Source organism: Drosophila tropicalis, unplaced genomic scaffold (assembly GCF_018151085.1).
Source record: "Drosophila tropicalis isolate 14030-0801.00 unplaced genomic scaffold, ASM1815108v1 contig_878, whole genome shotgun sequence".
In the NCBI taxonomy this organism is placed as follows: Eukaryota; Metazoa; Arthropoda; class Insecta; order Diptera; family Drosophilidae; genus Drosophila; species Drosophila tropicalis.
Window position 1 is genome coordinate 7,432,463 of NW_027173374.1, and position 124,484 is coordinate 7,556,946.

Sequence of the window (124,484 nt, forward strand, 5' to 3'; positions counted from 1 at the left end):
TCAAACGTATTTTGTATTCATTCGAGGTTAAAGAAAAACGAAAAAAAACGAAAAAAAAAACTACTATACAGATGATTTTGTATCGCGTCTTGTTTTCTCTGGCTGGCATTGTGCTTTGAATTTGAACTGTGACAGGATAAACGCAAAATACATACTACAGATACATAAGTAATGGCAACAGCACAGCAAACAAGGACCAGCAAACCATCAACTGGAGCGGCAACAGTGGCGCGGCAACTTGTCCATCAATTTGCTCAAGATTGATTGACATTGTCGTAATGCACACAATATACATTTACCATGCTGAAGGCGGTGTCCCCTAGGTGGGAGGGTGCAAGAATCGTGATTGGGAGGGTTGTGGGCGTAATTCAGTTCATGTGACAGTTGGCTCCAGGATTAATGTCTTTGGCTTTGGGCCATATTGCTTCGTAACAAATTTTATGTAATTTTATTTTTGCATTGCCATTGCAATTTTAATTATACCAACGGCTACTACCAAGGGCAACGGGCAACAGGCAACATCAGCCACAACCAAACTGTGTCATTTTGCACTCGGTGCGGCGCCATAAACAATTACGTATTGTAATTATAACTATAAACTTTATGCGTGTGTAATAGAAATAAACTTAATGAATAACTAACTGAAAGAATGGTTTATAAATGTCTGAACTTCTGCAGATTTATAGTTCTTAAAGCCCACTAAATAAATAGGCTAAATTGCAAAGGTTTTCGGGCTAATTCACATGCTTTTCCAATTCATACTAAAGCTTTAAATGACACCTCACCTTCATATATATAGCAAAGAATCTATGTAATCAATGCAATGCAAATTATTACAGAAAATTGACATGCACTTTGCTATGGCTATTTTTGGAATACATTTAAATAACAAATAACTAAGCAAATGGAGCGAAGTGTCAACTTTCATGTAACAATTGGCATTATCAAACTATACTTAAGTCCGGCTGAAATTTAAAAACAAATTAAATGATATATGTATGAATGAAATTATATATAAACAGAAACGTTTGCGTTATATTTTGTTTCACTTTGAAACGAACAAAAAAAAAAAAAACAATAATATTAATAATAATGATAAAAAATTTGTAATTAAAATTTTGCTTTTACAGGGCCAAAATGATAAATCTGATAGAATTTATGGTGAAACGAATATGCTTAATATACAGATAGCTGGGAATACTTGGTCATGGCCATGGAAGGTGGGTTTGGATAGGTTGTGGTTAAGAGTCAGAAGTATATATACATATGCATGTATGTATGTATATATATGCATGTATTTACATAAAATCAGATACAAGATGCAAATATATTATTGTTATTATTAGAAGGAATTTATGACAGGTGGCAGGATGGGTGTAATTAGGAAAGTTAAACAAATATCCTTAAAATTAACATTCATTTTTGTTTTTGTTTTGTGTGTTTGTGTGTTTTTGTGAGTGTGTGTGTGTGTGTGTATATGTGGGGGTGGAATTAATTAAACAAAAATTTGAACTTTGGCAAATGGAATTCATATAAAAAATGGTGTATGAGTTTTGGTTATTGATTAGATTTATGGCTTAAACTTCTGTGGACTTTTGCACAGATGGGGTGGGTGATGTGGCTAGTGGCGGCGATGGCAGTCCACTGTCCTGTGTCAGTGGCTGTGTGGCCGGCAGGGTGGGAGCAGACCTTAGGGGCACAGCAGTCGCATTAGCTGTCGGACTAGTGCCAGTGGCTGTGGCTGTGGCCGGGATACTCGATGGCGGCCTGCTATAATATTGGGTATTGCTAGGCAACACTGGAACACCGCCAAAACGATTCTGGGCCGCCGATTGGGGTGTATAATTGATGGAGCTGGCGGCGCTGGTACGGCTGTCCAAGCCACTGAATGTGGGACTGTATTGCTGCTGATGCAAGTGGTCGGCCTCCTCGGGTGACATGGGTTGGTGATAACCAGCAGGATGAATTGTGCCCGTATGTACATCAGCCTCATCGAAATCATCATCGTCCTCGTCATGTCCATCCACCGGGGTGCCATGGGCGTCGTGTTGTGTCAGATCAGTGCCCGATGTGGAGCGTAGGGAACGTCTTCCAGACTGCTTCGGTTTCTCACCTGTTACGTTAGTTTTATTAATGTAGGAAATGTCCTTGGCTTGCTTTGAGCTAGTTCTATTATCACTACCTTCCGATGATGTCACATCCTCGTCGTTCTCATCCAGATCCCATTTCTTAGCTGGAAAATCAATTTGCGGTTTGCCCGGTAATGGTTCGTTCGTGCGATATACTTTATCGTAGGACCTACTTTTTTTCAGCGTACTGGCATCGGTATCGCTATCGTCGTCATAGTTCAAGGTACGTAAGTTGCGTGCCGAACTGGCCCTGGAACGGGGCAGTATGGGCATCTGCCATGCGGGATCCTCCTTCAGTTGCTTCTGGCGATAGCGATACACACCGCAAACAATGCACAGCATCAGGGGGCAAATGACGAGAATGATAATGCCAATTGCAATGAAAGCAACCCGACGCGTATAATACACTTCACCTATACGAATGGAGGTTAGTAGTATCGAAATGGCAGGCCAATTGAGTAAACTTCTCAAAACAAGAACCAAAAAAAAAACATACAAATATGATTTCAAACTTACGTAGACACTCGGTGTAACCATATTCAGGTATATTCCATAAACCACTGGCCAAGCACTCACGACGCTGGTCACCGACCAGAATGAAACCTTCATTACATTCAAAGGACACCTTGGCTCCGGGCATGAAATCAAAACTGAGCTTACGTCCAAAACGAGGGGTTTGCAATACTCCGCAGGATATCACACGTCTATTTAATGTTCATTTGATTAGCCTTTTGAAATGTTCATACCAATTTTTTGTTCACTTACTGTTTATTCTCTGCCTGCATATTAACCAATGTGTCATAGTAGTTCTTGGTGAAGTGAGCCAAATCTCGATTCAGGGTCATCGCATAATCATATCGACACTGATAACACTCGCCGCACAGTTCCTCAGCTCTTTCCAGATCGTAGGTACGGTTAGCTGGCAGGAAGTCGGCCGGATCCATCACATAATTGGGTGCAAAAGTGGCATTGGCATAGTAACTTGCCATACGTCCAAATTCACGGGTAAATAATGCTGCACCCACTCCAGGAACATCACGATCCGTGAGCATCCATTTGAGACCAAAGTTCGTGTGTATACTACGCAAGTCATTGAGATTAAGAGATGCCACCTGGCCATTTGGCAGCATAAAATCGTCCAGCGGATTGAAACTCCAATTACCAAAGAGACCGGCGGTTTTATTCTGGAAAAAACAAATAAAAATCATTCACCCATATGTATCAATGGTTAGCATATGTATCAATGGTTAGCATCTTCTTGACTTACAATAAACTTCCACGGCAGGAATACACGACCCGTCATAAAGCCTTCATTTTCCACTATCTCAACACCAACTCCCGCATCGAACTGAACCACCACCTGAGACTGATTGAGCAGGTAAGTTGGTGTATAGACAGTCACTCCATCAAAATGCTGGAACTTTAAGCTTTCGCGATCAAAATAGACCTTACGACCATCGGCCAAGACATCCAGACGATAACGCCAACGAGCATGCAGGGGACGGAGACGAACCTCAATCGTTGTGGTGGTATTACCTCGCATGGCCACCGCTGTTAGCTGAGTTGCCATAACCTTGCCATAATAATTGTCAGGCAATTGCTCGAAACGGCCCTGAACCTCAAAGCGTTCACTCTCATCTGTACTTCTGGCCAGCACGAATTCACCCAGACCATTGAAGGTATAAGCAGTTCCATCGAAGGTAACAAAATGCGGATCTCCAAAGACACCGGCAATACCAGGAGCCTGATAGGCCACACAATCCTGCGTGGGTCGACGTTCAAAGCGATATGTTTCACAGCCAACGGCCTGCTCCTCTTGCCAAGAGCAACATGTATAGAAGGGGCGCATGTCATGGAACCACATGGACAATGAGGGCACTTTGCTGGCCTCATTCCATGGCATTTTACCCAAGTTGTGAATACGACGTGGACGAGAACCCCACATTTGATCATAGGTCAGCATCAAATAGCCATAGCGATCATAACAACATTGCTGTTCAGCTCCTTGGGCCCTGTTTGTGTGTATTGCAAAATGTAATTAACTTTTTCCCAATTACCAACTATGTATCCATTCGGACTTACACTGGGGTACCGCTGACCACACAATGAATGGCGCCACGTTGACGCAAACAGCTTGGATTCGAATCCTTATCACATTCACGATCCGGTCGGAAACGACCCTTGTCCAACACCGCCTGGTCTAATGTACAAGGACACAGCGGCAAGTCAGCAGCAAAGTTTCTAAAATTGCAAAAATGGAAATTTGTTTTGTTTTCTGTGTTTGTTGTTTCTTGTTTTTTGTTGTCGCTGGATTTCTGTATGTCTTCCCCAGCTCTCTAATTAGACAGCTAGCAGGCCAGTTCGCATTTCCCATTGGCAATTTGGCAGCTTTTAATTAGCACAAAATGCAAATGCACTCCCGCTCCCCGTCTCCACCTCCACAATCATCTCGGGCATCAGGCATCTCCACCAACTCACCTGCGGGTGTGGCATTCATTTTATGTGAAACTTACCTCAGGAATCGGTCGTTGCGTATCCAATTATCGCACAAGGCTCTGGGCCAACGTATGCCATGTTTTCGCTCCCATTGCGGTCCCATGTACCAACCCAATGGTATGGGGCGTGACCACAAGATGCTTTAAGATAAACAAAAAAAAAAGAAAAACCAAAAATGAATTAAAGTTTCTTTTTTTGTCGAAATGTTAATCAATCCTCACATTAAGCACTTTTTCTTGCATTATGTCATACTAATGTACCCGACCACACACAAGTATTCATATCTGTCTTGCTCTCGAACTGCTTTTGACATGACTTTCGCATTAGCCATTCCAGTGTCTGCCTAGTTAACATTCACGGACGGATATTTGTCTGACTTGACATTTCGCAGAAATATTTTTCATTAAGTTTGACAATTACTTGGCCATGGCTCAACTAATTCATCTGCCGTCCATCAAAATGAATATTAAACACAACAACAAAACAATGTGAGAGAATTACTCAAGACACACAAGCCTCTCCCTCTCTCATTCTCTGGGCTTTTCCAGATATCCCTAATGGTAATGGTACCCAAAGGTGCCGTAAATTAAAATCCTCCCTTAAGCTCAGAAACAGGCGTTTTGCCTTCGTCTAAGTTTTGTATGCATTTTATGTAAGCAAAAAGGGTTTCAGCTTAGATATGACAAGTTGGCTACACTCTCAAAATGGACAAAAAGAGTTTTATGGATATTTTACTTACATATATCTCACAGGCAAAGTTAAATGCTCTTCAATGAATTACGAGAAAGTTAGCAGTACTATATGAAGTCTTTAGACTAAATGTCATATTCAAGCTATAAAGATTAAAGCCTTCAAAAGTATTTCTGCCAAATATGATTTCCAATTAAATGACAAATAATATTTTCAGTAGCATTTTCTAAGATTCACAAGAGCCTGGAAAATCTAGAGTTTATTTGCAATTAATTCTTAGATTCATATCATGAAGTTGAGCTACATCCAGCTAAAGTCTAGTCATCACTGAGAAAATTTTCATTTCGGTTGTATCTTTTACTATGGCACTTTATGGCAGCTACAAAATTCTTGAAAGTTAAGTGCAAAATAATTGCAAGAGGAAAAATAAAATAGAAAGAAAAGGCTTTAGCCAATGCAAATGAAGCACAATGTCGAGACAAGTGAATCGAAATTAAATGTACGATTACTGGCCATGGTCATTAAAAACACATTTTCCATTATTGATTGGCTGTGCAAATGTTCTACCAATTACACACTGTCATAATAAGCAATCTATCTATCTATCTATATGGAACAGAGAGTTACAGCCAGAGCAAATTGATTAGACCCTCGGGGAAACAAGCGCAATGTAATGTCTATGGCTCTGGCTATGGCTTTGGTTCACTCTCTCATCCTATGTCTCAATGAAATTGCCATGGCAAATTGAATAAAAACATGGACGGACTAGAGAATACAGTGGATGCAGTAGAGAGAAGCCAATTAAAATATAATAACAGAGAGATGCTTCCACTCTCACTACCCATTTACTTACGGACTGAGTGCCAAGCCGGAATATTGTTCCGGTTGGGTGAGATTGATTTGCAGGAAGCCAAACTGCATGTCCGAATTGATGTTGTTGCGATTAATATAGTTGGAGGGGGTGATCACATAGCTGCCTGTATTTGAGTAACTAGCCTCAATCACATCGATATATTCCAGTTGTGGTTCAATTTTCGTTTCACGATAACCCCACAAAGAGATCATCACATTGGCAGCCGAATTCGAGGTCAAATTGAAAGCACTCCAGGTGATGCGAATCTCATTGGGATTCTTCTTATGGACATCATCGGTGGCAAAGAAGATTTTCTCGGTGGCAGCAGCCGGGGTTTCCACAAAGTACTTGCCACGCCATTTGAAGCGCTGCACACCGACCGATATCTGGAAACGTATATAACCCTCGGCCTTGAGGAATGGTTGGACACAAATTACACGATTGCGGTCCACATAGGTGCCCAGCACGGATTCCGTATCAAAATGACAAGTAACACGAATGTCGGGATCAAAACAGGGGCCAGTTATATTAACCACTTGGCCACCCAACATATTGCCCGATTCGGGAGCAAAGGTCAGTGGCAACAAAGCAGCATCTGGATAAGAATAAATAAATGAGTATCAAAAATGTGGATTTCGATATAAAAGTAATTAACATTCTAATTAGAGAATCATACGCACCAATATCCTTGTTGCAGGAACCAATTAAAATTTGCTCATCGATGCGGAAAATGTGACGGCCAGGAAAACCATTGCCCCAACCACGATTTGCCAAATCTCGAATGACCATATTCTGGCTATAGGGCTTATATTCATACGCTTGTGTGCCATTGCCGGCATTGAAACCGACCTAGAATCAGATGTAAAATAAATTTAAATACCAATAATTGCATACACTTTAACTGCAAAGCATTTAACATGATAAATAATGAAATCGATTGTCAAATTTAGTGGAAACAAGCATTTAGTTACATGGAACAGAAAGGGTGAGAGGTCAATGGAAACTGTCTAAATTGAAAATGATATATTTTAGAAAACTTGAATCCACTGCATTTTCAGTATATCCTTGCATTAAATGGATTTACTCGGTTTCTGCTCTTCACATCTTTGTGAAGTGTTTAATTAAGTGCCAACAAAATGGCAACTGGCAATGGAGTAAGCAACTTAAGTACTACAAGTAGATACATACACATACATACATACATAATGCGCTTAATAATAATTATGAAGAAAATGAAAGGAAAATAAAAGCAACTTACATATGCTGGAGTGCCACCCTCGCCCTTGGTTGTATCACCACCAGCCTCTGTGTGAGATAGCCAATTGAGGACAGCATAATTCCAAATTACATACGTGTAGACCTCATCAGTGGCCAGAACCATTTGGAAGGTATTGGTCTGTAGAGGAAGTAAAATAAGAATTAGTGTCATAAGCATATGCTTCTTACGAGAGAGGGAGGGCTTACCGTAAATAGGGAATTGTCAATGCCACCGGCAAAGGAGACGTTCTTCCATGTGGCGATCACCACATGTTTGGGCACAAAGGTATCGGCACCAACCACACCAGTTCGGATATCCCACATGGTGCGCTCACGTACCTCAACACCGAAACGGTCTGTGCGTCCCATCAGATCGCGTTCCACGCTATTGCAGGATGAAAAAACAAGAGAGAGAGAAATAGAGATTCGTGTGTGTAATGCGCAATCAAATCAACATAAAACAGCAACAGCAGCAGAAGCATCGGGAAATATGCAAAGTCAATTTTCGTTGCCTACTTTTTGGCGTCTAGATTCTTGTGTATGAAGATAAATGGATTTGATGTTTGGCATATAAATCAGCATACGCCGCAGTCGCAGCGACTGTTACTGATTTTTAAACGTGCTTTCCGTATAGACTCAATATACATACATATGTATTTGCAATATTTGTATACATTTTTGCTTTCCTTTACTTTTATTTTGTTTTGGTATATTTTTTTTTTTTGTGTTTGTTTATTTTACGCTCTTGTGAGCAGTTTCAAGTGCTTTTCGGCTTGCCTATCGACAAACGACAACAGCAACGGCGACGTCCGACACATAGGCGACGCTGCTGCTGGCAACGTGCCGTATGATTTATATGTTTTAATTATTCATTACGCATACGCCATGTTGCCACTTTCTTTGTTTAATGGCCACAGCCGTAGCTGGTTTTTGGCATATTTTGTTTCGATTTCATTTTAAAGCCATCTACACATTTTATATTCCTCCTTGCCAATTAATTTTACTTGAATCATTTCATTCTTAAACTATTATCTAAATTTTAAAGAGCTGAATATCCTATATCTCTATGATAAAGTATAATTTATTACACTGTACACAGTTGTTGCATCTATGGCAATTGATAAATGTTAACCATATTTATTTTCCATTTCTATTTGCATTTTGGTCACATTTTATTGATTTCAATTCGATGCAATGGAATGCAAACAAACAAATATATACAAATATGTATGTATGTACATATATTCGACAATATATGCAATAACAAATCAACAAAAGCTTCTAAGTATCTGTTCATCTGTGGACTTTACTAACTGCGAGTGAGCAATACATTTGCATTTATTAGCACTTGAACAAATTTTGCGTGTTTTCTCATAAAACACAGATTGTTCATATAAATTTTAACTGGCTGGCTATGTATATAAATTCAATTTTCGCTGACCTGTTTAACTAACACTAAGCCCCCCCTTCAACCCAAAAAAAAAAAAAAAAAAAAACGCATGATGGCAGCTGTAACATCGTGCAAAAATAGAAAGTCCTAAAATAAATTTAAAACGCAAAAGTCTGAAAAAAACCGCATGCCAAATAAAAACCTCAAGCCACACACACACAGTAATAGAAAGAGAAAGATAGACCAACTCACATACATATTCACACACATTGCTACACACACACTCACAAAGAACCTTTCATATGCCCAGGGAACATTTTCTAATGGAAGATTCTTATATATTTAGGAACGACTCTTGAAAACTTAGGAAAAATTTGTCATTTAAGAATTTTCCACATTTAAGTAATGAATTTTCAAACTTTCACAGCTAAACTTGTCTTCTGAAAACCAACCAATGTTATTGCTTAGTAAGATCAAACTGTCTGATAAAATCTCCGTTAAAAATATAATAACTGATATCTTTGACTAACTTCAATTGATATTTATAAACTCACAAGACAATATAACTTCTTCTATAAACTGTTGTGAAATGAATGAAATTTATGGCCAAATGCTCGTTGGGTACAGTCTTACAATTTAGTTATCATTTGCCTTGCCCCTTCCATGGCTTTCATCTACTTTTATATCTCTAGGTTTTTTGTCAGCTCCTGCTATGAAACTTTAAATGTCTGCAATTGACATTCCGGCACAAAAAAGGGAAGGCAAAATTGTCACTCAGCCTAAAATTGCGCGCGCAGCAACCAAGGAAAGAGTCACAGAGCTCAGTATATTTGAACATTGTACATTGTACATGTAAATAAGATAAAAAGTCTACATTGAGAATGAGTCTAGGGAATGAAAACCTTGAATTTACATAGAAAGACTCACAAAAAGCCAATATTGCAGACAGTAGATTTATGAGAAATTCTTAAATTTTCGGGTAAAATATTATATGAACGCCTTGAAGAATTTCATTTGTCACGCACTCCTCTCTAAGTTGGAGAAACTTTTACAAAATTTGTTCATAAGTCTTCACCCACATACGAAGTAAAAGTCGCTGAAAGTAATAGAAACTCGCATACTCATATATATACTTGTATGTATGCCATGACCCATCCGCGTTGGTGTTCCCTTTGCCGCTCTGTGCATTTGCTCGGCCAGTTCTTGAACTGTGCCATTATGTACTTTATTGCATACATTCGGGCGTTCTGCCACAGTTTTGTTTTTTTCACCCCTCTCTCTCTTTCTCTCACTTTCTCTTTTTGTCTGAATTTTAGGTTAAAATGCCTTTTCGCAGTTTTGCATGAAACGACGACGGCAACGGCGATGACTTTCTCGTCTTTTGCTTTGGCCCAATTTCATCTCTGGGTGTAAATGAAACTGAAACAATGGCCATACTTAAAGAAAATGGTGAAAATTGCATGTAAGCTGCAAAGAAAACCCAAACGCAAAAGGCACACAAAAGTACATACAGTAAGTGCACAAAAGAATCGGCTAAAGAAACTAGCAAATGTATAGCACATAGCCAGAAATTAAGTAGACAATATCTCCTTTGAGCCCCAATCAGTTGTCAGTTAGTTACAGTTGATTGGCATAATGGAAGTCATTTTCCATCAGGCGAACCAAAGACGAAACACAGTAATAGAGTTCCTTAACCAAATGGGTGAGAGAGCATTGTATTAAGATCCTTCTCATACGTTTGTATAAAGGGTGCTATTATCCCAGTTAATAATCTAACAATGAGGATATTAGTGAGCAAAGGGAACCAATTATTGTTAAAAACAAAATCCATCCACCCATTTGAGTTTTATAACAAATAAATCTTTAAAGATAAATATTTATCACATGAGACACCAGAGATAAAAGAAAAGCAGAAATTACCCCAGAAATGAGGTACTTAAAACGCCTATTAAATAACTATACCCAACAAAAGATTGTGACTATAAAGACTCGAAATCTTTTCATGTGCAATTATTCATACCTGGACACTCTGGCACTCTTTTTATGTGGCACACAGTGTCAGTCATATTAAAAGAGAACCAAAGACCAATGTTTTAATTATGCCATGACCAACCCAAAGAAAAAAAACAACAATTAAAATTCTGTTTGCTGGCACTGCCCTTGACAAACAACAATTAAAAAGCTCAACGCGTCTGATGCATGCCACACCGCAGATTTACACACTTGAGCGTTTAACAAACACTTAAATAACAAAAAAAAAATATGTATAAAGAGGAAAAAGGGCGAAAAAAAGGAATCTTTAACAAACTCGGCATGGCATTAACTTTTTATATGTATGTATCCCCTTCATCACCACCTCCATGACTCCGTTTGCATGTGTAATTAAACGTGAGCTCATAATGAATGAATTTAATGCTCAAAGCGGGCAAAGGATAGCAAAAGGAAAGGGCCCAGCCCATGGGTATGGGCGTGGTCCCATGCACTTTAAGCTAATCCCACGTAAAGTGCGAACGTGTAATTAAATTGATGCCAAATAATTATGGTCAGACACATATGACAGACAGAGAGAGAGAGGGAGAGAGAGAGGAGCACCATAAAAAAGTCGAGTTGGACAAGAAGGTTCTATACATTGCTTACATTTCAATCTTCGCCTGCCATGCAAAGTTATTTAAATTAAATTCCTAACAACATTCACTTTCAGCGCCCACACAAACGACATCAAAGTGTGCGTATATATCTGAGTGTGTGTGTGTGTGTGTGTATTTCCCCCTTTTTTTCAACCATTACAATTAAATGTCAAAGGACAAAGAGGTGAAGCAGACTCCCTGCCCACCCACTCCACTCCCCCTCTTGATTGAGCGAGTTATGTGAAGCAACTTTGACTATTGCCCGAAGCTAAAAACAAAAAAAAAACTATAAAAATGCAATTACTTGTCTTCAATTGGCTTCTTCTACTTCCACTGATTGTCTACAAATATGTTTTATATCATTTTAATTGCTTTGGTTCTTCAATCTGTCGCCCTTGACAACGGGTCAAGGATGACGAGAAAAGCCAAGAAGGTGTGGTATGACATAAAGAAAAAACAAAAAACTTGATTAAATTTAATTGAAAAAATGACCAGAAGGCATTCTATTTTGCCCAACATCTTCAAAAGGCATCCCATTACACCTTTACGAAATTAATTGAATTTAAATTTAATTCTAATGAAGATTCCTTTCTTTTTTTCTTTTAGGCTTTAACATAAAATCTACCAAATAGGCAAAAGCCTGACTACTACCCAGATTCCCAAGATATCAATTTTTAATTAAACCAATCAACTTAAATCGCTTTGAACCAAAGAGTATTGAATTATTTCTGTAAATGTTGCCTCAACACTTTGTCCTCTTCTTTTGTTGGCCAACCGCCACTTTGCTTTGGTTAATAATTTATGTGATTCCATTCCTTTTTTTTTCCATTCTTCTATTCTATCTCTGAAATTTAAGACAATGTAGCCGAGCAACCATAATTTATGCTCGAAATATTGTGATCTATAGCACTTTTATTTCTGGGTTTGCTTTGAATCAAACTAGAGACAAAAAATAAAATTGACTGGACAACATTCTGGCAGAGACCTTGCCAAAAATTACAAATGCTGACCTAATTAATGCAATTGTTGGTGGATTCTTTTTTGCTTTCTGGTTGGGTTGAAAAGTTGAAAGAAGCTGCAGGACACAACAAACTGCCCCCATTTGCATAATTAGATAAAGGAAACAGCGAACAACAAAAAAATGCTTCTATAAATTATTACCAAAAACTTGACAAGCACGAAACATTATGAAGGGGAGAACCAAACAAAAAATTTGCTGAATTTCACTAAAGTAAAAAATAGAATATGAAACTATATTAATAAAGTTGCTTCATAAATTTCCATATACTAACGGATTGTGATTGAATTTATAAAATGGGTAACTAAACTCCCCCATTATATGATGAATCCTATAACTTATTCGATAAGAGATAAGCTAGCTTTTGACAATTTTGAGGATGCTAATGGCCTAGAAGACTATTTTCTTTTGATTACTTTCTTAATTTCTGCCTATTAGATAAGACTGATATGAAATCTGTGGCATTATGAAATAACTATGTAAGTGAGTTATCTCTGTATCTTTGTTTTTCCTTATTCTCTAGCCTTCTTTACTGTATTCAACTAAATTGAGCTCTTTTAAATTTAGCTATACCCTTTGACTAAATTGTGACTACAGGGTTTGGCCCACACACGCGCAATATCCGCAGGAATCAAAATGAAAATCTCACACTGCCTGCCGTGGGCAACTAACTCTCTCTCTATATACTGCTGATGTCACTCATATTCTCATACTCATGGGGAAGCACCATGTCCATGATTCCCATTCCAATGTAGTCTTAAACAAAACGAATCCACGCATAAATGAAAGCTGAAATCAGCAAAATGGCCAGAAACCAACAGATAAGAGTGTCACTATTTAGGGCAGGTAGCCAACATGCAAATAATGCAAAAATGTTGACTATAGCTACCAATAAATGACAGTGACCACTAACAAAAACCCAAAACAACAATAACTATAGACACAATGGGGGGGGACACAATGGGAATCGCCAACGGAAATAGAAAGGACTGCAAAAATGCAGTTGGGTCTTCATGGCATTGCGAATACATTGTAAAGGGGCTAAGGGAATCATCTGACTGTAAAGTGATTTAAAAACAGAGTATGCAAATATTACAAATGGAATGTTCCATTGCGATTGAGAGGGAGAGAGATGGATTGGGACCTTACCGGAAATACACTCCAGGCGTACGTTGATCAATGTCCGAGGGATAAATGCGACCAACACGACATTTGCTAAAGAATATGCCCATAAATGAGGGATCGCGTTTGGCTGGCCAATCTTTAATGGGGAAAACCAGTGGATAGGTTAGATACTCTGGTGGATCTGAGAACTCCAAGTAGCCGTTAAGTGATAGCTGCAAAAGTAAAGCAATTAGTATTAAATCTAAAGAAATGTGTTTAAAGTCACTTACACGTGTGTAATTGAAACGAAAGCCATAGAAGGGTAACTGAAAGTTTAAATTCTTATGCAGTTGAGTCATGGAGGCATGAATATCAAATTGATAATCGCCTCGACCGCCATACTGGTCCTTATCGAAGAACCAGTAAAGGAAAGTGCTTCTCAATTCAGCCAGACGGGCAGTGGTGATTGTATAGCCACCGGCAGCCGTCGAGGCTGTTCCAGATGGGGCCACATTGTTGTTGGGATCTATTGGGAAAATAGAGATCAATTTATGTGATGAAACAAGTAAGTAAGTATAACATATAATTTGTGTTTCTCATCCCCCCCAGAGATAATTTTTCAATCCCTGTACATTGACTCTCTGCTGCACTGCATCGCATGCAATTTGCAGTAGCCTTAGACATTTGCCTCCGGCTTTTCCTTGCTTTATCCTTTTCTTTTTTCTGCTCTCTGCTTTTGCAGCTTCCTCACTAGGAACTTTTGCTGGCTTATGGACACTAAAGGTCACAGTTAATATTCATTTCTATTTTACCAGAGTGCGGCTACAAATTCTGGTCTATGTTGCTTTTACTTTTTCCTCTTCGTCGTCTTCGTGGTGCAACCATTTTTCTAATTTATTCCTGTTGGCTGCCGTTGGCATTTGACTGCTGCCACCGCCAAAGTCGGCGCCTCTAACTACCACCGCAGTTGCCTTTTTAAAGTAATTTAAGCTGATTAAGTGCCAAGCAGGCGATCCTGTTGGCCAGGACATGGCAAGGAAATGGCTTAAAGCTATTGGACTTTAAATGCTAATGGATAGAAGAGTCTATGCCAAGCTCTGGCTTAGGTCGTAGTTAAATGTAATAAAAATCAATTGCAGATATCTATACATACATATACATTCAATAAATTTATGGGTAGACATAACTTAAACTCATAATGGCAATTAATCAATTCATTAATAATAACATCAGACATTTTCACATTTCTCTCTTATTTATCAACTGTCAATCTACATGAGTATTATGAATAAGCACTTCAAATGGTAATACATTCAAATAAAGACAGTTGTTCAAAACTGACAGTTGCTTTTCAACATGGTCCATATCGGGGCCAGCTGTCAGGCTAGAATGGTTTTCAATTTTAATCTATTTATGAATAAATTTGCCTGGACTCGCGCTATTCGCTAATCCTTTTTGGGAAAAGCCTCATAAACTGCGGATTAACAAATAAACGAAGCAGCAGCAGGACTAGTAGATAAAAAGGAAAAGCATTTGCCAGCTTTATGATCCTTCGTGCCTGCCTTCAGGCAAAATTAGTGCGCGGAAAACACGCAAAATTCGCGTGTTCGGGTTATGTATGTGTGTGTGTGTGTGTCTTTAAGTTTTTTGTGTGTTGTGCCTGTGCCGATTCCAGGTAATTCCTGGAAAAACTTCAAGAAGGCAAAATCGTTTGTCAAGTCAAAACGAAAAAGGAGACCGCATCCTAATATAGTTCAACTACCTGACACAAAAAGGGTCAGGTAGATTAATAGTGAGTGTAATACCTGGTAACATTTGTAGGTACTACAAAATCTGTTACACTTCTTATATAAACTGCCGTGTCCACAAAGTGTCATCTCATTCATTCCGAAGACATAGCAACATGAGCATCAGCACGTTCAATTTTCAATTTTATAACTACAAGCTACCCACGACAACTCCGAACATGGGCTCCTCTACCACTACCATCGGATCCGGCTCTTCGTTCATCAGTGAACTGGAAATGGACATTGACGATGATGGCATGTCCAGGCCATCCATCACATCAACGCCCAAGCCACGTTTCACTAGCGAAATCACTAGACCAGCCCAACCAGCCGCTCTTCAGGCTCTCCGTCCACAACTTCATACACCACAGAAACGTTGGTCCATGGAACTGCGCGAGAAGGTTTTAGAAATGTCCAAACGCAACAATGGCTCTGATGGCGAAGAAGAGTCAAAACCGCAGCAGCAGTTAACGTCAGTCCAGCTACAGGGACAGGGACAGGCACAGGCACACGCAGAGGCACCCGGACAGGCACAGGAACAAGGAGTAATGGAGGAACAAAGCACTACTCGCAGTGTCAGCGACAAAATTAACTTCTTCAACAAGCTAACCAACACCTTTGAGTCCTTGCGGCCCACTGTGGCCACAGCCACTGGACACAACAACAATTGCTTCATTTCTCTATTGCGCTCCAGTCGACCAATGAATATAGCTACCACCAACAGTAACGCTTCTGCTGCTATCGGGCAAGTGCCACCACCTAAACCCAAGCGTCTATCAGCTGCCCCAGTAACAGGAGCACAGTTTCCATTTGCCACGCCCACACCCATTTCCAGCGGAATGGTGCAACGCAAGTGCTCACTACGCCGCAAGCCATCCATGGAGAAGTCATCCCGCTCCACAATAGCTCGTCAGAATTCGAATGCATCGATGCGGCCACAACGTCATGCCATGATGGAGGATCTCAGTCTGGTGGTGCCAGTTCGATTGCGCATTGCCGAATACGAGCAGCGCATTTCAATGAGTGCCTAACCAACAACAAATTAGCGGCAACCAATCTACTGCCAAGCATGTGCCATATTCCCAAGGACAAAACTAAACTAGTTACTAGCGTTTAATGTAATACTTTAAAAGTCAATTCAATAAACAAAGAAGAAAAGTAAAAGAACACTTGTTTTGCTTTACAATTATTTACAAAGTATTTAGGAAACTTGAAACTAACCTCACATATATTTTAAGTATGATTTCCTTTGTTATCTATCTTATCGAATAGATATATCACAAGTAAGTAATTTGTACAGCATTGTTTTTGCTGTGTGACTAATATAAATTCTCAGTAAATGATTACAATTTACCCTATAAATTGCATTTAGTTATATACACCGAAGCAGGTGCTATAAACTGATTCATGTTATTGGCTTTGCTGTACTCTCTTTCGATATGATTGTATGAGTCTGTATATAACTCACTATCTTGGCTTGTTTGCAGAGCCAAAGTAAAAAACAGAAAGAGAAGAAGCAAAAAAAAACAGAAAACCCGTTAGCTTATAATGCCTCAATGTGAGTACACATACAAAAGGGTTCGCTATCTTATCAAAGTATGTGAGTTACAACACATATGTACACAACCACACACACACAATGTCTGTATACACCTGTTGGACCCTCTGCTAAAAGTCGAACAAGTTATCGAGCAAATATTGGTAAGCAAAGCTACGTTGTTCTCCCTCTAAACTGAACCCAAACTGAAACTGAGTCTGATTAGATAGCATATGGGGCGTATGAGTAATACACGTTCATATATGTATGTAATTGAAGAAGACAACTCACCCCAATTGTAACCACTGGAATCCACATCATATAGCTCGCCCAAATAATCGTATGGCATAACTAAAGCTCCAGACATGGCCTGAGGCTTCAAGCCGGACACTGAAAGAATATCATCAGTGTCCCGGCTTGAGGCATGGACCACGGGAACCAAACGCTGTCCCGGAATCACTGCACCCCCGCTAGCTGGTGCGGCTGCTGCTGCGGCTGTTGCTTTTGCTGGTTTCACTGTTGAAGTTGTAGTCGCTTTCGGTGATGGTTTTGCTTTTGGTTTCGCTTCGACTGGATCTTTTTGTTTAATTATCTCTGGCGGCACTTCCAGAACTTCAGCTTTATTTATAATCTCATCTTCCTCCTCGGTGGAGAAATTCTCATTGGCCAGCACATAGGCCATAAAGCCGCAGGCCAGCGCACAAACCAAAAAGAGTTTGAAACGCATTTTCACCTTAGTTTAATATTAGTCGTAGGTTATTCGTTTATTAATTCGTTGGAGCACTAGAAAAACACACAAATTGAAATTTTTTTATCAAAATTTTGTGAAACACTGCTTGTTTTCGATGTTTTTTATTTCTTTCACTTTGATGACATCATCGAATAATTTTTTTAAATTGTACTCTTATCTGAGTTCTTTATCGCAATGACACTTGACACAATACCTACACAACTTTCCTAGCTGGAAAAATACATCCGTTGCCGGCTCACGTTCAGTTAAGACTAATGTCGGGGCGTTGCCAAAATGTTGACTATTCCTTTCAGTTCACCTGCTTTGGCCGCGATTGTGAAACGAGAGCTCTATTATCTGCTGTTGGCATATCTTATCACAAAAAAAATGAAAAAAGCTTACGCACTGATAACACATTCCTTCTAGTCGTTTATGTGTTTCAGTTATGTTTGTGTTCTGTTGGCTTGTTGTTGGAATATTGTGCAAGTTACCAGTTTCCAAATCTGACTTACCATTCCCCCCCACACCCACATACCTTTCTGCACTCTCTCTTCATCTATAGTTATCTTCATTTGTTGACTTTTGCCACATTACGTTTAGTGATTCACTTTTGCATTACAGTTAATCACCATTGATATTCAGGGTTTGTCATGATACTACCATTTGGTGGGCGATTGGCCACCTCTCACCGTAATTCTTCCTGTCTCTTGCACTCTCTATCACACTCTCTCTCTCTCTGTCTCTGCTTCTTTGCCATTATAATTATAGACAATGAGCCATTATTGGGTCTTTGGGATGGATAAAGCATTTCCGTTGTAGCTTTAGTTTTATGAATGAGTATTACAATTAGTGTAAACATTTCACTTGTTGTTGAAATTTTCATGGTCATACTGTGATTGATTGATTAAAAAGGGGAAAAAACAACAGAAGAAATGGCTCAAAACACTTAACAATAGCAAATTCTTTACCCAATCAATGAAAAGACTACTTCATATAGATTTTGGAGGAAATCAGTCTTGGGTATCGAACTTTTTGTCTACCTAAGTGGTAAAATATTTCATCTTACCCTTAGTAACTTAAATTTATCCACGTTCAAAATATTTATAAGTGCACATCAATATACAAATTAATTTAGGACTATAAAATTGTTAACTGAGTCTCATTACTCTCATTATCTATCACTTTTAGTCATTGAAATAATCAAGCAGTTTTTCTAGCTTGAAAAAGTAGAAAGAGATTGCGAGCTAAGGATATATTCTCTTAATACAAATATGTTCCCCTAATTAAGCAGACCGTCTAAATAATTGTCAAGCAGTTTTATGGTATGTTATGAACGACAGCCTAAAAGTAGGCAAATCAAATTGCTATCTTTCAAAAAAGAGAATCCATTTCTTATCAACATTTCAATGCTTGGGGTCTCTCGAACTAAATAAACTATACTAAAATTCAGTTCTACGTCAGATGTCAGTGTGTACGATACACTCGCAGACGACACTCTCCCGACTATAGTATAAACCGATCGGTAGAATCATACAGAAATAAAAAAGAAAAATGATGCGACAAAGAAAATTCGCCAATTTAACCCATATATTTTCACGCCCACAACGGCATTATCATAGTGAGAAGGGCGTGTGGGGCTATAAACCGGTTGCTAAACGGAATTATCAAGGTACTTAAATGTGTGCGTGTGTGTGTGTAATCAATGACTGAAAGTGAGATGTGTTTTTTCTAATTTAAATTATATTTAATCTTTCATATTTGTTACTAAGACTTCAATCATAAACCGTTTCATCCGTTGAGATAACAAAATCATTATGATAAGCGGCAAACAACAACAACAAATCGTAAACAAATACATGCATAGTAAATGCGAAAGAAACAAAACCAATTGTTATTGTCGGGTGTCATGTGGCAGCATCGTTGTTGCACTGCCTGCCTCAAAAGAAAACAAAAGTCAAGCTGCAACTAAAACTTGTTTGAACTGCAAATGTTTGAAGTGAAACATGTTTGCCTCAGAATGTTGCAGATGCATTTCAAACCAACATTGTTAGCATTTAATTCTGTTTGGTTTTTCCGAGTCATCTCTGCTTCTGATGGAAATTTTTTGTTTTGATAACTTTTTGTTTATGTCAAGACGTCTAATCTTTGAGGTTTCTTATAGCTGCTGCTTATCACATGATTTTTTTAGTGTGAAATCTGATTAGCCAGAAAATATACAGCTTATTCTAAAATAAGAACTCTGATATTGCTTGGACCCCCCACTCAGAAGTTGGTTGACTGCACTAATTGTAATGAAGCTCGGCCGGTTTCGCCCATCAACCTTGCCACTACAATCTGCAAAATCCTTTGGAATTTATCAAAGCAACGAAAGGCAAACAAAAGGCCGAAAAATTTCAATTGTTGTCCTGCATACGTTGCGTATACAATTGCTGGCTTATCAACACCATAGTCATGCCATGCCATGCCAGGACAGAACAGAACAGGACACCACAGCAGCAGCAAGAGTCTCATCCCTTAGAGATGTAACAAAAATGGTCATAAATTGTCGTGAATCGTGTATATAATAATAAATAAATTGCTGAAAAGAACATTTTCTCTCAAAAAGTGCATCTCATGAAGATGAGACAAGATTGAGGGTAATTGCCCCCTAAAATATGCAGTCGAAGAATCTGCTGTTTGAAACATTTAAGAAAAACTTTAGGAAAGTTTTGTGAATAAAAAATTCCACTCAATGCTGCTTATAGACAATTTTTCGTAGCTACAGGGCAAAGCAAAAGTTTTGAGTGTTGTGAAAACAATCAATAAATTTTTTCTTTCAGCATAATTTTAGGGTCAAAACAATCACAATTTACATTCCCCTAAATGGAATGGGAATGGAATGTGATTTTCATTTTTGACTAGATTATTAGAAATCTTCAAAATATTTTCAACTCTTCAGTTTTAAGTATCTGGTAATTTCTTTATTGTCTCAACTTCGTGATAATTACACGTACTCATAACTACTGTAAATTGTTTGTCCTTCACTTTCTTCCCTGTGATTTTTCATTTCATTTTGTCGTTGACCTGACATCCAGAGACATCGATGAAGCTCTTGTGTCTCCCGTTTAATTCACTTGACAAACCAATCAAGCAACAGCCCAACAACAGACCACTTTTCTCCCGTGCGTTCGTCTTTTACATTGGGCCACTCTTTGCTTTTCTGTTTGCTCTGCCTCATGTGTGCATTTATGAATGTACTGACACAAACGGCCAATATCCTTATAGCCCATGACGCGACTGTTCAATAATATTTACACGTTCATCTTGTTCATTGTAATTCATTGCGAAGTTCTCTGTATCTTGTGAAGACTGGTATGCTGTTCAATTCATTTAGTATCGTAATTTATACTGAAACGTATTAAGTATCGCTATTACCGCTTCATGAAATGTCTTAATTTTACTTTACTAAATAAAAATAACATCGGTAAGCGGCAAATACCTACCAATTTATATAAGTTTTGTTTATATTTTTGAAGATTTCCCCCAAAAGTACCTCAGATAAATATTTGCTCAAGGCGCTACTTCTGCAAATGTATTTACAAATATATTAATTTCTTAACTCTCATTCTCTTTACTCCCTGCAGAGCTTTGGCTTAACGTTTATGCCCTCTAAAGTATGCTATCTATAATCTAATTAAGCTTTAGCAATTTGTGATTTATGAAAGGTTGATTGTTGTTGATTGTCCTTATCCGCTCTTAGTGCCCTCCACAAACACGTATTTCGTGGTCGGGTATTTAAGTGATATGCATCTCGTAAATCCTTTAAGCGGGATAACACTTTAGCACGTAAACACCTTAGAGCGAAACGAGTTGTCAATGGCTTAACCAGAAAATAAAATAACCCAAAAGGAAATATATCCAATAAAAACCACCCATAACCATTCATCTCATATGCAATCACATTTAAAGATGCCCCAATATATATGTATGTAGGAACAAACGAATTGTGTACACCCTTTGTCCAATCATGATTGCATTTTGCTTTGATATATTTCCAAATGTCCTTACAAATTAAATATGCCCTCATCAAGGACCACGAAATCAAACCTAAACAGTAGGAAGTAAAAAATAAATATCATAAAAGTGAAACGCCAATAAATTCAAAAAGGCCCGCACAATGTGGCAATGGGCCAAGGTCCAAGGGCAGTGCACGTGAATCCTTTTTTAAATAATTTATAACATCAAGAGAAATTTATATTGTTTACGCATGTGTTCGCTACCATTCCGACTCCGAACCCCCTTCCGTTTCCAAACAGTGGCCGAGGATGTGCGGGAGGCGAGGAACTCACAGGCGAATGTCTATCGTTGGGTAGAGGCTTTTCGCCAGCATGGACACAAATTGGCAGCCGTAAATCCCATCAGCATCAAAGCGACCAACAGTCAGAGGTAAATAATGGGTAGACTGCCCGCCCAGTCGAGCCATCCACCCAACCACCCATCCCATGTCCACCTGCGGGAGAATATATATTTTATATATTTTTCGGTTTGCTTCTTTGTATTGTCAACTGAAATACAGAGTGTGTGTGTGTGGGTGTGTGTATTTGTCTTTTGTTTTGTGTGTTCTTTTTTTTTTAACCTTTACTCTGGGTTTTGTATATTTTTTATTGCCTGACCAGCGAGCTGCAGGAATTAAATCCCGCATTTTATGGACTGCAGACGCAGGAGACGGTGCGCACCGTTGGCCTCTTAAGTGCTCCACAGGCGGCCCAGAATGTTGGCCAACTGGAACAGCTGCTAAAGGGCATTTACTGTGGCAGTGCGTCCAGTGCCGAGTTTTCATATGTCGAGGTACTTTCATACATTTGAGCGTCCCGTAAGAAGTTTAAACCTGCATTTAAACCATTTCTGACAGAATTTGGAGGAGCGCGAATGGTTGGCCAAGAACTTTGAGTCTCTTAACACGGAGCAGCTGCTGCCTGACCAGGAACGTTGCGAAATCGCCGAGCTGTTAATTAAGTCACAAGCTTGGGATAATTTCATGGCGCTTAAATTTCCGACTGTAAAGCGATATGGAGGCGAAGGTGCAGAATCCATGTTGGCCTTTTTTTGGCAGCTGCTGCGCGACAGTGTACAAGGTGAGAGAGTGAACATGGCTGGTGCGTCTATAACACGATTAGAGCAATGCCAACAACAACCCAACTCAAAAAAGTTTTCATCATGACAGCCCCCCAAAAGAGAAAACTAGAGATGCCAAGTTTTTTTTTTAGAAATATCAAATAAAGATAACGATTAAATTAATTTGTGATGACTAAGATCAGCTTCAAGTTGCTAAAAGTAGACTAATTAGTAAGTTTAGACTTTCATTTGCAATGAAAGTCGTAAGTGTAGTTAGGCAGTAGAGACGTATTTTATTTTAAGAAGTCATACTTTTACGTGACTCACGCCGTTATTGCCATTTACTTGGCCGCGGCTCACATATCAGCTCACGCTTACTTAAACCCTAATCTGCTTTTGCCTTCAAAAACTTTTCCCTTTCGCATGCATCCAAACAACAACAACAACAACAATACAAACAGAGAATATTGAGCATGTGGTGTTGGCTATGCCACATCGTGGACGAACCTCCCTGCAGGCAGCGTTACTTCAAATGCGGCCGGCAAAAGTTTTCCGCAAACTCAGCGGCGCATCAGAGTTCCCCGACAATGTTGAGGGGGCCATGTCGGACGTCATAAGTCATTTCCGTAAGTGAAACTTTCTCATTTTTTTTTCGGGGAACTGGGCGTGGGTCTATATCTAAGCGCACACGGCGTATGCGTAATTTAATCAAAATCCACATCCTGCAAAACAGATGTTTCCGAGCAGCTGAAGGTGCTAGGCAAGAGCATCAACTTTAGCATGGTGCGCAATCCCTCGCATCTAGAGGTAAGCCTTTGAAAAGAAAGAACAGCATAAACTTAAAGTATTATATAATATGTATATATATGTATGTATTTGATTCGCAGGCTGCCAATCCAGTGGCCATGGGTAAAACACGCTCGAAGCAGCAGGCACGTGGCGATGGCTCCTTTGGCAAAAGTCCAGATGGTTCCTTTGGCCAATATGTTCTCAACGTTATCCTCCACGGCGATGCCGCATTTGCCGGTCAGGGTATTAATCAAGAGTGTCTGACCATGGCCTATGTACCGCATTTTGAAGTTGGCGGAAGTTTGCATTTGATTGTCAACAATCAGGTGGGTTTTACCACCCCTGCGGCACGAGGACGCTCAACTGACTACAGCTCGGATTTGGCAAAGTCCATACAAGCACCTGTCTTCCATGTCAACGGCGATGATCCTGAGACTTTGGCTCGGATTACAAATTTAGCGTTTCGCTATCAAAGGGAATTCCGCAAGGATATTTTTATTGATTTGAATTGCTTCCGTCGCTGGGGCCATAATGAATTGGATGATCCAACATTCACAAACCCGTTGGTCTATAAGATTGTTCACCAACGTGAATCGGTGCCCGATATGTATACCAAAAAACTGGCGAAGGAGGGAGTACTAAGTGCTGAGCAGGCAAAGCAAATGCGTGATAACTATATGGCACATCTGGGTGAAGAGTTGGCCTTGGCTCCTAACTACCAGCCGCCACCTTCGTACTTTGAGAAACAATGGGCTGGATTACAATTGGCACCAAGCAAAGAGCTCACCTATTGGGACACTGGTCTGGATTATGGCCTATTGCACTATATTGGGCAACAAAGTGTTGCGTATCCGGCCGACTTTGTAAGCAAGTAAACGATATGAGTCCCACTTGAATCTTTTAGCAAATTAACCCTTTCCGGCAGAATATTCACCCACATTTGCTGAAAACCTATGTCACCGCCCGTCTTAAAAAGCTGAAAACTGGTGTTAAGATTGACTGGGCTACTGCCGAAGCCTTGGCCATTGGAAGTCTCATGTACCAAGGACATAATGTACGTATCAGTGGTGAGGATGTGGGTCGTGGCACTTTCTCACATCGGCATGCCATGCTGGTGGATCAGGAGACAAACGAAATGTTTATACCGCTCAACAATCTCGAGGGTGGTCATGGCGGTAAATTGGAGATAGCCCATAGTATTTTGTCGGAGGAAGCTGTGCTGGGATTTGAATATGGCATGGCCATTGATAATCCACAGAATCTTATCATCTGGGAAGCACAATTCGGTGACTTTGCCAATGGAGCACAAATTATCATTGATGCCTTTATAGTTTCGGGTGAAAGTAAGTTCCGATCTGAAATTCCAATTGATAGATTGTCTATTAAAACTCTATCGCCTTAGCCAAGTGGATGGAAAGCAATGCCCTGGTGATGCTTTTGCCACACGGCTATGATGGGGCAGCTTCCGAACACAGTTCATGCCGCATTGAACGTTTCCTGCAACTCTGTGACTCCAAGGAGAACGCCATCGATGGTGATGGCGTAAATGTTCATATTGTAAATCCAACAACACCTGCCCAATACTATCATGTCCTGCGTCGTCAGTTGGCCAGAAATTTCCGCAAGCCCCTGATTGTAGTGGCACCCAAGACCCTAATCCGCTTGCCAGCGGCTACCTCCACACACGAAGATTTCCAGCCTGGCACACTATTCCATAATGTTCTCGGTTCGTTACTGCAGTTTTTCTAATAACTAGAGATTAGCAAGACAAAACATTTCACACATCCAGGTGATACCACTGTGCCCGCGGATCAGGTGCGGAAGGTCATCATTTGCAGTGGCAAACATTATTACAACCTGGTGGAGGAACGTGAGAAACGACAGGCTTTTGATACAGCCATAATACGTCTGGAATCCCTTTGCCCCTTCCCAGCGCAAGAGCTGCAGGGCCAGCTGGCCCAGTATGCCAATGTGGAATGTAAGTGTTGCCCAGTTATAAACTTGAACCAACCACTGAGTTAAACGCCTCTATTCGCCTCCCCCTAAAGCCTACATCTGGAGTCAGGAGGAGCATCGCAACATGGGTGCATGGACTTTTGTGCGGCCACGTTTTGAAAATTTAATTGGCAACAAGGTAAGTCAAGTGTCCGGCCATAACGGAATTTTAAATACCCTTTCTAACTTGATATAAATTTGCTGACAACACAAAGTATTGTCTATTAAAATGGAAGACTTGTCCATGTCAGGAATGGTTTATATTTTGAAGAGCAATTCAACTTTGAAAAACAAAAGTGAACACTTCCCTTCGGCCATGGGGCGAAAACTCTTTCCGTTGCAAACACACGGCCACACAAGTATACATACATATACATATATATATATATTCTCCACAGCTCCAGTACTGCGGACGCACGGAGGCTCCCACACCGGCCACTGGCATTGGCAAAGTGCATAAACGGGAAGTTGATGAGATTGTTGCTGCCCCATTTGAACTTTAGTGCGCTGAGCCGGAGAAGGAGCCGGGGCCACTTTCCACTATTCCGCAACGCCAGCCAGCCAATATATCACAAAGTACTTTTAGCTCAATAAAACTGCCAAAAAAAAAAAAACCAAAGGAGAGGAATGGAGTAAAACACAAAGCTTACAGCTTACAAATAAAACGTAAATGGCACAAAAAAATCAACAAAAAAAAGGAACAAAAGTTTCTTGCTCACACACAATTTCATAATAATTTATGCTATATAACAAAGAAGAAAAAAAACCTTAGGCAAAAACTTTAAGCCAAAAGTTTTTAATTGCTGACCCATCCTCACAATATTTGTGTTCCCTTTTCCTTTTTTTCTACAGACCTTTTAATGAAGTCCAAGTAAAAAGTTGTAAACCAAAGAAGAAACACTTAACCTACCATAAATATTTATTATGTTTATGAAACATTTTACAGACTTTCAATTGGAATTGTTTTAAGAAGTATTGTGTGATCTATGCAATTTCTTTTTTCCTTTGGGATTAAACTATATGTGAAACATTATAGGTGGATAGTTATTGATCGAAAGACTAGTAAATAAGTATATAAAAGATTAGATTACATACATGGATGGCGGATGGAAGTGACTAATAATAGGTGAGGTGAGGCATGGTTAATTAGGGTGAATTGAGGTGAGGTGGTATCCTACATATAAGGCGTTGCCAAGGACCTAAAAAGTTGTTTCTTTGGTTTAATTTTTTTGGGAATCTCTACATAGAAAGACAGAAAGAATTGAAAGCTAGGTTAAACAGTGTCGGAACAAAAGTCTCATTCATCACGCTTAAACTCTAGACATGGCATGGCACAATCAATACACTAGGCAGTTATATACCAAGGCACTAACTAACAAACTTATACGACCTGCCTGCCATAGACTTGCTCTAAAATATCATAAAAGTCGGTGGACGTCTTATATGCAAAGTGCAAAAGTCACATCCAAAAGACAAAGGCCAGACAAACGGCCACTATGACAAAGGCAGTCTCTCGGCAATTAGCATTATCCCAGCCGCATTCCAAATCAAATTTGAGGGCCTTTAAAAAAACAAAAAATCCAGCAATTAATTTACCAAAATAAGTGATTTATATATAGGGGATAATTACCTCCATCAACTGCTGACCACCCTTGTTATCACACCGTGTTTCGCGCAAATCATCGTCATGATCATCGCAGTTATGACGTCCATAGACCTGGCATGGTGAATTCATAAAAGTACGGAACACAGTGTCCGTCCAGGTTTGTGAAGAGCAAATATATTGGCGACGTTTACGCTGCCAGAACTCCACCCAACTGTGAAGATAGAATTTAAAATTGAATAGCTTGTAATAGTTTTTGTTATTTAGATTTACCCCAAGTCACAGTCACAATTCAAGTCTGTGTGTGACATCTTTAAATCGGTTAGGAAGACACTATTGGGCAGATATGGCACAGCTCCGGTATTCGGATTCGGTATTTTCTTAAGGTTACGATTGTGATAGCGTATGTCTAATGAAATGTTGCGAACACGTCCCATATACTTGAAGAAGTTCGGTGGCAAGGCTTGCAATGAGGTATTGAATAATTGCATATAGAGATAAGGTGAACGCATTCCCTATATAGACGGAAAAGATCACAGAGCTTAAGATTTTGATATCGTTTAGGGGGGGAAGGCTCACCCTTAAGATGCGCTCATTGAGATTACTAAATTGAGGTCCACTGAAAGTTATATTGGTCAATTTGGATGGCAAATGGCCTTCCATTTCACGTTGCAAATCCGTTGGCATGCCCAGCTGTAGGGTTTGCATTTCCTGTGTGGGTCCCGATCCTTTTTTGACAATTCGTGTAAACGGTTGCGGTGCCTCAATCCATAGTTGACGTATATTATGATGATGGCGCAACAAATGTGGAATATTAAAGTGTTCCAAATGCGAATAGGCTGTCAATTTAAGAGATCGCAAATGGGGCAAAGAGTCCAAACAACCATACTCAAAATAGTGCAAGCGGAAATTAGAAATATCCAACATTTCCAGATCTTCGTTGACGCCATCGAAGCTATTGTTGTTGAGTGAGGTAATTGGATTGCCAGATAGCATAAGTCGGCTGGAAATTAATTGATAGATTGTATGATAGATTAATTAATTAGATTAATTGTAGATTTCCCCTACCGTAGATGGGGTAGTGCCTGTGTCATCAGTGGTACATTAGTCAGATCGTTGTTAGAGAGATCTAGCATGCGTAAATTGCTCATATTGTGAGCCAATTCCTGTGGTATCGAGGGCAGCTCATTGTAGCCCAAACGGAACTCGCGCAGATACTTTAAGCGTATTTCGGGCACAGTGCTCAAAGAGACATTTTCGAGGCCCAGTTTAATCAATGAGGTCTCCAAACCCATAAAGGATTTATCCATAACCTTAAGATCGCGATTATGTGATAGATCCAGAACAGCTAACCTGGGCATGGTGGCAAAGACTGCATCGTCAATGCGTAACAAATAATTGTAGGAAATGTCCAAATAACGAAGTGACTAAAACAAGAAAATAACATTAGATTTTGGCTAAAGGGTGACTTATGCGTTGAATCTACCCTAAACTTGTTCGACAGATCCATACTGTGTATCGTGGAAATGAAATTGTTGGATAAATGCAATTCACAGAGTGTTAGAGCAGCCAAACTGGACAACGATGATGAGGGTATCTTCAGAAGCATGTTGTGCGAAACGTCCAATCTAAAATCAAACAGAGTAATAAAATAAGTTGTGGTACAGCTCAAACTTGACATATACTCACTTCTCCATGCCGCCGTTGTAGAAGAGATTATCTGGTAGTCCTCTGAGATGATTGTAGGAGAAGTCAACAATACGCAGTCCCTGCACAGGCTTAAATATATCCTGCGGTATGTCACTTAGATAATTATGGCCAAAGAAAACAAGTTGCAGCTGTTTGGTATTCTTAAAGGCATCAAAATCCAATTCATGTATCCAATTATGGCTGAGATCCAGCCATTGCAAGTGAGGCATATTTCCAAAGACATCCCGAGTGGTGTTCTATGAAACCCCAAAGAAACATTGCAATACAATAGGAACATTATATTTGTATTATCATACACACCATTAGCGAGTTGTAGCCCAAATGCAGATGTGTCAATGATATTTCCGCTGGCCGGAAGTATCCCGGATGTATAATGGAAATATTATTATGGGATAGATCCAGAATTTTTATATTCGAATGGTACATGCCTCCTGCAAGAAAAAGACAAATTTAATTAGCTATCCATTCAGTTGGATCCAATTATGTTACCATGTTCGTTACGGCCACTCCAAGAGGAGTTATACATCAATTGGCGGATCTGATTGTGGCTAACGTTTACATTCAAATTGGATAGAGTTCCCACTTGATCAAAGTAATCAAAATTGAAATTGGGCAACTGATTGAAGGCCATATCCAGAATCTCCAATTTAGGTAGATTTTGGAAGGACTCATCTGCCAGATTGTTGAGTTTATTGCCCCGCAAGCTCAAGTATTCCATTTCGTCTAGATTCATAAATGCACGTCGCTCCACCTTATCGATTTTGTTGTCGTCTAATTGAAGCTTTCGCAATGCCTCCAAATCAAAGAACGTATGCTGCGAAATGGATGTTAGGTGATTGAAGCGCAACGAAATCTCCTCCAGCTTGGAATGAATATCGCCCTGGAAAGTACCCTTCAGCACCTGCTCAATGCGATTGTCATGAAGCTCCAGAAGACGCAGATTTTTAAGAAAATGGAAACTAGTGTCGCTCATACTGCTAATGTGATTATTGCTAAAATCGAGCTCCTGCAGTGAAGTGAGATGACGCAAGGGCTCAGATGGCAGAGCGCTACCCGAATAACCATGTGACATTTTCAATGAAATCAGAGAGTGGCCAATCTGAAAAATAAATCAAAAAGTTATTCAAGTCTTGGGCCAAGACATCTAGACGAATCTTCACCTCATGGAAGGCATCATTCTCTATGCTTGAAATGCCATTCTCACTGAAATCCAAACGCTTTAATCCGCGCACATGCTTAAAGGCATGCGACTGTATGCCAGACAGACTGGCTCGTGTGATCTGCAAATCCTCCAGCTCCACACCAAAGTCTTTAAAGTCCTCCGGTCCGATTGACGTTGAACCCATGCGGGAAATCGATAGCGAGCGCATATTCCGCATTCTGGTCATACTTTTTGAAAATAAATACAAAATTGTTTTGTGGGGTAAGGGGTATGTGTGTGGGATAAGTGGATGTGCAAGGGATCACTTACTTGCGAAGCGTCTGCAGATTGGTAGGATCATTGCGATCACCGCTCAAGTCCAGTTTCAGTAGAGTATAATGTACGGCATTGAAGGTTTCAGTTGGTTTCTGAATTTTGATCTTGTTGTCACGCATGCTGATGACCCTATTTTTGGGACAACAAATGTGGGGGCAAAGAAACAAAAAGAAAGGGTGGTAGTTAAGGGTTATTATGCGGCTTTTCTCTATTCCTCACGTTCTGGGTAAGCAGGTCACACACATTGCTATAGTGAAAGCCGAAGCCCCACAGCAACAGCAATGGGTGGTCCAACAATCGGATTAGTTTGGGTTGATGGGCACTCAGCACTCACTTACCTCAAGACATCGAAATTGTTGAAGAGCTTGTGATGCAGCTTTGTTAGATTATTACCAGAGAGATCCAGAATCTGGAGGCTATTCACCAGACTATCAAATGCCACGGGCGAAATATTCGTAAGACCACAATATCTCATGTAGATCTCACGTATGCGAGCCGGTTTAAAGGCATCTTCCCTGAGCGTATGAATGGGATTTCCATCGAAGAAAGTGCGATTGACCGTATCAAAGTATTTGAACGAATTCGGTGGCAATATCTCAATGTGGTTATATTCCAAATGTAAATTATCAAGATTCAGTTTCGTATTGGCCTTAATGTCGTAGGTTTCATTGCCACTCAACGACCAAATTACATTATGGGAAATGTCTAGAGTTCGCAAACTTTTCAATGGACCCAACGCATCATAGGGTATCTCCGAAAGTATATTATCGGTTAGCAAAAGACGTGTCAGCCTCGGCATGCCATCGATGAAGACATTTTGATCGATTTCAAACAGATTATTGCCACTCAAATCAAGCGTCTCCAGAATAAGCAATCCACTAAAACTGTGCGACTGCAACATCGAGATACAATTATCTCGCAGTATCAATGTCTGCAGGGAATCCTCAAGGCCGCGGAACGAATCATGCTGTATGTGCGTTATATGGTTGTAGCCCAAATCCAAATGACGTAGTTTTTGCAAGTGTCGTATCGATTTCGATGGTATCTCTACCAGATCGTTTTGCGGCAGTATCAGCTCCCATAACGAACGCTCCAAACCCGTGAAGGCATCGTCGGGAATTTCAGTAAGATGATTCCCAGAGATTTTCAGTCGGTACATACCAGTCGACTGCAAGAAGTAGGGCTCAATTTCGCGTAGACCCGTATTCTCCATGTGCAACATGAAAACCTAATACCACAAAACAAAAAGAAGGGATTCCAACAAAAACAGTTGCATATATGAGAAATATAATTGGAGTGTTTAGATTGCCTCACCTTAGATTGATTTACCATGCGTGGCAGTGCGGGAAACGGAACATTTTTGCAATGCACTATACCCAGATCTGTTGATGATTTGGAACAAGTGCACATCACATTGTAAGTACAAGGCGGGTAGTGTGTCTCCTCCATTTCGCGACTGAACATCGAGGCACGTGCCAGAGACATCCAGATCATAATGATGAGTGTTATGGTGAGGAAGGCATAGCCAAATTTAAAAAAGAACTCGAGACCCTGAAATAATAAAATCCATATGGTCAAGATGGTTAAATATGTTGTCTAGGATTAAAGCCCTTAAACACCATGTTGCGTCCAAGTCATGGTAAAGAGTTGCACTTTAAAGGCTACCAGTCTACTTCTGCCGTATCAAATGTCCTTTTTAATTTTAATCCTTGCAAAAATAATTTCAAATGTCGTTCTTAAATAGTGACAAAAAGAGCTTACAAGTCTTTTTATTTTTCCTTTTCATGATTCACTTTCTTGAGCTTATTAAGAACTATTAAATATCTGACTAAGCTAATCTTTATGAATACCAATTCAATTTAAAAAGAGAAGGAATGCTGCAAGGATATATGAAAATCGGAGCACTGAAGTAATCAAACGATTTTATACAATATTTTTTTAAGCAATTAAATCAAACTTATTCAAATGATTGCACAATACTTTCTCACCATTTTCGTTAATTGGATTATAAACGCGCGACAATTCGCATTTAGAATAGGCTTTACTTAATTTAATTGTAAGTCAATTATTTAGTTGTTTTTGCTTCAATCGTCTGGCTTTCACAAAGCTTATCCTTGGTGTGCGGCAGGACACTAGAATCACCGTCACTGTCACTGTCACTGTCACTTGCACTGCAATAAAACTTATATAGCTATAGCTATGGCCGCCACCGAGAAACACGTCCGAACCGCAGCGCCTTCCACGCACGTCTGAGACTTGAGAAACGACAAATTAACCCAAAATGGTTGCATGCCACTCTAATTGGATTGTAACATATTGGCTATGTGCTACGATGACGGCGCCGTCTTCACTTAACCATTGAGCCCACACACATGCTGCGGTTTCAATTCCATTCCTTTTTTTTTTATTATTTTATGCTATATTCCATTGCATTACTTGGCCTTTTGTTTAGAATATGGTAAGCAAAACACACGAAAATGCGAGGCCGGAAAGATTTCATGCCTTTGGTTTAACCAAGGCAAACGATTTGAAGCAAATAATGCTTAGTCAATCAGCCGGATACATTTCCACCTTCAGCTGAGAAAAAAAAAACGGGTGGAAAAAAAATAACTTGTACGAATTCCCTAACATGATTTCTGCTGCGAAAAGCGGATTGTCCAACACCACCAATGGGTAATAGAAACAAGCTGTTCGTTCCATCTTTTGAATACATATTTAAATAAATTGTTTTAAAAACTTTATTTAAATGACTTTATTTTACGATATAGCCACGAATGGTAGGTGCGATCTTCGATCATCTCCTTATCTGCAATGAAAAGTGCATATAAATGATGAGCAACTAAAAAAAACCTGCCGCTTACGTACCATCACATTGAAAGCACTGAGCTAGCTCAGGTGGGCAAATGTTTTCCATATTAAAATAGAATGTAGTTTTGACATCACGGAATTTCTTATTTGATTTCATGATTATGCGACGTGAATGCGGGTCTTTGCCCTCCAAATATTCACGTACATAGTGGGCAGACACATCAATGTCTATTGTATCGCTTAGCTTGTCATCAATTGATTCTACCAATTTTGGTTTCTTTTTCAATAACTTGGAACAGACATCGACACAAACTGAAGCGAGATTAGGGGGAATAATTGAGAAATTGCTGAATATTTAAAAATAACCAACAAAATTATTGTAATACGAGCTTACTATTTGGAAGATTGAGATTCATCTGCAGCATCAGCAGATGTTCCAAGGTGCAATGAGTTTGAAATAGTTTGGATAATCTATGCAAACTCTCCTGCTCATCGAAACGGCTATTCTTCAAGCCAGGAACATCATCGAACTTTTCCTTTCTAACGGCAGCATTAAGATGCAGCAGAGTTTTGCGAGCTCCTGCAGTCGCTGCTGTGGCATCGCCCCGACCCCCACCATTATGCAGAGATTTCCGCGTCTGACCCAAACCTTGAGATGGATCGTCTCCATTTGATTCCTCCACGCCAGTGCCGCTGCAATCTTTTAATAAACTGGAACTGCACACCTTGCTTTCGGTATAAATAAATTCATAGTCTTTGTAAACCTTGTCCAGGCCAATTTCAAAGAGTAACTCCAATGGCTCTGCACCATTTAGACAAGGTATGGCCAGACGCCGATTGACAAGCTCTCTAATTATTTCAGCCAAACGATTCGTATTGGTTGGAGTGTTCTTAAATTATAAACCCAAGTGTAATTTAGTTTCATATATAAAGAACTCGATATTCATGCCTACCACAATATTGCAGCGCGCAGCGCATTGGAAAACCATGCTAAAGGCCAATTTAAGATCCTGGTATGAGCCACAACCTGGGAAAATTTTAAAAATTATCTTCCCCTTATCTTTAAAACATCAAATATTTCTTACTTTTAAGTAACTCCCACAGCTTGTCGGTTAGATCCGTAATGTTCCTGAATTTGCAGCGTTGAATCGCTTCCTCAAAGTCAAAATCATTATGCACATTACCGTAAGAATCAACAACGGGTGATACTTCATTCATCATCTGGTTAATTGATTCACTCAATTCACCCATATCAACACCTCGACCACAACGATACGTGGGATCACCTCTTTGGCCCGATTTTACATTACTATGGTAGTTGATAATGTCCTCGCGTATGTAAGCCAGAATGCGCAATTGATTCATCAAATCTTGTGTGATTGGAGAGCAATTGCTCACTCGAAATATCTGTTTAAGTGACACATCGCAGTCGCTTAGATTGATTAGCTCAGGCACTGAGCTGTGACTCCACCAAATGCAATTTAAAGTTATATTGGGATTCACTTGATAGCTATTCTCAATGCAGGTTTCCAACGGCTCGCCACCAGCCATAAAATGCTGGCGGGCCAGAGATTGTGCAGTGACAAAGGAGACCGGTAAGACACCCTGATATGTAAGTATGCCGCGGCAGAAGTGTGATTTATCAAACTCGTACTGGAGCAGCTGGGTATGGCCAAAATCGTTGCCATCACAGAGGAACCAGCAAGATCCTGAGCACCTTTCCCGCTGAAAGCTCTCGGTGCAGATGATTTTACGAGCCAGATCTACTGGCAAGCCGCGATGATACTCCTCCTCTGGCTTCCACGGATTTATAACCTCCAATTGCAAATTCAACGATAGATCGCCAATGGCGTCAGCAAGGCAGTCATCCTTTAAAGGACTTCCAGTCAGATCCAAATTGACATCTGAATTGCCCTCCATTGTTTTTTTCGGCGTAGTTTTCACCAGGGACGCCATCGCCATCGACCGGTCTTCTTTGTAGAAGAATACAATCTTTTTTCCCGGCTCTACTTCTTCAGGACCTACTATAGTTAGCAAATAGGAAGGAGGCGCTCCATAAGTAATAGTATGGTGCTCCCCGTACTTGCGTAGCAAATCTGCATAAATGTTGGCGAGGTTGGCGGACATTGTTTAATTCAAATAAAAATCAAAGTAATGAAAAACCACAGAGTTGTCAAATTTGCCGGCGTACTCGATCATTCAACCATTGTTGAGCGTATCGGCAATCGATAATAATCGATATTAATCGATGTTTGAATTGTCGTCTCTATCAACAAAACCGATAACTCCGGCCGCACGTGTTGAATTTGGTTTTTGTTTTATTTTGATTGTATTTCGTATAATTTAAAAATGACAGACTTTGAAATGGAAGAAAGTGGTTCAGAATATGAATCAGAAGATAATTCCGATGCTGAAGTAAGTAAAACAAATTACTGGGTGTAGGGACCACAATTAACATTGAACATTTGATAATCTTGCTACTTTTCTTGTAGCTGCAAGCGGCATTTGAACGTGGCGATCTTAAGCCAGGACTTAATGTGGAATATTATGGAGAACGGCAGAAAGTAAACGATATTGTAAGACCAGACATACACCTTATTATAAAGCTTATGACTAAGTTTCTTTACACATTTACAGGCAAAACTTCTGGCTAAAACGAAGGAACTCCGCTTGGAGTTGCCATGGCTGGAACGTCTGGATATGATAAACAATCCAGCTCCCTTGGCTCCAGAACTAGCCGTTCAACTTGAAAAGCACGAACAGAAGCGTGCCAATCAGTTCAAAGGCAATGCAAAGATCCCATACATAAGCCCCGAAGAAGATCCCGTTCTGAATGACTTCAAGAGGGAGATGCTTTTCCATCGACAGGCCCAGAGCGCTGTGCTCGAAGGCATTCCCCGACTCCATGAGTTAGGAATAAAGACACGCCGTCCCGATGATTATTTTGCCGAAATGGCTAAATCAGATGAGCTGATGCAAAAGGTGCGATCTAATCTGCAGGCTAAGCAACAGGGGCAAGCTAAGTCTGAGCGCATCAAGCAAATTCGTGAACAACGCAAAATGGGCAAAATGCTGGCCAAACAGACCAAGGTGCAACGAGAAGCCGAAAAGAAGGATATGCTGGACAAGCTAAAGAAGTTCCGCAAAGGCAAGCTGAAAAATCTCGATTTCCTGGACGATGCCAAGGCCTTAGAAGCCAAACAAAAGCAATCTGCACAGAATCGTAAACAGCGAAACAAAAAGTTTGGATTCGGTGGCAAAAAGAAAGGTCTTAAACGTAACACTAAAGCATCAGCGGCAGGCTTGGAGACGGAGGGCAAATCTCGCCGTCAACGTGGTGTCAAGGCCGGAGCGTCAGTAAACAAGCGAATGGGTAAATCACGACGTATCAAAGCCAAAGGAAAAAAATAGACCTGAAACAATGAACTTTGCATAAGCTAACTAGAATTATTTTGAACTAAAGGAACTAAAAATAAAACTACAATTAATTCAGCTTTCACAACTTTTTTCCCATTCGCCTTAAATGTTTAGAGATTCGGGGAAACAACGACTCGCAATAATTTTACAAACAGTTAACTTTTGTATACCAAAAAAGGGTATAAACTAATTCATTTATGAAACAGCTTTTTACAAATTTACAACTAGAATGTAATTAACTAAACTAAAGCTAATCGTTTGATATCCTCTTGCTTTTCTTCTTTTTCTTTTTATTTGGAACTTCGTTATCCTCAGGAAATTCAGTAGTCTGCTTGTGTTTCTTCTTTTTTGATTTGACATGGTCTTCAGATGGAGTCTCTACCTCCTGTTCCTCTTGTAATTTCTCGATTTTTTGTTTTTTCTTCTTTTTTGGAGTTTCCTTTACTTCTGCTTCAGCCTTTAGCGTCTTTTTTCCTTGCAGCTTCTCCAGCATTTCTTGTTCTTGCTGCTCCAAGCGGGCCAACTTACCACTCAGTTTCAGGCCATGTCGCGCTCCTTTGTGTGCTGTTCTTCCACCACAAGCCTTAAAGAGTTCCTCATCGGTGAGAACGTTGACCTTCGACACTGCAATGTCCTCCACCTTGATGGCCTGTGCGTTCTCGACCTCTCCTCCATCTTGCGTAAGTAATGTAGTCTGCAGAAAGTTTTCATAAACTGTGCCGCCGACTTCATCCTTGGCCTTTTTTAGTTTGCGGTCCGAGTAGCCCTTGGTGGATATTTCTACAGCATCTTCACCCCGTTTTCGACCTGTTTTCACACGTCCATCTGTTTGCACCTGGACTTCTACATTATTTGCAGCCTCGTTAAAGCAACGCTCCCACCAATGGTCATTGAATTCTTTTGCCCGATCCACACCCAGACCGGCGTTGTCGAATTTTAGGCTGGCCTTTAGAGGAGCTGCAATGCCAGTATTGTTCTTGCCCAAGCCATCGCCTTCTTTCCAGCCATATTTACCAAGAATTTTCTTTGCAAAATCCATAAAAAGGAAAACCAACAAAATATAAACAAAGTCTGGCACATGTGGCGGAACCTAGAGATGTGAAACATTGTTAGTGATGGTCAGGTAAAGCAATGAATCTTATCGGAAGAAATCGATTGTTCTCTCACGCGAAAAACTGCTCATCATGCATCGATGGTGCAAGTATCCCCCATCTCCAAGAACATTTTTAAATAACCATCTCTAGCTCCCCAAAATCGACTTCAAATCAACATACAAATCTTACCGCCAGCAGATAAATTAATGGAAAAAAACCCAACAAATTGATTTCTTTTATGCATTCATATCTCATTTTATTTCACATTTCAGCTGCACATTTTTTATTCTGCGTTTTCTACTTTTCATTTCGAATACATGGTGATGATACTAAGTGGCGATAATAAACAAAAATTATTAACTGCATTTAAATTATGAAATATTTTCCAATTCAGTACAGGCCACATAAAATCGAATTGCCCTCGCAACACATTACACTACCACGCCCCACTCATCAACAAATCGCCGCTTCATTTGTCGAGAGAAAGTTGCATCCCCTGTCCTGCATCTTATGGTTTTCGGGGGGAGAGAGAGACTTATCAGGCTGAAAATGCAACATTTCCATCTACACATTGCGTTGACTGGCTTGACGGTATGCATGGTAGTGCGGATGTTGTTTGGGAGCGAGAAGTACATTCGCTTGAATTAAAATCTAATTTCAATCTTTGCAACTACTTTTCGCCTTGCTTTGTTTCGTTAAAATATCGTCGATTATACTAAACTTCGATGCTGCTGCCGCTGATACTACGTTTTCCAATAATTGTTAATATGCTAACTTAATTCCAAGTATGTTTTGCTTATGATCCTCCTCTCCTTGCTCCGTGACAGTGTTGGATGTTTTTTAAAAACAAAATTACATATATTATGTTGTGGTTGTTATTTTTTATAATTAGATAGTACAGGATGTTCTTTGTTTGCTATCAATCAATTGTTGTTTATCATTAATAATCGAAAAACGAACGCTGATGTTGTTGGTTGTTAATTGGTTGGTTGGTATTTTTCTCTATTATCTCATTGTATCCCATTACAGGACGACGAGTGGCGCGTTATACGCAAACGCTTAGAAAGCGAACAGCAACAGGAAGGCCATCATAAGACAGAACAGACCCATAGCCTCAGACAGGGCGAATCCCAGAATAGCGTATGAGAACAGCTGCTGTTTCAACGATGGGTTTCTGGCATAACCGATGATGAGGGAACCGAATACTGTTCCGATACCGGCACCTGTTGTATTGGTTGCCAATAGTGTTGTTCACAGAAAGAAAAAAAAGGAAATAAAAGCAAATATTAGTTTAAACATTCAGTTAATTAAATGTAATTCAATTAGAAGTAGGAATGCAAATATTTTGTTTGGGTATTCCTTTAAAATCGAATACCAATGAGAATTTGCATTCCTACTTTAGCTAATTTTTAGTTTTTTCTTTAATTATCCCATCCAAGTGTCAAACCCAGTTTTTTCTTTTAAAGTCAGTCAGTCGCAGATTAGTCTGAATTGAGTTCTGCTTTTCACTTCCTCCAAAGGAGGGTAGCTTATAGCAGCAAGCACATCGCACTAAAACGGCTGGTCACGAAAGATTTCAATGCATCCGTAAGGCGGCAGTCGAGGGGACGACCGCAACAAGCCAAACGGTACAGAATTTCTGGTACCTTCGCCCTGTAATCACACAGGTTTCCTGCTAGGAAATAAAGCTACACGCCAAACACCTTTCGGATGAATTAGCATGTTGTACAAAACACACAAGCTTCGACCAATTCTCAGACCTTCCCGGGGCAAAGAGAGTAATCAGATACTCGTTATGTGTGCCCCAGATGCTAGATTGCAACTGACTGGAGAACTGACCAGGAATGACAGATTACAGTGGAGTAGGAATAAAGAGGTAGGTAGATATGAATTATAACTAGATGTAAAGATGGCAACCAATACGAACCGGAACCAGCGACACCGACTGTTGCAGCACCAGCACCAATGAATTTGGCAGCCGAATCAATATCGCGCGTGACTGGCGAGGTCTGGAATGACCTGATTTGTGGCAGTAATGCAACTGGGGTTGTGTTCTGAGCGGCCAAAGTCTGGCTCTGGCTGATGACGGCGCTGCTCAATGGTCGCAAGTATTGCTTGGAGTTGGCGAGGATCTAAAAAAAAATGTAATCAAAAAGAATTAAAATTGGTAAATTCTGTGAAATTATTATATAAAAACAATTGAATTGTGCTTCTTTGTGTGTCTGAGATAAAACGCGAACTAAGATTGATAAGATTTTTGAATTTCAATTTAAACTATTTTAATTGTTATTTACTTTTTTCAACTTTCTTGTCATGCATTACTCTCTTTAAGAGAGAACGATTCTCTCTTTTGCTCTTTCTTTTGGCTATAATGCTCAGGCCAAGAGTTATGCAATCGTTAAGTAATTTTAGGTTTTGCTGACATTTTCTCAACAATTGACATTGTTGTTCTAAATATATATTATATATCACTGCCGAGATTTTCTTTAATGTTATAAACAAATGTTTAATTAACCGCTTACTCTTTCCCATGTCTCTAGCTATCACTCTCTCCTTCGCTCTCTCTACACGAATGTCGAACGCATTCACCTAACCTCAACATTGATTAGAGAGCAAAGTCGGGGCAAATTTTTGGTTATACAATAGGCCATGTCTAGTTATTTTGGGATAAAAAATACTTTTGCAACTATTACAAATACATACGTTTTAATAATATAATTTAATGGAAAACTTTAAACTTGAGCTATAATTCCCAACATAACCTCAAATGAATCTTATGTAACTGTATGTGTGTATTTTTTCACCGCAGGCCATTGGAAGCCACCACAGAGCAAGCGGCTAGAAGCTGCTACTAAACTTATAATTTCGGAATGAAAAAAATCAATGGCATTGCAGTTAATTACATAATTACATTAAAAAATTTTATCTCACACACATGGACCACACATTCGTTGTAAATTTTATACTTACGGCGCTCCTGGCAACGGGGGCAATGCGAGAGACTGTCGACACGAACATTTTTAGTTGATTTCTTTTTTTTGGATTGGCTTACGACAAAACTTGAAGCTAGCGCACGGAGCTCTGCAAAAAGATATAAATAATTGAGATTAATCTAACTGTAAACTGTTTTGCAAAAATTTTAATCCGCCGCTGCTGCCGCCTTGTCATGGTAGTTACGTAATGCAGGGAAAATTTTCAACTTTTCACTAATATTCTTACAAATCTCACTGAATGTGACAACACTTTGGTTCTAGTTGATTGCTTTTCACTTCTAATCTTAATAATTTATCGCAAATTATTGAAAAAAATTTAATTTGAAAACTTTTTGCTGTGACGCAACGGCTGGTCTCACTCATACAGCTACAATTTGCCAGTTCTCTTGTGACACGTGTGTGTGAGTGCCGCAAAATGGCGACAATATCTCTAGATAAAATACATTTTTCACTGCATTCATTTGACACTTTTTCACTAAAATGCATTTAATTTTCTTCAGATTTTTTTTTTTTTTTATCATTATTCAACCATTGGCTGGGGGTGCTCCGCTGGCAGCAGCTGACCAACATTTTTCCCTTTAATTTAGAATCTTTAATCTAGAGCAACAGCGAACTCACTTCGAACAAACCCTTAACAACAGTGAACGCGAAATGAAAAATTTCATATATATTTTAGAGAATTCGACATTTTAGAGAAGGGAAAAAAAACCTGTATTCCGTGGGCAAAATCTTGGCTGCATAGTGAATTGGAAAGCTGAGGCGGACTGGAAGCGGTGCGCGCGCATAATTGGTTATCGATAATGCATTAGAGTGATAATTACTGATCATAGTTGAATATTTATAACAATTTGAGATTGCCTATTAAACTTACTCCGACTCTAGTTGCTGAAGATTACTTTGAATTGTCCAACCAGCCTGAAATTTATATTGTTTTCAAGATGGGGTTATCGAATATTCGATTTGTCACTGGAAGTAAAGAGCCAGAGGTTTTTTGAGGCCGGTATATTTATTATAGGATTATTTTAACTTTATCCGCCTTGATACCAAAAACGTTTGAACAAATCAATAAATATAACAAATAGTTTCAGTCGCAAATAACAAAAACTTTTGTGAGTAAAAATTCGATTTCAACAGTGTATCGATAGCATACAGGGTTGCTTTGAGAACTCGTGAGTCGGCAGCCTATTTCTGGTCACTTATTCACCACATCGTGTCGTTGGGTGTCTACGTCACGTCGTTTCAAATATGTTTTGAATTTATTTGCCAAATTGAGCCAAACGCAATCGTTACAGAATGCTGTAAGTAATCTAGTTTTCAATTGTTGTCTGTATCTTGGCCGAGTGAATCCCGAAAATAATTCTCAAATTTCCCCTCACCCTTTTCCCTGAATTGCATAACAGCAGCGTTTGTGCCTGAGTGTGTGTGTGTGTGTGGCACGCCAAGCGAGAGAGAAAGAGAGCGAGAAATTCACCACACCACGCAGCAGCAGCCCTGTGACAGTGACTGGAAGCCACGCGGTTAATATATATCATAAACGAATTTCGCTGCATTTATAAGAAACCAGATGTTAATTTAGTATTCATCTGAAAATAAGTAAATCACATCGAAGTTCAGAGTTCAAGAAAAACCGCCCAGCATCTTCAAAAACTACAACAAATATGTTACGCCGCTGACTATCGATAACACACACAGACACTCGATAGTTATCGCAATACATATATCGCTCCACACACACAACAGTATTCATACGAACAATTTTACATAACAACTACAAGCACATATAGGGGCAGTCACAGTGTACGACTCGAGTGATATGGCCGTGTTCCTGATCAACGTCTGCAAATATAATGGCTGCGGCATCACATTTCCAAGTTTAAGCGATCTAATATCACACATTGAGGACACCCACATAGGTGAGCAATACCAACAGACAAGTAATTTACAGCAAACTCAAAACCGAAACAGTGGAATATCAGTATCATGTCGCGTGATGCGATGCGACGCTAACCAAAGCGTCGTTGGGGCGACGCATAAACGGTGTTTTGTTTATTTTAATATTTACTAAATATGTGTGTGCTTGTGTTTGTGAGAACGCGTGTGCTTGTGTGTGTAAGTGTGGTGAATTAAATTTTGCCGCAAAAGCAAACAAAATTCAATTAGAATTGACAAGAAAATCAATACACATATAGATGACCCAGACCTACCTATTTACCCATATCAAAATGCATGCCACATTCACATTGTTTTATCGTAGTTTTACCTTTGCACGCCCAAGCGCTTGGACTATTGACGCTCCGCTCTCTTTTTTGACCATGATCTCCTTGAACTGTTATTGGTGGAAGCGAGAGCGAGCGAGCGAATGAGTTGTATTTGCAACAAAACAAAGCCAAGCAAAAAGCCGGTGATCCATTCAACAATAACAAGAACAACAAGCAAAATCATTTATGTGCGTGTGAGTTTCCCCTGTGTGTGTGCGTGTGACTGTATAGTGTTTTGTTGTATAGGTGAAGTCGGCCAACACGGCAGCATCATCACCGGCTAAATTGTGCGCCCTTTTTTTTTTTTTTTCTTTTATTGCTGTGACCGTGTGTTACCTGTTCTCGGTCTGGCTTGGCGTGGGTTTTGGGTTTTTCTGTGGATTTTTAGCGCGAATTGGTCGACAGGTGGTGCAGTTGCAGGTGCATAAAAGACCATACAAGATATTGAGGATTAATGTTCTAATTTTGCTTCATCCTCTAAGAGACAATCAGAAGTCATTTAAATATTAGCTTCGATTGATTTATTATATCCCCACCCACAATAATCCACAATTGTTGGCAATCAATTCCTGTCAGTCAGATACACGTGACTTGAGGTCCCAATTTCCCTCCCATTAATCATACAATGCCGGCTGTCAGAGCAGGCTCCACCCTAAAAACTCCACCCGCCCGGTGTATATTCTTACATATGTACTCAAAAACATATAGTTTCTAATTTTAGCGCTGTTACTTTGCCCAGGTACTGGGAAGCTCATAGAGACTGAGGCGAAGACGGAGGCAGCAGCAGTATAAATCAATAAAATTAAGCTCAGTGTTGCCACTACGCTTCAATTGTGGCGGTCGGGGGTTTTTGGGGGTGTGTGTGTTTGTGTTGAGTGCGTTTTGTGCGTTAAGATGGGGTGTGTTACCGGTGGCGGTGGTGGTGGTGTTGATTGGTGATGGTGGTGCAAGCGCATTACATATATATATATATAGGGGTGGCTACCCCCAGGCTCAGCTGACTGTTACAGTTACGATGGCAGCTGTTTGATAACGGTCAACAGACATACACACGAACGCGCACACATTTGCCCGGGTCACAAACATTACATAAAGTTGCAATATACATGTATACATACACTAACATATACGCCCACATGGCAACTGGATATGTACATACACACATACATACATAGTTAGCAAACTTACGGATTATAAATGCCTATCATTTCATTATCTCGAAGGACATTTGATGTGTAGGTGGCCTGGTTGCTGCTACTGGTCTTGTTACGTCTTATCAAAATACATGTATAATTGTACGAGGGCTGCTGGAGAACCTCGGACTTGGAACACTATTTTATTGAAAAAACTCTAAAGGAACATCGGGAATTCATAAAATATCTACAAATTCGTGTTGTTCTTGGCTTTCAGCCTCTAGAAATTTGTTACAGCAAGTTAGTTGGTTTCCCAACTTTGTCAATCTCCAACTGACGTTTCTTGTCATGTTTGCTGTTGGCTGAAACTTTTTAGGCAGCCCTCTGTTTATGTGTAAGGGGCGTTGGCGCTGCTACTGCTGCTTGCTTGCTTACCCGGACAGGCAACAACAATCTTTCATATCATTTGGGGAGGAGGGACGGGGATAATAAGACCTTCAGCATTTGTCCTTTCTGCACAGTTGCCAGGCACCTGTTGTGTTCTAGTTAGCTTATGACTTCATAAAGCTCCCGCCGTATCCCTATATCTATCCTCTAGTTATCGATAACTCGATGCTTGTGCGCGCCGCTCATTATTGAAATTCAAAACTTTTGCAGTAACTTCTCAAAATTTAGACTTCAAAGAATTCAATGCCAAATGCCAAATCAACAGGCTTTTGCTCAGAAAGTGCAATGCAAGAGTGAAGTCATTGACTTATCTGTCATTTTTTATGTTTATCAAGTTTCAGGCAAATTCTCGTTTCAAATGAATTGGAAAAAGTTTTGCCCCCCACCCCAAAAAAAAAAAAAAAAAAACCAAAACAAAACAGAACAACTTGTACAAACAAATTGATAAATATACTAGATATGTATATATGTATGTACATATGTGTGCATAAATATATATGTATATTTGTATACGTGTGTGTAATTATTATCTGTTAAAAATTTTTGCAACAAGTGCATGACTCACTCACATGGCAAAGGCAGACGACGGCGGCGGCAACGACAAAAACAACCACAACAACAAAAATATCGCCGCAACAGAACGGCATCTGGGTTTATTTTGTTTTTCAAATGATATCTATACATTTTGTATACATATACAGTACATACATATACACCTATATATTCACATACAATTACTAGATCGCAAAACAAAATGCGTTGCTGCGTACAGCACACAGATATACACGTGGATGGACCCCCAAAGTCGTCTCACCTAACCAAGAAGGTGACAGACTTGACTGCTTAAGGTTATCACAACTAGCGAAAGCAAAAAACTGACACCAATAATCATTTTTGTATGCTCAAAGTTTAAATTAATGACAAATCAGCAAATTATGTTAAGCTGATATATACCTACAAGTTCCCTTATAATGGTGAACTTTCAAGATCTTAGCTCTGACTGTTAACTTCTTATATACCCCCTTTAAATACTAAGGCTACAGGGTATCCACAACTCACCGAAAATAGGGATGAAACGCAATAATTTAAAGCTAAACTAACTTTATGGCAAGTACGTGAAATTATGTGCACGATACTGTATTTATTGTGGGGTGACCTTTCCTCATAAACGATTTGGTCTCTACCCGATATGCAATGGAATATTGAATTATAGTACGATTTAAGTATTTAAGCTTTTAAAAATCCTGCATATGCATTGGAGGGGGAAATGCGTCATTAGGATGAAATGGCGGCTCGAGCACGTAGACATCAACATCGTCATAATCATAATCATCGTTAGCATTCCGGCAAATGTTTTTAATCGCCATCTGATAAGAGGACGATAGGGACAAAAGCATAGGCATATATACATATAATGTGTATGTTTGTCTATATATGAATATTCAATATGTATTATACACACTGCTTAATTAATGGCATATGTTTTATATTTGCATGCCAATTTTAGCGTTAATGAAAATAAGTGTGTGTGCTTGCCGCTCGTTATTGAACACTTTATCTTTCCCTTTATTTAATTTTGGACAGGGGTTGAAATCGCCATAATGTCTAGATCGTATAATATTTGTCTTTATTCAATCGCTTATTGATCAATTACTGTTTCCAAAAAAAATTGTGAGAATGAGTCAAGCAATGTGTGACACAGTTACGCACTTAAATGATTTAATTGATAAATAAAAAGTGGGCTCTAACATATGCAGGCACACAAACAGACACACACACACTCGCATACAGATTTCCAGTGGGGCTTTTGGGAGGTTATGTTGCTCACATGTAGCTCAGATAAGTCACCTGTTCACAGTTTTTATGCATTCATTTGTTGATTAAACAAAACGATGAGCTTATGTTTTGGCTGTAGCGATAAGATAAGCATATGTACACTCATGATGAATATAATAGGTACACCCCTTAAAATTAATTTTTTTGACTTTAAATTAGCACAACTTTTTTTCTTTTACCTTAATCACCAAAATTTAAATGCACATTTGTTTATTGAACATTTGTGTATTGTTTTCCATAATTTGGAAAAGAAAAATTATTTTATTCAAAAGTTACAACAAAAAATATGAAATTTCACAATTTCGTGCTTGATGAAAATAATAGGTACACTTTAATTGACTAAGTTTTTTTTTTTTTTTTTTTGGTTTTGAAATCACTGAAAATCTATTTTTGTTTCATTATCTGATTAATATGGAATGTATCCACCTTAATTTTACCGTTACTTTTCTCATCCGACTGGGAATACTCTTAATCAAAGCTTGGCAGGACTCTATCGAAGTCTTCTTCGACGCACTCCCACAATTGTCGGTTGTTGCCACTTTTTTCTGTTCGAGACTGATCCTATAGCTCACCCCACAAGTTATCGATGAGATTCAGATCCGGAGACTAAGTGGGCTAGGTAAGAGCGACCACTATATTGACCTCTAACCAAGTTTTTAAAATTTTGGAGGTGTGTTTTACGTCGTTATCCTGTTGATAAACCCACCACAGGGACTTTTTTTCCTCTAAATATGCTAGCATAATATTTTCCAGGACATCCCTATAGTCAGCTGCTCCCATCATGTCAGATATTAGGAATATTGGATAGTGTTCTGACCAAGACAAACAATCCCACACTATAATATTTTTAACACCATGCACCACTGTAGCGGTGATCAAAGTTTTTGGTTATAGGGCGCCTTAAATGTTAGGAACAGTCATTTCCGAAAAGATAAATTTTAGTTTCGTTGCTAAGAAGGATATTAGGCCGGTTTTTTTGAACTTCAGATGCTGCCCATGTGAAGTAGTCGTTAAGAAATCTTTGCTACATGATCAAATCTTTGGTTCGCATCAAAGGAACCCTTCTTGCGATACGAACTGATAGATTAGCCATTTGTAGTCAAATCCTAATTGGAAAAACATTAATATCATTGTCCATTTTGGATCCAATGGCTCTCAAGGACTCGAAAGTGTCCGAATTTCCTAGGTTAGGAGTGGTTTTCTCTTGACCCAGTTAGTCTCGTGATCTGAATCTCATCGATAACTTGTGGGGTGAGCTATAGGATCAGTCTCGAACAGAAAAAAGTGGCAACAACCGACAATTGTGGGAGTGCGTCGAAGAAGATTTCGATAGAGTCCTGCCAAGCTTTGATTAAGAGTATCCCCAATCGGATGGGAAAAGTAACGGTAATATTAAGGTGGATACATTCCATATTAATCAGATAATGAAACAAAAATAGATTTTCAGTGATTTGAAAACAAAAAAAATTAAATATGACTTAGTGAATTAAAGTGTACCTATTATTTTCATCAAGCACGAAATTGTGAAATTTCATATTTTTGTTGTAACTTTTGAATAAAATAACTTTTCATTTCCAAATTAAGGTAAAGAATACACAAATGTTCAATAAACAAATGTGCATTTAAATTTTGGTAATTAAGGTAAAAGAAAAAAAGTTGTGCTAATTTAAATTAAATTTTAAAGGGTGTACCTATTATATTCATCATGAGTGTATAACCCACCCATTCGCAGTCTGATTTCTACGCCCATGTTTTGCGGGGGTCACTCCAAGCCCTAGTAACACTGTAAAACTCAAAAATTTAATATAAATTCAAGTTAAATCTGAGGAATGAGGTATCAAAGTTCTTTTTAATCGTCCTTAAAACTATAATATTTGATAATTTAAAGTGTATATTTACTTCGTTATTGTCGAAGTTGACTTTATTATAACCTATTTATTATATTCTTAACCTTTTTATAATAAATGATTTGTGCATTGACGTCATTTCAACTTGTTTCAATGCAAATGTTGCTGAAATTTATTAAGTCAAAATAAACCTCTCACTTTTCTAGCTACACGAGAACACTTTAGATAGCTTATATCAGGGTAAATTTATCTTATTGATCGTTTCAGACTATGATCCTAAGGTGGTTGAACAGAAAGAGCAGGCCCAGCCTGCATGTTTACCATTAAGCTATGTCCTGCGTTTCGTTTCGGAAGACACACGAAAAGAGGCTACCACTTTTCTGTCCAACGCGGCGTCAGCGGCAACTGCCAACAATAATACAAACACAGGTGGCAACGGCGGCGGCGGCAATGGTGGTCATGGCAATGGCCATGTGGAACTCAAACGAAAGCTGGCCATTAAACATCACAGCTACAGCATGTCCTCATCAAACCGCAGCAATACTCCCACAGGTAAATAACAATTCCTAAAGCAGAATAAAGCTATTCGATTAACATTTCGCTCTCTCCATCTGTGTCTCTGTCTCTCCATTGTATAGGTAGCGAAATGGATGAGGATGAAATGGTGGTCACCGAATCGGAGGACAGCGATGATTCATGGACCACTGAAGAATTTAGCTCAGAGTTTATAATGCGTTATGGCAGCAGGTGAGTCCACGATAGTTGACCCTTATGCGAAGCAGTGTTTATATATTTCCCTTCTTTTATACAAAATTAGGCATTCCGGTGGTGGCAGCAATGGCACGCCAGGCAATGAGAAACCATTTGCTTGCCCTGTGCCTGGCTGCAAAAAGCGTTACAAGAATGTGAATGGCATAAAATACCATTCCAAGAATGGCCACAAAAAGGATGGCAGGTGAGATTTTTTCCTTTCTCTGACAAGATGTAGATGTAGTAAGGAACAGGCAAAATGACTTATTAATACTCGCTTTGAATTAATGAGTCTTGTTGGGAATAACATGAGAATTAATTGTGGTTAAAAATTTGGTGATTAACGTTCTTAGGAAATCTTTGAAAATAATTCACATCATCATTTTGCATAGGCAGTTTACTATATATATTTAGAAATTCATTTATATCAAATGTGGTTAACTTATTGGTTTTGTATTATTTTTACACAGGGTACGCAAAGGCTATAAATGTCATTGCGGCAAGAGCTACAAGACGGCTCAGGGTCTGAAGAATCATGCCCTGCTGACTCACAATAGTCAGCCGGAGACTGTTCTGACTACTCAGCAAGTGGCTAATGCGGCAGCCGCTGGTGTGATTAACACTAGCAGCAGTTCGGCAACAACACCCAATCCTATTCCTCCGCTCGCTGCTACACCCACGCCGACTCATATCCAACGCAGTGCATCCCCATCGCAACAATCATTGGGATCGCTTAGTCCTTCGAGCATTAGCAATATGTCGAGCAGTGCTAGTAGTTGTCATGGTGGCGGCGGTAGCAGCAGTTTGTCGAGTAATCACAACAACAATTTGCTTCAGCAGCTGACGGTGACAAATTTGCCAAATGTCCAACCGCAGCAGCAACAGCAGCAGCATCAGAATGGCAGCTTAGCAACAGGTAACAACAACAACAGCAACAACAACAATTTAATGCGCAGCACACTCGGTTTAGTATCAATTAAAACCACTAGCAACAACAATTGCAACAATAATCCAAAGTCTGTTAGCAATTTAATGGCTGCTAATGCAACGGCCAATAAGATCCTAAAATTGGCTACAAATGTGGCAAATGGCGTTGTCGCTGCCCCACCACATGTGGTGGATATTGTTCAGCAGCACAAAATCATTGAAAATTCGGTTAAAACGACAGCAGTAGCAACAAATAGTCAGACAATGGTTAATAATAATAACAACAATAATAATAATAATGTCAATAAAATGCCGTTGCCTAATTTGGTTAATCTGGGCATATTGACGCCAGCGACTTCACCCACCAAAAATACACAGACGCTGACCTTTACAACTACCACCAGCAGCAACAACAGCAACAATAATAATAATAATGGTCAGCAGCAACAACAGCAGCATACAATTCATAAGCAAAAAACCAACATTTTGTTGCTACAAGATGCAAATAGTACAACAACGCAGGTTATACAGATGCCAATAGCCATGCAGCAACAGGTGGCGCAACAACAGCAGCAGCAGCATCAACAACAACAACCCCAACAACAACAACAACAACAACATGTCTTGCCAATTAGCCCAACAAGCAGCAAAAGTAGCTCGCCCACGCCACAGCAACAACAACAGCAGCAGCAGCAGCAAGTCAAGAAAATAACTGTATTGGAACCTATGGAGACGGATGAGCCTCAAAATGTGGTAACTGCCGTCGTTGCCAACGAGTCCAAAGAGGAGGCAACAGCAGGGGCTTTGATATCCTCAAATATGGAAATTATTGGAGCTACTGTTATTAACGATGCTACGTAGCCTATACTAAAGCAGCTACTAATGCATCGTAAATTGACGCTAGATCTTGGATCGACGACGACGACGACAACTACGACCACCTAACCCATCCTAAATACGCCTGCTAATCTAACCATGATTAATTATATCTGTAATAGTATACGATGAATCAGAGCACTTTCTCACTTTTTCTGACAGACAACTTTCTCATTACATATGTAAAATGTACTCATTTCAAAGTCAAACTCACCAAAACACACAAATTATTAGAAACATTTCATAGACTGCTATTGCGCCTGATGATTTTCATTTAATGCACACACACACACACCCGCACGATTCCCATTGATTTTTGTGCAATACACACACATACACACATATATCTTAAACCTTTAATGATTATCATCATTCTTGCATTAAACTATATACAACGGCTGATCTCCTCCTTAATTTAATTTAGAACATAACAAGGAAATTCTCATAAAAACAAAATGAAAACAAACATTGTAAAAATATGGATGATTTAAATGTTTAATCTATTCAACAACAAGAATCAAGTATTATTAATATTTTAAGCTTTAGCAAAATGAATTTAATTTTATATAAAAAAAAAACTATATTGTATCATTAAGTTAAGTCATCGGCAACCGCTCATTAACACACACAGATATACGTATATGTCTATATATATATTTACACATTTCCAAACTGAAACTTTAGTGCAATGTTTATATTTTATTTTTCATTCTTTTTGTATATCAGGGACCGATAATACGAGAACCCTTATTAAATATATGCAATTCTAAATGTAAAAACAACACAAAAGATAATCAATATTTTGTAATCTTTATATTTATTTTTAAATCTATATATTTAAAGTCTTTGCTGCAGCTTATTCGAACAAAAACGAATGCTAAAACGAGAAATGTTTTTTAAATTCATCAGGAGCTATAACAGAGTCTTAAGAATATAATTTAATGAATCGCAATAGTTTTAAATATATTCTTTAAGATTTTTTTCTGTAACCAATCTTCTTAGATTGGTCCCTGCTTTCATTTTCTTAATGAAATTGGTTTTTAAATTTTGGGTTTAGTTTTTCTATTCTTTTTTTTTTTGTTTCCAATTTTTATTTTATGTTTTTTTTCGTTACTTCTTGTTTTCTTTTCTTTCTACTTATTGCAGAAACCTCTTACTCCTGCTTATACACCAACAACAGCAACCACAACAACAACAGCAGCGACAGCAATAGCATCAAACAGCAGCAAATAGTTGTAGGCAGAAGGCCCGCTCATACTACAAGCAGCTCCATCACATCGACTTCCACCACCAAGTCATCACCCATGCAAATCTCGCCCACCTTCATCGAGCACAAGTATTCCGCTTTGGCCATTAAAGAGAAGTTCTTTTCGAACTTGCGCGCCGTCTCCTCCAAAACGGCGGCATCAGCAGCCGGCTCTGGCCCATGCAGCGATAATATCGAGATGGTGACATCAGCTGGTGGCGGCGGTGGTGGTGTTGTCGTTGGAGCGGCCGGCGGTGGTCTGCGAACTGTTGCTGCTGTGGGTCAAATGTGCGCTCTGCAAAACGAGCACATACACCAAAATCTCTACAAGAAAACTATCAACTGAGTGAATGAGTGAGGGAGGAGAAGAGACGATATAGAGAGCAAAAGCTAGAGCGAGTTGGCTGTGATGAACTATTAATATAATATATTAACAAAAAACGGAAAGGCAGAAGCAAGAGGATTCGTCAATAAGGCAGATGGAAAGAGGACAGAGGAGCAGTAGCAGAAGGCACTACTATGGCTAGGATGTCTGAATCGTTTATGAGAGTTTTCAACTCTGGCTTCCACGTTGCAAAAATCATCAAATATATATATATATATGCATACATATAAATTCCATGCAATTTAATTTGCAAACTACAAAATATTAAAGAATTAATCTCAAAAAATCTTAAGCAGAGACAAAAAGAAATCAATAACATAAACCATAAACCACCTATGAAATAGCTTCTCTAACTGAATAATTCGTAGGATAATTCGTACAAAACAACAACAACAACAAAAAAAGAAAAAAATGTAAAACAAAAAAAGAAGAAGAGGGAAAAAAAAAAAACAAACAAATTAACACACAAAATTTAGTAAATATATTTGAAGAGATGCTTCTTCAACTAGTCATTACTGTAGTTAAATTAAATGTTTCGATTTTTTGATTTTGATGATATACAAAAAAAGAAAAAACAAAATAACACTCAATTGGGTAATTGATTAGCTGCTAACACTAAATCTACCTATATCCATCCAATTCTCACCTCTCCTATCCAATAATATTTATTGTCAAAATCAGAGGTTATGAATCGTTAATCAACTACCCAAAAAAAAAGCATAAATTTAATATTGGCAAAACACAGTTAATTGGTAACACTTTCTTGATTATAAGATTTAGTAAAATTTTCAATAGCTACGATGTTTCCCTGCGAACTTCGTCGAAAAAAAAAATAAATATACATATTTATAATATTGGGAAAAAAATATTCGAATATTCATAAAAGAAGAAGAAACAAAAATCAACAAAAACAAAAACTGAGAAAAAAAGAAATGAAAAACTAGCTAGCTAAAAACTTTTATGGAATTCCACACACAAAATGGAAATGGAAGCTGGGGGAATCTGCAATTGTTTCCGATCGATGAAAAATCCCCTCTCCTCCATACACCCCCGCAAAAACAAAAAAAAAAAAAAAAATAACTATGGTAGTTATAGTATTATGTAATTATAAATTATGTTTAATTTATCTGTATATGTGTGTGTAATAATGATGTATTGTAATTGTATAATTCAAAATTTGATCGTCCTTAAATGTAAAAACAAAAATTCAACAACCACAAATGAAGAAACGAAAAAATATAGTTCTTAATGTTTTCATTGAAAGTATTTGAACATCCAAAATTCAACTTTCTAATAACAAAAACGTAATAAGTAATTGGGTTCCTTATGCATCATCAGAATCAGAACAAATTAATTGAAATTTTTAAATATTATATATATACAACAAGAAATATAGTATAAAATATAATAATATTAATAGTAATATACAAAACCTACTGCATATATACATACACTACTTATTAAATTTGGTAGTCCTAAGCGAAATGAAAAAGGAAAAACAAAAACCAACCGCCAGTCGCCAAATTAAACGAACTTCAGAGCGCATTTTGATGGACGCCCAGCGCTCCGTTGCCCACATATGATGATAATACCCATAATAGATAACCATGAAGATAACTAATTATGACATACAATAAATATTATGTACAATATGGTTAAATATCTTACGCTTGGGGCGATTTATACATTTGTAACAAAAAGCCCGCCACAGCCTAACAACTTTTATATTAAAGAGCAACAGAATGAAATTGTAATAGATCCGGATTCTTCTGCATGGACTTCATTTAATAGAGCTCTGTTACTTCGGTGGCACTTTGGTTTAACTCAACAAACAAATAAACAAACCCCTCTATTGGAAACAATAAATTTAATATGTATTGTGTATTTCTATGTATAATTAAATGTATGTCATCTTATATAAGACTGCTGTTATGTTCGTAAATATATTTAATATATGTATGTAAAATTAACGAAAAACAAGAAAAAACACAAAAAAAACCAACTACAAAAAAATACCATGCTAAACGACTAGGCTTTACCTATATACTACTATGTACTATATATATATATTTAATCTATTGTAATTTACTAAAAACAAGAAATCATCATAATATGTAGACAAATAACTGATGCGTAAATATATATATATATATATATATTTAAATCATCTGATCGACTAACATTTGTAGCCAGATAAAAGTATTCGATACTTTCAAGTGAATAATAAACGGGTTCAAGATCATGTAACCTAATTTAAAACATCAGCAACCAGAAAAAAATGAAGGAAAAATAAATAAAGTAGTAAAATATTCTCTTTTTGCTTTATGTGATCTATTACATACATACAACTACAAATACATATGTATAATAAAAATGTCCTTGAAAACACATCTCTCTAAACATATGCTGTTTTACTTAACCTACTAGTGGGTTTTCTGTCGTGAATTCAAAAGCTTTTTAAATACTGGCAAATTAAGTATTATCTGGATAAAGTGGCTAAATAAGAGTATTAATAAGGTTTTTAATAACAGATCAAGAAAAGTTCATATTACAATTTGAGTTATATATATTTATTTGTAGACAAATAGATTATAGCGAATATATAGACATAGATATTAAAATAATATACATTTATTCAGAATATGTTTCGAATAAATAGAGTTTGGAAATATTAACATATAGGTATGGATAATAAGGTCCCCGGAATGTTGCATTCACTTTCTAGACTCCAGCTGAGCTATAGACTTAAGAAGTTTATCAAGTAAGTTGTGATCATTGAGTATACTATCCTTCTTTTTTAACTCATATAGACTATGCAGATCTCTTTGTTCGTATGCGCAATCAATAGCAGTCTCAAATAATCTGTACAAAAAAATCAAATGTAAGTTTTAAATTCGTTAGAAATGTGATTGAAGACAAAACTTACTCCGTTTGCATATACCAATGCACTTTGCGAGTCTCTCGGCAGCGCGGTATGTATTTCTGAGCCTCCACCTTGTTTTGGTGCTTCAAGCAGACCTCCACAAACGGCTCATAACCAATGGGGCTTTTCTTGCTTTTGGCAAACTTCTCCAATTGATCCCAATTCGAAAATTCGGCCATAGCTAGTATGCGAAGCCACCAAAATCTACGATCGGGTACCTTGTAATCATTTTTGATTTTCTCCGCCTCCTTTAGGTCGCCCAATTTCAGTAGATTGCTAATGGTATTATGTATTGATAGGCCATTGAAGTCAATATTATGCTTGGATGATAATGTCTTTTGTAACTTCAGCATCCGACTTGTCTCTGCACACAGTTCAGCTTCAACGGGACAACGCCCCTGAGTATAACTATTACCAATCAATGACAAATTTGATTCGAGTCCTTCGCTTTCAATTGCATTCTCAAAATGATATTCGGCAATGGCTTTCTGGTCATCTACGCCATTGCAGATGCCATAAAGTGCAGCCCGATTTGTGTCCCGCATTATCTTCTTGTACATGCTCAAAGCCAATGGATGGTCGCGTATTGTCATCTAATTGTCAATGCAAATTCTTAATGAAAGCCATAAACATTAAAGACTCGGATGTTGACTTACTTGTAAATTTGTAAGCATCATGTTCATCTTAATCTCGAGTAATACTGTAGTTATTAACTCAGTATCACCAGATTGCGTTGCACTGGCCACTGCTCGATCAAATTTGCGCATCTTAAGCAACAATGGCACCTGCAGAGATGCTCGTGGTTCTAGCTCCAGAAGTTTGATAGCCAACTCGTCTCGACCGTTTTGATGAGCCTTCTCAGCAATATTGCAAAAAGAAATACCCTCGACCGATGGATTCTTGAACTTTTCTGTAATCCTACGCGCTACCTCATTATCGTCTATAATAATGGAAAAGTATAAGCAAGTGACTAGATAAAGTAGTTAAGTAAAAACTTACTGTGATCATTCATTACTTTGTGATAGGCCCAATGCTCCAAAATCCAGGACTCTGGCAAGCTGAGATGCTTGGCTACTTGTATGGCTACAGCATAGTGCTTGCGAAATACCAAACGACTCAGTATTACCTCCGGATTAAGGTGGCTAAATCTGTGATTAATGTTTAATTAATTAGTTAACTAAGACAAACATTTAGTTAGTTTTAACTTACTGCTTGAATGTCAGCGGCATGGCAATTTTCTCGTGGCGCAATGTATTAAGAACTCGTAAAATTCTCATGATACGCATATATTCATCAGGGTTGTGACCATGGATGAAGCCTTTGCCAAAGTTAGCAGTCTATAAATACAGCATTAGAAACAATTGTTTCACATTGATCTTACGATCTTACCCTCAGTAAACTTTTTTGGGTTTCTGTACAAAACTCATAGGAAGCCGCCTCTATGCATTGGTTAACTGACAAACCGATTTTATCGCGGCACATACTCAAATACTCATCCGATTTATAGGATTTCTCTTCAAATTTCTTTTGCGCCTCAAAGAGATAACTAGCCGGCTCTTGGCTATTCACGGCAAAGATATTCTCCACGCATTTGGGCAAACGTTGTATCATCTCATGCGAACTTTGAGTAATAATTCTTACGCCATCCATTTCGGCCACTAGAAACATGGAGGGATCATGAGGGAAGTCACTTCTATCGGCATTGCGATTAACGATTAGCAAAAACGATGGATACGAGATTACAACTGCATCCGATTCGGTGTTGTCGGTGTTCATAATCCATTCAATTTGCTGTGGCAGATCCTTGCGTCCTGTATCGAATTCGCAGTATTTTTGCCTCATATCCACACTGCCGAGCCATAACAATCCTGTGTTTGTGTACAATGCCAAATGTTGATGATTATACGACACGGAGATTTTGATAATGCGATCATGTGGTTTCTCAAAGAGATTATCCTTAATGGTGCCCACTGTTTCGCCTGGAAATAGTTTAATGATCTCCCGCTCCCGACCCAACAGGCAATAACTGTTACGTCCCTCAGTTACTATCTCCCAGCATGTGCAATCAACGTGCGAGTCTGACAAATAGAATAATAATTGTAAAAGTAGTCTGACTTTATGCTGAAAAACTTACTGGGTATATCGGGTAACTTGCGTTCCGTTTTATTGCTATTGTGCTTGAGGAAAACTCGACCGGAAGTTGTCAAAACGGCAACACCAGTGCCGACAGATGATTGAAAAACCTTGGCTTCCAGAATCTTGGTCACGCTGGCCTCATCCCCAAACGTATACGATTCCTTTTCAATACCAAACATGTCGTAGACAAAAACCTTGGCATTTTCCTGCACACATATCAATTCCTCGGTGTCGGACCATCCCATGGCAATAAGTTTGCCATGATTCCACTACAAATAGCATAATTTAATTATAAAAATCACTAGTTCTTACTGACTCTGATATACCAGAACGTGGCCTGTCTCCCGACCGGTAGTGTCGAATATGCGAATCATGGGACGGGAAGAACCTTTCACAGGCACTAATTTTAAAGGATCTCGTATGGCCGCTAGTGGTCCGCCATAGGGTGCTGCCACCACTTGCATATATTCCAAATCTAGATCCATTGGCCAGTCCGGTGCATCCAGTTCCACTTTTCTATGGGCGGATTCACATAAATTTCAACAACAAGAACATAAGCAAACTCGTTGCCTTTGTTATTTTCTTACCTATAGTAGTCCGGACGCACCTTGAACCATTCGCCCGTATTATACATAATAGGCATTTTGGCGTTGGCTTAATTAATAACTATTTGCAAAATGAAAACAATTTTTAAGAACTTTTCGCATTTTACCCTGCACTGCACTCAACAACAGCTGATATTTTCTCGATATATATGCGCCACGACACAATGACAGAAGGTGGCGCCAAAGAGCGGGCAACTGTTAGCTTGCTCTGTGCAACCATGTTACGTCATTAATGTCGTAAATAGTGTGCTAGGTTTTATTTATATTTCCTAATTTATTTTTTTTTTTTGTGCAGTAAGTTTAAAAATTTGTAAATCACTTTAAATATGGTAATTGGTGCCTTTCCGATAGCAAAACTTGGCATATTAGCTGTCAAACAAATAAGCAAACCGATTAGTGCTTTAACCAAGAGGGCAGCTCAACAAAATTCCTTCATCAAATCGTATATAGTTACCCCACCAGCTCAACGTAAGGAGACTAGATATCTTTATGTACATATGTATATTTAAAAAATCTACTGACAATCGTTCTCTCTAGTCTATAATCAAATTGAAGTACGTTCAAAACTATGGCTCCTGAATTTGGGTCAACCGAAACGTATTCCGCCCTTATCACAAGATATGGCAATAAAAATGGGTAGCGATATTATATCCGAACTTCTCATATTTATAATTGGTGTATCATTGATATTGGGAGAGTTTTCCAGGTAGACTGCATGGGGGAAGGCCCTGTATTTAGTTTTTATATACAAATTCACATTTTTATGTACATAGGCAATCCCGCAATGATAAACGTAAACACGAGAAGCATAAGGCAGAGAGATTGTTACTTAAACAAAGAATTACGGATTTATGTAATCGCATTGAACATCAGGCCAAAGAAGTCAAAAATCTTAGGGCCCAATTTATGGAAAGCCATGAATCTACCGAAGAAGAATGTTATTAAATCTTAAAATAAACATTCAAAATTGATAGAAAGTAACATATTCAAAATGACATTGCTTTATTTTTTCATTCCATATCAAATTTAAATATGTCTAGTTTTCTGGCTTTCAGTAGATTTCCATTGGCAAAAATAGTAGTTTTTACGGTTAAACATATTAGCAAGCCGATTAGTAATGCCATCAAGACGATCGCTAAACACAATCCATATTTCAAGAGGTACATTTGCATACCACCTGGTCAGTTTTACAACAATTTGGAGACAAGGTCAAAAATGTTTATCTTGAACTTGCCACAACCCATATTTGTACCACCGCTCACTCCGGCCATGGCTACAGAAATCGGTGCCAATATTCTAGGTGAGATTGCAGTCATAGGAATAGGCATTTATTTAATATATTATGAGGTCTCACGGTGGGTTAGAAATTCGTTACTTTTTCTTTATTTATCGTTAGTCTATATCTCAGGCAAGCCCTAAAAGATAAAAAGAAGCATGAGAAGCATAAACAGGAAAGGATAAAGCTGAACCAACAACTTGACAGTTTGGATAAGCAGTTGGACAAAGTGGAAAAAGAACTATTCAACATGAAACGAACAAGTAACCAAAGATGAAGAAATGTACATATTTGAATTGCCATCTCTAGGACATATAACTTCAGCCCATCTCCAATTAAATTTCTTCGGTAACACTAAATATTTGGCTAAAAAAAAGAACATTTTGTAATAAGCATTAGTTTTATAATAATTTAAAATGGTTATCGGCGTATTTCCGGCGGCCAAGTTGGGGGTTTTGGCCATCAAACAGATCAGCAAACCCATTGCCAATGTGATCAAGGCTAATGCCAAGTCAAGTCCCTTCTTCAGGAAATATGTGTGCATGCCACCGGCTCAGTGTAAGTGGGGAGACAGTTATCAAATAGGAACTTGGTACTAATATTAATCAGCTGTTTATTTCAACAGTCTACAATTGGGTGGAAGTAAAAACAAAAATGTGGGCCTTAAACCTTGGACGCCCCGTCAATGTCCCGCCTCTGAATGAGGCAATGGCCATTGAGCTTGGGGCCAATCTGCTCGGTGAATTTATTATATTTGCTATTGGAGCCGGTCTTCTGATATTTGAGTATTCCCGGTAAGTATTAATTTAAAAAATATATCTCTACGTCGCTGATTATAATATTTTACTTCTGCATAGTCAATCAATCAAGGAAACAAAGAAGAATGAGGCAATGGAATTGGAAAAAAAGCAACTAACAAATCAGTTGACAGAATTGAACTTCCGATTAGAGCTTCACGATACACAGATGCGAGAAATGACACGCGTACTAGCTGAATTGGGTATTTATTTTTCTACGGATCAGGATATTTGTTCAGGATGGAACAAATAAATTGAATTTATTTCAGATTCTCGATCCATCTTTCGGTGGCATAAGGAACCGCTGCAGGAATTTGTACCTTTTGATCCCAACACTCCAGATCAAAGTGCCAGTGCCAGAACTGCCAAAACATACGAGGGTTTCTATGATCCCACAGGTGGTATGGCGTTTCGTGCACTGAACTTCCTAGAAACACAAATATTTGTCGATGGACGCGATCGAAAGGGTAAAGCGGCTCGGAAACACTTAGATGAAGTGGCCACAGAGCTGGAGCACACACTAACAGAGGCTGTGACCGAGTCAGCTGCTGCACTGCCAATTAAGAAAGAAGCATGACCTAGTACGCAACTTGAGCAGGATCTGGCCCTGCTCATGTATGCTTTGGCCATGGAGGAGCAATAATTTCAAACGTGTCCTTGATCAAATTGCCTGTTACAATTCTAAACATAAGTAAAAAGTTATAGTCGTACATATTTAGGGGCATATCTGCCACATAATGGATCATCTTTTTTTCAAGAATTAATGTATAGGCAAGACGTTTGCGATCCGGTTAAGACTTTGAAACGAATTACTGCAGCAAAAGGTTTCAATGTTTGGTTCGGCTAAATATTGACGCTTTTTTCTGGTATATTCATTCATACAGCCTCTTTCAGCTTCCAGATCGCAAGTGTTTTGCCTGTCCACATGTTCTCCCCGACTCAACCCCAGGCTGCAATTTAACTAACCAATTCACTTATAATCTTGACGTTTATATAAATAATAGCATGAGATGCCCCTATGTTAAGCACATCCGTTTTTAGTTGTATTTATTAAATTTATTGTTATCAAAGACAATAATTAAAACGAAGATGATGAAAACAAACAGTTGAACCAAAAAATAAATGAATGAGTAAACAATGCGAACTTAAAATCGCTGCTAATCCTGATGGATAAATGACTTAAGCATACGCAGTTCTTCGGGGGAGTCTATCAAATCGCCAAGATAGGCATTGAAACAGGTGCCAACGTTGTAGAGGCTGCGCCGGACAGCACCTCGTAACATACTAAAGTTTTCTGTATCCGACCCACTGAGATTACCTACAACACTGGCTAGTTTATCCAGATTATCTTTAAGGCTGCTCAGTGCTTTTATAATGGCTGGCAAATCATTCTGCACTACACCATAGATATCCTCCGTGAGTGAGGCCACACAGATTTGGGCCAGACCTTCGCTCAGCCAAACAATGGGTAAAGAATTGGATAGCAGAAAAATGGCCTTGGCTCCATCAGGTTCGCTAAACAGATAGGCAATGCCCGGTATGCGTTGCAAGAGACGTTTCAGGGCCTGTTGCAGTTGCAGGGACACACGTTCACACCAATTGGGCATATGCCGGATGCCACCCAATACAGGCTGATCATCAGATTGTTGTTCGCGCCGTGGAGACACAATAGGACGAATTCCATGCAAATGATTATATTGTCGAAGGAGCACCTTTTCGGCCAATAAAGCGGCACTTGCCGAGTCATGGTTGATGACTGGAAAGTGATTTTGGGTCACCTTAAGCATACTAATTTGCTGCATGGAGTCCGTTAGTTCATCAGTGAAACCACCAATAATACTTAGAGATTGATCGCAAAAGGCACGCCAATTCGCAGGACGATTCCCTGGCTCGGTTAGTTGGAATAACTCCTGCCGATACCCTGAGTCCTTGCGGTGAGCCAACTTGAAGAGGAAACTTGCCGAGAGGCACTGTACCACATAAATATTGATTACTCCCAGACCAGCTACCACGGTCACTTCTTGATCTTGGGCAAAAGCTGTCCGATTTTTGCTCACAACCAGAGGTAGATCTTCAGTCAGTAATATGGCATAAAATCGTCGCATAAGATGCATATTGCTTAGAATCTGGGCAGTAAGGAGCCAGGCATAGAAGATTAGGCGAATGCTTGTAACCACGCCGAAAAAGCCTTCCAATCGCTCATCCGTGTCCACTCCAAGTAATTGGCTCAGCTTATGGCCCACCAATGAACCACACAACCAAAAGACAAGCGTAAAGCCCAAAGTAGGAACCAAGGACCTGGTAAGTGACTTAAGCAGTGTACCATACAGTAGTTGACGCATCTTATGGCTACGTGATTGATCCACAACCGAAAACTCGATCCTGACATCACGGTTTAAATAAACTGATACAAAGTAATAGCAGCCAGCTGTAGTGCCCATGCCTAGGAGAAAGATGTGGTAGCCACTAAGGCAGTCCGAGCCATAGCATTTGTACATCAGATGCCTGGGACGAGGAAAATGAGTTATGGTTGATGTTAGAAAACAAATTAGCTCGTCTTCACCTGTAATCCGTGTGCATATAGCCAGTATACAGCCAGGCAGTTAGATAGCCCACCATTAGATGAGCACCCAAAAACATGAGCTTCCGCAGCCCGTGTTGTTGCAGCCAGCGGTATCGACTAGGATGGTAACGTCTTTCGACCAAGTGCTCTTGGCACAGTATCACTCCATACAACACAATGGCTGTGATCAGCGGAATACTGGCAAACCAGGTATAGAGACTGCATACCAAGCTAAATGTGCTTGCCACCCAATTCAATGGATGCAACAATTGAAAATTAACGAACAGCAGAAATATGGTCAGGAGCAGGAATTGAATGATTACGCTGAATACGACGGCGCGCAAACATCTGCCAAGCAACAGCAGCTTGCACACATCACTGGAAGTGGCCGTCGGCATGGGTAAATTTTAATTGGACTTGTTTCAACTTTTTAAAAGAATTTCGGCAAAACACTCGCACATTTGTGCGCGCTTTTTTTGTTGTGATTAGAGATGGCATCAACAGTATCGATACCTGCGCTGCAAAAAGCTGGATTTCACCTATTAAAAATGGGCGCGAAACGTTTAAGCTTTAGACAAACTGGAGTAAAAATTAAAAAAAAAGAGACACATATTTTAGAAATAACTCGAAAGCAAAAGATATTTCACAGGTTTTACAAGCTTCGTGTTCTAGAAAACACAAACTGACGAGTTATTTAAGCAATATTTGAGAGCACTCCATTTTAAAAAATCACCGCCTACTCAGATCAACGTTAACCAGCACTGATTATCTAGTCAGTATGATAACACTGTTGTCGATATTTAAAAATGCAGAGTTATCGAAACTGCTTTCATCACTATGGTGTCATCGCTGCTTCTCGATTTTTACGGCGAATATTCAGTTTTTACGGCGAATGTTCACTTTTTAACAGCGAATATTCACTTTTTACAGCGAATATTCAATTTGTTAAGGCGAATACTCTTTTCATTGCCGCTTGGGCGAATTCGGCCTTGTGGTTGTTGTTGCATTTGAGAGAAACCTTAACTTACGAGAGAGCGCCCCCGAGCGAATTGAAGAGAGCTGCGTCGACGTCGGCGGCGGCGTCTGCGGCGGCGGCGGCGTTGTTGTTATTTTCAAGTCGAATTGGGAGGACGTGCGTCGGTCGGTCGTCGATAATTTCGAAATATATGTGAAAGCAAATACAAACTCGCGCAAATAAAGGTAATAATTGTGTATAATTAGTGATTACAAGTGGAATAAAGTGCCCAAAATTATTGAAATTCACAGTGAATTAATCAACAAAAAAGAAAATCAAGAAAAATAATCAAGAGAGCGCGCAAGTGCCAGAGAGAAAGAGAGAGAGAGAGAAAATGAGATAAAGAGAGCGTGCAATGTTGCGTGTATAAAAAAAAACGACACAAAAATTTGTGTAATTGATTCATATTTAATTGGTGGCCATATAAATTGAAAATCAAATGTGAAATATTACAAGAAGAAAATGTGACAAGTGAAAACAATATCGAATAAGAATCTTAGCCCGCTCACAGCCTCTTTGCCCATTTTAGTTTTTGTTGCAGTTTTGCAATGCGTATTGAGGTCACTTTGTATATATTAGAAAGAGCATAGGCACGCGTCTCCCCACCTCCCACCGCTCACCAATCACCACCCCTTCTGGCAAAATACTAATACAAATCGTTGTTTCCTCCTACTCCCCTCTCCATCAACCATCCAGACCAAAATTCATTTTCATCCCACTCTATCCCAAGGCAAACAGCTGCTGCTTACGTGTTTGTGTGTGTTTGTGAGTGCGTATGTGTGTGTGTGTGGAATAGTGAGTGCTTCTCTTTTGTGGTGTGTTGATCAGTAGAGCAGAACCCGAGGGCAGGTGGTGTCCACACATAAATAAATTCTGCATTAATTATGAAAAAACACGCGTTGTTTTAAATGAGCTATTTAAAACCCATACATACATATGTACATGAACACAACACACACACACGCGAACATAGTTTGCCATTCGTTTCGGAAAAATGTTCATCAATTTTCCATCTCTGAGCAGAACAAGTACACAGACCACCCCAACTCCCGTTACCTCTGCCCATAACTTTTTCTCTTCTGTGGCAAAGTCTTCATGCTCCATTCACCTACTTTTACGCGTTGCTTGACTTTTCGACCAAGTCGAAGTCAAGTCAACCAAGCAAACACAACGACAGTCCGACAGACTGACAGACAGACGGTCTCAACTATGCGACGTTCGTTTGCTGAATTCGAAATGAAGTCATGGGGCAACAACAACAACAAAGAAACACAAAAATGAAAACCGTCTCGTTGTCGCATTTATTATTATAGCAAAGAAAAGTTGAATTCCCCCAAACGACAACAACAACGTATAAAAATAAAAATTTTTAAACAAAAAAGAACAAAAAATAAAGAGTGAAATTAAGTGCTTTAAAATCAACAACAACAGCAGCAACATCAACAGCAACAACAATAACATTAAACATGACATGGCCATGTCTCGTTTACACAATAATTTAAAATTAATTAAATATGCTGGCAAACGAGGCAACCAAAATTAACATTAAAAGGTGAGCGCTTCAAAATATTTATAAATAAAATACACAAAAAAAAAAAAAGATACATACACATTTAAAAATATCACTCGTTGTCATTATAAAATGTAAATTTAAACCTTTTTGTTGTACTTAATAGTCAGTCAATTTAAGTCAAAGAAACTATTCCACCTAACATTTTACGTTAATATTAAATTTTTTAAAAACAAATTGAAATAAAACACTGAATAACTTAAGTCTTTAATCAAGCAAAACCAGTTTTTGGTTGAAATTTTGTTGATTTTCTTATTTTATTTGTCAGTTCTCGTTAGCACTTTAAGGCTTATGGTAGACAGAGAAGCTAAGTGTATTTATGAAGACATTAACATTCGACTTTCCACAAAAGAAAAACCAGAGGGCCGGGGCTAACTTCGACCGCGTCAAAGTTTGTATACCCTTGCAACTTTTTTGGTAACTCTATCCTTACCTCTTAGCCATCAATGTGGAAGAACGTTTTATCTAAAAAGGCTTAAGCTTGAGAAAGAAAGGCCTACAATCATAGGAAATAACGAAGATATTGATCAAAGTCACTGTTTTCCACCGATCGTTCCTATGGGAGCTATATGATATAGTCACCCGATCTTTATCAAATTCGGCACAGTCATTAACATATATATTAAATTCAGAAATGTTTAATTTAAAAGCAATCGCGTTAAAAGTAACGAAGTTATTTACAAAAGTCACTGTTTTCGCCCGATCGTTCCTATGGGAGCTATATGATATAGTCACCTGATCTTGATCAAATTTGGCATAGTCGCTTATAGGCGTAGTAAACTCTCTAATATTAAGTTTCACGACAATAGCTCAGAAAATAACGAAGGTATTGAGAAAGTCACTGTTCGTGACTTGGCCGTTTGTATGGGAGCTATATTATATAGTCACGATCTTGATCAAATTTGGCATAGTCGTTTATAAGCGTAGTAAACTCTCTAATATTAAGTTTCACGACAATAGCTCAGAAAATAATGAAGTTATTGAGAAAGTCACTGATTGTGACTTGGCCGTTTGTATGGGAGCTATATGATATAGTCACCCGATCTTGATCAAATTTGGCATAGTCGCTTATAGGCGTAGTAAACTCTCTAATATTAAGTTTCACGATAATAGCATAGAAAATAACGAAGTTATTGAGAAAAGTCACTGTTCGTGACTTTGGGGTTTGTATGGGAGCTATATGATATAGTGGTCCGATCCGGCTGAATCCGAGATATACAACGCCTGCAGTATATACAAGCCTACGTGCAAAATTTGAGCTCTGTAGCTCTTACGGTCTAGGAGGAGTTTGCGTTGATCCAGACGGACGGACGGACGGACGGACGGACGGACGGACGGACGGACGGACGGACGGACGGACGGACGGACGGACATGGCTAGTTGAACTCGTCTCGTCGTGCTGATCAAGAATATATATACTTTGTATGGTCGGAGATGCTTCGTTCTATGCGTTGCACACTTCTGACCAAAATTAATATACCCTTTTTGCAAGGGTATAAAAATAGCGGGTATGCGTTCAAATTTTCAACAAAATAAGTATAAAATTGAGACAAAAGCATTTATATTACGATAGTCCTTAATTATTCGACTTTTCGGACAACACTTTCGCTTTACAAAGACATTTGAGCGACAGTTATGAGCCATTGTTATAAACATTACGTATACGCCCGGTTACTCCTTCTATTGAATCTAAAACAAAAGTAAAATTATTGGCTTTAAAATGTGTGTCTTTTTTATTTTGTGAAAGTAAACAAGAAATTTATTTCAACTGTCTGTTTTTGATGTTTATTAACAACCATTTAATGTTTTTATTTTCTTGTTGCAGCCCCTAAACTAAGGCGGTTTTTATTTCATCAATATGGCTGCCACATCAGCTGGCCAGCAGCAACATAAATTGAATATTGTTGCCAATGCGGAGGCAATTGCTAGCGAAATGCAACATCAACATCAACAGCAGCAGCAGCAGCAGCAGGCCCAGCAGCAGCAGCAACAAATTCAAATGTTCAAGCAACAACAACAACGGCAGCAGCAACAACAACATCAGTTTTTTCAACAGCATCAAACGAAATTTGTATCGCGGGTCGTTACAAATACAACAACAACCATGCAACAGCAGCAGCAGCAACAAATATTACCAGCTGGTTTGGTAAATGGCAATGGCAACATGGTGCAAGCAGCAAACAATCTGCAACATCAACAGCAGCAATTGCAGCAGCAGCAGCAACGAAATAGTCAGCACGTTTTTGTCTGCCCCACAAGCAGCCCGCAGTTACTTTTGCAGCAACAGCAACAACAACACCAAGCCAAACAGCGTCAAGCGCAAATAAAGTTGCCAGTAAAGTCAACATCAGCAACAGGAACTGCAACAGCAACTGTTGCTGCTGCTGCTGCTGCAACTCAATGCCTGCCGACTACAATTGCATCGCGTCAAATGAGTCAGAACAATCATCATCATCATCATCATCAGCAGCAGCTCTATGCCAAGAATGTTGCCAAAGCCAACAACAATAATCCAAGTAGACGTCACAACAACAACAACAACAATAACAGCAACAACACCATTAGCTACAATGGAAATTTGGCTCCAGGCTGGCGACGTCTAACCAACAACAATGAAGTGGCCTACATCAGGTGAGTGTTGCTATTTCAATCTCTCTCTCTCTCTCTCTCTCTCTTTGTCTGTTTGACCTCTAAGCTATATACTATTTCGAGCAAATGTCGCCTTCGTCTAGGGAAAAAAGAAGAAATGTCGTCAAAGTCTGAATATATTTATGACATAAATGAAATGATTATTGTCTAATTACTAACATAATTTCAAATAACTTCTTATTTTGTTATACGTAAGATTAGATATGGGATATCTGTGTTTATTTTAGTGTATAAATACAGTGACCACAGATATAAATGACTTATTTCTCGTTGCTTCTTTTCAAATGAAATTAAATTTAATTAGCCACTTAATTTTTAGGATAGATATTTTGTTTTGTATAGAAATTTTCAGTTATTATAGCGAAAATGAAACGGTAAACGGATTGTCGATAGCTTTTTCAGTTTTTCAGGTTTGTTTGTTTTTCGTTTTCTTCTGTCAGTCTATCAATCATTGTTGTTATTACTGCTGTTGTGGTAGTTGTTGTTGTAACATGACATTTACAGCACTTTGGAGGCTCCCTTAGAGGCGAAAAAGTCAATCTGGTTATTGTCTGACAAACGCATTCAAGAAGCCATAAAACTGTGTGTTTTGTGCCAGGAAATGCTTATGCCGCCGACGACGCCAGGTAAAAGGATGGGCAGACGAACAGGCCATGTCAGTATGTACATATATACACATACAATTCATATGTAGTCATAGTCTTGTCAGAAATCAGAAATCCATGGGTCGTCGAGTTGAAATTAATATTTACACCTGGCATTATCTTTCTTTCTTCTCTCTCTCTCTCTCTTTCTCTGAGCTATTATCATCAACATGAACAGCCCCCAAACACAAATAACCACATAGATTCACATAATTACGAACGCAAATTCAATATTTACTTAAATATGTTGAAAACCTAGCAGCAGCAACAACAAAAACAACATTTGCCTAGGCACTTTTTAATTGTTCTCATTCTCGTTCATCTTGGTCTACCCAATAGCTTCAGGTTATTTTGTGGGGGGGTAGGCGCTACTGCTTAGTTTCTCTCTGTCTACATACATATCTCGTTCTCCCAGGGGTCTTTTGGGGTATCTGTGCAAATAGTTTGCGGCAATGTGGCCACTGCTACCACTGCTGAACTGATGTTGGGTAATTGTTGATTTTATAAGTGGCTTGGCACTTCTGAGTCGTTGGTTGACTCTGGAGTTCTTTTTGGGCTTTGGATTAGTTTTTAACAGCAGTAACAGCAGTATTACCCTGTATTTTGAGCACTAAATGGTGAATATAGATTTTGGGGAACATTTAAGGATTAATTACGTGAACAGACGATGAGTAAGATTTTATTGGACCTGGGTGAGATTTTTCTGTAAGTGTCTGACCCCCCAAAATGAAATTTAATGAGATTTTCTTGGGCTCCTTTGCCTCATTCAAAGCTCACTTGATTAATGGACAAACCCTTACAATTTATGAGAATTAAACAATAATTTAGTATTTATTTTTAAGCCGTTTTAATGGAGGAACTCAAGTACATATAATTTACCTTTTGGAGGGTGGCATACATTTAGCTCTAACATAGTCAAATAATAGAGCGATTGAAGATCTAGAATCAGCATTTTTTTATTTCTATTAGTAACGCTAATATTGCTGATATCTACTTAATAACTTTACATGAATAGCCCAAATGGCATTTTGAATGAATGAAAGAGACTAAATGTGGCAAGCCATACTAAATGTAAAACCACTTTTCCGGCATAAGTAAGAAAAATCTCTCTTAAAGTAAAATCTCCCACACTTCTCATTTAATTTTGATTGTTGAAAATTAATGGAACTTTTCCCTCTTTAGAATCACAAAATAATTACAGGGTATTTACAGAAACATAACTTAAAGAAAGTGAAACAGTGAATAATCAGAAATAATTTTTTGGCTTCTCAAAAGCTGATACAGAAAAAGTCATCTGTTTGTTGTCTTTTGCTTGATTGCTTCTTAAGATAGCCTCAGGAGCTTGAATAATAATTGAGAATGTTTTTTCGATTAATAAAAATAAATCTATTATATTAATAGCCGAGGGGAAAATGTTGTTAGCACTTTTAAAGAACTTTGTAGGCATGAGTGTGGTCAAAGTTTTGTGTTTATCATTTAAAAAAACTTTTCAAAAGTTGTTATGCCCAACTTTTGACGAAACTTTAGTTACAGAGATTACACATACACACATAAGCAATATCTGTTCACATTGTTTGTTAGTGTTTAGTTTCAAAATTGACTGGAATTCATTTCGTTTAAACTGAACCTTTCTAGTGTCAACGTTTTAAGCATCTTTGAATAGTTAAGTCTTTGCACTCCATTTCCTTTTAGTTGACACCTTGTCCTTTACAGTGTCCTTTGCTGAGGGAAAGGAAAAATGTCAAATTTTACTTACAACTCGGTGGCACGTTACCAGGACATTTAGACGATTGCAAGAGTCTAGGCTCTGCTCTGCTGGTTGCCCATGGCATTTCATGGCCCGCTGGCTATGGACTTTCGGTCTCTGTGGGTCTCTGTGTGTGTGTGTTTGCTTGTGACCAACCATTGTCATTGTCCGCCGCCATTAGCCATGAGCAGCGACAACGAGCATGCGACAGCTGCTGCTGCTGCTGCTCATTTCCACGTTGCGTGCCTTTGATTGTTGTTGCAAGCAGCAGCAGTCTCAGATCGAAGTGGCCAGCCCCGCTCTACAACTCCTCTTCTCCCCTCTAGCGATTTTTTGCAAATTTTTTAAGTTTGTTGGTTTTTTTTTTTTTTTATTATTATTTGTTGCAAAAGATAACCAACACACGGTCGGTCCGTGTTTTCGGTGGGGTGGGGGAAGGAGGACTGCTACATGAAAACAACTTTTTGTTTAGCTTCCGTCTACATTCGCTGTGTGCAGTTTGCTTTTTTTTTTTTTTTTGGCGTTTTCTTGGAAAGAATGTTGCAATCGTAACAGTAGAGAGGGAGATACTTGTAGGCGGGAAAGACGGTTAGGGGGGTAAACGAGGCCAGTAAATCAATAATTGTTGCGCAAGCATTTTTCAGTTGTGTGTGTGTGTGTGTGTGTGTTGTTTGCTCAAGTGCTAAATGACTGCGCAACGTGACGTCAGAGAGCGAGAGTGTCATGTCAGGAAGAGGGTGGAAGGGGAAATGTAACTCTGAGGCGACACAAATTTGACGAACAACGAGCAGGTCAAAAGTGATGTGATGTCCCGCCCGCCCACTGTGCGGTCCACAACAGGCGGAAACTCAGCCAGCCAGCCAGTCAAAGGCAAAAGCAAAAAGGCTTCCATAAATCATAAATCTGAAACGGCAGCTGGAGATCGATTCAGAGCAGCAGGCCATCAAAAGAATGCGGAATAGTTTTTTTCTCTTTCCTCTTAGGCCTGAGGCTTGGGACTTAACTGACTTTTAGAGCGTAGGTTGCATCAGCAGTTGTCTCAATGTCTAATTGCCTCTATAAATATCTATTTGCTCTACATTTTAGTCGTTTGTGTTGTTGACTTGGCTAGCCATGCAAATTCGTTATTGATGTGATATCGTGCGAATTCAATATATTGAACAAACAATTGACTATGGAAGCTTGGACATTTTCACTTGTAATAAAAGTGATTTAAAGTCTTTATAGATAATTAATTATTGACAGCAATTGATGGCTAAAACTATGGTCAATTATTATGTATTTTGAGTAATGAACGATTAACGTCTTGAGTTTATTGATCACTTTTAAGGCAATTAAGTTGAATAACTATACAACACATCCTCCAAGTAGTCAAATATTTAATTAATGCCAATTGCTTGGCTATAATTAAGGATAATTGCCATTTATACTATGTATACATACATAAAAAATCAATAAAAAAAACTCATTCTTAATAAGTGTATGAGTCAGGTATAGAACGTAAATAGGTACGTAGGGCTGGCTAATATACCCTTTTGATCAGCTGCTTTTCTGTTCATTCTGTTTCATTCAAGAAAAAAGGATTTCTCGGATTTCCTGGCATGTCCTTGTCTGCTGCTTTTGTGTTATAATTCTTTACAGTTTTATGCGCCACAGCGAGACGAGTTTTTTTTTTGCCTTTCTTTTCGTTTCTTTTGGTTTTTTCTTTTTCACTTTTTTGCTTATAGTCAGCGGTGCCTCTCAGTGGCTTCTGCTGCTGTTGCTGTAGGTGTTGTTGGGATTATTAATTTAGTAATAGGCTCAGTCAGCTGCTCTGTCTGCAGTCGACTCGTTTTAAGGCTCGAGGGTGCACTCAAGGTCATAGGGCGTGAAAATTTTTCTACCTTTTTCCACACAGTTGGCCGGGCAATCGGCGGCGGGAAGTCAGAATAATGGCCACTCGACGGCAACACGGCTTTCTCTCTGCCACTTGACGTTTTTATGTGTAATTTATTAAATTATTTTAACTCGTTAGCTTAACGCCTTTCATGTGGCCAAAGGGGATGCTCGATAATACGAGAGGAGCGAGAGCAAAAAGAGAGAAATGAGTCTTCAGGCTCTACTCAATGTTATTAGCGCATTTTGTTCAAATAAAAACAATTTTTTTAATGAGTAAGCGACTTTTCTGTATGGCTTACAAACGGTTTAACTTCCTCCCCCTCTATTCTGCATCAACATCATCATCTTGTTGAGCTCGTCTGTTGGTCGTGGTCGTAATCGTGAAGCTCTTAAGCTTACTTGCCACGCCAGTTGCATACAAATTGAGCCATAAGCTTTTGGCATTGATGATTTCCTTCACCTTCTCTGTCTGTCTCTTTCTCTCTCTTCCTTTCGCTCGTTCGTTCGTCAGCCTGTCTGTTTGTCTGAGCCAATTGACTTGCCATCGATTTTTCCAATCTCTGAACAAGACTCATTCGACTCATAGGCCTCGTAAGTAGTTAAAAATAATTAATAAAACAAACCAGAACCAGTTTTCTGATGATGATAGCAGTATAGGGGAAAGGGAACTGGGAATGGCCCTGGTTCCTGACTGGCTCTCATCTCCTGTTTGGCCAGCTGAAAAGAAAAAAAAATAAAGAAAAGGGCTACTCAATTGACAATTCGCATACTCGTTTAACCCGTAACATGATTGTTGCTTCTGCTGTTTCTTGTTGCTTATTGCTGTCGCTCAATTATATTGTTGTCTCTGCTCTCTGGCTCTTGCCTCTTGCCTCCTGTAGCAGCTCATACTCCTTTACCTTCTTCGTCATCGTTTCATTTAATGCCCATCCCGCTTTCACACTTCATGCATTATTCAGATTTCCCATACGAAGGGTCGCAGCAGCAGCAACTTACATTTTGTCGTTGAGCTCTCAAGTGTGGCTCTGGTGTGTTCCTTTGCCTTCGTCTCCCCCCTGTCCTCGACTCAACTCGTCAACGGCGTCATCATCAGCGCCCTTGATTCCGTTCAAAACGTGCTCACACTTTACAATTAATAAGCAAAACCGAACTTTTTTTTCTTCTTCTTTTTTTTTTTTAACCCCATCACAAACAAAAAAACCTTTTTTTTTATTTTTTGGGTTTTTTGCGGTCTTATAAAGGAAACCAGCTTAAAGGGGCTCGGCAGCTTCAGAACTGGCTTCGATGTGTTTTTTGTTTTGTTTTTGGTTTGAAATTTAAATTATTTCCCATTCCATGGCAAAGAGAGTATATACCTCATTTGGATCACCATATTGTAACATATAATAAGTGCTTCTCCCTGATCTTTTTTTAAGATTACCAGCAAACAATTAATGTACGATGAGACTCTAAATTCAAAAAAAATTAAAGGGTATTGAAAATTTCAACTTTATGACAAACTTTCGTGATTCTCATGTTTCATATTGTAAATTAATTAATTTAAATGACAAAATATTTGTTTAAAGATTTTGCAAATTATACATATCTTTTTGAATTATCGATCTTATGATAACTTAATCCTTTTGGCCATAATGTTTTAAACAGAAGGCAGTTTGTTACTCTTTATAGTTGTTATATATGGTTTGTACTCAAATTCCGTTGCCAAAAACTGACTACTTTCGATGATTTACTCCACGATAGACATAACTTACAATCTTTTCTAGGCTAAAGCAGTTCCATGCTGAACATTAAATTCATAAACCAGTTTGAGTTATGCGCGGACTACATCGACGACGGCGACTAATACGTATATGTATGTGTGTGTGTGTGCGTATGTATTTGACATACGATCAAAAATCAAGTCAGGCTATATTTAATACTGATTACAATTAATTTATGCGTCGAGAACTGAAAACAGAACCAGAGTACCGTACCGTACCCCGTAGGAAGGAGAGAGACAGAACAGAACACCCGGGTCCATTAACATTGTCATGTTAATGTTAATGCCCATTATGTTAATGAGCTGTTAATCAAACAGTTGCCTATTCACTGGTTTGGCCTTTTGCATGTCGTAGGTACTTGAGGAGGGATGGAGAATGGTCGGGTGGGGTTATAGGTCTGTAAGGGACTAATTGTAGTTGAGCGGCGACGAAAGGGCAAGAGGGGTACAACAAGTAGATATCTAATTGCAATTTACATAACTCGGGAACGACAAATTGTGCGTTAAACTGGTGAATAATGAATAGTTGAAATATTTACCATTGTGTTCTGGCTGTTGTTATTGTAGTTGTTTCTGTTGCCCTCTCAGACACATTATTTATATATGTATATGTTTCGCTTTCAATTACAGTCCCACTGGCAAAACGCTACGCACGCAATATCAAATCAAGGACTATTTGCTAACACAGGGTACCTGCAAATGCGGCCTGCCGTGTCCGCTGCGACCGGAATATATATTCGATTTCAATGCTCAGGTAAGTGGGACATTAAATAACCGATATAAAACATATCCTGATGCTATAATTTTGCTGCCAATACTAGTATCTCTCTCTCTTCTTGTCTTTTAACCAGCTACCAAACTAATTCTAGTTCTCAGAAGAGAAATTCCTTATCTTATTCCACTTGCTTTATGCCTTGCTTTTTTCAGAATTTCAGAAGCTCAAAATTAGAAATATCCAATGAACTTATAGAAGTTCTTAAGCTTAGGTTCGAAATAGGAACTTTAATGACCAATTAAATCGTATTTAAGATAGCTCCGATTTTGAAGCTTCTATTGAATCAGAACTATAAAAATCGGTTAGTTATTGTCAGCCAAAATGATTCGATTGCTTTTGTAAATCAGTCAATAAAAGTTGAGAAACTCGTTAACGTTTTTGTTGTCGCATTGTCACTTTTGCTGGTAATGTGCATAATGTGATTAAATCTAAATCGATTTATGTCGTATTTATCGCTTTTATGGACATTTCACGCGTCCATCTCTATGTTTGTTGTAGAGTTTAAAGCTCTTAACTTGTTTGTCTCATAATTGGCTGTAAATACCATCAAGCAATGAATGAGCCAAAAGAAGAGGGAAGCCTAAGCTAAAGTTACAGCCAAAGCTGAATCTAATTGAATGTGCACTGAGAGCTAACCTAACCTATAACAGGCAGACAAAGAGCAGGCTATCGAATGGGTGGACCATTGCGGGGTGGTGGTGGGGGAGATGGAACAGCATTCAACAGACTTTCACTGAGCATTGCAGGCAATGTAAGAGCTCCCCACCACCCCTCCTCTCTCTCTCTCCCTCTTTCGCGCTGTCGCTCTTTCCTAACCTCGTCGTCGCTTTTTTTAACCAAGCTTTTCTGGGCTTCCAGATTAACGCAAAATATTTTGTAAAACCAGTTTGACAACAAATCGACTGTGACGACGACGACGACGACGTTGACGTTGACGGTGACGTTGCCGTCGACTGCAACTCGTATTGGATGTGCAAGCTGCATAATCACACAGAGTCGTCTCCGTCTCCAGTGACCATCTGCCGTTTTACTCCCGAGCAAGCTCCAATTTGTTTGTTTCTTTGTATGTATGTATGTGTGTGTGTGTATGACCAGTGAAAATCGCAGTGAAATCGCTTGCAATAAGATTAATTTTCAACAACGAAAACTGTTAACGGTAAATCACACCCAGACATGACCATGTGCCGTTGTTGTTATTCTGTTTCTCTCTTTCTCTTTGTCTTGGCTGCTCTTATTGGCTTCTGTCTCGACTTTCAGTGTTCATCTCTCTCTCTTGGCTGCTGTTAACGTCGCTGTCGTTGTTGCTGTCGTCGTTGCTGGTGGCTGAGGTCATTAATTTAAGTTTATGGTTTCTCTCTTTGGTTTCTGCGTGACGTTGATGCCAAAACGTCAAGGCAAGCGCCAACGCCCCCGCCTTTGTACACACACGCACGCATACACATACATTCAATGTCCTTTTAATATGATCTCAATACCCCCCATGCTGCTTGTCGATAATACATTGGGAGAAAATAATAATAAACCGATAATTGATATTAATACTCATAATTAATCGATTGATTCCTTAATCTTCCTGAGGTGGCAATAAGAAAAATGGAAATTCAGACTACGTTTGCTGAAATGAAATGCCTTAAAGTCCAATACAATCGCGGAGTTAATTTACTACCTACCTACGTAATTTAAATTTAGAATATTGTGATTAGTTTTTCTCAGTGTACACACACGCTTTATAAGTTGAATGTCTGAACTCTGTCGTCAGCCTTGATTGTCGTCGCCTTTTGTTGCTGGATGGCTGGCTGGCTGGCTCATCAATCGATATTTCGGTGCAATGCACTTATAACGCTACTTCTGTTCCCAGCTAAAGTAACAGTAACATCTCCAGAGCATACATTTACAGCATCCCACTCCTATGCCAGAGACACAGAATTGCGTATTATCGAAAGGAGGCAACCGCAAATTTGTTTACTAAACACTTCATTGTGCCACAGATAGCCCAGCCGACCCCAGTCTCTTTCTCCCTCCATCACGGTTGACCACAAGTCGATGACTGTCTTGTGTTTGTGTGCTTTTGTTTGGGGCAACGAGCTTAAGGATTGAGTTTTGAGATTTTCTCATCCCCTCTGTCGCCGTCGTCGTCGTCGTCGTCGCCTGTCTTTCAGCTCATTCAACTCATGACCCTCCGCTCGATACCACACATACTCCCTTGGTTGTTGGCTCGCGATACGTTTTGGCAATGATTGATGTGGCAACATAATAAAGTCGTCGTTTGTTGGTTGGTTGGTTGGATGGTTGGTCTGTTCGTTCGTTTATTTGTTCACATTTCTGTTTTGATTATGGCCATTTCATGCTGTCACTTAACTTCAGCCAGCCTCTCTCTCTCTTACTCTGTCTCGCTATGGGCCAGCAGCAGCGGCAGCTTATTTAGGTGTGGTAGGTTAGGGATTTTTTTCTTTCTTTCTTACTTTCTTTCTTTTCGTGTGCGGTTTTTTTTGGTGAAAGTCGTAGACAAAGCGATCTGTCAGTCAGTGGATTGAGTGAAGCGAGCTAAGGTTGGGCCTGCAAATAATAATGTTACCCTTGTCAGTGGGAGTGGAAACGGGAGACAGGGAATTGCTTTTCATTGGCTTTCAGATTGGAAAGTTTAAAGACAAGACAATCCAAAAATTGAATTAACAAAATGCTGTTTTCTTCTACAAATGAAGAGAATAATAAAAACCAAGGACAAATCTTGTTGGATTATTGGATTAAAAATAAGTCAACAAAATTTCGAAGAAGATTCTTTTGTTTTCCCTTGTGTGTCAATTGCAAGAAATTTTTGTTTTACATGCGATTGCATATGGTTATTTCTTTACTGTATACCGTGCGTATACGTAATGTTGATTGCGTATACGTATAATCTTCAAGTCAATTAAGTCATGGGCATGAGCATGGAAATACATGATAATTAAGTATAACAAATTTGGCATTTGTGATACAAAATACACACACAAATACGTGAATATACATACATACATACATATATGCACATTTTAAGTTTATGACTCAGAGAAATCGTTTTATAGCCATTCAAAGAGTCGAGCATATGACGCAGCTAAGCTAAACGAATGCTTTGTTGTCCGCTTGCTTCACTCGATTCGGGTCAGCTCTATATAGAGATTCACTCAGTCGACTGCAATTGTCGATAATTAAACAATTATTTACAATTGAAATTTTCAATTGCAAAGTGCAAACAAAGAAAGAAAAAAAACCAACGAAAACCAATAACAAAACAAAACAAAGCAAAAAGCTTCATTTTTCTGATATTTTTCATTCGATAAGTGTGAGAGGCAATTGAAATTGATTTTCCAAATGCAGCAGCAGCTAACTTTGCATAGACAATGCGAGAGAGAAAGAGAGAGAAACAGTGAGACAGAGAAAAAGATAGACCCAGGCAAGTTAAGCAAACAAATAAAACTTTTCGACCCAAGTTTGCCTCACATTGTTTCTCTCTGTTTCTGTGTCGTTCAGCAACACATTTTAAGGCAACCAAACAAAACAAACAAACTTGAGAAGGTCAGCGTCGTCATTGTCGGCAGCTCGTTTCAAAAATTTACAGCTTACAATAAAAATAAAACAGAAATGAAATGAACGCACTGTATGTATTTTGTAGCCGCTGCTGCGGTGCTACGTCTGACTATATGACTTTCAATGAGCCTACAAGTCGTCAGTGTTTAGCTTTTGTTGTTGTTTTTGTTTGTTGAATGTGCGTGAAGGTTGCTTGCGCCAATCAGCGTACAAGTGTCAGAGGCCATGATGAGGGAAGCGATGGGGAGAGAAGGAGATTGGAACATTCGGGGCAAGGGATGGATGGGCCATGGACAGCAACAAAAATGAAAATGAAAGTGAACCCGGGGTAAACAGTTTTCTGTGTGTGTGTGTTTGTTGCTGTCATTCATTCATGCCAATCTCGTTGATCTTCTCTTCTTTGCCTTTTGCTCCTTTTGCACACCAAAAATGCAACCAAGCACGTCCATGTCCACGTCCTCACATCCTCATCCTCATCCTCCACATTGCTGCCGCACTTTTCGGCCAATTTGCATTTATAAACATTTACAGAGCGAGGCCGGCCAACAGCAGCAGCAGCAGTGAGACGATTGCAGCAGACAATTTAGCATATTCATGGAACAACAACGAAAACAATTAGGCTGATGTCGGCGGCAGGTGGGCTGAGGCACCACCAGAGCTAGTGGTGCTGGTGGTGGTGGGGTAATTTGCACGTCACTTCATTGTGAGCAGGAAGACTTCACTTCACTTGGCAAAAATTGAATTTTTAGTTTAAGAAAATTGGGGGAACAACGTTTTACTGTTCGCACTATTCTCTGCCGACTGCATTTCTTTTTTTTTTTTTTTTCGGTTTTATTTTGTCCAGTCATTCGTTTGGGTTTTTATAGAAACTTCATTAGTCCAAATTAAATGTTGTACGCGCCATGAGCAGACAGCGTGGCATTGGCAGCACCAGCACCATCACCATAAGAATGAACGAACGAACAGACACATCAAGGGCCCCTCTAGAAAACGAAGTAACAAAAAATAAAAAGAGAAACTGTCGGCTGCATAAGTGCAATGCCATGTTGTGAACAAAAGGGGAGGGGATTGAAGGGACTCGGAGTAAAATGGTGGGAAACGTAGATGGTGCGGCTAAAATGGGAGGGGGAAAACTAAGCTGTCTATCTTCTGATGTCTCCAGAAGCCAAGTGCAGCATAAACGTTGACTGACATCCAGCTAAAAAGCAACGAAGCAACTTGACTATAATAAAAACTTTAAATGCAAAAAAGGGACAAGAAATCCTCTTCGTTTTTAATGAAAGCTAAACCCAGTATCACGATAAAATGAATAAGATTTGACATATTTTCTATTTCTTTTGCCAAGCTGTGGGGTGAGATAAGTAACACAAGTAAGATGTGCTTAGATTTTGCTGTTATAAAAAGTAATTTAGTTGAATGAATAGAATATTTCATGATGCTTAATAAATAAGAAATTAATTGATATATCATAGCATTTTCTAGCTTATAGAGAAGCTTGATGAAGTATTTCTTTCATGCCCTGGCAGACCACAATGAGTGGCAGACAGCTAAAGACTCCATCTCAATGCTAGCTTTTCTGTTCCTGTGTCCTCGGCGCAGGATACAATGTGCACTTATAGAGCATTCGAGTTAAGAAACTTAAAGACCCAAAGCTATTGCTCTGTCTTCTGTTTTAGGTATTCAAAGCGTCAAAATCTCTTGAATCCGAAGCCATTTCATATAATAAGCTTGCATTTATCTGGCTTCATTATAGATTCTGCAATGTGGCACTGCTGATAGGGTGTGGAGGGGATGATGTTACGCCAAAGGAACTTCCGTGTCGATGAAAATTTTCATGGAATTTCCGTTTAATAGAAAGTAAAGAGAAATAAGAAAGAAAAAATAACAGAAGACATAAACTTTGCATTTCCCGTGTTTCAAAATAAACTGACAACTGCATTTCTGTAGAAAAATGTTCCTTCCAAGGTTTCTTCTTGCATTTCAATTTAGTTTTAAATGGCATCGACAAGCAACCTCCTTCCTGGCATCGCCTTTATATCCTGCTCCCCATTCAGCCCACCTAGCATTAACCGAGGGAACGTTGAGCGATTTCCGTTGTGGGTTACGTCATGCATTGCAGAGTGGTCGCTAAGTGTGTGCGTGTGTGTGTGTGTGTGTGTCTGTGTGTGCACACGGAATGGGAATCTTACAGGACCTGAAGGACTTTGATGCAGCGACTGGCAATGGCGACGTCGACGTGACTGAGCGATTACTCATATCCGGCAGCGAGACCAAGTTCCTGACTGGTCTAAAGTGCACACAATTGCCCGTAGGAGATCCGACTTGGTTGGTTGGTAGCAAGTACTACCCTATGCCAACCATTCTGTTTGCTGGCCAGGATTAAAGCCTTTCGCTGCTTGCCGGTCATTATGACGTTAATGAAATCCAACACCGACCAGGCACCCACCCACTCACCCAGTCACTTGTTCATGCTTAACACCTGCCTCGTCGCTAGCCAGGACTATCACAGCCTGGCTCGTTTGCATGTCGCCCACTCGTTGACCGCGCCCCCCGCCACAGAACCACTCCACCAAAAACACCCTCACGTTAGCAGTCTGTATTCTGCTGCTATTGGCCCACACAGTTCGTTTTAATTTTCACAATTATGCATGCAAAAGTGCAATGTTTGTTGGTATTTCACTGGTATTTTCGTTTGGGCATTTTGTTGCGTGTTCTATGCGACTGACGAAGCGGTACGCGGGGTTGCATCCTGGCTACATGGTGTCTGTTGACCCTTTCTCCTTTCTTCTGGCTCTTGGCTCTGTCGAAAACAGGAACAGTTAATACGTCAAATATGCAAAATGCATGTTTTACTCTACAGATACACACACACACACTGTCAAACAAAATTCGTGTCCAAAAAGTTGTATCCATATTGTACATGTTGCAACATTATACATACATACATATGTACATATGTATGTAGATTTATATATGTAAAAATGTAATATTTGTATTCATTAGCGGCACGCTTTGGTGGAGTGTCAACGCCAAACGATGTCGCTCTGGTTGCTTTTAATGCCAATAACCACTTTGGGTAAACAAACAGGATATACCAAGAGTTGATTGGGCTTTAGAGTTCATTTGTATAGGAAAGATTGTTAATACTCTGGATTATATTAGCCCACTTGTGCCTTAAAATGTGTTATATCGTTCCTCAATTCGATTTTTATTCACCTTTAGTAATATTGAATCAGTTGAAGAAATGTACTTGGCAAGGGAAGGAGAACAGACCTAACATATATTTCAATAACTTTTTTTAAAAGGGAAATAAGGCTCAAATATTTTACGATTCCCTAAAACTTTGAAGCTTCCACTGCTTTTTTAATACTCTTCAATTGACAATATCCAAATTAACAAGTTTCGAATCGATTTTGACTTCAGTTATCTTTCAAAACTGGGTATTCATTGCGTCGATTGAAGTATTCAAATTTATTGCAATTATTCTTGTTGTTATTGCCGCTGTCACCAGCACAGCTTTTGCTTAATTATTTTTCCATTAAATGGCAATTAAATTTTTGGTATTATATTATTTTAAAAATCCATCCTATATATGTATGTATCTGTATCTATATATATGTATGTAGATGTATATAGACACCATATGTATGTATAATAGGGAAAATCATATTAAATTTAGCTGCCAATTCGTAAGGGGCTCATTTGCCATGGCAACAACATTTGATTGCAGTTGCATTTATTTGAATATATATATATATATATATATATATATGTTTGTATATGTATGTTGTGTACCTAGGTACTATAACTTTATATCTATATACATATATGTATAAACAAGCAGACAAGCAGATGAAGAAGACACACAACTGTATGCCCCTGTGTACTTTTGTCCTGCTCTCTTGTGGTGTTGCTGCTGGTGTTTTATCCTACTCTAGATAGGAGGCTGGCTTCGTTGGGGAGTTGTGGGATGAGTTGTGGTTACAAAAGTTGAAATTATATTTGCATTTTGTGGCCAGGGCAGGAGCAGTCACCGCCTTTTTGGCCAAGTGGCAATAGGAAAAAACGAGCAACAGCATAAGAACACTTGAAACTTTTACAAAGGCAACAGCAAATAGAAGGAACAACAAATCAAAAGCTTATGTATTTATGTTCTTGTTGTCGTTGTTATTGTTGCTCCTTGTTATAAAGTCATTCAATGTGAGATTAGACAAAACGCAACAGAACTGCAACTTGAGATACATTCTAGACAGTCTGGGATTATGTGCGGGGTAGTTTGGGGTGAGCGCTCCATAAATATCCATTCAGACTGACAGCAGAGTTGGGCGGGGGATGGCATTAGCATTATGAATTGAAGGGTTTCATTAAAATTTATTGAGAGAACAAATGATATTTCGAAATTGGCTTAAAGGTCGTCTAACAATTAAGGTCTTGAAGTCTCTTATAGCAAGTCGTTAAATTAAATTGCAGAGAACCAAACTGGATCTAAAGAAAGAATATAATAATAAAACTATTTCGATAAGGCTCGAAACCAAGAGGTGTGTTTTATAATACCTTGCACTTAGTATTTTGGTCTTTTCCCTCTTTGATTAAGTCAAGTAATAGAAATGAGTTTATCTTATTTCGGCATTGAAATTTTAATCTTTGTTTAGTAGCTCGCAAGTCAATTAGATTTGCATATTTATATAGGAAATGTTTATATTTATTTGCCCATTTTATTGACTCAGTCATTCCCAGTGTTCCTGTAGATTGATGTGGATGCCATTTAAGTTAAACGACTTCGTCTCCTTGGCACGACTTGCAATTATGCGTTTAATTTCGCAATTTTCCGCCAAGTCCCCACAGGATTCAAGTTGTTTGTGGACATGATTTAATTGCTACGTTCTTCTTACGCGAGTTGTAGTTATGGCCCGATTGGTCGGTCACTCAACACTTGTGGAATAACAACAACAACAACAAGAACACTTTAATGTTTAATAACCAACTTTGGTCAGCGGAATGTCCACTTGCTTGTGCTCCTAAAAGGTTTGCCTTTTTTTTTTTTTTTTTGTTAAGTGCCGAGTGTGTTTTGTACAAATTGTTGACCCAAAATGGAAGCAACACATTTTCAACTCACTTTTACGGACTTGGGTTTCGCTCATCGGCCTGGGCTTGGGCTTGGGCCAATGAAGCAATTGTGTACTCCGTCCCACTGATTGAATTGACAAAATAGCAGCAACTCCCAAAAGGGCGGCGTCGAAAGGTATGGGTAAATTGAAACCTCTCGGCTGGCTGGCGGCAAACTTATTTGCATAAATTCCATCTGATACTAGGGTGCACCTGCTGCTGCTGCTGCTGCTAACTCTTACCCAATGTGGTGGGTGGGTGATTTGGATTTAGGAGCGGCATTCAGAGGTTTTTGTGTGTTGTGCGGTTGCTATGACATTATTTTAGCGACTCGTTTGATGTGAATTCATTCAATAGAGATTGATTTACACAGCATTTGATCATTGGATTACATATGTAAATACACACACACACACACACTTGTTTGACTTTCAGTCAACTTTTCGTTCTGGCTATGCTAATTGGACTGTAACAGCTTCTAACAGACAAGGTCGCCCTTAATCCACAAAAATCTTATAAAATCAATCACACAGGAAAGAAAACAAGCATCCGATTCGATTCAACCAAATTTGTATACTCTTTGACATAGATTTTGTGATTATGTGAGTGGGGAAACATTTTCATTGATTTATTTCATTTACTAAAAACTATTTCCATCGGCTGTTCGGCTGATGGCTTCAAAGAGAATTGTTTAGATTATTGATTTCCGGATACCTAACCTATCCAATGTGAAGAGTATAAAGCGATACCTCGAATGTCTTTGACGCCAAGGGCGCCAAGATAAAGTGTTTTTTTCGTTTTTCGTAAGCGACTCACGTTTTGCTATGCAAATTAATTTAATGCCAAACAGTGTTCGCATATATACAAATATATATATATATATATATAGTATATGTTTGGCATTTCAGTTTTCGATTTCAAATTGTCAGCAAAATGAAACGTAAAGACGTTTTTATTGTTGTCGTCGTCACTGTAGTTAGTCTTAGTTGCCGCCGCCATCGATTGTGTTGAGTGGCGGCGCCTAATTCGATTGCTGGGGCTGTGTCGCATTTATACTAATTATGGCAATTTGTTTGCTTTATGCAAATTGCAGGTACCCAACATGCCATTGAGGATGCCATCAGAGATGCCAGCGTCATCGTCGTCGTCGACGACGTCGTCAATGGCTTCGTCAACACCTTGCCTACACCAGAGGCGATTTCTTGAATCTCAACAACAGCAGCCACAAGCATCAGCAGCAGCAGCAGGAGTCAACATTATCAAGGATGTGTCTGAGGCAACAATGGAAGCTACGACGATGCCATCACCAATGGCAACAGCTGTCAGTGATGTCTTTTCAACTTTGATGACAACGAGAACAACAGCAGCACCAGCAGCAGCATCAGCGACATCAGCAGGAACTACAACGCCACCAGCAGCAGCCACAATAACAGCAACAAGAACAACTATAAACACAACTTCATTCGAATTGGCCAATAAAGGTAAACACAGATCAATATGCTAAAATCAGTCAAGAAACTTTTACGAGAGCTTTAAATAATTTTATTAAAGGTTGAATTATTTTAAATTTATCGTTAAAATGTCTTTTCATATTAAGTGTCAGTTTGATTTAGATGCTTTATATCCGATTTATTCAAGAACAACATAAATATTTCTATTGTCGATACGTTTTCTTCAAAGATCTTTCAAGAAATCCATTAGTGATAAAATTTTCTCTGCCTTTCTACTATGGGGTAAAACCATTTTCTGGCTTTTTTTTTGGAAATCTTAAAACATTTAATAAAGTAATGAATATATTTCTGACAATCTTTAACTTTCAATTAGTGAAAATTACAATGATTTATTGAGATGTCGCTAAATGTTTATAATTTAAAAACTGAATTGAGGTAATCTAAAAAACTTCAGTAAATTCTAGAAAAATGAGAGCAATTTGTTTTACAATATTTGTGTTCCGCTTAATGAATCTTATCCCATCCTTGGCATTTTGTTGGCATTTATAAATTTATAAAAAAAAAACATACATACATATACAGAACTGACAGAACGAACCCATGGCAACACTGGAATGCTTTGCCATGCACAAAAGTATGCTATATGAAAATGTGAAGGCTGCATTTTTGCGCAACTGCAAATCCAAAAAAAACACTGGAGACCCAAAGAGTGAAGGAAAAACAACGACGATGGCTACGACGAATGTGGTGATGGCAACCGACTAAGAACGAACGTATCCGTAGCAGCGGTAGCAGACTCACAAAATGCCCCCCAGGTAGTGGTTGTGGGATTGAGTGGGTGGCGCAGGGGGAAAATAGTGTAGATACGTGCGATAAAAGTTGAAGGGAAGACCAAGGGGCAAAAAAAAAAGCAAAGTAAATGGTAAAATGGAGCAAACGGCAGGAGACAAACAAACAGAGATCCTTGGCAAAAGGTGCTTGAAGTTGGCATCGTTTTCGGACTAGCTAGCTGCTAGCTGCTGCTACTGGCAAGTGAAAAACGATGCCTAGACAATGATAAAGTGAAAATGCACACAAAGACACAACAGACAAACAAGCAGTAGCAGCAGCGGCAGCGGCAGCAGCAGGAAGAAAGGATAAAAACGCAGGCAAGCGCAAACAAAAACAGCAAAAGAAGCAGCAGAAGCAGCGAGTTCAACAAGCTTTCAACGGAATAGGGTGGTAGGAGCAAGGGCATGTAATATACGTAGGGTTGGGATGTATTGCACTTTGTATGTTGTTCCGTTTGTTTATACGCCCCGTGGTCCTGGCCCCTGGCCCCTACCCCCCTGTCTCCTTTGCCTGCTGTGATTTTGTGTATGAGAGCCGTCAAAGGAATTTAACGCGTTCCTCCTTTCATTCGAAATGCATCACTCAAAAGACATTGCGAAAATGTAGGTTTTGGTCCCTTACCCTCACTCAATCCTAAGGCTCCATCCTATTTAAAAAATATATATATGTATGTACATTAAACCTCTGTGTTTTTATTAAATGGTCTCGACCGTTTGACACTTGAGAGTGAATGCTTCAGGCTGTGGTTGTGGTCAGTCAGAGAAATTGAAAAGTTTTTGTTTGTAGGCCACATGGCTTGAGATTGTCCTCGGGGGAAGTCTACACTGAGCGAATTGCAAATTGTCTTCAACCCATATATAACTAGCTTAAGTATGTATTTGATTTAGTTCAAATATTTTCTCAGTTATTTACTGCTGAAAGTTAAAAATCAAAGTACATATTCGTAAATAAAAATGCATTCCCATTGTCGAGTTGTGGGATTTTTTCTCGTCGTGTTTGAATATATTTCTATTGAAAAAGATTCTGTCGATTTCATTCAGCCGAGGCTTTCACTAGTTTGTCCCTTTCCCTTCGCCTTGATGAGAGAAAGATACATCCGCTTGCTGCTACCTTCTGTCCTCTTTTGGTTTTGTTTTTTTGTATATTTCTGAAAAGGTTCTTCACTTTTTACAATTTAAGGCAATTTGATTTCCATTTGAGATACTATTTGCACAAAAGTGCAAGGAAAAAACTAAAAGGACAACAAGAATAAAAATTGCAAAAGCTGTTGCCAATTTTCAATATCAAGTCCCGCTCCGCCCACACGCAATGGACAGTGGGGGGTGAATGGTGTGTGTGTGTGTGTGTGGGTGTGGGTGTGGGTGTGGGTGTGGGTGGTAAGGCGTGTCTGGAATAGGGCAAACATTTGGCAAACATTGTTAAAAACTTTCAAATGAAAAGGTTAATTGAAACAAAAGGGACTTGACGGTAAAAGTTTAGCCAAGCGCGTCCATTGCGAACCGCCTACCAGACACGCCTTTCAACTACCGCCCCTCTGCCCAGCATACCAATATAGAGCCATGCACTGGCAAAGGATATTGGTGGAGAAGGAGGTGTAGGGGAAGACGGCGGAAGGCCAATCAACGTCGCATTAAAAACGCCGCACAAAGCAAAAGTTTTCCACGTTTTAGAATTTTCCACGTTGTGGTTGGAGATTTGCCTAAAAACTTATTGTGTGCGTGTGTGTGTGTGTGTGTGTGTGTGTGTGTGTGTGTCCAGGCTGGGATGAATCTAAAAATTTCTCGCGGGTTTGCAGCTTAAATACCAAATGAATTCTGTTTTTTGTTTCTTGTTGTAAAAACAAAAATTGCAATTTTATTCATTGTTTTTTGTGGTTTCTCCTTCTCCCAGTAACAATTCGCATTAGAAGGGGCAGACATTGACCCGACAAGGGATTGGCTGTTTTAATTTTGTTTTATTTCGTACTTTAATTAAGTCTGCCATTTCGGGTTTTCCTTTTCCCCCAAAGTGTCGCCTGGCGTGTTGACCTTTTTTTGCAGTTGCTGCTTTGGCACCCAAAATTTTCAGCAAGACTTATGGCAGGGGGCACTTTAAGGACGCGCAAAGCTCTTTGCATTTGTGCAGAATACTTGACCTTTTACTGACTTTGTCGCCTGACTTTCTTTCTCCCTCTTCTCTTACAGATGCTGATTGCCACAAATATGGCAATAATAAATTGCCAGCCACATCCACATTGGCAACAACGACGACTGTTGTGCAATCTAGTCAAGCATTAACAGCAGTTGGCGGACCATCAAAACGTGATACATCTACAAATCCCGCCCCAGGTTCAGGTCCAGGTCATGTGATAAAGCAGCCAACAATGTCCACGATGACATCGTCAACTGCAGTGCTTCCTCCACCACCAGCTCCCGCCTCCGGCGCCGGCAGTAGCGGCGACTCCGCCTACACAGCAACCCAATTTCAAGGATGATCCCGCTGGCTATCTACAGCAGCAGACAACTTTGCTGCACAACACCCTAGGCATGGGCATGGGATTGGACACAAGCAAACCGAGATCATTGCCACAGGAGCCCATTGTGCATAGCTCCCAACAGCAGCAGCAACAACAGCGTCAGAAGATGCGCCGCCTGTCGCTTTTTAACAAATGGGAGCCAGAGGCTACTACTCCGGTCCAAACGCCAGTTTCCGGACCAACGCCACGCTCTCATCAGGTTGACACTGCATTTGCTCGTCCTCAAAAGCCGCAAATTACCAGCGTTTCAATTGTGCCCACTGCTCAGGAGTCGCCCGTATCGAGCAGTCCCCCCCGAACAGGTGGGTGCCATATCCACCAGCCACGAGAGTCCACGGCAAAGTCTCTCCTCGCCAACGGATTCACTGGACTCGGCCAAGAGTAGTACTCCTTCACCATCGCCCAAACTGCAAGTGCAGCAGATTCAACAGGCCCAGCCCCAAACGCAATTGCTGCAGATGCGACCCCAAGGCGTTAATCAGACGACCCAATTGAGGCTATTGCGGCAACAGAATCATGCCATGCCCGGCCAGCGTCTACCAACCGTGGTCAGTAGCAATAATGGGGCTAATGCAGCCATATCAAGGAGCATTGTGACCACCACAGCGGGAGCCTTGGGTCGACCAATAACCACCACACAGACCACAGGATCCTCGGGCATGGCTCAACTGCAGACAATGGCTGGCACTTTGGGTGGAGCCAATGGAGGAAGTCAGTTGATAATGACTTCTACGGGACAATTATTGGTTATACCAAACACGGCAGGCAAACATCATCAGGCTCAGCATCCTCACCAACAACGTGGGGGGCAGCAGCACCAAACGAATATGCTGATTCAGCAACAACAACAGCAGGCGGCTGAACTGCATCATCATCCAGGAGGTGGCTACATTGTTAGCCAGCCCACAAATGGTGGAGCTGCCCACAATGGAGCCAACGGAGGCAGCAGCAGCACTACTAGTAGTAGTAGTAGTAGCACAGTTATACTTAACTCGGGCGGAGCAGCAAAGTTATTGCATCATCAGATCATCACCTCCCAGGCAGGACAGATTACAGCGACGGCAGGAGGAGCAGGTGGAGCAACTGGGGCGCCAGCCCAGACAGTGCTTTTGAATACCCTGCCAAATGGTGGCTATATTGTTCAGCAGCCGCAACATCCGCAGCAGCAGCAGCATCAGCATGCGGAGCAACTTTTGGCCATGCCACAACCGGCGGCACCTCCCCCGCCTGGACAAACATTGATAATAAGTTCGCCGGAGGGTAAAAGGAGGACACGGAAACGTAAAGTTTCCATATGCCATACGCCACCACCACCATCCACCACCTCGTCCGCCTCACCAGTCAAGACTCATTCGCCACAGATCTCGCCAAGCATCCCCAGCCAGGCGCCGGCCTTACTCCAACAGGCCGCTGCAGCAGCAGCAGCGGCAGCAGCTGTCTCGGCACCCCAGCCAGCTCATCAGTTCTCACATCAGTTTCAACTGAGTCCTGGCATCCAGGGGATTGTGGTCAATAAGCCAGCTCCCCAGGCAGCGCCTCAAACTCAACAGCTGTTGCTCCAGAATGGCCAAATATTGCAGCACGTGAATCTCATTGGTCAGCAATTGCTTATGCCGGCGGGTCTTGTCATGGGACCGGATGCTACTCTTCTGCAGATCCAGAATATGCCCACTACGAGTCTACTGACCCCACAGGGACCAGTGATGCTGCGAACGCCTTCGCCCCAGAGCCACAAGCCTTCATTCATCTCTCCCAGTGGTGGCGGACAGCAGTATATAGTGGGAGCCAATGGTCAATTGAGTCCCATTGGACAGATATATTCCACTCCCATGGGATTGGTAATGCCCACGGGTCATCAACAGGGTGGAACCTCATTTGTCCAGGCTAGTCCAACCACCACGACCACCATTCAGATACAGCAGGCTCAGCAGACAGCCCAACAGGCAGCCACCACTCAGATAAGCCTTCAGCCGCCGCCACCGGCCACCAATAGCTATGTGACTGAATCGCTCGCTAATCGTCAAGGAACTGCGGCCAGTCCACCGGATACAACCACATGCAGTCCACGGAGTCCGGAAAGGCCGCCTAGTCATCGTAGCAGTGGCAGCGATATGGTAAACTTTGCATACCATTCTTCAAATCTGTCTAATTCTAATCCTTATCTCTTTGATTTTAGGTCCAATGCGTATCCAGCTCGGAACCGGATGCAGCTGTCTCGCCACAAAGTGTCGAGAGTCGTCAGTCGCCCTCCTCCACTGACTGCGAGCGGAGTAAGTAAAGTATATGTGGATTTCACACACACACACATTGTCTGGAAAAAAAGAATTCTCATTCCGATTTTTCCCAACAGATTCCATTGGCACCACCAGCAATCTAATGTACAAGCCCACGGATCCAAAGATTCGACGTATACACATCACATCGCAAGCACCCACTGAGAATGGAAGGAGTCTTATGGGTCAAGGTATGCGATTGGTTAACTCCACTTCCACATCCATGTCCATTAGCTCATCTGCAACATTAACCACGACGGCCAACCGTCCTCTAATGCACCATCACCTAAACACTGCTTTAGCTACTAATAGCCATCCCAGCGCCGCCTTACTTCATAAACATAAAGTAGTTAGCGTTGATTATAATCCGGGTAAGGCCTCCATACAATCCACTTGTCCTTACTAACTTTCCCACATCTAATCGCACTCGCACTCGCACCTCCATCTGATTCATCTACTAACCTAACCACTGCATGTTGAGCACACACACTCACTTTGTTACTAACTCATTTCGTGTCCCATCTGTGTTTACCCCGTCCGGTGTTGGAGTCTTTGTTAACCATAGTCCACTCTGAAATACAAAAACTCCTTGTCTCAATGTGAGTCGCCTTCCTTAGAATCGCCCACAACCACTCAGCAAGCAATTTCGGATGCCCCGGCACCAGAAGCGCGAAAAGCGGGAATCCACATTAGAAAGGAACCCACAAAACGTTCACGTCGGCCCCAGCGTGGCACATTGGCCCGGGGAACGGCCAATATTGGCGGAATAATGTTGCCGCCACGTTCGTTTGCCATTGGCGAACTGATTTGGGGACCAGCACGTGGACATCCCGCATGGCCAGGTAAAATCGTCAAGATGCCCGATGGCGTCTGCACCCCATCACAGCAATTTGATCATGTCTGGGTTCAGTGGTTCGGCGGCGGCGGTCGTTCCACATCGGAGCTAATTCCAGTCAACTCGCTGCAAAGTCTCTCTGAGGGCTTGGAGGCGCATCACAAGGCCCAAAAGGATACCAGAAAGTGAGCAATATTCCGAGAAATGGGGGTGTGAGGGGTCCAGTTTGTTCTGATAGCCAATTAAAGTGAAAGAGGGGGCAAACATTCTCATCTCATTTAGATTCTCAATTGACTTTTCGTCTCTAATTCTCCAGGGGAGTAGGAGCAGCCGTAACAACAGATTGAAATGGGTCACAAAATGTAGCTAATTTTTGAATTTAATTTAAGAAAAGTTGATTCTATTTATTCTTGAATTTAATTTGTAGTCAACTCTTAATTTAGTTATCTCCTTCCACAGGCGGAGGAGAATATTTCGACAATTTATTGATTAATTTTTATTAGCATAGCAAATTGTGCAATTATTTTTAGCTTCAAATTGTAATTAGTAGCTGTTTTATTTACTTTTTTCGTTTGATTAAATAGAGAATTATTTTGAGTTTGACATTTCATTAGATGTGCAATGTAGCAACAAAACAAATATGTATAATTGGCATTTAAATGCATTGTTAATTAATTTTATTATGATTTTCTATTTGACTTTTAATTTGCTAATTAATATTCTCATTTCTATTTTTTTTTTTTTATAAAAAAAACATATATGTTTCTAAAAATGTGCGCTGAACAAAAAAAAACAAACAAAAAAAAAACCATTCCTGCCCACACCAACATGCGTAACAACACTCTCTCTATCTGTGTGTGTGTGTGTTTGTATCATCATCATCATTATGACAAACCCGAAACACCCAAAACCAACCACACACACAACCTGAAACCAACCAACCCATCCACCCACTTACCATCAAAACCACAAAAGGAGCCGCAAACTGAACTCGCAACTCGAGCGGGCTATACAAGAAGCAATGACTGAGTTGGATAACATTTCAGCCTCCTCGTCGCCCGGTGTCGCCACCGGTACAACAGCGGCCGTTACTGTGACAACAACTGCTATTCCATCAGCAACAACCGCAACTGGAGTTTCAGTAATTGGTGGACAGCAGCAGCAGCAGCCTTCCTCAACCAACAACAACAGCAACGCCAAGGCAAATGGAGTGGTGCGAGGCAAACGTCAGTCTAACAACACAAGTGGCAATGGTGGTGGTGGTGGAGGTAGTGGCGGTGGAGGTGGCGGTGCCAGCATGCTACTGACCGCCAGCACGGCGGCAACATTGAGTGGCCTCTTCAGTCAGCAACGAGCCAAACCTATACGAATTGCTCCAGCGCCTCCGGCGGCGGCTGTTGCAACAACAACACCAACAGCAACAACTGCTGCTCCAGTAGCAGCGTCTGGCAACATACTTCCACATGGAAAGGCAGATATCTTGAAGCTGGCCAAATGACCGGAATTGTCGACGTTCTCGTCGACATTAACCACCACCACAGCAAACTATACGCTCATCATTGGGCATAAGTAGAGGCAATTGTCCGGACATATAGAGACACGGCACACATATACATACCATACCCAATATCTTAACATAAGAGTACGCGTGTAGACCTTCTCAGTTGGAAGAAGAGACAGACCCAAATTGTGTTTTCCAACCACTACCACCACGACCACCACTCCATTCGAATCCTGTATTGTCCTTCTCTGCTTGCTAGCTTGCTTGCGGTGCGACAATGCCCCATTCTTGAAATAGACAATAAAATAAACAACAACAACAACAACTACATTGTTATAAACAAAAACAAAAGAAATAATGATTGTTCTAACTATAAGCCAACAATAGTTTTTGTTGCTTCTGCGCAAAAGAACTTTATCACGTTTTGTATATATAATTTAAATTTAATATATATTGAGGAGATCGAACAAATACACCACAAGCTATATATAATACATTTATATATGTATATGATTATTATTATTATTATTATACTATTATTATAAATTATGATCAGATGAGATAAACGTTAAGTATTTATTTATTGCGTATAAACAACACTCTAGTTTTCCATAGGTTTTTTTTGTTTCTGTTGCAATCTGTAGAATTAACCATTATTTTTATAACTAGTTAGTGTAAGCCAAACTTTAGCCATTAAGTTAAATGCTCCATAAGCAAGAACAACAGCAACAACAACGGCAGCAGCAGCAAATTATGATCCGATCAATGCAACATTGAAACATTTCAACTGTTAATTACTTTGACCTTATACACAAGAAAAACCAACAAACAAAATTCATATAAAATCAAAAGAAACCTCTCAAAAAACACAAACCAACAAATAAATGTTATTCAAAAGTCAAGAAACAACAAATTATTTACTTCAAATAATAATCAATGAGACACAAACGAAAACAAAATATAAAGAAAGAGGAAAAGCAAATAAAGAGAAATTATATTTATAAATTGTTATTATTTATTTAGTTAAAACTATGGTAAAGTTATGATTAGAAAACAAAAACACATAATAACAGATGAAAAAGAATCACATGTAGCAAAACAATTCCCCCCTCCAATACACAAAACTAAAATTGAAAATGAAACAAAAAATAAAAAGAAAAACAAATAAATGGTAAATTATTCACAAAATAAATCTAAAATTTTTCTTACGAGTCTCTTACGAATCCTTTTTCTGATTGAAATAGCCACAATTGAGCTCATCTTATGATCAGCCAGGACTCTTATTTATTTGTGTATGACTCATAATAAATATATAAATAAATAAAAATCATGCTATGTGGTCAGAATTGCTTTCATCTATGATTAACATTTGGATATATAATTACATACCATATCTATATGGTTTTATTAGAATATATTTAGAAAATTTTGCATTTATTTCTGGGATTCATATTTGAGTTGATTGAACATTGGAATTCAGTGGCGAATTCTTCGAAATTGGAAAGTGGACCTATTGCTCGAAACTTGTCCGCAACATTCTTGATTGGATTCTCAGGTCCTTCTCCAGTGTTACACCAATTTTGGGCATAGCTAATAAAAAACAATTGATTGGCGGTGTAGTCAAGATCTGGTAGCTTCTCTTTGTCCTTCAGAGTTTGAGCACCAACTCGATACCAACTACGATATGCAGCATAAGCTAGACGGACACCTCCGTTGTCTGCAATATTCTTCTTACCATTTGGGCTAAAGTTATTGTACCTGTACACGAAATTCTCATATTGTTTATTAAAGCATCCTTCTAGTTTCTCGAAATTTTCAATTGTCTTGATGTCCCAGCATTCCTCATGCTCACAGAGTTCGGCATTGTGGTCATAACTACTACCCAGACCATAAAATGTGTGCATAATTTCATGTCCGATGAGCGAGGCCAATGTACCATATAGAATGGATTTGGGGAACGCTTCACTCCAGAATGGATAGGGTTCCAGCAAGGCGACAGGAATGCTGATTGTATTCGTCACGATAATGTTAAATGGAGTTTCGCCAGGATATATGTCTTGAGACTTGGCCGGCTTATGTAGAGCCGCGCGAATTTGCACCATTTCCAAAAGACGAATCTTTTGCAGATCTTTCACATAATCCACACCCTGCAACTCCAAACCAGCATATTCTCTAGCGAGTTCATTCTCGTCGTAGGAATTAATGTGAAGTGTTAAGGATGCCAGTTTCTTAATGGCCTCTCCCCGATTTTCTGGCTCCATCCAGTCAAGCACTGAACTGGAACTTAATGTGTAATTAAAAGTGTTCTTAAGTTGGTGCCAAAGGAGTTCGATTTCCTTTGATATTTCATTTCTATTACTGTTACGACGGAATGCCATATTGTCCAAGTATTTGGCAAAATGCTTCTTGGTTATATCGAGGCAAGCTTCCTTCTGTTCTTCCTCTGTCTCAGATGGATATTCGACAAAATAACTGACCAATTGATAGAATATATAGTTGGCTAATGTTTTGGCAGGTGTACGCTTTAAAACTTCAATGAGATTTTTCTGATACTGCGAGAAATGTTCGTACACAGCATCAGTTATGTTCTCACCCAAACTTGTATAGAAGAAACGTTCAATGTCAATGCTGTGCGAATAGCGCTCATGTATCCCAGAAACTGTTGATTTGTCAGGATTAAAGTCGTCAACAGTTTCTGGTAGTTTTCTAGTCAATTCAACCTCAAAATCCAATAATTCTTGGGCCGTTTGCCTGGCCAGTGTGGACTTGACGCTAAGAAACTTCTCCAAAATTCTCTGAATTTTATTTCTATACACGGAACGATGTATTGCGTTATTTTCATCGGAGTACATGCTTCGTGTTACTAGGTGAAAGTCCGGATGGCCTAGATAAGCTCTATTTATATGGTTTTCCGCCACATCGTTCGTTATTACCACAGCAAGAATCGGCATTACTCCATAGCGGTAGGAGATCCGGGCACTGGTCTCCTGCCAATTGAATTGTAGCTCCTGCCAGGCATCTCCCTCCAGCACAGGCATCGTTCCAAACTCCGATATCAGATGCCGAAGTGATTCCTCATAATTGTATCCAATTTGAATCCGCTTGCATGATTGATAAAACAATTTCACTTGCTTGTCTACGGGCGTATCGTAGTCATCCTTGCTCTGATCGTTTAATATAATTGAAAGTCTGCGATTAAAGGACTTCTTTAGTAGTTGAATTAGTCCTGAAGAGTTTGAATTACCACATGCAAATGCATAAAAATCATCGCATGGATCCATCTTCTCGTCCATAAAGCTCTTTATTTCCGTCGAATTGCCATGCTCAATTAAAGCCTTCGTCTTCGTAAATGTTAGGGCAGAGGATACAGCATGGTTAGACCTGCTTCCTTTTAACTTGACTATTACCAATCCGACGAGAACGACAAAAAAGAAATAACGAAAATAAGGTAGCATCTTTTAAACTAGCTTTGAGTTGTTATCATCACAAAAGTTAACTGAGGAATGAGACCGACTGGAAGTCGAATAAAATTATAGCTATACCATATGTATATTTCGTTTTTCTCGAGGAGATGGAAATATTTAACCACAAGTCACATATATATAAATATCTGAGCGACCTCAGATAACATCATATAATGACGAATTTAGTAACTCATAACAATGCTCATAAATCTGAAAACTTATAGTTATATAGATCGAATTAAAAAGTCATTTCAATTAAATGTTGATAAGATCTTTTGAATATCTGTCAAGTCCGTAATTTAAAGCTTTATAATCCACTGATATCTAAATTTTAGGGTCGTTTTCAACTTCTCTTTTGCCATAAATTAAAAATTCACAAATTGTTTTTGTTGTTTTTTTTTTTCTTCTATAGATTTATTTCCATTTTTTTTAATAACTTGACGATAATTGTTTTATATACCTTATATGCTGGTTGATCGGGTTAAATTGCAAATAATGTAATTAAAAATTAATATTTAAGTAATAATAAACTAACTCACAATCATTTTTGAATTAAGTATGTTAAGTATATATATATAAATATATACTCTTTTTCTCCATCAATTTCTGTAGTGTTGCTGATGCCTTAATCATGCATTTTTGTTTTGTTTTAGCATAAAATCTTCGATACTCGACACGACAGGACAAAATAATGAACAAGCGCAGTCCTTAAACGGGGACACATTCTTCTTCTAATTAAATAAAATGTTTTAATCTAAGAGGAGAAATGACTCGGAAGAGGGCTGCCATGTTATGAAAATTAACACAAAATGCGCGCTGTGGTAACTGACAAATTTGCTCGTAGTTGCACACAGAGGGCGGAGGGGGGCGTATTAACAATTCTCTTTTTACATTTACAATTACATATATATATTTTTTTTTATGTATAGGTAGGTAGGCATATATGTATATATATATGTGTACGCTGTTGAAATTGATGTAATTAATTACAAATTTTAGACGCACTCGTAAAATTTCTACTTGCGACTTCATCTACTATACATTACTCTACTACAATTTGTAGATATCTTTAAATGTTGCAGTCGTTTTGTTCCTTATCGAACAGTGTAAAAACTGTGCACACTTCAATGACATTCACAATTATGTCGTTATTTGTTTAGTTTTCTTTTCTGCTTCTGTTGTCGCTCTGGACGCACTTTTATATATATATAACTATATATATCAATATTTTACACGATTTGGTTATCTCATCACATAGCAAAACACAATTGGGCAGGCGATTGGAGTTTGTGTGAGGAAGGACGACAATGCCACAGGACAGCTCAATTGGCGAACAGCAACACGAGCAATTAAATGAGTGATTGATGATGATAGTGTATATCGTTTGTGTATAAGAAATATCTATATACAAGTCAAGTTCAAAGATTTCCAAAGGTTCTAAAACTTTAGCACTTAATTTACTGTACGCCGTTGTAATTAAAATTGTGGTAATTGCCGCCGACGCCGCTGTTGCTGTATGAAGATAATGAAGCTATCGCGGCAGGACGTGATGGTGGTGGTGGTGGTGCTGTGGCTGCTGCTGGTGCACGTAGTGTATGATGTCTGTTATATGGATGTGTGCTCAACGCTGTCTGTCAACAATAACCAAATCGCTGTAATTCTCATCTGGACAGACTGTGAGAGCGCTCCCGGCTACTGCTGCCGGAGGAGAGTGGCTGCTTGTTGCTTATCTCGCCAACTCGATGGTGTGGTGGTAGTCTATCAAAGAATGGATGACGCAATGCCTCACCTGGATATAGAAAACCAAGATTATTGCCTTATATTGAATCATTTTCAAAGAAAATTTTACTCACCTAACGTAATGCGTGATGAGGGCTCGTATTCCAGCATCTTTTTAATCAAACTGAAGAGCTCACAGTGATCCTCGCTGTCGCTCAGTTGGCACAGGAACAATGGTTTGCAATGGTCACGCACATAACGGCCCGCACTCGACTTCTCATCCCAATCTAACTTACCGTGATAGAAGTACTTGGTTTTGGTTTTGCTGTAAAGAGTGTGATTGCTACACATTAAACGATTTCGGTGAAGAGAACTGCGCCATGGTTAATGAAAGCTTGAGCTGCATTGTATTACCGTGCCATGCGATATGGTATTTGTCCCAAAATTCGTTCCATCATCGCCAGATGTTCGCGATTGTCGTGGGTCTGAAACAGTGTGATGCCCAGATACAGTTCGAAAAGAATGCAGCTACAGAGAAGATTCAGATTATAAACAGAGTTTGGATTAGTTATAGACACAAACGTACCCAATGGACCATACATCACAGGGTTGTGACCATCCCAGTTCCAGTATGACCTCAGGCGCGCGATAATGTCGCGTCGAGACAATTGTACTGTGATGTTCGTGATCAAAAGTAGCCGAGCCAAAGTCAATTAGACGCACATCTGTGTTTTTGACACGGCGTACTTCGCGATTCTGTAAGAAACGCAAAGGATTAGTAAGAAAGATCACATCACACATTTCCCCACTTACAATCTTATGATTATAATGAGCCGTATAGTCCGAATCAACAAATAATATATTCTCCGGCTTGAGATCCGTGTGCGTTAAACGACTGTCATGTAGAAACTTCACAGAGTAGCATAATTGATACGCCATATGTCGCACTTGATCCAGCGGATACGGCTCGTAGTTGTTCTCACGCTGAAAGTCAAATAGAAATGAATCATGTAGTTTCTGACTCCTGCTTTTTGTAAATGTTGTTTCTGTCTTACCAAAAAATCGAAAACACTTAGTCCAAGCATTTCAAAGACTATGCACATGTGTCCATGATAGTCAAACCAGTCAATCATTTTTACGCACAAGCTATTCAGGTAAATTAATGAAAGTTTATGAATGTTTTAAACTGGAATTTAGTAATCTTTCAACTTACTGATCACCATGCGGATCTTTTTTGGGCAATTTTCTCCAAGGCATTGATTTCGAGTTTCGCTGCCTCACGATATTTTTCCACATTTTTAATGATTTTCAGGGCCATGCAGTAGTCACTGTTAAAAAATGAATAGATTATGATTATTAAAAGGTGTATTACGGAGGAGATGGACTTACCGCTCCATGTCTTTCACCTTGACCACTCGTCCGAATGTACCTTCGCCCAAAGTGGCCATGATTTTATCTGAAATTTGGCAAAAGGAAGGCAAATTGTAATAGGTTCTTCTCAATATATGATTACGGTTCTTTAAATTGATCTTAATTTCTTTTTTATCTAAACCTGTAACTTTAACTGAGTTAATTCTTGATGAGATTTGAGATTTGATTTAAGCAAAAGTAACCCAAACACTCGAGTGGATATTTTTTTAGCTAGTGTGTGTGTTGTACGGAACAAAAAGTGTATCATAATATATCATATCATATTCAATTAATTGTTAATACTATTAATTCATTAACTAATTAAGTATTCGCGCCGTAGATCATCCACAAGGAAGACAAAGTAAGACTGAGAGTGAGAGATGATTCGTTTCTTTCGTTTACGGAAGACAACAACAAAAGTGTCATTAAGACACCAAAAAGGAAGATTTCTTTTAAAAGTTTTGAGTTGAAAATTGTGTGAATAAATTGAAGTATTGAAGTCGCCTCTCTCACTCTCACATTTCATATCTCTTGATTATATATTGTTGCAAGGCGGCGACGGCACGCGACACGATTTTGTTTTCAATTGAAATTGTGAAAATAATTAAAAAATGAAAAAGGAAAAACAACTTGGAAAGTATAAATCATAAAAGAGAGTTGAAGGAGAAGAAGAAGATTGATAGATATTTATGCACTTTGGGCATTAAATTTGGTTTATCTATGTGGTGTGTGTGTGCGATTATTATGAAAGTGTGTGTGTGTCTGTTCTTTTGTTCTAAACATAAAATATATATATGGCATATTCAAAGAAATTAAAAAAAGATTTAAAAACAAAAAATTGTCACGAACATCTGTGATGGAGAATGTCTCCGGTGTGGTAAATTAAGTGACCATCAGCATCATCTTGAATGACGGGTTTTGCTGTCTGTTTTGGGCGATTGTTGTAGAGTTGTTGTTGTTGTCGATCGATCGGGTGGTGGTGGTGGTTCAATTGCGGGTGGTGCATTCGCATATTTTCGTTTTTGTTTATTTTTTTTGTTTTTAGCCAGTTTTATCCATTGTTGCGACGAGTTTTTGAGAGTTTTTGGTAGTGGGTTGTTTTGGCAAGGCGTAGGCGTAGTATGGAGGGGGGGCGTGGTCGTGGTAGTTGTTGTTGATGGCAGATACAGACGTACACATAAGGTGCGTGTGTGCGTGTATGGTAAAAAAGTATGTAATTTGAAATAGAGAGAAAAGAAACATAAAAAGAAAGAGAAAAAAAAAAAAATACACAAATATATACATATAATTTGATATATATATATATATATATAAATGTATATTTCAATGGGACGCCGCCACAATCCAGGAGTCGTCATCACATCATTGTTGTCCATAATCCAGCCACATCAGAATAATTAGAGTCCACAAGATCCCACGTTGGCACCAACGCAATCCAAAATCCGCATTTAAATAAACCAACCCATTAACATCATTTCATCATCATCATCATCAAGTTGTATGTACATCATCATCAACCCATCATCATCATCATCATCATCATTGTGATTTTCATCATCATATTCAGAAAAAACACGAGAAAAATACGTTTCGTTTGTTCGATAAGAAAATTAGTTCGGACAAATTTTTTTGAGATTTGTGTTTACAAAAATGGTTAATAATTGTTTATAGATATGTTTTTTTTTCTTTTTTTGATACATATATATATATAGAGAGAATAATAATTATAATAATAGTAATTAAAGGAAAACATGAACAACAAATATCAAATATATAGAAAGGCAAATACATTTCATCATCGTATATATATACACATGTATGTATGTATGTATATATAGAGTAAGGAAGATGCACCCGATATTGTGTTATCTTTTTTCTCTGTGTGTAAGTAAGGGCAATCAATAAAAAAAAGGAAAAACTGTGAAAATATATCAACATAAAAACAATAACATAAAACAAGGGGCATTAGAGCTTAAAAGTTACTAATTATCTTGTTCTTAGTTCGGTTTTTAGGTATGGGTAAAAGATAAGTTAAGTCAAAGTCAGTTAAATTGTTCTTCTTACGTTTGGTTTAACAATCTGCTCTGCATTTGCTGGTTTTGGGGATTGGCACATGCAAAAAGTAAAAGCTTAGTTTCGAAATTAGTTTTTGTATTTTTTGCCATGCTATTAGCTTGTGGATAAGTGTGCGGGGGGCAGGAGGGAAGGAAGAGGGCGCATATTGGTTGGTTATGAGAATCGGCAGCAAACTTAAGCTTTAATCAACACAAAAGCCAGCTCAAAAGTATAGGCAAATCCAGATTCTGGCAAGAGTTCTGGGACAAGGAGCTTACAAATGTCGAGAGTGTCTTTGGAATGCGTGACCTGTGGAACAACGCCGACGATGTGGCGCTCTTCGATAACAGATATTGATCGTGCTGCTGCAGATAGTGGGAGGATGTGGACGACTGCAGCGGTTGCTGTTGCTGCTGGTGACGCTGATAGAGCGAGGCACCAGCCACATTGGAGCGACGACTACTACAGGTGGTGGTTGTGCTACTACTATAAGGATCATGCAAATAGCTTGATCCCAAACTGGGCTTATAGCGATCGAATTCGCTTAGAACGGCTGCCGTACGCGAACTGGCACCCTGATAGCGTTGTTGCTGGCGGCGTGTTGTATCCGCAGCAGCCGCCAGACGTGCCCCAATGCCACCAAAGGCCAATGCACCCGAACTGGAGGAGTGCATTAAGTGATTGGTGGGCTTATATTTGGACAGGTCATTGTTGTTATTGCGATCTGAGTGGAGCAGAAAACGGCTCTTGTTGGTGGTTGTGCTGTTGCTGGTGGTGGTTGCTGCTGTCGCGTGATTAGAAAGAGCAGAGGTGCTAGTAGATGTGTTTGATGAAGAGGAATTACTACCATTGATAGCATTTAATGTGCTGCTGGTGGAGGAAGTAGAGGGAGTGTTGGCCTTGTTTGTGGTTGTGGTGTTTGTGCTTGGTGTTTTCTGTGTATCTGTTGTTGTTGTTGTTGTGTTGGTTAGTTTCACACCAGTTGCAGAGTCTTGTTCATCATCATCAGAGCTACTCTCTGACGAACTGGCATCATCATCATCATCTTCGCTATCATCGCTAGTTACTTTTTTGCTTCGCGATTTCTTCTTTGGCACTTCCTTGGGCGTCGTGTCCTCTTCTTCCTTTGCCGCCTTTTGTTTGGCCTTTGCCGCTTCTATTGCTGCTGCCTCTTCAGTCTTCTTAGCCTCTGCTGCTGCTGCAGCGACCGCGGCGGCCTCTGTTGCTGCTGCCGTTGCCGCTTCTTCTTGTCGTTTAACACGTTCTCTCAGTTCACGCCTTTTGCGCATGCGCTCTTCAAATTTCTTAGCCTCAAGATATTGATTATCTTCACGTAATAGCATCAAGATGGCTGCATTATCCTCTGAGGAACGATCATCGGCCAGAATCTCACGTTCCTCAGCTGTCAACTCAGGCGCTGGTTGTTCTTTTCGGCGATAGGCAAAACGATTTCTTGAATTCAAGGTTCGATCTGAATCCAAGATATCGGCTCCCACTAGACTACTATCTCCTCCTAATCCTCCACCGCTAGTTTTTGTGCGGCCATAGGCTCTAGTGGAGCGTTGTGGTGCAGCATCCTCTTCAGCTCCTCGGCGTGGGTAACGCGGCGATGGATAACCCGTGGCTCCACCCGCACGCAAGGCATCGTGATAGTCATAACGCGATCCGTAGTCCACAGGATAGTTTTCATCCAGCAGACGATTGCCACTTGTCAGGTAGCCACTGTCATTCGAATCGCCCATATAGCGTTGCCTTTGGGCCCGAGCTCTGTACGGTGTCCGCTCCTTGCGATCGGAGGCATTAAATGAGCTAGATGACAACTTTGACTTGCCCGCAGCCAATTGATGTGATGTGGCCGAACGCATCAGGCCACTGCTAGGACCATAATCATCTGGCTCCAGTGTCTTGTCCCGATCCTCTTCATGACGTCTCCGACCGGCTGCCCTTTCCAAGATATCCGAGTATTTATTCTCCAGCCGCGAGATGGCTGACTGCTGTTTGCTACCCCCGGCAGCTGATGAGGTGGTGCCGGTGGTAGGTGTCTTGTCTTTATCCAACAGCAAATCGCGACGCTGCTGCGTCACACAAAGAGAAACCAGACGAATTGAAGATTGGATTGGATTGCATTGTATTTTTCTTTTTGTTTGGAGGGGTTAATGAAGAAGGAAAGTGCTTAAAAGCAGCGCTCGTGTGAAACCAACGGTAACGATGGACGACGACGACGGCGACGCAGACGACTCTTTACGCTCCAGAAGAGAGTGAGTCTCTATTTTTGACTCCAACGTGTGTCTGTGAGTCAGACTCAGCCGTAGACCCATTTAAATGGCCTTTTCGGCAATGGCTAATTATGGTGCTTGAAGCTTTTCATTTCGCACAATTTCACTGCCATTAAATAACAAAAAAATATATAAAGACCCAAAACACTAACTAAACTTTCTCCTAAAAAGCAGCATTATATCTTTTTAGTTGTTGTTATTGTTGCTGTTTTTCATTCCGTGTGAGTTCTTCTGGAGAGAGAGGAGATAGGGGAAACTATGTGTGTGTGTGTGTGTGCGTGTGTGTTTTTATTTAGAATATGCGCCTAGCGAAATCTAAACAAAAATGTCCACGGCACACAACCAACAACAACCATTGCCGACCTTCAAAGTTTATATATAAAACGATAGAAAAATTTGTGAATAGGTTTCTTCTCTATATATGTATATATATATCCCCCATATATTTATATGTGGAATAGAGATCGAGGAATATAAAGCAAAAAACCCGAGAAGAGAAGAATGGGCGGCCAAAATGTTGGAATCGAAAATAAATTCGGCATCGTCGTATACGCACACACGGCAAGAGAATGAAAAGAAGGCAAAGATATATACACACACATATTGAAAACAAAGTGAGGAACAAGAAATCTACAAATCGTGCTATAAAATGTTTCCCGTGTGGGGGCACCCACGACGACGACAACGATATATACTGCCGAGGCTACTACTTATTAGTTCTTAGGTGCATACACACGCCTGCCTGAGGGGTGGTGGGGGAAGGTGGAAATGGAAGTACTCCTCTTTAACTGGACAGATTTAGGGCAGTGACTTTTGCTGATTCACTTTGTCGCCAGGTGTCACACACTGATAGACAGACAGACAGACAGGTGAAAATGGCTCATGGAAATTGTGAAATATTCTCTCAACAATTTCCCCTTCGTATGCGATGAGAGACATGAGTCACTTGTCTGAGATTGGGATCTGACCATCCCATTGGTTTGCACACTGCACGCCGCTCCGGGGAAAAAAAAAACCATATACTAACATCGTCGAGATCACGCCGGCCACCGCCCAAGCCACGAATCAGTGGCTTATAGTAATTCCCAACGGGGCTTAGATGCGTACGCAATCTGTCAAGAGCATTTGCCGTAGTGGAGCTCTTCTGGTATCGTCCCATGGCGCCGCCGATGCCACTGCTACTGGGATAATGATGATGATAGCCCAGGCCTAATCCGGCGGTGCTGCTACTGGCTGTGCTACCCAAGCCTCCGCCGGTAACTCCGGCATAATATCGTCTATGACGATCACTCATTGTGTTGCTGCTGCTGTTCTGTTGTTCCGCTTCCGGGTGTCTTCGATGGGAGGAAGACGACTTCTCCGAACTGCGGCGACGTTTGTTTAGCTTTTGTAGCAATTGATCCGTTGGGTTTGTGCCGCTTTTGCTTTTGTTTTTGTTATTGCTGCCTTTTCTATTATTGTTGGAGTCATTCGTTGGAGTTTTGGAACTGCTGCGACTCTTCTCCCTATTCCGTTTGTCGTTTTCACTATTTTCTTTGATACTATCCTCGATGATGGTCTCCGACGTTGCTGCCGCTGCCGTCGACGTACTAAATGGAAAAGTAAACCACAATTAAATACGAAATTCTATCGATACGATTTTTGATCTGGAAGAAGCTAGCTGTAGCTGTCTTTTTTTATGATTCGATCTCTTGCGCGCCTCGAAACCCGACGACGACAATCGGACGCGCTGCCACAACACGGACCAAAAATTAACTGAGGAAAATTTTTCAAAATTTTTTCTCAACGACCAAAATACGGAACACGATGAGAACGACGGACCAAAAGAAGAAGAAGCAGTAGTAGTAGTAGATAGAAATGACCGACCGACCGCCCGCCCGTCTCGTAGAGCCACAAAAAAATATTGAGGAATCGTTTTTATTTTTGTGAAAAGTGTGAAAATATTGCGCACTTGCCAGAGTGAGAACAAACACACACTCAGACGAAGGAGAGGGAAAGAGAGAGAGCGAACAGGCAGACAGTCAGTCAGACAAGCTACCCGACGACATAGCTATATAGAAATGAGTGGGATGAGTGGGTGGATGGGATGAGATTGGATAAATTGGTATGGTATGGAATTGGAATCAATGTTCCTTTGTCTCTGCCAAGAGCAAAGCAACAGCTGCGTGTGGTTTTCATTTTAATTGCATTTTCATTATAAATTGTAACCTGTAACGGACATCATCATCATCATCATTATCGCGGGACATTTCCGTCAGGTTAACCAAAACTGGGAAGTGATCGAGAGAAAGTCTACAACAAATGCCTTGAACTCCGGTTCTTTTGGAATGGCAATGAAGGAAATTGTTTTAAGTACAAGAACAAAGCAGAAAATTATTTACGTTTTACTTTAAAATTCTACAACCGAACGCGAGAGAACCTCAACACAACAATAATAATAATAAAAATGTATTACAAAAGACGCAAATCAAAAAACGAAACAATATAAAAAACCGATCAGAGAAGAATATATGTATATATAGACATTTATATGCACATGGAATATGTTTAACTGAGATGTGGACTTGAGACATGGCCTAGAATTGAGGAAGCAAATATCATAGAGAATTTAAGAGAATCCAAAGAGAGATACAGAGAAAGAGAGAGGGAGTAAGTAATAAGCTTTTTTGGGAAAGCTTTTCCCGATCGACTCGATCTTTAAAAAGTTTGCACTGTACAAACATTTTGAGAAAAACTTTTTACATCAAATCCGAGAAAATTCAAATGGGCAGGAAATGAAGGCGTTAAGAGTTATTTTTCAATTTCCATCTTGTCAAACTTTCCCCGCCACAAAAAATTGCCAATTAGATTGACTTGAATGCAAAAACTTGTTGATGAGCTCCGCTTCAAGTCACTTCAAGTGATTTATGATTGTGATAATGATGAATGAAAATATGATTATATTTTTTTTTTTTTGCTTGTCGGTCTCTTCTGATGATGTGCATAATAAAAGTCATTCGAATTGTTCACACTTTTCAAACGCATTACAACAATATTTTTGTTAGAGTTCAACGCGATTCGCACGCACTCGAAATGTTTACATAATTGGCCTTCTTCCTCTTCTTCTGCTCCTCCTTCTTTTTGCCAAAAAAGATGCAAAAATGAGAAAAACTATATAAATGTTTTTTGAATATATACATACACAAAACGCACAACGGACGACGATATTGAAGGAAAAAAGCGAGCCAGAGCAGCGTGTTGCTGCACTGCAACTAAAAACTCGTAATTACGCGGCGATCACTTTTGGGCTCTAAATTAAAGAACACACAAACCGAAACCGAAAGCAAAATAAATGATGAGTTCTTTTGCTTCTTCTTCATTTTCTCTAGTGAGTGGCGACACGACACGCATTGTGGCAACATTTTGACCGACTTTTTGTTGTAACGATGGTAAAAAAAAAAAAGGCAAAGTAAAATACGGCAAATAAAAGTGTAAAATTAAAAATAAATTATAAATCTTTTGCTTCACTTCTTTTGCATCGATTACCGATTGCGTGGTTGTTGTTGTTGTTGCTGCTGATGTTGCTGCTGCTGCTGCTTCTGCTGTTTATTATCAGGTCGTTCGCTCGGATTTCGTCGAAATCTCTGCAGTAAACTGTTGCAGCTCTCAGAGAGTAGTTGGGTGACGCTGGCAGCCGTTGCGCTACGCATATAGCGTCTTTGTGGACGAGGAGCAGCTGATGATGTTGCTGCCTCTGTATCAATCTCAGCTGTTTTCTTGTTGCTGCTGCTGCTCCCCTTGTTGCTGCTGTTGTTGTTGTTATTTTCACTATTTGCAGCAACATTTGGTAAAATCTTTTCGCTTTTTTCCCGATGAAAGCGATTCAAAAATGTGGCCATTTTTCAAATATTTTTGTTTGTTTGCTTCCAACGACGACGTCGACGAGGGTAAGAGGAGAGGAGCGACGAGAACAGAAATCAAACAGAGCAAATGATGACGACAATTCTCTTTGTCGATGATGAGATGATCTCTGCTGCTGCTGCTGTTGATCGGTATGATGGTCTAGCCTGTGTGTTGTTCTTTGGCGGGTTTCTTTCCTCTGACTTGGTCTATTTCATTAATTGTACTAATTTTTGGCTTTTGCTTGTTTCGCTATTTTGTATAGAAAGAGTGATGTTGGTTGGTTGGTTGCTGCTTCTTCTGCATAAACGTATCGCGTATGTGTGTATGTAGCGTATTTTAGCATATACATAATATTGTACATATATTGTTGATTGAGAGCGTATTTTTTTCGTATACAAAGGAATGTGTAAAAATAATTGAAATTGTAAATTGAATAAATAGAAAAACAAAATGAACAAATAAAAAGAAAGAAACAGAAACAGATTTGGCCGCTCCACCGACAGAAATAGAAATACACACAGAGAACAACAGAAGCAGCCACCGCCGTCAAACGCGATCAAAATTTAGCAACCGCCGATACGAAATTCAATTAAAAGGATCATCAATTTGACATTCCACACAAATTTCATTGATGATTTGATTATCCATCATTATCACATGGACTTTGTTTAAACGCACTTTGATCCATTCGATGGGAACTGAGGTTGATCCAACTCCTATCCATCAGTCCTACAGAAGTGAGAATCTCATTTGGGGGTTCGAGAATGGCGTTCGAACAACAAACCGAAATCAGAGCAACATTTACGAAAGCGCACGCCACAAATACTAATTATAAAAATTGAAAATATCGCAATGCTGTCGACTACTGCGGCCAAAGACGAAGGCGTCGACGCTGATGCTGACGACAACAGAGTGTTCCCAAAGTAGCAGGCGAGTGGTACTATTCTCAGAATTCAGCGAGAATCCAAACGACTCTAATAGTAGAAGCGGTAGAACGGTGCGGGAGATCTGTATGCTGAAGAGTGTATATACATACTTCCTCCTCCTGTTGGTTCTATTATTGTTTTCCCTACTAAAAACCACAAAAAGCAGCCATCAAAATAGGTATGAGAGGTATCATAGGGTATACACACTGACATACCCTAACCAAGACCGACTGAAACAAACAAACAAACAATTCAGATGCTAGACATTTTTGATTAACAAGATTAATCATTCTGTAGTTAGGGTATTCTCAAAGTCTCATAGACCATTTCCCCCTCTGCTAAGAGAGAGAATACAGAGAGCAATAATATTGTGGTAGGTGTTAGACCACATATTTATAGATGGGCAATACTTATTATGATTATTTTTTTTCTTTTTGGCTGATCGCGCACACATTTCCCCCGCATTCAGTTTTTAGTGCTTTTTAATTATTCTACAAAAATTACAAGAATTAAAATTTGTTCTTTTTTTTTTGGCGTTCCATAAAAAGAAATGAGAAAAAGTACAACAAAGATTAGTTTAAATAAAAAAACAAGTTAAGATAAACAAATAATAAATTAAATGTGGTGGCCAAGCTATTTTTAGAGAGAGCTCACGAAAAACAAGAAATTGACATTGAATTTCATTGAATTTTCCTATAGTTTTTTTTGCGATTGTGCAACGGCAAGTGCACGAGAGAAAGAGAGGTAGACAGAGCGAAAGAGAGAGATAGAAAGGTGTTCTTGCTTGAGGGCTTCACACTTGAAGCGCCGCGAAATAAAAAACAAGTATACAGGAAGTGAGTGAAAACGTATTCAGAGGGAGGGCAAACATTATAGTCTCTGTGGCCTTTTTGGAGCGAATGAGTCAGGCAGGCACAGACGGCAGGGCAAGCGCAGGCAGAGGCGAGCAGCTATTTTTGGGGGCAAAAACATATGGTTGAAGCAGGAGAAGCATCATTGTTGTTAGTTAATGTTGGCTAAGGCTAGGGGCAGCAAGGCGAGGCGAGCGATTCAGGCAACAAACAACACAACGAACATAAATGCATAACAGATATACATAGAGATATATATATATGTATATATAGATGGATTATGGTTGGGAATAGAATCTACCTCGATGAAATGTAGTCCCAATGCGGACTTGGACATTTCGTTTTGTTGGTGTTGGTGGTTTGAGTGATTGAATATGACAGAATTGCTTTGTTGCAATGCTGGTGGTAACTGTTGTGGTTGCTGCGGTTGCACCGCCGCCGCAGTTGACGACGACGCATAATATAATTGCGTATTTGTTGGATTTGGATCATATTGAAGTCCCGCCGCCGCAGCTGTTGCCGTTACTTGTCCCCCACCAGCACCAGCACCACCGACTGTTGCTACCGTTCCCGTTGCATTGAGATATTGCTGCGTATGCGGATGCGTTTGTTGTTGTTGTTGCTGGTATTTGATTTGATTTGGCTTGGGATAGGCATACGGATCAAAAGTCTGTAAAGGTTTACGTTGTTCCGTTTGCTGTTTGGGTAAATTATAATAGTTTCGACTCATCATTCCAAGTCCAAAGTTGGGATATTGTTGCTGCTGTTGATGTTGTTGTTGCTGTTGATGGAACTGCATAGCCGTTGGCCTTTGGGCAGAGCTAAATGATACCGAATGAGTGAGTGGACCACCATTACCTCCAGATCGGGGATAGTTTGGCGTTTGTTGATATCCATACATTTGTGGCAACATTCCGGTACCTTGCAACAAACGTTGGTGTTGCTGCTGCTGTTGTTGTTGTTGCTGATGTGTCATGGGCGTCTGTCCAAATTTATTCTCTTTATTGTTTTTTTGCAGAAACATGGCTAAACCGGATTTGGGTTGTTGTTGCTGCTGCTGTTTAGCCGCCAATACATGAGAAGAGGAATAGGACTGCTGCAATTTATGAGGATGCACTTGTTGCTGCTGTTGCTGTTGCATGAAGGGATCACTAGATCCATTCATGGCCGAACATGCAAAGCTATTCCAATTCAGGAATGGTCGCTTATGTTGGGGGTAATGTTGCTGCTGCTGCTGCTGTTGCAGCTGTTCTTGTTGATGTTGTTGCTGCTGCTGCTGTTGCTGCTGCAACAATCGCTGATATCCAGCCATGGGCAATTGTGAGGTAGAATTTGACTTGCCTATGGGATAACAAATCCGTGGCTGCTGCTGCAGCAATGGTTTCTGCGGGTCGAATAATTGCACTGGTACGGGTATCTGCGATTCGCCCGAATATTTGCTATTGCCACTGTTGCTGCTGACTGTGCTTGTCGTGGGCGGTTCAAGTGGCTGCACTGTTGCAGTTGTTGTTGTTGCTGCTGCTGCTGCGGCCGACGCTGCAGTTGACATCGCTGCCGTTTGTTCTTTGTGCTCGCCTGTCATCAATGATTGTGACATGATGGGGGGGGAGGATTCGTGCTGTTGTTGCTCTTCAACTTTAGCATGTCGGTTAAGCATTTTTCTAGCTTGTTGTCCACATCTTTCTGGCGCTTTGTGGCTGCTGACGACGACGACAATATAGATGATGTTGTTGTTGTTAATGATGATGATGATGATGTTGGCATCTCTTGTGCTGAGCTATTCTGCATTAAGACTTTGTTGCTTTGTTCACTTGGCTGCAGCTGCTGCTGCTGTGAGGATGTTGAGGTCGCTGCCGTCGTCGTTGTCGTTGTTGCTGCTGCCGTGGCTGCTGCTGTTGTTGATGATGTGGCCGCGGGAGCAATGTGAAACGATGAGGTAAACTTTGATAGCTGAGGCAAATGTGTTGTACAACAATTGGTCACAGTGAAACTACTTGTACTTATAGTGCTATTACTCTTCTCCGATTTGCGATCTAAAGAGGGACAATCTGAAGCCGTTTCTACAATGGGCATCGTTGATGCTGTCGACGTCGTCATCGTTGCAGTAGCAGTTGGTGTTGTCGTGTTCGGGATCTCGACCGGCCGACGAAAGAGTGCAGCAGCACAACGAGGCGAAGGCACACATGAACTACTTGAACTTTTATAGACACCACCGGTGCTTGGTTTAGAGACCACAGCAGTCAGTTGCTTCACTGGCTCTTTAAGAGGCGGCGGCGGGGGCGCTGGCTGCTCTTTGCGTGGCTGTGACATCAAAATCGCGGAATTGGAAGTACTACGACTAAGGGATGGCAAGTTTTTCATATAGCACGGAATATGTGTTCTACTGGAGGTGCGGATTAGAGGTGATGGATTACCACCTGGCACATGAGTCATCGAGACACTTTTTGGCAGCGGCGCTGCCTGTTGTTTCACAGGCACTCGACTTATAAACGCCGGAATAGCCGTTGGCGTCATCGTCGTGGGGGATTGCTCATTACAGATGAGCTTGTAGAGATCATCTTTGGTCACAGCCTGCCTCACCTTGAGGTCCAGATGCGAGAGAGATGCGTTCTTTTGTAATTTATGTGGTTGCTGCTGCTGCTGGGTCTGTTTCAACGGTTGCTGCTCTCTTAGTAACTCCTTTTGTGCAGCTTCTGCCACCGTGGGATCAAATATGGCCAACTTCTTGGCCGTCTTGGCGTCGACTTTAAATGGTTGACCTGCATCTCCCAGTTGGGCCCCGCATATCTTCTCGTAGTTCCAGAAAGTCCTCTTTGGTGTTTGACGTTTTGTTGAGCTGTTTAAATTGTCGCTCCAAAAATCATTCATCAATTGTTTATTCAATGAGAGATTCGAACCGCTTTGCAAGCTGTTCTTTTGAGGCAGCGGTCGAAAAGGCGTCGGCGCCATCGGCGTCGGTGTTGTGGGCATGTTCAATGGCATATTTGAACTAGATATGCTACGTTGAAGCTTTGGCTCTCCTCCACCCGGGGTCTGGGCAAAGATAGATGGATAGGCCATGCGTGAGGTCGCCATTGGAGCAGCTGGGCGATTATTTTGAAAATTAATTGAAGATGACTTGGACAGTTTTGGGCCAGTTGCCACTGGGTTAACTGATTGCTGTGAATTGGATTTGGCCAATGGCTGTTGCTGTTGTCGCTTGAGACGATCATACAGATCCTCACACTCTTGGAACTCCTGATGCAACTTTCGATCCAGTTCGCTATAGTCGGGCAGACTCTTCAAGTACTTATTCATCATTTCGATCTCTGCGTCATAGAAATTAGCATCCAATTTGGCACTATTCGTGGCTGCTGCAGACTTCTCTTCCAGCTCTTGTTGCTGCTGCAGCAGCTTATCCAGATTGATCTCACCAGGGGCACCAGATGCTGCACCCGATTTGCTGTTCTTTTTGGGCGCCCGACAAGGTACCGGCGGTGGCGGCGACGACGATGGAGAACTGGATGATGACAACGATATGCTGGAAGCAGGACTAGATGCTATGGTGGCCATAAAACGTGCCGGCAAAACAGTGCCAGATCCCCCTGCACCACTGGCGGCGGCACTGGTTATTGTGCCCGTGGCCGCATTGTAGGCCAAAGGATGATGTTTACGCGGCAATGGCGGAGTTGACTTCGGACTTGCAGGCAACAACGGTCGATTCTTGCGTAGAGCCAGTGGCGAAGATATCGGCGAGCGCAAGGCGCATTTGCTCTCTGGCATGGTGGAGGACATAACGGAGGCAAACTGTGGCGTCACGACTTGAAAGAATTGCTGACCGCTCCCTGGCGGTGGCGTTGGTTTTTGCATGGCAGGATGAGATGGTTCTTCTTTGGTTTTCAAAGCACTGGATGGTGTTGCCGCCACTGCTGCTGATGGCTGAGGTTGAGATGTTGCAACGGCGGCCTTGCTAACATCTTCACTCATTTAGGTTTCTAATTGGATTTCGCGTAAACTAAAACGAGGCGTGGGCAATACCTCCATCAATTAAGTATGTGTGTGTGTGTGTGTTTTACTTTAATTTTTATAACTGAAACGTGATTGAATGAAGACAAGATCGAGGCAAATTCTACTAAAGATTTTGAACAGAACACAAGGAATGCAATGCAACCAAGAAAAGGAAGACAAATACACTAGACGTCTAGGACTATAACCAAACTGGACTGAACCACACACAGACGAGCAATCACTAGGGGATTCAGCACCACCAACCTGCAGATACTGTTCCGGTATCTTACTATTCTTTGGCACAATAATCTTTTTGATGATTATAATCTTATCACCCTCAATTTTCGTAATAGTTATAGGCACACCCGGAAGAGGTCGTTGAGGCTTGACAGCTACCGGTTGTTTGGCTTGCGGATTCACTGTGCGTATGACTTGTGGCCCTGTTAGAATTCCACCTGGAGATGGCTTTACTGCAGGCGGTTTTGGCTTCGGCTTCTGGGCCGGAACATGCTCTTTATTGTCGCTGCGAACGATGGAGAAATGATAGAGTGGTTTATCATCGTCCAGAATGCTCTTTTGTTGCACAGTTTTTTTTTTCGACTTTGCGAAGAACAACACCCAGCATGGGAGCTTCTTTAGGCTTGATGGTAATCGAACCACTTGGTGCAGTCACCCGCTTGAGGCAAACACCCAGATTGGCACCCACAGGCGGAGGTGTCTTGGTGCGATGTACCATTTTGCCACTAGGTATCTCACGATAGCCATCCTCTTGACGTTCAGGATGAGATTCCAATTCGGGCACAAGCGTGGGATTGCTGTGAAGAGTTGGTTCTGGTGCCACCAATGGCGATGGACCCGGAAAGAGGGCAGTTAGACTACTGCGACGACGATTCATCATATTGGGTGCCGAAACTGTTTTACATAGTGGGAATTTAGGTGGAACTGGCGGTGGAGCCTCAACAGCTGGCTCATTGATGGCACTGGAGGTGCTACCTCGACGACTTGTGGCTTTGCTGGGATGACGGGAGTTCGAGGCGGATGCCGAGATGCAAGCAGAATCTACGCTGCTTCTGCTGGAGCTGTCTAAACGATTGGGAGCAGCGCTCCTCTCATGATTACGCGATGCTGGTGAAATTGAACGTTCTCGATCTCGATTCTGAGAACGAGCATCACGGGCCATGCGTTGCATTCTTAATATCTCAAGAGTATCAACAAGTTGGGAATCACTTTTGGTTGGCGATGACTTCTCTCTTGATGCGGCATTCACATTGCTGGCATTCATCAAATGCATTTCCATAGCATCATCCAATGAACTGGGCAGATGATTATTCTTCTTCTGATCTTCTTCCTCAGCGCGTTTCTTTTCTAATTCCATGGCACGTCGAAGTTGAGCTTCCACTTCTAGGGCAGCTCGTGCTCTTGCATTGGCCTCGGCAGCAGCGGCCAAACGCATCTGTTCCTCGGCTATGGCTCTTGCCTGAGCTTCGGCTAATGCTCGAGCTTGTGCCTCTGCTTCGGCAGCGGCTGCTGCACGAAGATTGACCAAATCTGTGGCCGTCATTTGTTTAATGCTCAGTCTTCGCTCTGCACTAACCATTAGATCGATTTGCTGGCCACCCATCGACTTGGTACTCAAGTCTGGACATCCAAGAGCGATCAGTTCGCTTAGTTCGTTTGACATTGCTGGAGCAGGTGGTAGTTGTTGTGCGTTGTTTTGGACACAATTTACTCACTAAACTAAAAAAAAAAACAAATCTAAAGAAACCGAATTTTTTGTTGGTTATCTAATATTTAGATTTCTATTGAGACAATTCTTTCGTCGAATTGCGTTGGGTTTGGTGTACTTGGCGAGACTCGTGTCGCTTCTAACGTTCTAACTAAAAAGAAACCTGCCTGCCTGCCTGACGGATTGTCTATAACCATGTCGGGTTGGATGGATCGCGCCGATCGTACGCTCAATGTCAATGTCTCATTGGCATTTTGGCAAATGCATTGCGATTAATTGAACGACAAAAGACTTTTGCTTCCTTCCTTCGATTGATAGTTTCAATAACGCAAATAAATATATTATAAGCTCAATAGTTGTATATACATCACGATTTTTGGTGCTTTTGTTTTGGTTGGTATATAGTCCCATATAAATAAATCTATATCTAGTGCATTACAAATCGTAAACAGCGAATGAGCTCATTGATATCGGGCGCCGCCTGCCCAAAAATTGAATGAGAAACAGGGTCCGCTCCCCTCCCATCTATTTATCCCACCTACACCTAATATTTGTCCTATATATTTTATGATTGCGCAGAGGTTTCTTTGGGAACTGGCATCCAGAATGACGGACAGCTCTGGCTGTGTGTGATCTTTGCCCATATATACAGACCCGTACCCGTACGTATCGAAAATGCTGCAATCGGTGGGGGTCGTCGTTGTCGCGGCGTTGTTCCTGTGTGTTCTGTTCAAAATTTCTGTGTTTTTTCATATATATTTTTAACAAATACACAACGCGCGTAAATTTGGCGCAGTCGGCCATTATATGTACATACATAGTATATAGTACGTGGTATGGTGACGCTAATGCCAGAGGAGTACAGTGAAACGACCAGCAGGTAAAGCAGTAAATCAATGGGTAGAAAACAAAAATAATTAGCACTGAATAACTTTTTCTTTTCTTATGATAATCAAGAAATTGCCGATAATTAGATTCTGATTTTCTGAACTCAACTGATCTCGCACGTTGTGCTGCGTTCGTGGCAGGAGCTTTCACTGTACTCGCACGATTTTTCCGATCTTTTGTGTCAAATACAAATTCAAATATCACGAAAAACCACACACACTGAGAAAATGTAAGAGATTGAAAGAAAAATGGAAACTTTTCCACCCTATATAGATAGTTTTGACTACTGCTAAACTTTGTGTGTTTGGGGTATTGGAAAATTCGCTATAATTTTCCGCACACTAAATATAAATGCAAAACATTACAAAAATAACCCAAAAAGGAAAATGCAAAAAAAAAAAAAAAAAAAAACATGATCGAGGAGAAGGGCGAAAATAGGGAGAGCAAAGAGGAGCAGCATCAAAGATCAACACGATGATGTGGCGCGGCAGCCTGATGAATAATCCCCACAACTATATACATATATATATATAGAAACGATATCTATATATACATACATATATATAGTTGCTTGTAAGTGTGGCGTCTATGTGTGTGTGTGTTGTATATGCTCCAAATGTAGTTGTTGTTTTTGCTGCTTTGCTGTTTGTTAGTTTTGAGTTTTTGTTTTGATTCACTTGGCCGCTTCTCTCTACATCTCTTTTGCTGCTCCCCTTCCCCGACATCTATTTCTCCTCCTGCCCCACTCCTTGTACAAGTTTTCCAACCATATGAAATCGGCAAAGCAAGTGCAAAGTTCAGTATTAAATTTTCAATTTTCACAAATGTAATTTTCCTTCTTTCAATTGAAAATGCATTTTCTGTAATTATTTACTCGCGTCGTAGTTCATTTTGCTCTTTGAATTTCGATTTTATTATGTTAGATTTTCAGTTTTTCTATTTTGTTTAAAAGAAAAACGAGGCGTACTTTCTTTTTATTTCTTTAGCTTTTGCTATTGTTATTATTGTAGTAGTTGTTGTTGTTGCTGGTGTTTCGAATTTATTTTTAAAACACTAAAATTTGCTTGGTGTTTTTTCGTTTTTTGTGATTATGTCACGGTTTCCTCTCCTGGTGAGTGCTCCTAACAATTGTTTAATTATATCTTAGAGTTTTTATGTTTGCCTTCAACTATCCTTAATCATCGGATTAGTTAGTAGGATTATCGGAGCCATTGTATATATTAATTATTTCTGTATTTTTTAAACTAAACACACACAAACACACACACAGGCGCAAAGTGATGAAGAAGAATAAACAAAATACGCGAAAGGAAACGAGCAGTACTCGTGGAAAATAAAAAAAGAGAGAGACGAGATGTTGGAGCAAAGTAAAAGTGGAGGACTGAGATCAAGTACCGTTACACGACGACAGCGACACACAACCGACAAACGTAGATTTGAATCTGAAAAGTGAAAAAGATTTCCTACCGACAAAAAAATACAAAAAAAATCTGGCCAAAAGAAGAGACGACGTCTTGTATATTCTTTGAGTGAACTTTCTGCGCGGCGCAGCGCGTGTATTTTTAATTTTCCAATGGCGCGGCGAGAACAAACCAAGAAGAAGAAGAAGATCAACAACAGCACGGTGTTTAGAGCAAAGGTGCGCGCGCAGAAGGCCCAATCGGACATGCGCAGGGCACACAAGAGAGAGAGAGAGAGAGAGTAAGAGAGAACAATTGGGTATGCTTGTAAAAAGGGCCATGCAGGAAAGAGAGAGACACAATAGAAAACAGAAAACAGGAGACATTCATCTCATCCATCTGTCACTCACTCACTAGATAGTCATCGTTATGATCAACAAAATACTCCTCGACAATCCAATTATCGCCGGCATACTTGTCCACTGGCATATCACATTGGGCAACCAAATCAAAGTGATTCCGTTGCCTTTTCAATAGCAGGCATCGTGTGATGGGTCTCTCGTCCCCATCGCCATTGACATAATAATCATCATATTCTTCATCATTATGATGATTTCCATTTGATAACACTTGCGACGGCGGCGCATTCTTTAGGAATTGTTGCTCCAATTGCTGAAAGTACTGAATCTTGACGAAGAAAATACTCTATGCGCCGCCCCACCACTTAATTGGCGGCGAAATGGTCAACTGACTGACTGATTGACAGTCACACAATCACCAACCAAACAACAACCAACCGATTTAATGTCAAATGATCAATTGAATGAAAAACCAAAAAAGAAAAATGAAAAACTAGGGCAACAGCAGTAGAGGCAACCAAAAAACCGGCAAAATTATTTAAGAATCGATATTTCTACTCTCCCTCCCCACCCCTTAAATTAATATTAATGCCAAAAAGAAGTTGGTAAACATATGATGTTAAAACTTCATCCACTTGAGCTTCAGACAAGTACAAATTTAGCACAATGTCGACATATTTAGATAAGAGAACTCGAAAAGAAGGAGGAGTAGAGTAGTACCAAAGCGATTGCAATTGCGAGATCTGGTGTGGATCTCATCGATCGTCCATCGATCCACTCGACTTGCATTTCAGAATCGAGTATATGTATATACACACACACACAAATACAATGTCGAAATATGTGAGCGATTAGCTAACAAGTGGTGAGCTGGCGGCATGCAAGATTCGAGGCAGGCAGCACAGTGTCTTGTTGCTGTTGCGGCGATCGATCGATAACAAAGCAGGCGACAAACGGGAGCAACATAATAATGGTGGGCAAGCGGACTGGTTGTACATGGGCTTACAAGATAGTCACTATCGTGATCGGCAAAATACTCAATCACAATCCAATCCTCTGTATAAGGCCTTAAGCACAATTGTGAGCTTTGCCACAATAGATCGGCGCAATGATCGCGACGCGGCGGTGCAGGCAATTCACGCATTTTAATGTAACATGGAATCTGAGCGTTCTCAAAGTGCTCGGCTACCAGTTGGGATTTTTCCATATAACGCTTAAAGAACAGCATAGTGAGTGTGGTGATTTGGTGAGAAAGCAACTAGTAAGGCGGTTATTTGTCAACTAATTGTAGATTTTGGCAAGCGAAAAAAGTGAGTGTATTAGCCAGCAGCAGGTGGCAGAGAGGAGTGACGCAGGGTTTCTTTTTTGTCAGTCAGAGTCTCAGTAGCGTAGTCTCAGTAGTAGTAGTCTCTATAAAAAATACTTAACTTATCTTTTACAACATTGTTGTGATTTGCTTTCGTTTTGTTGAGGTATTTCTTTCTTTTTTTTTTTTTTTTTTGTTGCCCTACCTACAATTTTTTGCGTTCAATTGGACGTGTGTATTTTTTGGTTTTTTTTTTTTGTTGTTTTGTTTTGTTGTGTATGAATATAAATTGAAAAGATTTTACCTTAGATTGCGATTGGCGATTATTGCGTCCACTGTCACGCTCATCCTTGGGCCGATCACGATGCCGGCGACGAGAGCTCGAATGTGAGGTCTCGTCCCTGTAACGGTATTTGTGTTGTCGCCTGCTCGAGGCAGGCGATTTACGATGCGAACGCTTTGAGCGCTCCTTACGTCGGCGGGAAGAGATGCTGTCATCAAAACTGCAAAAAATAGAACAAGAAAGATGGAGAAAAGCGAGAGATTAATTAATGCTCAAGTAATTCTCTATTACTTAACAATCTGAACACAGATGAATGGCCGTCCTTGGAGCAACGCCCAACGCAACTGTCGAATTAAGAGAATTGGACTTGGAGTCGACATGGAAAGCTACTTAACAGCACTCACTCACTCACTCACTACTAAGCTGCTGCTCCACACTCCACCCGGCCCGGTCCCTGCATTTGGATTCTTAAGCCAGACCGCTCAGAGACCTATGCCTGCCTATGTGTGTGTGTTGGCGAATGAGTTTTGCGTTACCAATCAAGTTAATCAACTTGGCCGGATACCTGGCCGCTGCTAGCTGGCTATCTTATACCTCTGCCCACCATTAGCGAAATACCTTTCATACTGCCTCATTTTATATGTGACATGGCATAAAGTACACTCCACTCTTCACACTAGCAGCAGCAGCAATGAACTCAGCGTTAAGCGAGGCCAGAAACTGTGTCAGAAGCAGGCAGACAGCGGCGGTAGCTAATGTTCATATTCATGTTACATTCATCTCAAACAAACGAATGGATCTAGTTACCACACACAACGACCAGGTAGGTGAATCAGCTGATGTTATGGCTGATCTTTTAGATAACTGACCTATGTGTATGTTATGTTTAGCTAAATCCAAGAAGTCAACCAACCATATGCTAATAAGGCAAACAACTCTCCTACTCTATACTTCTCTCATTGAGAGCTCTAGACGATTACGAAAATTTTGTCGGTTTGATCTGCCCACGTGGCCGCCAAAAAAACTCAGTGTCTAAATTTGGGCACATAAAATTATGAGAAACAGAATCGACCGCGCAACGACTTTGACTATCAACACAAACATATGTATGTCTGTACATACAAATATACATGCAAACTGCAATTCAAAGCTGACAATCTGGCGTATACGTAACGCCTGCGCACACACACTTCAAATCGAAAAAGTCAACTTGATCGAACACACGCTGCGCTACTACCAAGCCCGGAGGTTAACCCGCGACGAAGGCGACGGGAGCAGCTTACGAAGCTTTTTGGCCAAAAAGATCTTTGACTGCCGTTTATCTTACGGTAGTAGTTCAATCACATACATACATCTTAAAGGAAGGAATCGTACGCGACATTGTAGACTTTAGCATTTTGATTAATGACGCGCTATGGGCAAATTGGAACAACTTTTTATGGAAAACTCGTAATTGGTTATTAATGATTCGTCAATTTTCAAACATTTGTGAAGAGCGATAGAGAGAGCAAGAAATACTTATCTATAATATTGTCTAATATGTCTGATGTTCACACTTGTGGCAGGGGCGGCAAAGGCAGCGGAAGGTGAAATAAATGGAATGAGATGGCTAAGAGCAAGTTCTATAATAGCTTCCAAATTTGGCCGTTTGATGTGTGTTGTGTAAGGTAAATTGGCTTAATATTTCACTCAAGGCAACTTTGATTTTGGACCTGAGACAATAAAAAATATGCCTGAACCCGATGATTGCTGGCTGACTGACTAATAACCTGAATATGATTCAAAGTGGGGTAAGTGGGTGGTTGTAGGGTGACGACGTGGGTTGGTGTATCACTTTAGAAATGTCAAGGGAGTTTAAAGTAAATTAGGTTATCTACCGCGACGAATCTATCTATCTATGTATATGCCAAACAAATTCTTATAAAGGGCTTTCTTTATTGCATGCTTACAAAAAAACTGTGTTAACTGATAAGATAAACAAGAAATACAAATATGTTGAAAAACTTTTCCTGACGAGATAATCTTTAGAAGTTATGCAATAAAACTTATATTGCGACTATCAATTGGAAATGCGATAACAGAGCCTGTTCTTTTTTATGTATATTTTGCAATAATTTTCATGTTATTGGTCATAAAAAGAAACGCACCCATATTTACTATAACCGGGTTCAATATTTTCCTGAAGGTTAATATACATATATTTGTAGCTGGTTCTTTTTTATATTTTTTTATTTCACTGTTAGCCTCGACTTTTCACAGGTCAGGTAAATTTCTCCATTAGCTAACATAAACATCACAAGGTTAAGACCTTGACTAAGTACTATCGGCAATATTTAGAACTAATAACCATCAACTGATTGAAAACTAAAACTCTGCCTCTACGACTTTCTCCTACCCCTCTTCTATCTAATTCTTCTAAAACCCATGTGTGGAAAATATTTTAAAATTAAATATAAAAAGCCATTTAGCAAATCACAGATAACTAACTAATACAAGGCACCGTCGATTAACAAGTCAGACAGTAGTAGAAGTAGTAGTAGTTGCCAAAATTCCAGCTGATAGCTAAAATATTGGTTAGTTATCCCGTTCGATTGCCTTTTTTTAGAGAATAGAACCTATGAAATTAGTTTCTTATATCTCGGTTTTAGCCATGTTATTGAGTTATGAAATTAATCATTTGAGAAACCTGTTTCTGTTCGCTGAATTTACATACATAGAGAGCAGCGCACCACAGCTGAAACACTTTAAACCCACCAGAGTCAGTCGTTGTCGACAAACATTTGTTGTGGCGGCTCGAGAAACAATTTGTTTCTCTTCTTTTTTTACATTTTTTTTTTTTGACCCTGAAAATGCCATAAATACATTAAGCAAAAGCGTAGCGCACATATGCAATGTGTTTCTTACTTCTATCTCTTTCTTTCTCTCTCCTCTGTCTCTTCCCCCAACCATCATAAGCAGCAGTCTATGTTTGTGTTCATACAAATTAAACAAGAAGAAAAATATATACAAATATAACAAAAACACAAATACAACAACAATAACAATAAAAAACAAGTTAACACCACAAACTGAATATTGTTGTTGTTCTTTTATTCCGCTTCCATTGAACTGCAGAAGTAATGCGTCATGATAAGTTTTTCAGAAACAAAAAAAAAAACAAAAAACCGAAAATCCAAAAATTGCTGAATGGACACAACGGGGAAAAAATAATACCAGGGATGGCTATCAGTTAAAATTGTTGATTTGGGCAAAAAATCTTAATTAGAAACCGGAAGTTCGATGTGATACTCTCTAAGAAAAATATACAATACAAATAAGAGAAGCTCAGCTATTCATCAATAAGAGATTTATGAGAAGCTTCTTTTTGAAGCTTGACACATTCTGTATATTAAACCGTTAGCTAAATGACCCATATCTAAACATTTTCATCCAGAAACGTTCGATTCAGATTTTATTACCTTAAGTTTTCTATATTTCACGAGTTATGCAGCCCTGATCAAGCAACTTAAATACATATTTATTGTTCCTTATACACACTTCACTTTGATTAAATCAGAGGTCAGTATAATGAGAAACTGGAATTTTTGACTTCAGTCATTATCTAAAAGCAATCCGTACTATTGTTGTTTGTGTGTGTGCGAGTGGTGTGGATTAGAAAGAGGAGAAGGAGGAGGTGGGGGAAAACATGCAAATTATTATTATAGTAGCGCGCCTTAAATGACAAAAGAAATGCCGTTACAAATATTATTAAGTAAATGTAAATTATGAACAAAGAATGAGTAATCGTCAAAGTATGTTAACAGCCCAAACACATCGTCTGAATTGAGTTGAGCTCAGACTGGGAGTTCATTTCAGCAGCTGGCGCAGATGGATTATGCAAATCCACTTGGGTGTCAGCAAACAGAGCTAACGAAATGAGGGCAAGAGAGGCTGCCACCCTGCCTGGCCAGGCTAAATGCAAGGTCATTGGTTGCGTCTGCGCAAACAGAAGACAAAGTATTTGCCATTAAATAAGTACACATCAAGTGTGGCAAAGGCTTTGACTTTAGATGAGTCAGATGAAGGCGGCACAATCTTGACATGACTTCCACTTGGCTGTTGCTGCTGGCGGTCATGTCAGGTTCAAGTAGCCACCCACTGAGTCACTTGTTGTCCGTCCATCTGCAGGTCTTTTAAGAAAGAGATCACACACACACACACACACACACACACACCAATTGTCGGTTCAATGAACGTAATGTAAAGTGCGCTGAATAAAGCTTTGCTCTCTGGCCATTACTGTTAACGAAAACAAACAACAGTTAAACACAGCAACAACAACAAGCAATCCAAATAAAATATGCCAAATGCCCCTCCTCCCCTTGCTCCTACTCCCGGCATTCGCCTTGCACGGGAAATTCATCAACCTCCATTCGACAAAACGTAAAAGGAAGCATCGAGTGTTGAGTTGTGTGTTTATATATGTGATTTAAAGCATCTCTAGAAGATCACCCGATATTGCATTGTTATTTTTTTTGTATGTTTGTACGTAGTCAATCACCTTTTGGCTGGCAGACTGTTGCTTTTTTTTATAGGAAGTCAATAAAACATATAAAAATCATTTCAACATTAACTGAGGCGACAGCAGGCGCTGAGAGTTTCATGTGTAAATACAACGAACGAAATTTATTATTTAATTCTTTTTTTTGTTTTTGTTTTGGTCTGCCTTGTGGCTGTCGGAACTGAATCTGAACTGTAAACTCAGAAGCTAAGCTAAGCTTTATTGTCAGCCTCAACTTTGCGTAGTTGTTGTTGTTATAGCCATCGGCAGTAGTCACTCCTATATGGTCTATGGAAACAGGTCCGGTTTTTATATCTGACGATAATAAACGTCAGATAAATGAACCCAAAAGCTAAAACAGAAGCAGCAAAATAAAAATATATACAAAAAAAAACAAAAAACAAAGCACAAACATTAAGATCCTAATAAATCCGAAAGGTGTGCCAGGCCCAATAATTATAATTTTTGGCAGCTTCTTGACATTATTAAAGAGAAAGCTATTTTGAAACACAATCTCGGTAAATAATTAGCAGAATAAAACAGAAAATTCAAATGAAATTCAACAATAGAGCTTTGCCCCTATAATCGAATTCCAATCAAATTGAAAAACAAAGTGAAGAAACTAATCCATACCTTGCGCAGTTTTTATGCAAGCTAAATAATTTCCTTTTCCTAGAACTTATTGTTTCTTCATAG

At 39.8% G+C, this 124,484-nt stretch overlaps 17 protein-coding genes across 22 annotated transcripts; 7 read left to right on the forward strand and 10 right to left on the reverse strand.

Annotated features, from left to right (window-relative positions):
- Positions 1 to 999: 999 nt before the first annotated feature.
- On the reverse strand, positions 1,000 to 17,895 carry mesh (sushi domain containing 2 mesh). Of its 3 annotated transcripts, XM_068299573.1 has the most exons (16): positions 17,837 to 17,895; positions 17,180 to 17,671; positions 13,855 to 14,090; positions 13,610 to 13,797; positions 7,633 to 7,810; positions 7,427 to 7,564; positions 6,849 to 7,017; positions 6,169 to 6,763; positions 4,643 to 4,765; positions 4,212 to 4,370; positions 3,397 to 4,141; positions 2,895 to 3,313; positions 2,646 to 2,833; positions 2,303 to 2,542; positions 2,183 to 2,233; positions 1,000 to 2,113 (listed from the first exon to the last, which is right to left on the reverse strand). In XM_068299573.1, exons 2-16 carry the CDS (start codon positions 17,613 to 17,615, stop codon positions 1,578 to 1,580), a joined length of 4,401 nt encoding a protein of 1,466 aa, XP_068155674.1. In that variant the 5' UTR covers positions 17,616 to 17,671; positions 17,837 to 17,895; the 3' UTR covers positions 1,000 to 1,577. The 3 variants fall into 3 exon arrangements, with proteins under 3 accessions (XP_068155674.1, XP_068155672.1, XP_068155673.1); XM_068299571.1 differs by having other exon boundaries at positions 2,183 to 2,542; XM_068299572.1 differs by having other exon boundaries at positions 2,183 to 2,542; positions 17,833 to 17,848.
- Positions 15,468 to 16,382, forward strand: bnk (bottleneck). The gene has a single exon (XM_068301463.1). The coding sequence runs from the start codon at positions 15,468 to 15,470 to the stop codon at positions 16,380 to 16,382; it is 915 nt and encodes a 304-aa protein (XP_068157564.1).
- A 1,189-nt stretch (positions 17,896 to 19,084) lies between the features above and the next one.
- LOC137585739 (probable 2-oxoadipate dehydrogenase complex component E1 homolog) lies at positions 19,085 to 26,432 on the forward strand. Its single transcript, XM_068301663.1, has 12 exons — positions 19,085 to 19,287; positions 21,914 to 22,043; positions 22,274 to 22,445; positions 22,510 to 22,732; positions 23,174 to 23,338; positions 23,446 to 23,519; positions 23,600 to 24,364; positions 24,427 to 24,844; positions 24,904 to 25,227; positions 25,291 to 25,479; positions 25,550 to 25,635; positions 25,895 to 26,432. Exons 1-12 carry the CDS (start codon positions 19,170 to 19,172, stop codon positions 25,997 to 25,999), a joined length of 2,769 nt encoding a protein of 922 aa, XP_068157764.1. The 5' UTR covers positions 19,085 to 19,169; the 3' UTR covers positions 26,000 to 26,432.
- On the reverse strand, positions 26,398 to 32,534 carry chp (chaoptin). Of its 2 annotated transcripts, none has more exons than XM_068301662.1 (14): positions 32,275 to 32,534; positions 31,601 to 31,837; positions 30,625 to 31,514; positions 30,281 to 30,415; positions 29,970 to 30,189; positions 29,299 to 29,908; positions 29,110 to 29,240; positions 28,789 to 29,045; positions 28,586 to 28,727; positions 28,168 to 28,526; positions 27,679 to 28,102; positions 27,373 to 27,614; positions 27,127 to 27,313; positions 26,398 to 27,057 (listed from the first exon to the last, which is right to left on the reverse strand). In XM_068301662.1, the coding sequence occupies exons 1-14, from the start codon at positions 32,275 to 32,277 to the stop codon at positions 26,956 to 26,958; spliced, it is 3,939 nt and encodes a 1,312-aa protein (XP_068157763.1). In that variant the 5' UTR covers positions 32,278 to 32,534; the 3' UTR covers positions 26,398 to 26,955. The 2 variants fall into 2 exon arrangements, with proteins under 2 accessions (XP_068157763.1, XP_068157762.1); XM_068301661.1 differs by having other exon boundaries at positions 29,970 to 30,198.
- A 446-nt stretch (positions 32,535 to 32,980) lies between these two features.
- Zwilch (zwilch kinetochore protein) lies at positions 32,981 to 35,396 on the reverse strand. Its single transcript, XM_068301664.1, has 5 exons — positions 34,180 to 35,396; positions 34,048 to 34,121; positions 33,489 to 33,984; positions 33,152 to 33,406; positions 32,981 to 33,092 (listed from the first exon to the last, which is right to left on the reverse strand). The coding sequence occupies exons 1-5, from the start codon at positions 35,219 to 35,221 to the stop codon at positions 33,025 to 33,027; spliced, it is 1,935 nt and encodes a 644-aa protein (XP_068157765.1). The 5' UTR covers positions 35,222 to 35,396; the 3' UTR covers positions 32,981 to 33,024.
- On the forward strand, positions 35,360 to 36,596 carry LOC137585741 (probable rRNA-processing protein EBP2 homolog). Its single transcript, XM_068301665.1, has 3 exons — positions 35,360 to 35,509; positions 35,587 to 35,670; positions 35,732 to 36,596. Exons 1-3 carry the CDS (start codon positions 35,444 to 35,446, stop codon positions 36,503 to 36,505), a joined length of 924 nt encoding a protein of 307 aa, XP_068157766.1. The 5' UTR covers positions 35,360 to 35,443; the 3' UTR covers positions 36,506 to 36,596.
- A 70-nt stretch (positions 36,597 to 36,666) lies between these two features.
- On the reverse strand, positions 36,667 to 37,612 carry LOC137585742 (G patch domain-containing protein 4). The gene has a single exon (XM_068301666.1). It carries the CDS (start codon positions 37,548 to 37,550, stop codon positions 36,762 to 36,764), a length of 789 nt encoding a protein of 262 aa, XP_068157767.1. The 5' UTR covers positions 37,551 to 37,612; the 3' UTR covers positions 36,667 to 36,761.
- Positions 37,613 to 37,835: 223 nt separating this feature from the next.
- ATPsynC (ATP synthase, subunit C) lies at positions 37,836 to 41,346 on the reverse strand. The gene is made up of 4 exons (XM_068301082.1): positions 41,217 to 41,346; positions 40,576 to 40,686; positions 39,533 to 39,737; positions 37,836 to 38,828 (listed from the first exon to the last, which is right to left on the reverse strand). The coding sequence occupies exons 2-4, from the start codon at positions 40,621 to 40,623 to the stop codon at positions 38,665 to 38,667; spliced, it is 417 nt and encodes a 138-aa protein (XP_068157183.1). The 5' UTR covers positions 40,624 to 40,686; positions 41,217 to 41,346; the 3' UTR covers positions 37,836 to 38,664.
- Positions 41,347 to 41,738: 392 nt separating this feature from the next.
- On the forward strand, positions 41,739 to 54,703 carry LOC137585336 (uncharacterized protein DDB_G0283357). 3 transcript variants are annotated; one of them, XM_068301081.1, is made up of 7 exons: positions 41,739 to 41,896; positions 41,999 to 42,511; positions 48,387 to 48,671; positions 48,758 to 48,866; positions 48,937 to 49,074; positions 49,340 to 50,442; positions 51,819 to 54,703. In XM_068301081.1, exons 2-7 carry the CDS (start codon positions 42,412 to 42,414, stop codon positions 52,262 to 52,264), a joined length of 2,181 nt encoding a protein of 726 aa, XP_068157182.1. In that variant the 5' UTR covers positions 41,739 to 41,896; positions 41,999 to 42,411; the 3' UTR covers positions 52,265 to 54,703. The 3 variants fall into 3 exon arrangements, with proteins under 3 accessions (XP_068157182.1, XP_068157181.1, XP_068157180.1); XM_068301080.1 differs by having other exon boundaries at positions 41,740 to 41,896; positions 49,340 to 49,785; XM_068301079.1 differs by lacking the exon at positions 51,819 to 54,703 and having other exon boundaries at positions 41,749 to 41,896; positions 42,002 to 42,511; positions 49,340 to 51,223.
- Positions 54,704 to 54,810: 107 nt separating this feature from the next.
- On the reverse strand, positions 54,811 to 58,098 carry Vps16A (vacuolar protein sorting 16). Its single transcript, XM_068301083.1, has 9 exons — positions 57,950 to 58,098; positions 57,689 to 57,878; positions 57,361 to 57,631; positions 56,616 to 57,304; positions 56,436 to 56,563; positions 56,226 to 56,374; positions 55,883 to 56,166; positions 55,230 to 55,819; positions 54,811 to 55,165 (listed from the first exon to the last, which is right to left on the reverse strand). Exons 1-9 carry the CDS (start codon positions 58,003 to 58,005, stop codon positions 55,018 to 55,020), a joined length of 2,505 nt encoding a protein of 834 aa, XP_068157184.1. The 5' UTR covers positions 58,006 to 58,098; the 3' UTR covers positions 54,811 to 55,017.
- Positions 58,099 to 58,247: 149 nt separating this feature from the next.
- On the forward strand, positions 58,248 to 58,912 carry LOC137585982 (putative OPA3-like protein CG13603). The gene is made up of 3 exons (XM_068302044.1): positions 58,248 to 58,435; positions 58,505 to 58,673; positions 58,741 to 58,912. The coding sequence occupies exons 1-3, from the start codon at positions 58,294 to 58,296 to the stop codon at positions 58,910 to 58,912; spliced, it is 483 nt and encodes a 160-aa protein (XP_068158145.1). The 5' UTR covers positions 58,248 to 58,293.
- Positions 58,913 to 59,052: 140 nt separating this feature from the next.
- On the forward strand, positions 59,053 to 61,128 carry LOC137585063 (putative OPA3-like protein CG13603). The gene is made up of 5 exons (XM_068300711.1): positions 59,053 to 59,322; positions 59,376 to 59,801; positions 59,869 to 60,037; positions 60,101 to 60,243; positions 60,310 to 61,128. The coding sequence occupies exons 2-5, from the start codon at positions 59,660 to 59,662 to the stop codon at positions 60,615 to 60,617; spliced, it is 762 nt and encodes a 253-aa protein (XP_068156812.1). The 5' UTR covers positions 59,053 to 59,322; positions 59,376 to 59,659; the 3' UTR covers positions 60,618 to 61,128.
- Positions 61,071 to 63,206, reverse strand: Ndc1 (Nuclear division cycle 1). Its single transcript, XM_068300710.1, has 2 exons — positions 62,604 to 63,206; positions 61,071 to 62,545 (listed from the first exon to the last, which is right to left on the reverse strand). Exons 1-2 carry the CDS (start codon positions 62,999 to 63,001, stop codon positions 61,198 to 61,200), a joined length of 1,746 nt encoding a protein of 581 aa, XP_068156811.1. The 5' UTR covers positions 63,002 to 63,206; the 3' UTR covers positions 61,071 to 61,197.
- Positions 63,207 to 63,654: 448 nt separating this feature from the next.
- Positions 63,655 to 93,721, forward strand: sba (six-banded). Its single transcript, XM_068299223.1, is given in 12 exon segments — positions 63,655 to 63,803; positions 64,932 to 65,170; positions 67,014 to 67,819; positions 74,496 to 74,619; positions 84,404 to 84,791; positions 87,776 to 88,006; positions 88,008 to 88,398; positions 88,400 to 90,221; positions 90,284 to 90,377; positions 90,458 to 90,751; positions 90,998 to 91,400; positions 92,191 to 93,721. Coding segments are annotated over 10 exon segments (5,043 nt in total). The 5' UTR covers positions 63,655 to 63,803; positions 64,932 to 65,170; positions 67,014 to 67,046; the 3' UTR covers positions 92,714 to 93,721.
- A 413-nt stretch (positions 93,722 to 94,134) lies between these two features.
- LOC137585991 (neprilysin-21-like) lies at positions 94,135 to 96,009 on the reverse strand. The gene has a single exon (XM_068302053.1). The coding sequence runs from the start codon at positions 96,007 to 96,009 to the stop codon at positions 94,135 to 94,137; it is 1,875 nt and encodes a 624-aa protein (XP_068158154.1).
- A 1,063-nt stretch (positions 96,010 to 97,072) lies between these two features.
- Positions 97,073 to 115,409, reverse strand: Doa (Darkener of apricot). The gene is given in 14 exon segments (XM_068302052.1): positions 97,073 to 97,969; positions 98,034 to 98,242; positions 98,314 to 98,427; positions 98,486 to 98,655; positions 98,713 to 98,883; positions 98,955 to 99,045; positions 99,113 to 99,132; positions 99,134 to 99,227; positions 99,289 to 99,355; positions 100,159 to 100,234; positions 109,601 to 110,913; positions 110,916 to 113,273; positions 113,547 to 113,880; positions 113,882 to 115,409. Coding segments are annotated over 14 exon segments (6,231 nt in total). The 5' UTR covers positions 114,968 to 115,409; the 3' UTR covers positions 97,073 to 97,841.
- LOC137585988 (uncharacterized protein DDB_G0280579-like) lies at positions 103,298 to 109,585 on the reverse strand. The gene is made up of 2 exons (XM_068302051.1): positions 107,166 to 109,585; positions 103,298 to 105,229 (listed from the first exon to the last, which is right to left on the reverse strand). Exons 1-2 carry the CDS (start codon positions 107,516 to 107,518, stop codon positions 104,545 to 104,547), a joined length of 1,038 nt encoding a protein of 345 aa, XP_068158152.1. The 5' UTR covers positions 107,519 to 109,585; the 3' UTR covers positions 103,298 to 104,544.
- Positions 115,410 to 124,484: the final 9,075 nt, after the last annotated feature.

Excerpts from the sequence above, each read along its gene's own strand:
- LOC137585739 (XM_068301663.1), top strand. The coding sequence starts at position 19,170 with ATGATGCGACAAAGAAAATTCGCCAATTTAACCCATATATTTTCACGC. Across the intron at positions 23,339-23,445 it reads GGACGTCATAAGTCATTTCC|ATGTTTCCGAGCAGCTGAAG; the intron begins GTAAGTGAAACT and ends CCTGCAAAACAG. Across the intron at positions 25,636-25,894 it reads AAAATTTAATTGGCAACAAG|CTCCAGTACTGCGGACGCAC; the intron begins GTAAGTCAAGTG and ends TATTCTCCACAG.
- LOC137585982 (XM_068302044.1), top strand. The coding sequence starts at position 58,294 with ATGGTAATTGGTGCCTTTCCGATAGCAAAACTTGGCATATTAGCTGTC. Across the intron at positions 58,436-58,504 it reads AGTTACCCCACCAGCTCAAC|TCTATAATCAAATTGAAGTA; the intron begins GTAAGGAGACTA and ends CGTTCTCTCTAG. Across the intron at positions 58,674-58,740 it reads ATATTGGGAGAGTTTTCCAG|GCAATCCCGCAATGATAAAC; the intron begins GTAGACTGCATG and ends TTATGTACATAG.
- Vps16A (XM_068301083.1), bottom strand. The coding sequence starts at position 58,005 with ATGCCTATTATGTATAATACGGGCGAATGGTTCAAGGTGCGTCCGGAC. Across the intron at positions 57,305-57,360 it reads CAAGTTACCCGATATACCCA|ACTCGCACGTTGATTGCACA; the intron begins GTAAGTTTTTCA and ends TCTATTTGTCAG. Across the intron at positions 55,820-55,882 it reads TGATGCTTACAAATTTACAA|ATGACAATACGCGACCATCC; the intron begins GTAAGTCAACAT and ends ATTGACAATTAG.
- LOC137585741 (XM_068301665.1), top strand. The coding sequence starts at position 35,444 with ATGACAGACTTTGAAATGGAAGAAAGTGGTTCAGAATATGAATCAGAA. Across the intron at positions 35,510-35,586 it reads AAGATAATTCCGATGCTGAA|CTGCAAGCGGCATTTGAACG; the intron begins GTAAGTAAAACA and ends CTTTTCTTGTAG. Across the intron at positions 35,671-35,731 it reads GGCAGAAAGTAAACGATATT|GCAAAACTTCTGGCTAAAAC; the intron begins GTAAGACCAGAC and ends ACACATTTACAG.
- Zwilch (XM_068301664.1), bottom strand. The coding sequence starts at position 35,221 with ATGTCCGCCAACCTCGCCAACATTTATGCAGATTTGCTACGCAAGTAC. Across the intron at positions 34,122-34,179 it reads GCTGTGGGAGTTACTTAAAA|GTTGTGGCTCATACCAGGAT; the intron begins GTAAGAAATATT and ends AAATTTTCCCAG. Across the intron at positions 33,985-34,047 it reads CTGCGCGCTGCAATATTGTG|AACACTCCAACCAATACGAA; the intron begins GTAGGCATGAAT and ends TTATAATTTAAG.
- bnk (XM_068301463.1), top strand. The coding sequence starts at position 15,468 with ATGAGCATCAGCACGTTCAATTTTCAATTTTATAACTACAAGCTACCC.
- chp (XM_068301661.1), bottom strand. Across the intron at positions 30,416-30,624 it reads AACAATTTCGATGTCTTGAG|GGTCATCAGCATGCGTGACA; the intron begins GTAAGTGAGTGC and ends TCCCAAAAATAG. Across the intron at positions 28,527-28,585 it reads ATCTGTCGAACAAGTTTAGG|TCACTTCGTTATTTGGACAT; the intron begins GTAGATTCAACG and ends TTCTTGTTTTAG.
- LOC137585991 (XM_068302053.1), bottom strand. The coding sequence starts at position 96,009 with ATGGACGAGAAGATGGATCCATGCGATGATTTTTATGCATTTGCATGT.
- mesh (XM_068299571.1), bottom strand. The coding sequence starts at position 17,615 with ATGCGTTTCAAACTCTTTTTGGTTTGTGCGCTGGCCTGCGGCTTTATG. Across the intron at positions 7,811-13,609 it reads ACGCCTGGAGTGTATTTCCG|CGTGGAACGCGATCTGATGG; the intron begins GTAAGGTCCCAA and ends ATCCTGCAATAG. Across the intron at positions 4,766-6,168 it reads TCCGGCTTGGCACTCAGTCC|CATCTTGTGGTCACGCCCCA; the intron begins GTAAGTAAATGG and ends TTTATCTTAAAG.
- LOC137585742 (XM_068301666.1), bottom strand. The coding sequence starts at position 37,550 with ATGGATTTTGCAAAGAAAATTCTTGGTAAATATGGCTGGAAAGAAGGC.
- LOC137585063 (XM_068300711.1), top strand. The coding sequence starts at position 59,660 with ATGGTTATCGGCGTATTTCCGGCGGCCAAGTTGGGGGTTTTGGCCATC. Across the intron at positions 59,802-59,868 it reads GTGCATGCCACCGGCTCAGT|TCTACAATTGGGTGGAAGTA; the intron begins GTAAGTGGGGAG and ends TTATTTCAACAG. Across the intron at positions 60,244-60,309 it reads ACGCGTACTAGCTGAATTGG|ATTCTCGATCCATCTTTCGG; the intron begins GTATTTATTTTT and ends AATTTATTTCAG.
- ATPsynC (XM_068301082.1), bottom strand. The coding sequence starts at position 40,623 with ATGTTCGTGTCGACAGTCTCTCGCATTGCCCCCGTTGCCAGGAGCGCC. Across the intron at positions 39,738-40,575 it reads CCCCCGTTGCCAGGAGCGCC|ATCCTCGCCAACTCCAAGCA; the intron begins GTAAGTATAAAA and ends ATTTTTTTTTAG. Across the intron at positions 38,829-39,532 it reads AGTCGGTGTCGCTGGTTCCG|GTGCCGGTATCGGAACAGTA; the intron begins GTTCGTATTGGT and ends CCAATACAACAG.
- LOC137585988 (XM_068302051.1), bottom strand. The coding sequence starts at position 107,518 with ATGGCCACATTTTTGAATCGCTTTCATCGGGAAAAAAGCGAAAAGATT. Across the intron at positions 105,230-107,165 it reads CAACAACAACCACGCAATCG|TACGTCGACGGCAGCGGCAG; the intron begins GTAATCGATGCA and ends TTTTCCATTTAG.
- LOC137585336 (XM_068301081.1), top strand. The coding sequence starts at position 42,412 with ATGGCCGTGTTCCTGATCAACGTCTGCAAATATAATGGCTGCGGCATC. Across the intron at positions 48,672-48,757 it reads CCGCAGCAATACTCCCACAG|GTAGCGAAATGGATGAGGAT; the intron begins GTAAATAACAAT and ends TCCATTGTATAG. Across the intron at positions 48,867-48,936 it reads ATAATGCGTTATGGCAGCAG|GCATTCCGGTGGTGGCAGCA; the intron begins GTGAGTCCACGA and ends ATACAAAATTAG.
- Ndc1 (XM_068300710.1), bottom strand. The coding sequence starts at position 63,001 with ATGCCGACGGCCACTTCCAGTGATGTGTGCAAGCTGCTGTTGCTTGGC. Across the intron at positions 62,546-62,603 it reads TATATGCACACGGATTACAG|GCATCTGATGTACAAATGCT; the intron begins GTGAAGACGAGC and ends TCCTCGTCCCAG.